This window comes from Galleria mellonella, unplaced genomic scaffold, assembly GCF_026898425.1.
Source record: "Galleria mellonella isolate WM207_F2 unplaced genomic scaffold, CSIRO_AGI_GalMel_v1 utg117, whole genome shotgun sequence".
NCBI lineage: Eukaryota > Metazoa > Arthropoda > Insecta > Lepidoptera > Pyralidae > Galleria > Galleria mellonella.
This window is the reverse complement of record NW_026441980.1, coordinates 5,629,222-5,773,400: the sequence shown is the minus strand read 5'-3', so window position 1 is coordinate 5,773,400 and position 144,179 is coordinate 5,629,222. Positions and strand designations below refer to the sequence as shown.

Sequence of the window (144,179 nt, the reverse complement as noted above, 5' to 3'; positions counted from 1 at the left end):
GTACAGGTATTGTCTTAATTACAGTAAAGAAAGCTTGTGAAATAATAGCATTTTGTGTGTATCCTTTCTAGCGAATACAGTGATGAGGGCCCCCCGGAGGCTTCAGTGCAGGGCTGGCTGAGGGCGGCGAACTGCGCGTACAGCTGGCTGACGCTGAGTGACGAGGACGCGGCCGGCGCGCTGCCCGACCGCCTGCCGCTGTGCCGCGCGCTGCTGCACCTCGTGCGGCTGCTCTACTCGTGAGTAACCAGCTACTAAGCGCGGCCAACTACACAACGTGAAGTCGCTTTACTACCATTTATGATGACACCCATATAAACATGTCTTTTTTTTTTATACAACTTAAAATGGAAAACTCGTTTTCTAGTTAATCTTTTAATGAATTACAATGACTACCAAGGCAAGCTGCTTTTGTTATATAATTAAGGTGGTGTCTGTCTGATGGTAAATGGTTACTGTAGCCTAAGGACAAGCTACAACACCGGAGGTGTCACGTGCATGATGCCGACCCTTTTTAAAGAACCCCATACTATAATCTCTAGGGAAAACCTTGGCAAGGAGCTTATTTCACAATCTGACAGCATTCGCGGGAGAAAATTCCTTTAAAGCCACACTATACATAACCATTTATGATGAAAGGTGGCTGTGGGCATCAGTTAAAATAACTTCTCTGAACACAATTTGTTATATAAGCTGTAGAATACACAAAGGGAGGCAAAGTCTCGCCCTAGACTTACGGGCCCGATACCGCCTGTAAGCTTGTGAAAGGTGAAAAGATCGTTTTATCAAAATATATTAATACTTAATATAACTAGGTTTATAAACAGATACAATGGAACAGCTTGATGTAACATAAATGTTTAGCCGAGACACGAGGCACAATAATACCAACATACATACTTTTTTTTAATGGGTGAAGATGGAATGATAACCCCGCCTGCGCTATCGATATACGCTGGCGGGGTACCAGTGAAGGGTGACAAGTGAGGATGAAGGCAGGTCAGTTGGCCCATAATGACCAATTGAACAAGAATTAACAACTAGGTTTCCAAGAAAAACCGCGTGGAGGCGACCTGATAGGGTGTATTGTAGGAATAGGGCTGTTAAATTTCATTACTAACAATGTCTTTTCCCCCACCGACATATATTGATTTTAATAATAATAATTCACCGAAATCATTTTAATTGTTTTGTCGGTGAACGGTCTTATCCCAACCAGTCTGGAATAACATCTCAGACGATTGGGATTCCAAAGCGGCTCACTCCCGGGAAAGATGCAGAGAGCGGTGCTCTTAGATTCTGCCCGCACTGTACGCCGGTTTCTCTCCCTGGGGCCTTGAACCCCGGCCGACTGTGCTTCTACCGGGGGTTAGTTTGCCATCTCCTCTCCCTAAGAGGGGAGATGTAAATTTTCTAAAAATTAAAAAAAATAAACTTAATTTTTCTTAAACAAATTTAGTTTATGGTACAATATAACTATGACCCCACACTAGGCAAATCCTATCTCGTGGAAATCAAAACTACAAATTTAACAGTTATGGTGCGGCGAACAGAGTTAATTTAAATATTTGACATTTAATGTGAATTTGGATATATGTAAGTATTTGTATGAGCGTGTGCGTTTGCGTGTGCGTGCGTGCGTGCGCGTGTGTATGTGTGTCGCATGGTATAGTATGATCAGTATTAAAGTGTGAATGTACTTTCCGTGCGACAGGTGCTCGGAGGCGGTGAGCGACTCTGCGCTGGAGGCGTGCGAGATGGCGCTGTCGGCGGTGCGCGCGGCGGGCGCGGCGCCGGACGCGGCGCGCCAGCCCCGCGCCGCGCTGCAGCTGCTCGCCGACCTGCTCGCGCTCGTCGCGCCCGTGCTCGCGCGCGACAATGTGCCCAACTCTATTAACGAGGTATGTTTGTATGCGACAAAAGCCACGCTTTAATATTGCTTAGTGCTAATACAGAGGTCTCCAAACTTTGAAGCCTTAGGGCCATAATTATTTTTTCTGTATGATCCAAGGACCAAAACAGTTTTAATTTTTCAACCCTTAATTATATTTCTAGAGACTAGTCGCTAGGATTGATGGCACTGCCGGGTCGGATTTGGCCCGCGGGCCGAGTTTGGAGACCTATGTGCTAGAGAATTGTGAGGCATTGTCCAAGCTCTTGTTGCAGTTACTCGCCTTTATCGCGTTCTTTTTGTATATCTAATTTTATTATTGAGGAACCTTGATCTTACAGGTTTTCATTAGTGTCAGTTTTCTAAAACTTTTGTAAAATAATTAGAGACATGGCCCATCTAACATATAGAATAAACCAGTTTTCCAAGTGGTACTAGTAAAAATAAAAAAACCGATTTATAAATCAAGCTAACCAACTTAAAATATGTTTGCAGGAGTTACTGTCAGCGCTAATAACGTGCTGCGTAGCATTGGGCGAGTGTCATACGCAAGTCATAGTGCAGGCTGCAGAAGGCGCTGGAGGAAACGCGGGCGAGGAGACTGCCCGGCAACTCGTGGAGGTGCTACTGGCCGCGCAAGCAGCGCCCGGACATTACCCGCTGCATGAGACACGCTCCAATCTCGTATTCGGCTTCTGGTACACATTGCAGGTATGTATTATTTCATACCAAAGGTCACTGTGTCATATCCGGTTCGAAGGATCGAAGATCGATATGTGACGATGTTGATGCGTCTTGGATTGATATTTGAAGTAAGATCTAAATGATAATACCGAATGGTAATAAATGTTTAATAGACTAATAAATATATTGTTTAAGTGCAATAAAGAATATATATATATATATAATAATTTTTGTGATTAATTTTATTAAAAACGTGTTATAAAAAATTCACAGGATCAAGTACTAAACGTGCCCAGTGAAAAAGAATTGCATCCCATGTGGCGGGAGGTGTTCTCGCAATTGTTAACAACTCTTGTATGCAAGTCAGAAGTGCCAGCAGACGTGACGCTTTCCAGGGATGATATAGAATTATTACGGTGTTATCGACAAGATATCTCCGATACTGTGGTGAATAGAATGTTACTTTTTTGTTCTTTAAATACCTACACAAAGACAAACCTGTATCTGTATCTAAAAGAAAAATTAACGCAGCTTTTTTTTTTCATTTGTAAGCGGATTTATTAGGCTGTCTCTAAGTATGAGTTATAGATTATGTTTAAAATACAATGTTTATTGTGTTAAATTTTTTAATTAGTCATATAACATCTGATAATAATCAGCATTGAAACTACAGATCTGAAAATAAAACAGCAATGCTGTTTATGATTATGGTAAACAATGGTTAATTACAAACTGAAAAACAGGATAGATTTAGGTCACGTGACTAAAAACTGGCCCGTTTTGTCTATGTTTTTAGTATCAATTCGCAGGACAGCTCAATCTATAAAACTGTCAAGTTTTAAGCACTCATAACAAACTCCATAGCGTTTACTCTCAAAATGCAACAGAGTCAGAATGAAATGCATATATTAGTGGTAGATAAGATTGCATCTGTAAGAGTGATGTAATGCTATACAGATGTACTGCTTCGGTATCCTGGGCGAGTGGTGCTGGACGACGGTGGAGGCGGCGTACAGCGCGGCGAGCACGGACGCGCGGCGCGAGGCGGCGCTGCACGTGTTCGTGGCGCTGGCGGACGCGGCGCCGCCGCAGCGCGCGCCCGACGCACTCGCCGCGCTGCTGCAGCGCGCCGTCGGCGTCGCAGGTGCGCCATCGCCTTCGTCCGCGCTGCTCGCCACCGCGCTCGACTGCTTAGGTAACCACTCCACCCTACTCCACTCCACTTCACTCCATTCCATTTCACTCCACTCCACTCCACTTCACTTGTGAACCAAGCTCTTTTATATTTAATTTGTTGTTCTGTTCATATTCGTATGTATATATTATATATTCTATCCATATGTTTTATATACACCAATCAAATTGAAATCGTTAGAGATGTAGCTCAATTTATGGCCGTCCTAAAAAAATACGAAACAAAATATATGTTATCTTTAAAGCAAAGTCAAATTTTTTCTATCTTATTTTATTGTCCTGATCACTATGACCAAAAATGAATGAATTCTATTCATTTTTTGTTGTTTTATTATTATACACTAACTGTGCTGATAGATAGAAAGTGAATAGTATGAAATATGCAAAAAAAAAAATTTTTTTTAAGCAAAGTTCACACCTCTTAGGTATAAAAAAAATGTATAAATACATGGGTGACCAATAATTTTAAAATAATGTCTGTTTCATGTAGATTTTACAATGGTACAATTCATAACTCTATTATCTATCATAAATAGTGACTTATTTCCATTAATGTAGAAAAAGAGAAAATTTAACTAAATAACAAAATTTGTAATATGGGAACATTTTTTAATTAAATTGTATCTCATCATTGGGGAATAATAAAAAAACAACATTTAATCTCTCTCTCTCTTATGCATGCCCTGCATTTTTGGATAAATGCTCTTCTGAGCAGTCTTGTGTACCGTCGCTCGTTTATTTTCGATGCGACTGCTCCGACACGACTGCGTAATTCGTCCAAAGACTGTATAAGCTTACGGTACACTTCCTCTTTGAGGCGGACCCAGTAAAAAAAACCAATGGATTTAAATCCGGTGAACGTGGAGGCCACAGAATTGACCCTAGGCGCCCGATCCGTCTGTTTGGATACCTCCTATTTAAATATGCACGAACCGGTGCAGCATAATAATTACATGAAAAATAAATAAAAATGTGTATTTATTTTTCTTAAAATATGTGTGTGTGGCAGGCGCGTACGCGTCGTGGGTGGGGTCAGTGGGCGAGGCGCGCGGCGCGGCGCTGGGCGGCGAGTGCGTGCGCGCGGCGGGCGCGGCGCTGGCGCGCAGCCCGGCCGCCGCCGCGCTCGCGCTGCGCCGCCTCTGCACCGACTGCCGCGCGCCCGCCGCCGCGCTCGCCGCGCACGTCGTGCACGCCGCGCACGCCGCGCAGGTCACCAACAACACCTTCTTACATTCGCTACTCGTAATTCTTCTCATGTGAAAGATAACCAGTAATAGTACATTACTGCAGCGGCCAGCAATTGAAGCATTGACGGACGAACGGGCAAATGTGGGCCGAGGCGTAGCCGAGGTACACATACGTGAGTTCATCAATGCCTAGTTGTGGCCAAGGCTTGTATATAGTACTTTTTTCAAACAATGCGCGGAAATCAAAAACATAATTTTACTTTTTAAGTTCAAACAAAGCTTTTAGTAAACAGCTTTCTATTTGCAAGCCAGTTCGAAATTTAAATAAAACTTTTTATTAGTTACCTCCTTGGTAGCCATTTTTAAATTACAGAACAGATATTAATTTTCATACAACTTTTGCCAGCCACTGCACACATGTATCTTAGCCAGTACGGCAATTTTGATTTATCTCGAAGAAGATTGTCAAAATAATGCTCACATTTTCAAGCATGTTTGAGAAAATACTTTAACAACATAGAATAGGCCACCCCTTCCTATCTTGTGGATGTCGTAAAAGCCAACTAAAGAAGGGCGAGAGATGGGCAGCAACATCCCTCTTAAAACATATGTAAAGCCTGACTGCAGTTGCCAATCCGCTAATGCCAAGGGAGGGAGGGAGTTGCCAGTAATTGCCACACTTGGCCTCCCTTAGGCATGCAGTGGACACTAACTGTCCACTGCTGAACATAAGCCTTCCCTTCCAGGCTGATATGATGATGATGACTTTAACAAAACTGTAGTAAAGTGTCGTCTCAACCCTTTCAAGAATAGGAAGAAGCCCCAAGTTCTTAAATCGACAGTCAGTGGCACCCTCTTACAGTAGCCCCAATATTTTGTTAAATATTTCTTTGAAAGAAATATTCCCTACAGTGATAGGGAGCAAATTATTTTAATAGTTGTTACTTTTCGCTTTTAGAGCAAAACATATGGTAGCAAGAACGAGGGCGGAGAAGTAGGTAACTGCATCAGCGACGCGTGGGTGCGGCGTCAGCTACTGGGGGCGGCGGGCGCGGCGCTGGCGGCCGCCGACTACGCCGACGCCGCGCCGCTCCTGCAGACACTCGCCGCCACGCTTTACGAAGACCTCCAGCAGCAGGTACACACTTTAGTTCTCATCTAACAAATTTCAGCAACTCTTGTTAGTCATTTGTGTTTCCAGAATTTAAACCGTTTGGCTGAACACAAAAGAAATTGTTCCGTAAAAAAAAACTACAGCTTCATTCTTGACAAAATTAATAAGAGAAGAACATGAAAATAAATCGATCTTATCAGCTACAAACAGAATTGGCAAATTCTGTTTAGAATTTTAAATTCAATGGCAAAAACAAAAAAAAATCGGATTCAGAACCTCTTGAATGTCGTTTAAGAAGTCTACTAAGTGCAGACATTAATATAATACAAACATGTACATAGGCACGGTCGGCGGCGCGGCCCGGCGGCGGAAGTGGTGGCGGTGCAGCGGAGTTGGCGGGCGCATTGCTGGCCGCGCTAGACCCGCAGCCGGCGCTTGCTGCCGACTTGCTGCGCGCGCTAGCACCTGCACTGCCACCATTTGCGTTGCATCCCGCACTTGTCGAGGTATACATTGACTCACGCGTGCGCACACGCACATGCACACGCATATGCACATGTACACATGCGCACAAATACGCACATACATTAACATACACACTCTTAGTGTACAATTTCCATGATACCATAAAGAAATTATTCAAGTCAGTAGCGGATCTAAGCAAGGGATTAAAAGAAAATTTCTTTGTTTCGTATGATTTGTTTACATAAATCCGAGTTACGCACATCCATAAATCTAAATCAGACTGATTTAGTGATTTTGTCAAGTATAAGTAATTAAATGAATAAAAATGTTAGATTTATGTAATTAATTTTATGTAATTCCAGCCCATGTTTCACATTCTAAAACAAGCGGTGGCGACTTTGATGACAGACTGCATTCGAATGGTGGGAGAAATAGCCCAACTCACTATCACCGGCTTCAATACTAGACCTTGTGCTTCCGGATTAGATGTTGTCAAATTAGTAAGTGCTTTTCTGTCTTAGTTTATAGGTGTATTTAAATATATCATATGCTGGAAAAAATTACGCAAAATATGAAAACAGTTGATTTTTACTAACTTTTCTCCAATAACTTTGCTGTTTAACATAATACACTGAATAATAAAAATATATTATAAATTCATTGATATAATATTACTATATGTATATAAATAAAGAGTTGTAAATAATCTATTTAAATTTTAAATCGAGTTAATGGAGCATGAATGAATGTAATAAGTTAAATGAATGCAGAACTCAAAATCTGAAGGCAAACTAATCTAATTCTTCCCATGTTTAGTGATTAGACATCAATCGATTGTTTTTTTTTTTATGTAACACATGCTAACTTTCATTTTGTAGTTGGTGCTGTTCGTGGGCTCGGAGTGGCCGGAATCCCCGCAGCTGTTGCACGGGTGCATAGCGCGCAGCGCAGCCGCCGTGGCCTCCGATCCGTCCGCCTGCCCCGACCTCACTGAGGCACTGTTCGCACTCTTGCACACCATTACCAAGAAGAAGCCGCAATATATCGACTGGATAGACGATTTGCTTCCAGAATTGGTTGACTTAGGTATGGTAACCTTGTAATATAAAAGTCTACTTCTATCCATAATTCAATCATCATTACATTAGCCTTTAATTCTCCACTGCTCAATATAAGCCTCTCCCTTAGGGAGTTTTGCCAGTAGTTGCCACACTTTGCAGGCGGAGTGGTAACTGCAGTTAGTCTTTAGAGATGTTTTAATAGAGACGCTGATGTCCATCCCTCGCCCTCCCTTAGAAAGGAAGGAGTGACCTATTCTATGCCGAGACCTCACGGTCATCTATCTATACTTATAATAAATCTGTAGAGTGGTCAATTCTGTACATGAAATATATTTCCAAAATCACTATCAGGGGGTGATTAGTGATCGATACTGATGCTAAAAATGCAATCAGTAAATTTTTTGTCTGTTTGTCTGTATGTTCGTTATAGAAACAAAAACTACTGGACGAATTTTAACGAAACTTGGTACAATTATTCCTTATACTCCTGGGCAGGTTATAGTATATTTTTCATCACGCTACGATCAATAGGAGCAAAGCAGTGAAGGGAAATGTTGGGAAATCGGAAGTAGTTATTCCATTTTTAAGCTTCTGTCGCGTGTGCAGCCTTAATGGTCACTTTTTTAAATGTAAAAATGTTCACCTATGCGACGCCGGGTCAGGCCGCTAGTGTTTGAATAAAGTATTTAACAAACTATATATCTTTTAATTTCGGATTTCAGTAACACAAAATATGTTTATAAGATTAGAATAGAATTTTATTGCTAACTGTTTACATAGCAGTAAACATTGTTTTAATTTGAACAATATACCTAAACAGCACAAAAGTAATACTACTTAATAGTACTTGCACTGTTTGCTTCCTTATGTTACTGTAAGCGTGTTGGCTACTAATACTACTGGTAACGAGAGGACACGGTGGTGGTGGTGGTGCAGGGTGCGAGTGCGTGCGGCTGTGGGAGGTGTCGGCGGCGCGCGCGGCGTGCGGCTGGCTGGCCGCGCTGGCGGCGCAGCGGCCGCCCGCGCTGCAGCCGCGCGCGCCCGCGCTCACCGCCGCCGTGCTGCGCTGCATCGGTACGCCGCCGCCGCCCGCTCACCCGCTCACCCGCTCACCCGCTCGTCTGCTCACCCGCTCGTCTGCTCACCTGCTCACCTGCTCACATGCTCACATGCTCACATGCTCACATGCTCACATGCTCACCTGCTCACCTGCTCACATGCTCACCTGCTCACCTGCTCACATGCTCACATGCTCACCTGCTCACATGCTCACATTCTCACCTACTCACCTGCTCACATGCTCACCTGCTCACCTACTCGCCTGCTCACATGCTTTACCCAACGACCAATTTACATATTATTATTATTGTTTTTTTCTTTCTATCATCGTACGGCTCGCCATCGACAGAGAGTTCACCCTCATACCTTACAGCCTGAATGGTCGCGTACAACGCGGTTTCAGAGATGCTTTCTCCCGCGAACACTCAGGTTATGGAATGAACTCCCTGCCGAGGTTTTCCCGAGAGACTACAGCATGGGGTTCTTCGAAAGAGGGGTAAAGAGGTTTCTTCAGGATCGGCAACGCGCGCGTAATACCTCTGGTATTGCAGGCGTTGATAGGCTACGGTAACCGTTTACCATCAGGTGGGCCGTATGCTTGTTTACCACCTCAGTGGTATGAAAAAAAAAAACATATTTGTCGAAACATTTTTCAACTTCAACTTCATTTTATAAATTCAAAAATTTTAACAAACAAAACAACTTAGCACCTTTCACTGCAGTCGAGTGTTTAAAAATAATATAATTTTTTTGGCCTAATGAGTAGTTTTTAAATACGTAATTACGAATACATATCAAGAAGCTAAAGTAACTTCTCGAAGTGTTGAACTTTTTCAAATACTCTAACGCTGTAAGGATTTTAAACCGCATATTTTTTTTTCCTTAAGCCTGGATATTAATTTCCAGGTTTGCTACACTATATACTTTCATACACACTTACTGACTACAATATGTAAGCTTAGTGGGGAATATATATAGGGAATACATTTTGCTGGGCTTTTTTTTTTGTTTGTCTGTCTGTCTTTACTATTTTCAATATTTTGTTGTTTATTCGTTTATGCACTTATGTATTAGCTTATCTTTTACATTATTATTACCTAATTCTGATTATATTTATTACTAGTTTATCACTAATACATTATATATTGCCTATGTATACTCAATATACAGATTTAATATATCTTACTTGCTATTTTCCTTATTGACTATTTTTATTATTTTCTCGCGATTAAAAACCACATATTAAATTATATTTTTGTACAGTTTTTTACACGACCGCGTAGTTCCATACATAATATAATGCTGCATAAAAACTGTGCGGGGAAAATTTATAGTGCAAATTTAAATATAATGTGCAGGCGGCGCAACGCCCCGCAACCAGATCGAGCCGCTGGCGGAGCTGCTGCTGGCGCTGAACCGCGCAGAGTGGCGCTGCCCGCCGGGCGCCGCGGCCGAGCAGGCGGCCGGGCTCGCGGGCTGGCTGCGGCAGGCGCTCGCCGTCGCCGGCTTCCCCACCGAGCACGCCACCGACCCGCACAAGCACAAGTTCATCGCGGCCGTCGTCAAGTTAGTACCGAGGACCGACAGTACCCCCGCACTGCTCACCTGGGGTGCCTAACAGCCATGGCTCTTATGCAAAATGACTCAAATGAAAGACTAAGTGCAGAAAATTTAGTCTCAATACATCCCCGCTTTTGGGGATGGAAATTGTTAGTGATAAGTACTAATGGTACTAAAGGTCGAGCTGATAGAGCATATTGCTAGCAGCAATAGGCTCTATCAGCTCGACCTTTACGCGATCCCCTCTTGAAACTATATAACTATATTCCTAATGTTATTACGAACATATAGTTATAACATAGATTCGGTTATCGTTTTTGGATTGGTTTATTCAGTCCAATGTCCATGCCATTCCGTAGAACTGTTCTTAGTGCCAACTCCACTGTACCACGTCTTTGCAAGCTGTTGAATGATTGCAAGCAACACTTGGATATTCACTCCGATACAGAAGGGGATTTCTATAGGAAAGCGTTGCAGTTAATTTAAATAGCTAAAACTTATGTGAAGCAATCATCTATTGAATCTAAAAAACTATACTAATATCAAATACCTCAAGAAATTGGTATACCATATTATTGTTTTTGTTAATTAGCATGCTGTGTTTCCTTTAAAATGATTGTACACTAAGTATAAATAGACAGTAATTTTAATATTAAATCTTATCAGTGTAACAATTGCTAGGAGACCAAATAAAGATAAAATAAAATAATCATTTTATTCCATTAAAAAAATACCTCCAATATTGTAAAGATCAATGCAGAGCGACGTAATGGTTATGGACATCTTGTACATCGGTCGCATGTCACAAACTGTATGACTATCTATTTTGTGTGTAGCGTAACTATAAATGTAACATTATCATTAAAATAATGATTTATTCCAGAGAAAAAAGCAGTAAACGAAGACTACTAGAGACCGTCCAGGAGTTCTCTTTAGTCTGCCGCGGTCTCATCGGTACGGAGTATGCGCGGCAAACCCTCGCCTCTAGACAACTTGTAGCTTAAGTATTGACACTGCGTTAAATTATTATTTATTTTTATTAACATTACTAATGATTCCGGTTTTTTGTGATTATATAAATCATGGATTAAATTTGTGTTTCAAACGGTGATATAATCATGTATATTAATAATGTTTTTATAATTTACGTATAATGAAACCCCGCAATACGTAAATTACTTAGAATGAATAAATATGACAATATTGACCTTTTTTTAAAATAATTATTCTTCGGAAAGTTGGAATTTTAATATGCAACTATATTTGTTGAGATTGTTTATACACACGTATTGATAAGTTGGATTAAGAAAAGAGGAGGTTATTAAAATAAGTGATAAGGGATACCGTGAATTGTATAAGTATGGATTCATTATGCCTTAAAAATTTTTTATGCTCTATGTGTGGATAGAAGTCGAAGTAAATGTTGATTCTTTCCTGGCTATTTTTATTTTAATACCACTTATTATGTTAATTAAATAAATTTTCTTACTTTTTGGTCCCAATATTAGATTTGGCCAGAAAAACTTTTAATTGGTTATTGTAACTGATAATTCTTCTACTGATATTTATTGTCAGTTGGTATAGCGCCCATTTATATAATAAATTCTGCGTTAGTGAAATCCATCCAAATTCCATCACATGAACTACATTCGTAGCTACTATTCTCAACATTTTGATCTCTTGATTTTATAGCAGCTGCTGTAAAATCAAGAGCCCCTAAGCCCGATTCAAATCAGCAATTTTATATTGTACTTGATCTTTTTGACATAAGCACCTGAATGACCGACATTTACAACTTAGTTTAGTTAGGCTTAGTTTTACTTAACAACGTCATCTATTGAGTTATTGATTTGACTTTTATCTTTGTACCGAAACATCGCTAATAGGATAATTTTTTTTAGATACAAATTAGATGCGTTGATAAAGGGCTCCCGATTTTCGATATATATACAAGAATTGCTCGACTAAAGGTATTAGATGACAAATAATTTTGAAATATTGTAAACTTTTGTATTCTCTGTTGTGTTAATGTGTGAATTCAAATTATATATACGAAAAAAAAAACATACCAACACTGGTTCACTAACAAATAACTGTTAAAAAGTTAATCTATAATATATTTACAAATTACCAGTAGTTGACGGAATATAAATTATGGATATCGCCCTTATTGAGTCGTATAACGCTATATTAAATATTCGAATTCATTATAATCATAAAATCGACAGCAAAACCATTTGTTTAATGGATGCTTTAACTTATAATAGTGAGATAATAATAGGATTACGGAACTGAAATATTACTAGTCACTAAACTACTTTGTATATCCAATTATTAGTATAAATATATAAACATTATATCTTGCTCCATTGACTAATTGTCTATTAATTTGACTCATTAAAAACTTTGGAATTATTAGAAGTCATAATCACAGTGTACTAAAAGTACACTTAATTTCTACCATTACATATTTTTATGTTGTTTTCGCGTCGCTTCTATACTTGAATTTAAATAACGTCTTATGAATTCGTCTAAACTTTTTATATAAAACAGCCTTCATATTCTTCCCGCCCTTTTCCATATCTGTTTGGAGTCGGTGTAATATGTTTTCAGCTTCTATTCATCTCTGTTTAAAGTTATCTCACTAGTCACTCCCGTTTTGCCCATTATATCTTTCACACCAGTCCATCCATCTTTTTTCGAGTCTTCCTCTATACTTATAATCATACACATTCATACTTAATAGATTTCTTATTACATTCTCTTTCACATGTTATAAGAGTTCCATACTTTTACTATTTACTGTGTAAACTCTGTTCGTGTGAAAATTTGTAGAATGAAATTATGTATTTGTAAATATTGATCTATCATTAGTGTTACTTTTCGGATAGCCAATGTGATAATATAGTATTAAATTCTATTATTTACTATAGTTTGTTTCAATAGAACTTAATGAAAAAGTAACAAATGTTTGTTGGAATCTTCATAAAAGCTATAAATGAAATTAATTACAAATAGTTTTAATCAATTATTTATTTACGTTTTCATTAAATTCAATTGAAACAGACTAGGTGTTGGGATCTCAAGAGTTGTACACAAATACTGTGTAAAGTCTACAAACTTTAAAAATTCACAAGTGATAAACGTGAGTATTAAGGCTTTGTATCTAATTATTAAAAAAAAAAAAAATATATATATATATATATATATATATATATATATATATATATATATATATATATATAAGAACTTTTAATTTAGATGGGATAAATATTCTCAACCATTTTACTTTTGCTATTGAACGGTCATAACACTTGTAAGTTTTACTCACGTAAGTAGCATAACTATTAACTTACGATAAAACACTAAGTAACTCTTGTACTTGTACTTTATCGTTAGCCGATCTATCATTTTAAGATACTTACCTGAGTAATATTTATTAATGTCGGCCTTATGACTAAAACAAGTTGTTGCCCGATAAGCACCCAGCCCGATCAATACGACCTGAGGCACTATTTCCTTTGTATAGCAGAAAAATATATATGAATTAAAATTATTATTATGAATTTATTGTATTTCGCGATATGATGGCAAATGGCGCTGTTTGTCGAAAAAAGAACATTTGAATGCTTCCTGTTATAGGGAATTATCCACCTTTTGAGCTGAGTTGACCACAGTGTGTTAATAATATGTTTTATATGCTTATTTTAAACCTAATCTGAGAAAGTTGACGTTTAAGAAAGTTATTCTAAATTGTCCTAAATAGAATACTGCGTTCTTTACACCCAATGAAATATTAACACAATATTTTTTATTTCTATAATGATTTCTCGACTTTTTTTGTGTATATGAAATATAATCTCATCCCATCTCACTGTATATACCATTAATTGATAGATTGATGGAGAATAAAAAAAATATTAATCAAGTTTATAATGAGTTTTATTTTAAACTTAATATTTAATATAATTTTCTCTGACAAAAAAAAATAAAGGAATTACAAAGAATATAACTTATACACGATTCTATGCGCATTCATACTGAAATGTTGATACCTAAAGTCATAAAACATTGTCGCAATATATAACAAACTAGCGGCCCGTCCCGGCTTCGCACGGGTAGACATTTTTACAACATTTTAAAAAGTGATTATTGTGATATAATGTTAATAGTTGGACATATAGTATGATGAATGAATATGATGCGGAAACTATCACTAATAGTTTCCGCAGCGCACGCGACGAAAGATATTTTATAGCATTTTTTTACTCCTTGAGTTACGTTACTAAAGTTTTAGTATGGATCCCTAATCTTTTCTAGCAATAAATATAGCCTATGTTATTCAGGGTGAATGTAGCTTTCTAATGGTGAAAGAATTTTTGAAATCGGCAAAGTAATTTTTGAGTTTATTCATTACAAACATACACACAAAAATACAAATCATTCCTCTTTATAATATTAGTGTAGATAATGTAGCATAGAAAAATGGAAAAATATGGTATTGAAAAGAAAAATAAATACATGTCTCAATGTATATTTATCACCATATTGCTATCAGATTTGCGATTGCAAATCGTTATTCATACATAACTTACATTCAAATACTTATATCTTATTAAAAATAAACTATAACAACATGCAGCGCCCTCTGTAGACCAAGAATTATTTATCTTTAAATAAGGCGCTTGACAATTTATTTATTTGTTATTGTAAAAATATATGTAATCACCTTATTCAAACAAAGAAAAAAAGGTATGTAGAATTTTTCTATGTCTACTTCAACATACAATGATGTTAATAGGCAGTGAATTTGATAATACCACCCGCGCTCTAATAGAGATGGCGCTCCGAACAATTGAACCACTGCTTTCTTCTAAGCCCGTTATAATTTAAGTACCCTATATCAAAACTTACATAAATATATTCTACAAATAAGATCAAGAACATTATAATTGGCAGTTAGTTCTTTACCCCATAAGATACCTAATTTGGAGATATAGACATAAATAATAATTAAAAAATCACATGCAAACAGCTGCATCTATTGTAACTTCAAACATAAACATAATGAACATAAATGCTTAATGTTCATTATCTCAACAAATAACGACAAGAAATAATTACAGAGTAGATCTTTAAAAAAAAAATAGATTTGAGATACTATTAAAAAAGCTATATATTAATAACTTTACAATATATTGAGTACAGTCATTAATTCAAAATATGCCGGTGGGTTTATTTCGCGCGTAGCGAGTATAACGCCAATTTTGTTTAATCCCTACTTGAAAGTAGAAAGAAAAACGCTACAAGCTAATGCCAAATATTACCTTAACTTTGTATTAATTGCATTCATATTGAACACAATTATATCAGAGACTAGCACTCTCTTTTAATGTGTATGTGGAATCCCTAAGGCAAACATTGGACCATCAATGTCATTACTCATGAAGAGCGTTGCCAGGTTTTTGTGAATGAATACATTCCTACAATGGTGATAACCTGTTTATTTAGAAAGAAGTTTTGTTTAAAAAATTTGTATTTTCAGTGTACTTTACTTTACTATTAGAATTTTCTGGATATTTTCAATATACAAATGGCAATGCTGTTCATGACATAGCACTGATTGATTGACTAATAGATGTCTAACACTTCCAATTTTAAGTGTTCATAATTTATGCTTACCGAAGTATAACGTCGTGATTTCTTGTTAATTTTCAAAAAGAATTGAACAATTATTTTTTAAAAATTAACAAATAAATGCGGCGCCGCCATATATCGTTATGAACGCTCTTAACAGTAAATTTAACTACAGAATATATATCAATTAGTATCTTATTTACCAATACGAGATCTATATTATTTTGCTGTTATCTGATGCATAATTAATAGAGAGAGAGCTTAATAATAAGTGTAACAGCAATCACCCTTATTTAATTAAAACTTAACAGTATAATATACAAAAATAAAGTATCACAATTTAGACATTTAAATGCTAAAAATATTTTTATAAATAAATTTCTGTATGAGCCGTAGTTGAATATTGTACTATGTTTGTCTCCGGCATTGAGTTAATGTCACATCGACAATGATACCAGCATTGATAACCACATCACTAGCGAGATACGTGCAATTTATAACCCTGTCTAACTCTAACACATGACTGTAACCATAGGTTGAGTGTGCACTTTTAAACAAAACATAGGTTTATTTAGTACGTAAGAACATAGAATTTGTTTGTCGCGAATCACTCGGAACCATCGGTCCCATCGCCTCCGCTATCTGTACTCCCGCACTTAGTGATTTCCACGTTGAAATCTAAGTATCTATCTTGTTCGCGATGTCGACTTTTGAACCTGAGGAAGTTCAGCGCTTGATCCAAAGTGAGATGGAAGCAGTCCTGGCGGCTCACATTTAGTGTGGAACTCTCTAGATCGCTGTGCGTCACCCTTGCGTATACAAGCTTTCGTGAGTTATATTGACCGTTGATGGTAATCTGAAAGGAAAATAATAAACACATTTTACTAATGGCACTCAATCAATCAATTTAAAAATGGCCATACACACAATAGGTTATCAGAAACTTTTATACCAATATTCATACCTACTCCTTCTTATCTATACAAGGAATCCCTGAGTTTTGCTTTATCTATCAATAAGTAGGTAGTTAGTTATCAAATGTATTGTTATAATGTTATAAATTAATCGTATTGTATGCCCGATGTATGGGTAGGCTGTTTTCCTTTAAAACGTTAATAACATCTTACGAAAAATTGTAATATACAGCTCACAATAAATTTATTCTATTTTATTCTAATGAAGTTAAGAATGCGTATGGATTAATTAAAATGTTTCATAAGATTTCAAACAAAATACTAAAATTCGTACACCTTAATACAGATGGCCTTACACGATTAAATTTGGCTATTATTTGTGGTTGATCTTTCACCAAGAACTAGCGAAAGATTTTCCTTTTATTTTGTCAACGGACAACGATGAACAGGCAACACTCGGCATTTTTAACGTTATCGCGTACGGATCTTTTGTCGGCATTTGGTGGGCAATACCCGCATTGTATGTTTTGTTACATAACGAATCATATTTAGCATGCGGTTTGAGTATTTAAATAAATAAAGTGTTCAGAATTTCTGGCATTGCAGAATCTTTATGACTAAACAATGTAACGGTATCCTTAGATTTTCAATGTAAGCCCATGAAAGATTCGCGATGGAAATTAGCTTAATGCGGCACACTAGTCTTAAATTCTTATGAACGTACTTCGTATGTAAAGTTTTTCGCTTTACACTGCGGCCCGATATAGGCGACGTAGATGATGACGCCCCACGAACGCACGTCCACGTCGACGCGCAGGTGGAAGTACTCATGCAGCGCCATGATCAGCCAGCTATCGTGGTGTTCCAGGTTCACCTTCATCGAAAACTCGTGCTTTCTGCCGATCTTCAGCATGTCGCGATGTTTGTTCTGAGTATGAACATATCAATTATTGAATTATTTATTTATAATTGAAATATCCATAGGCGTAACTAGAGGGGGAGACAAGGCCAGAATAAGGAGTAGAGCTTTCAGTATTTATGTGCAAAGGCAGATCTAAGAGCACATATGTGCCTTTTTAAGGGACCAGTCCAGGACCAGAATAATAAAAATTATAATAATATAACCAATATTTCTGAATTATATAAATATGGCTTTAGAATTAATTCTATTATAAAGAATTATTTTGTTAAAACTTTTGTAATATTACCATATTACCTTTTTGTACCTAATTTTTAGCAATAAAATTCATTCATTCATTGAATTCACCCGCCCCCTCCGAAAAATACTCTTAAATACGCTAATTGAAATATTCTGAATACAGAACAATAAATACAATGTGTATATGGAAGTTGAAGCCACATTGGTAGTGAATACCTTGTCTGGTTGAATACCACTTGGTTCCATCCGGAAACCATAGTGGTTAATTCTTGAATTCGACACGCTGGACTAAATGACTTGCTTTCATCCTCGCCTCTAATCCTTCAATGACATCCCGCCAGTGTAAGCCAGTAATACAAAAGGGATTAACATTTCTTTATCATTTATGGTTTGAGTATAGTACGAAATCGCTGGATGCTCTGCGTGTCCTGTACAATAACGTTTTCATTATGATGTCGCGACTTCCCCGCTTTTGTAACGCGTCAGAAATGTTCGTTGAGCACGAATTGATGGTTTCTATGCTATAATTCGAATGAAAGTCGTGTATATAGTGAGAAGAATACAGGGAAGTATGGTCCCGGCATAGACTGAGCCACCCCTTCCTTTCCCGTGGGTACTGTTAAGATGATTCTTAGGGAGCTTAATGGTTGAGGCCGCATTCCTCTTTATACATTACCAAAGCCTAACTGCAGTCACTAACCCGCCTGGCAAGCGTGGCGACCACTGGCAAAATAACCCAATATAGGCCTACGTTTTTTTAATGGGTGATGATGGAATGATAACCACACCCGCACTATCGGTATACACCGGTGGGGCACCAGTGAAGGATGATAGGTGAGGATGAAGTAGGTCAGTTAGTCCATCGTGACGAACTCTATTAGAATTGATCACGATGGTTTCCAGGGGAAACCACGTGGAGGTCGACCTGATAGGGCTATATGGCTGATAGGGCTATATTGCTAGCAATGGGTTAGTTGGATCCCATTACTATCAATCTCTTTCCCCCTCCCAATAGGGGTTTATAGGTGAAAATGGTATGGTAACCCCGCCTGCGCTAACGGGATACGCTGGCGGGACACCAGTAAAGGGTGATAGATGAGAATGAAAACAGGCCAGTTAGCCCATCATGATAAATTCATCAGGAATTGACCAGGATAGTTTCCAGGGAGAATCGCGTGGGGGTCGACCTGGTTGGGTATATTGCTAGCAATAGAATTCTCAGTCTCTATTACTAACAATCCCTTCCCCCCCCTCCCGATAGGGGTAGGCGTATAGGGAACCCGGGTCCCCAACACTGGCGCGGCGAGGGATGCCGTGGTGGTTTTAGCCGGTAGGAGTCCGGCAGTAGGTGTACGCCTCCCCCGGGGCTAGGGGCGAGGCGGCCGTGGTACCTGGAAGTGGTGCGCGAGGTCTGCGTGCGGCAGCGGCGCGCGCGCGGCGCACAGCGAGGCGGGGCAGGCGTACTTGCGCGCGGCGCAGCTGGCCTCGTGGCGCGCGCGCCGCCGGATGCGCACCTCGCGCCCGCAGCCGTGCCGGCACGGGTAGCGCAGCAGGTCCGCCACCTGCGCCGCCGCCATTACATTATATACTTCGCACGGGTGCACATTACATTACATCACGTTACACTCTAAAATTATCACTGTTTCTCTACTGTATTTACATGTATTCTAAATATAAACCTTCCTCTTGAACCACTCTATCTATTATAAAAAACCGCTTCAAAATCCGTTGCGTAGTTTTAAAGATAAGCATAGCAGATTAACCATGTAGTGATGTTGCAGTCAAAACTCTTAACCAGTCAAAAGTACTATTGACTAGCAAAATCAGTCAAAAATAATTTTGACTAAACAGATTAGTCACTTTTGACTGAATATTATTGGTTATTATTGTTATTTTAGTCAAAAATATTATTGACTAATGCATACAGTCAAAAATACTTTTGACTGAAACATATATACATCTTTCAAAGTATTTACAAACGAGTCTGGCCATGTACAAATTCGAAACTAATATAAATTTTTTTAATAATTTTGTCTAATCATTTCGTTACCAGAACACATTTTAAGTATCATTAATCAATCAAACATATTGAAAATTGAGACAAGATAGCACTGACATTACCACACTTTAGTAAGTTTTAGTATGAAGTTTCAGCCTTAATGACTCTTAAAAAGATAAATATATTTTTTAAATTTCCTCATAATCGCCAAACGTATAAATTCTTAGAACAGCGATACCATAAAATTTAATATTTTAGAAAATACTTAAAAAAGAGCCCATTAGAAAGCCGTCGTATTGCGAGTAAAAATAAAAGCTCACCCCTTCCATAGCCCTATTCCGTACTGAGGAGAAAGTGGTCCTGCAGACGGGACAGAAGCTGAGCCGCTCGCGGCAGCGGCTGCAGATGAGGTGGCCGCGGCGACACTGCGCGATCGGCGCCTCCATCCAGTCCATACACACCGGACACTCCAGAAGACGCAGCAGTCTCTACTCGCCGATAAAATGTATAAAGTTAGTAGAAAAGAGCTAGCTTAACTATTTTCCGCGGCTTTGCCCACGTACACAAATATATGTTAAGTTGAGATATAATCTATCCATGTAGAATCTTTAATTCAAATCCGTTCAATCTTTACAACATGACTGAGTAAAAAACATCTATAAACTTTCACATTTATAATATTAATGAAATAGTTTTACATAGCGTTATTTAGCCGCAAATTAAATGCAACTTTTACCATAGACAAAAATAGGGTCTAGTATTATAGATACTAAACAACTAATTCTATACCACAACAACCAACTGCCAATCTCGGGTTCCTCTTACAACACAGCCTAAACCAGTGACTCTAGAAGCATGAGATTTTTGCACAACATTTCTTAATTTGACGGCGTATTTCCATTTTTTTTATTCGTATTATTTAAGAATTCCATATATAATTTAGGCAATTGCTAAGAATAAAATCTTTATTGTTCGTATAAAGCTGCTAGTGAGTTATCCGTAAGGACATATTTACTATTTGTCACAATAATAAATTTGGCTTCTTTTTCTATGTATAGTGATGAAAGAAGAATAAAATGTAACTTTAATGCTAATTTGCTCTTAATTAAAACGATTTGCTTCAACTTCATGATTTACAGTTGCAGCATAATATAGATGCAAATTTTGTTTTATATTATAAATTAAATACAATAAAATTATTTCCATACTCACTTGATTAAATTCGCTGACTGTAAGTGGTTCGCTTTCTTGAAATCCTATTGAAAAGATACATTGAAAAGATTAATTAAAAATATTTTAATAGAGCGATGGCATAGTGGCTCCAGGACTTCAACAAAGTACTTTTTTTTTTAATATACAAACTCAGGACTATCGCTCTTAACTTATCTCAGCCGTAAGCGAGGAAATTAAGAAAGTTTTATACATATTTCCGATTATTCAAAGATCTCTATAAAGAATTTTGTCAAGACAATTTACAAAAAAATAAATACCTTCGCGTTTCCGTTTGACGCCGCGAGGCTGTTGTTGTGATGCTCCAGCTGAATCCTCTGGATTACTGGATGCCTGTCAAAATGAAATAGACGTGACATTTTTTGGCTATCATAAGGATGATAGTTATGTCTTCTATGAACTTCTACAACCCGATTTATTTTAAAATAATGTTTTATAGTTATAAATTAATGATACATTTTTGGAGTATATTTGTAACCAAAACAGTCAGTGCACAAAAGAAAGATTACAAGAACACATTAATCCTAAATGCAAAGTGTTGGGGATATAACAGGTATCACTGTGCATCCTACGATGGCAAAAGTACTGTTAATATCTTAGGCAACATTTACGATTTTTAAGCAGGCTAGTTGTCAGCTTGTTTTCTATTTTCAGTTCTATAAAAAAAGTAAGACTGTATTTTTTTTTCTGGTTATTGTGGATCACCAATAATATATTATTATTGGTGATCTATAAAACAATAATGTAAATGTACCGGTCCTTGAGCCTCGTGGTGCGCGGCGGCCGAGCTGTCGGCGCCGGCGCCGCCGCCCTGTCCGTCGGGCGCCGCCTCCTCCTCGGCCTCCTCAAGCTTCACCACTTCCTCCAACACGGGGCCGCAGCCGCTGTCGTCCGTCACGTCCAGGGTCAAATCCACTAAGACAGTAATTTTATTTATTACCTAATTATTATATATAACACAGATACAACATAAACTATTATTGTTTGGGAGATAACGTGAAGATATACATCTCGTCAAGTGGTCCTCTTTGCAAACCATCGTGCTGAATTCCAGATGTATTCATCACGATGAGCTAACTGACCTGCCTTTTCATCTCACCTATTATCATTCACTGGTGCCGAGTCAGCGTGTACCGTTAGCGCAGACGGGGTTAGCACTCCATTGTCAACCAATAAAAAAACTATTGTTTAGTTTTACCGTATACCTGGAAAATCGTCGTCAGGTATCTATTACCTAAATACACTTGCTTACAGACTTGTTTGTAAATATATATGTTATAGATACTTTCCAATATATAATTTGCGCCTTCTTATGGTAAGAATATTCCTATCACATAACAATCAAACACTATTCTAAATATGTGTTACAGTACTCGTAATTCTACTTGCGTTTAAATGATATTTCTCTCAGCACAACAACACGTGACACCTTTACTTGCTATTGAGTATCGTAATTGCGTACGCGTGTGTGAGGTGGAGTGTATTTACAATATTTACATTATTTACCACTCAGTATTGCTTTCTGTATATAAATCATAAATCTGTTATATCTATAGGTAGTCTTTATATACTAATATGATAAGACGGAAGAGTTTATTTGTTGGAACACGGTAATCTCTGGAACTACCAGTCAGATTTAAAAAAAAAAACTCTTCTTATATATGATAGCTTGTTTCTCGACGAAGATTTATATGCTTCGACATTACTACACGACCACGAACAATGGCGAGTAATAAAAGTAGTAATAGATTAACAATATAAAATGCGTGCTGTACTTCTTAGTAACGAAAAGAAAGGATTACCTTAGGGGCTTCATAAAAAGACGTTTGAGACAATCTTTTAAAACTGTCTCCATATGTGACTAGGATAAAGTATATCCGTATATAAGTATCCATATAGGAATAAAGTAAATCAATGCAAGAAAAGCAATATTTCAAATATATATATATATATATATATATATAATAATAAATTATAATAAATAATATTACCGTCCATATTCTGTAAATCTGGCCTGCCGGTAACGCCTTCATCTTCGACCGCTGATTGCGTTCCGCTTGTAGAAGGCATTTCACCATCTAATAAAAAATGTTTTATTTGTCGTTTAATTCTAGTGAAACCACTAAAAGACGTCTGCTTTCATTTTAATCATTATCATTATCGTAACTACCAATTAAGATAAAACATTAATTGACCATTTAAAGTAGACTTAACACTAAATACCACTCTCTCAATCAACCATGACAGTATATTTCAGTATAGAAAAATATTAGCTTACATACTCAGCGGCCTATTTTGTGAAACAGAAGTGAGGTAAATGCAAAGAAGCTATAAGCTTAGTAATATACACAGCTGTCCGAATATCAAATTAAGGGATCAAATTTTACTTGGATCTATTAAAGTAATTTTCACGAATTATATATAAGTACGTAGATATCGTTCCATGAACTCTGTCTAGTAGGGAAACTGACATATTAATTCAATCAATAAGAGGGAAATACCTCATACTTTTCTTTACATCTATCATCTATTAATAAAGCTTTTTATTAAAATTTTTACCTTCGATTTCCGGTCTATGAGAAAGATCTGTCCCATTTTCAGATGTTTGGTGTCTTCCACAAAAGTTCAATGGGAATTCATCTATAATAAAATTATTAACATATTAATATGTGTAAGGTAATATTTACAATAAACATTTGTATGAGTGTTCTGCAGCGAACCTATTTACAATTTGCAATTTAATATATGTGAAATGTGAAGGAAGCCTAAAATAAAAGCGGAGCTTTTATAAATTGATTAATAATGATTACAGCTGGAACAGACTCGCACTAAAATGTAATTCATACTCATTATTAATTTACTAGGTGTTACATTAAGGGTTCGTTTGATAGAATTAGGATAAAAATAGCTTATATGTTAAATTAAAATTATTTCCGGCCACATATAATATTAAAATAGATCACAATCACTTCTAATTATAGTAATTCTTACCATTACCACGCGTTCTACCACGTCTATCGGTGGACAACTCGCCTCCTCCTTGTAAATTTCCATCTACTGCGCCTATTACTTGTCTGTTTAAATGTGTAGATGCTTGCAACTCTTCATTGTTGCTGCCACTTGATTCTACGAATAGATAATATATAGAAATAAATGATTATTGTTTGTTATTGCCAAATCTCATATAAACGTAAATAATGATAAATATGATAACCGTGTGCATTGCACACAGTTACATAAATTGTGTAAAGTTTATACATATATCGATATGTATAAAATAGATAATATGTAGGCATTTAGGCCACGTACGCACCCATAAAATATTTAGTGCTCTCCCCAATATCCAAGCAGAGCTGTCAACTTTTATATATAAAAGGGTGGTAAACTAGCGTGCGGTTCACCTGATGGTAAGTGATTATCGCAGCCCCTAATAGATCAGAAGACGAAGACAACAACTATGTGCAAAAACATGTTCTAAAAATTCATAGTTCGCATTTCTTAAAGGATCTTTTTAACGTGATTTTGAATTGATGCCAATTCTATTACATAAAGCCAGCCTGCAAAGTATTAAATGGGAAAATACCCTGATAAATGAGAGCAAACTGAGTAGTGCAAGTGAATCACCATGTCAATGTGTATATAATTGTTGGCACATACAATAATAGGATATGTTCGACCGCTGACGCCTTGCATTTGAATATATATTCGTACAGTTTGTTGTCTGTTAATGAACCGCGAGTATTCAATCCATACATATACAGCGTTAGCAATTATAACATTACAAGTTACAATACATACCATAACGCGTAGACGACTGTCCCGGATAAATTCTTTTGACAATACCATTGAACATTGGATTTCTTGACGGAACACCTACGCATAAAAAAATAATAATTTTTTTTATACATTATGATAATAATCGCCTTTATTCAGACATTACATTAATATTTTTTTTACAATTTATTATTCTAATTTCTTAATTACTATTGACTGTTTACTCGTTATTGGCATACAACGACATTATAGCAACTAACAACTTTACTCCACAATAATTAAATGATGCATTTGTTTGTCTTTTTCCATGATTTTAAATTTCCATTTCAAATATGTCACTTTAGTTTTTAGATATATATTTTCTTCGGTGTTAACTGTATGTGCTAATATTTTTTTATCTACTGCCACCATAATGTTTTTTGTAACTGCTTGTTGTTATTGTATAAATCTGTTTATTTAAGATTTTATTAAGTTTTCTTAATATTAACTTTATAACATTTTGGTCAATTTAATAATGTTTTCTATAACAATTTCAGGGTAACTTAAATTAATACACTACATATTTTATTATAATTATGACATGTTCCTAAAAACAAATATTTCAACTAAACACAGAATTTATTTAGATATGTAATGAGGTCCATCAATCCACTCTGTAGGAAATGGACAAAAAAGGGTATAAATAAATAACTTTTTACAAGCATGTTTAAATAGACAAATTATGCTACTTATTTTTTATGTATAATTTAGTACTTATAAAGAGCAACATTACCATACTTACTCCGCATAGTAGGGCAATTCATTCTGTTATTCGCTCTCATGGCATTTATAGCATTCAAATTCCTTGTGAAGCGTTTGAAGGCAAGAACGCGTTGTATCTCTCCGGCGGCAATGCGATCAGGCCTGACAGAATGCCCTGGAGAAGTAACTCCACTTGTGCCACTGTTAATTGCACCGGACCCATCAGAGCTGGCGGAAGCCCCGTTTGTAACCCGAGATACCGGCACTGGGAATCGAACATCAAACAACCTGGAACTATTTTGATTAATCAGTCACAAATATTTACCATTGATTACAGAATAAGTTCAAATTAATTCATAACAAATCTTACCGAGAAATAGAGTACTTGCTTGGATTATTCAACAGAGACCAGAACATATGCCTATCTTCAGCAGATTGGGATTTTCTCATTGTTGACTGGGATAGTCTTAATGAGGATTCTGATGGACACGATGATTGTGGTTGCTCACCTGAAGAATTAGATATGATTTTAAGATTCTGAGTAATTAAATAATTGTAAAGTTTTGGACTCAAAGTAAAATGAATAAAGACATAAAAAAACTAACTAAACAAGAAAGCCAGCAGCATTACCCATGTAAGTGACTATATAAATTATCCTATATATATTAAGATATAATCTACTCATGGACCAAATTTAATTCAAATCTGTTTTAATGTTTAACCATGCTTGAGTAATAAATTAGCTATCACATTTATTTAGTAAGATGTACAATCATACCACTTGTCCCAGGCTGATCACCAATACTTGCTTGTGGTGACGAGCTATCAGGTTGCCGCCGCATCAAGTTTATAGAATGTAGAATCTCTGCACCCTGAGATCTGCCGTTATCATTTTCCTCATCATCTAGAGAATAACCACAAGCAAAAGTTTATTTAATTTCTAATGATCCAAGTTAAATCTGGCAGAGTAAGCATAGTTGGTACTATAAACATCTTTATTCAAATGAAAATTACATTATATGTATTGTATTGTAAAATCTTTATTGTACATAATTCATACTGAATACATTAAAATAATTTAATATACAACAGCAGACTTATCACATAAAGGGATCTCTTACAGTCATTCACCAGAGGGAGACTTTGTACAAAAGTAGTTTGCTAGGGAACCTCTGTCCAACAAACAACATGTGTGTGCCAAATACATAGTAGTGTGTGTAATGTTTTTTTTTGTTGATTTAATGTATTTTTTATGAATAATTCAAAAAACAAATTAGTATTCTGCCCTCTCTTTCTACATAAATTCTACATAATAATACATTCTTTACCAGAGGGAGACTTTGTACAAAAGTCGATTGCTTGGGCACCTTTGTCCGTGTCTGTGAGATATGGCAGTGAATTTATAGGGTACAAAGGTATAACACCTGAGTTGTCAGAAATGCCAACGCATAGGGGTGTCATGGGTAAAACAGTATACTCTGTCATGTCCATGATATTGCTCATGTCTATAGGCAATGACTATACCAGTTTCCATCAGGTAGGACAACAGCTTGTTTGCCATTCTAGGTTGCATAAAAAAAAACTATACATATGCCAAATTTCATACTCCTCCATCTGTGCAATTTTTATAAAAAATAGGTACAAAATTTTTGCTTCGCATTTTAATATATAGATAATACTAATATTACTGGCAATAATAATACATAACATGCTGGAAATGTAAATTTTTTACCATTCTCATCATCTCAGCCATTATTTTTCTGAGTGAATAATGTACTAGAAATAAAAAACCCATACCAAATGGCAATAAAAAAAATATGTATTTTACTCAATTAGGCATTATTTTGTAGAGCTACATCCATATCAATATATGATTAGAATTATTTTAATTCCACTACCATTAATGTGTGTGACTGGTAATACTCGAAAATTTATTACTATCCTTATTACCACAAGTTTTACAACAGTCCATATTAGCCATCAATCTCTGACTGCCATTGAAGGTAGGTATGAAAATGTAAAATACAGGGTCAAGGCTAACTCTTAGGCAGCCCTAATGCTACCACTCTCAACTGTCGGCTATTCCTCCATTCAGATCATGTTATGGTTCAAAAATAATAAATCTCCTAAAGAGGGGAGATGTAAATTTTGTTTTAAATATTAATAATAATCTATTTGCTTGAACACGAGTTTAGCAATTGACAATACATATCTAATAATTCCTCCATATTCTGCTTTATATAGGCATGCAAAACAAATATAAAAAAAAATAATAAGTTGAAACAGGACTAAAAAAAAAGAATAAATTGAAAAGAATATTTTTTTAACCTGTGAACACAGTTACAACTGTGGTACAGTTATTTTTGTTAATAATTATTGAACAGAATTCATATAAGTTTTCATTTTACAATTTGTATATTTTATATTTTAGCAGCAATTAGATAGGAAGTGAGCAGTTATTAACTAAATTAATCAAAACTTAAGAAAAATATTAACTTACCTGAACTCCACGGATACTCGCCAATCACAAGGGAATTCTTTATTTTTTCTTTTCTATTATCCATAATTTACAATAACAGAACAAAATGACCAAAAAGGAATTTTAATAAGTTACAAAATCAAGATTAATATAGAATAAAACACATTTTAAAATATTGCATTTGATTAGGAAGAAGCCAATTACAAAGACAAATCACAATACCAAATATTATGAATAAAGTAAAACGCAATAGATGTCAAAAAGCAGATAGGTACAAGACCACAGATTAGAGAACAGTTTTTTTTTCTTCTATAGTGGCATTCAATCCGACATTTTCTTTTAAACCTGTTGTCTCTCTAATCTGTGCTTATATTTTTTTTTAGTACGTTTGTTTCGTTGTGGAATAGGCTAAGGTCGGAGACCATGCTGCCTCTGTGCTTATGTACTTAACTGTCATCCTAGGCAGCATGGTTTCCGACCTTAGTCTGTTCCATAACGGAACAAACGTACTGAAAAAAAATTAATTGTCATCTTACTTTAAAAATTTGAAAAAAGACATCTGCGGTCTCTTTATGCCGGTTGTTTATCTATCTCAACAGATTTTTCAGAAATTATTGGACGTAATTTCATTAATATGACTGATTTACCTTATCAAGTTGAATATGCAAAGTCAGGAAGAGCTTCTTGTAAAGGCTGTAAAGAAAAAATTGATCAAGGCTTATTACGCATCGCTAGGATGGTTCAGGTTTGTACGAGATCTTCATCGACCTTGAAAGTATTCATCAAAATAATACACTTTATTCTTTGGCGTATCTATTTACCCGTTTCTCTTAAATTCCCTTAAATTATAATAAATCTCCATTTACTCAGACCGACGTGAATTGTATGTTTGAAACTGAACAAAGACCGGATGAATATGGTTTTGTTTAATGTGTCATAATAGTATGGTAACCGCACCTAACGGTATCACTAGCAAGGCTCCAGTGAAGGATGATACGAGAGAATGAAAAAGCAAGTTTTTTTTATGGGTGATAATGGAATGGTAACCCTACCCGCGCTATTGGTACACACCGGCGGGGCACCAGTGAAGGATGATAGGTGAGGATGAAGCAGGTCAGTTAGCCCATCGTGACGAATTCAACAAAAATTGTTCACTATGTTTTCCAGAGGGAACCACGTGGAGGTCGACCGGATAGGGCATATTGCTAGCAATGGGGCTATCAAATTCCATTGCTAACAACCCCTTTCCCCCCGAAAAGGCAAGTTAGTTAGCCCATTGTGATGAATACACTTGAAATTTAGCATGATGGTTTCCAGGGGTATATGGAGGTCGACCTCTTAAGGTGTATTATTAGCAATGTGACTGGTAATCCATATTACTAACAATTCCTTCCCCCCTCTCCCTGCAATGTTAATATATGCTGACTGGGAACCAGTGAGGTATGATAGATGATGATGAAAGCAAGTCAGTTAACCCACCATGGTGGAAGTTGAAAGGGGATTGTTCCTCTTCTGTGTGGATTGACAGATCTCGTAAACGAAGCCAGTTTTCTCTTATTGTTCTAAACTACATGTTAAGTTGTAACAATAAATATTCCTTCATCATATCAGCCTTTACTGTCCACTGCTGAACATAAGCCTCCCTGTTGGGGGGTGGTTGCCACACTTGGCAGGCAGATTAGCTTAAGGATCGTTTTAAAAACAATGCTGCTGTCCATCGCTCACCCTCCCTTCGTCGCCTCTTATGACGCTCACAGGAAAGGAAGGTGTGGCCTATTCTATGCTGGGACCACACGGCAAAAAATAATTCCTTAACAATGTAAAACTATTTTATATGCAATCAAAATTTGCTCTTTTCTTTGAGCTAGTTTGTGTGAATGGGCTAATTAATAACTTAATGTTATTTAATAATGTAAAAAATTCTTATGTTAATCCAGGATGACTTGAAACTGAAAACTTAACAATAAACTTTATTATAAAACTTTTTTATGAGATCCCTGGAGTAGGACCTAGATTGATTTTGACTTGTTTTGCCAGGCACAGTATACTTCATAGTCAAACATGGTTTTCCAATAAGTGACCTTGGTTAAAGACCTAAAAATGGATTTGTAATAACTTAAAAGATTATAATAATTTTATAATATTCTAACTAAATCTGAAGACATTGACATTATGAAATAACAAAAAATATTTACACCTCTAGGATCCTGTAGGGTCTCACAAGAAAAACAATTACTACTGAATTAAGAATTTATGTGATTCCTTATAACACAAGATATCCTAACTTTGATGATCTCTTTAAGAAACCTTACCTAAAGTTTAAAAAATGGTTTTCTGAGACATTAAATCTACCTTCCTGGCCCACAGTGAACATTAGGGTATAGTACTACATTAAATTCCAATTAATGAAATAAATTGTTTCACAGTCTGCATTTCATGATGGAAAACAACCAAATTGGTATCATGAGGATTGCTTTTTCACAAAACAACGTCCGGCAAGTGTGGATGAAATTTCTAATTTTAATAAATTGAAGAGTTCAGATCAAAAGAAACTTCAGAGTAGGATTGGTATGTCAATGTTTAACTTTTTAATTAATGTTGCTCTTAAATAATGTTATTAGTATTGAACAGAAATATTGTTTATACAATAATATTTGTTTTTGTAGATTTTGTAATGTATAGTATAAATATCTATATAAAATCTATATAATCTATATAATATATATATATATATATATATATATATATATATATATATATATATATATATATATATATATATATATATATATATACAGTCTATTGAACAAAATAAAAAACAGTAAAACTAAATATGTATGTGTATATCTGTAATTTCACAATGATTGGTTGTTATTAAAGTGCCAAGAGGTAACATGCAGTTTTACATTTATAATATTAATAAGAATTGTTTTTTATAGAAATTAGAGGATGCATATTTTTATTTACAGAGGACAATAGTAGTGGTGTAGTTTTACCAAGTGAAGAAACCAAAGGAAAGAAAAGAAAGGCTGGCAAATCATCTGAAGCAGCCAGTGGTGCTGTGAAAGATTTTGCTGTAGAATACTCTAAAAGCAGCAGGGCAACATGCAAACATTGTGAAATAAAGATATGCAAGGTAATATACAAATTTACAATATATATTGTTTGTTCTACCTTGTGGACTTGGGAACTATTCTGTAATTGACATTGTAACAAAGAAATAAAGAAATGCTTTTTAATGTAAATTGCAAGTTAATAGTTGTAATTATTGATTGAAAGTAATTTTGTCATCTCTTCTCTACACATATAAAATAATACAAACTAAAAATGAATGAAACAAACATTGAGGTTAGTTTTGATATATCATTCCGTAAACTTAAATATTACAATTTTGATAATTTAGAAAAACTTATGGTATAGACCATGGAAATGTAAAGTATTTTGGTGCAATTTTACTAAAAATGAACTTTTAATTTTAGAGATAGAAAGTGCTTCAGAATACTTACATGGGTATTAAATTAGTAAAATTTAATACCCACGTATTAAACTGGACTGTTACCAATAAATGGTTATTTTAAATCTATTCTATTGTTACAGGGAGAAGTTCGTATATCCAAAACAGTATTTGATACTGAAATAGGTGCTAAGTATGGAGGGCAGCCACTGTGGCACCATGTGAAATGTTTTGCTGAGGCCCGAAGTGAATTGTTGTACTTTGCAGGGGGAGAGAGTCTTCCAGGTTTTAAGACACTCAAAAAAGAAGATCAGAAAATGATTGCTGATGAAATAAAGTAAGTGAAATTGTATGTATAAACTATTTTTATTCTGTTTAATAGTTGTTTAATATATGTTATAATTAAAATCATAAATATTAATTATAAAAAGACACTGAATTCTAATTAATTTGATCATTTCAGACCATTCAAATCTGATGAAGTGCCAGTTAAAAAGTTAAAAAATGAGCCTAAAGATCCAGAAGAGGTTAAAGCAACAGAGAAAAAACAAAAGTTAATTGACAAACAAAATAAGCTGTATCACAAGTATAAGAATGCTCTGGTTGATATAACAAAGAAAGATTTGCAAGCCATACTGGAGGAGAATTCTCAAGCGTCAGAGGGACTTACCAAAAGCGAGGTATATATATATTTTTTTTTGCATATATTCCTATAACATTCATTTCTATTCTTCTATTAAAAGTAATATTACTTTCATCATATCATCATCATCTGCCTATCTCAATTATATATTTGGGGTTTGACGTAATATGTTTTTCTTTTCCTTTCTTTTTTATTTACAGTCATGTCTGTGTTCACTCCCATTCTGGCCATATCATCTTACATACAGTCCATCTATATCTTTAGATTTTTCTTTGTCTTTATAGCCATCTACATTTATATTTAATCATTATCTTCCTACCCTTATCCCAATTATTATTTGGAGTTGGTGTAATATGTTTTTCTCTTTCATTCGTCACTATTTGCAGTCATTTCTGCATTCACTTCCATTCTAGCCATGTCACCTTTCACACAGTCCATCCATGTCTTTTTAGGTTTTCCTCCACCCTTATAGCCATCCACATACATTCATACTTAATACCTTTTTTAAAACATCTTCCATCCCTGGTCATCAATACTTCACAATTATTCTATCCATTCTATGTATACACTCCTATTAAATTTCTTTATTAATCTTTATTATTATTATATTTTATTTAGAAAAAAGCATAACTTTTTGTAATTTCGTGCTACCAAATACTTTAATTAGGTAATAAATAAAGTATTTATCTGCATTGGTAATTATCAAAGTACCAAAAACCAATGGGTCAACTATAGAACTAGTCTTTACACCATCATCATCACCACATCAGCCGTTATCTGACCACTGCTGAACGTAGTCCTCCCCCATACACTGCTGGTATACCATCATATAAAAGCATATTTTGATTAATGCTTAAAGAAATATTAAATTGTTACACACTCTTCAATTTCATCTTTTTGTATACAAGGCATCCAAAGAATATTATACATGCTTACCACATGTGCATGGTGGTTTAATGTAAACAATATTAATAATTTTACAGTGTGAAGATTCTTTAGCAGACTGTATGGCATTTGGTGCACTTGAGCCTTGTCCAGAATGTAAAAATGGGCAACTTGTGTTGGACACATTTGGTTATAAATGTACAGGTAAATACAATTAATTAATTAATGTACTATATAGATGTAAATTTATAGATTCTTTATGAACAAAATTAAACTGATTCAATAAATTTGACTCAATCCATGTTCTTTTTAACCAAGGATATATTATATTACTAGCTTTTATCCACGACTTCGTTTTTATTACTGGGATGTGTTCTCTGGTAAAGACTAGCCTATAACCTTCTACATCCTATATTGTACGTGTATATCAAATTTCATAGTAATTGGTTAAGCCATTAAAGTGCTAACGGATAACAAACAAACAAACTTACTTTCACATTTATAATACGTAGGTCACACTATAAGTTTTGCGTTACTTAAAAAAACAACATATTATAACCAAAATATTATGTTTATTGCTTTTTAAAATACTCTCCTTTCCATTTTAAACATTTTTTCATGCAATCGAACCATTTTTGCTTGCAATTTCCCGCCAATTTTTTTTTTATTACTAAGAAGGTTGCAACGTTTCAAAAAATATAACATTCAAAATTCAAATAGTTCCAATTACCTAGAAGTGCAAAACTTTTAGTGTGCCCCATGTATTAGGAAGTATTTTTCTATTGTTATAAATGTTATATTATTATTTTGTAAATATGTGGTTATAATTTTTCACAGGACATATAAGTGACTGGACAAAGTGTACATATATGACTCAGAACCCTAAGAGAATACCATTACAGATACCTAGTTTATATAAAAAGAACGCGCCCTTCGACAAATATAAACCGAAGGTGGATAGGCGCGAGTTTAAGTCTGCGCCTCCGCCTGTTACCCTTGTCAATATCAAACCCGAAGCCAGGTACTTCTATTATTGTCTAGTTATACTCACCGAAACAAGGGGGGCTAACAATTATGTTTTGTTGTTAAAAGTTTTTTTAGTACGCAATATATTTTACTATAATAACGAGTGGATTAACATAAGTAAAAGTCCCAGATGATTCCGAAATTAGTCGAACTTTCTCAATTAAAATATACGTAAGTTAATTCGGTCGTTGTTATGTTAAAATAAAAAATAAATATGTTTTGTTCTCGACATGAGATGTTGCGTAGATAGATAGAAAATATTTAAATTTAAAACTCAAAATCGTTTGTCTAAAAGTACTTTTTTTCACAGTTTCTAACATTACAAAATTAATGTGAGAGCTAAAAGAGTTATCAAAATCAGTTCTTAGGCAACGTAATTTGCGTAACGTAGAAAATATACCAATTTTCATGACGATTGGTTGAGTCAATAAGGCACCGAAATATAACAATAAATACAAACAAGTTAACGTTTAAGTTTATTCTAACATTAATAAGGATGTCAATTTTAAACCACCTTCAAAGAGGTTTCCAATTCAACTGTATTTTTTGTATGTATTATTAATGGAAATTTCTCTTTTTTTTACTGTTGGTATCTGCATATCGCATCATCATCTCGGCTCAGGACCGTTCCTTATGGCAGTCTATGGGGACGCGTATGTCCAACAGTGAACTAATAATGGCTAAAGTGATGATGAATCATCATCACTTAATTCATCAGAATATCATATCTGTACAGTAGATAAACTCAGGATCAATATGGTGTTGATGCTCGTTTTGTTTTCATCCGTGACCAAATATACGGTGTTTCAGCTTTTCATCATACTACTTGTATTAATAATTAATCACCTTTCACCTTTTTTTTTTGTAATAGTCTTAAACTATTGAAACGATGTTTAATTTACGGTATACATTTTCTATTGTTTTTTATAATCGCCTAGAAAATGTCCGTGTAACATTTTTTATTATAACTGCAATAAAATAATAAAAATGAAATGTTGCAGTGTCAAAAAAGAAATACGTATCCCACCGCTAAAAAATCTCCAGTTCTTTATTTATGGAAAATTTAAAACGCCGAAAGAGGACTTAAAACACCGTATATTGAAACTTGGCGGGCTTGTGGTCACTAAGCTAACAGAGACAACAGCTGCCGTGGTGTCTTCTAAGAAAGAAATCGAAAAAATGAACGAGAAAATGGAAGAGATAAAAGCTGAAAGTATAGAGGTATGTTACTTATTGTATTTGATACCAAAATCAGTCAAGACAGTTGAAAGAAAATAAAAAAAAAAACAAAAGAGTAAATACGGATTATAATAAATATCTATAATTTTTATAGAGAAAATTGAATACTAAAGATTTCTATGTTTACGCCCACATTTTGCTTCATTCTCTTCTAAACTTTGTCTTATGCATCATAATTTCAGCTGTTAAGCCTTCTCCATAAGGGGAGTTTTCCTATTGCCAGTCGCCGCGCTTGCCAGGCGGGTTGGCAACTGCAGTTAGGCCTTCGGGGATCTTTTAAGAGAGACGCTGCTTCTCATCCCTCAACCTTAAGTTTCCTTAGTCACTGTCTTATGCATACATTACACATAATATTGTTTTGAATGATTTTTTTTTAATTTATTTTATTATTTTAGAGTTTTAACAGACATTAAAAAAAAATTTGAGGATATTTTTTTTTCTAACTACAAAAATTCTGTGCTGCAATACATTTTGTCTTTGGTCTTTTATTTGTTAAATTTCTCTATTCAATACCATCTAGCGGTATCCAAAGTATTACCATAGTAGTGCTGTTATATTAGATGGCGTTATTACTGAAAAATAAGTATGTTACAATTACTTATGTATAGGAAGACAAGATTCCAATTTCAAACATCTAAATGTAAGTCTATCCTTATTTTGCAGGTTATAGACGAATCATTTTTCGATTTAATCGACCCTGAAAATGGTACAGTTAAGGATACTTTACGTCTCATCAAAGAAAACAATATTGCCGATTGGGGTTCTGACGTAAGTTTAATTTTATCTTTATGGTGTATTCCTTCCATCTTACCACCATAGTAATATTATTTGACATATTATTATGATATTTTAAATGCATAACCCTACATTTGGGATGGGACAGGCGGCATGACATTTCAAAAAGTCATTAAAAGATTTACTAATTGATAGTATTTCGTAGTGTAACTACGAAGGTAGTATTTTTTTTTAATGGATGATAATGGAATAGTAGCCCCGCATACGCTAACAATATAAACTGGCGGGGTACCAGTGAGGAATGATAGGTGAGAATAAAAAGGCAGGTCAGTTAGCCCATCGTGATAAATACGCTTGGAATTCAGCACGATGGTTTCCAAGGGGGACCACGTGGAGGTCGACCTGACATGGTATATTGCTAGCAATGGAAATAGTAGTCTGCATTACTAACAAATGTTTGGCATCATCAATTCAATAATTTTAAAATAAAAAGTATTTACTCTATGTATGTAAATAATAATGTCACGGGTTCCATTAATAGTTTTCTAAAGAACTGCAAAAAATGTAGACTCTTATATTATGTGGAATAATTGTAGATTCTTAGGGATTATTTCACGCTTATTTAGCTCCATTTACGTTTCACTGAACGATTTTGGTCCCATTTAGGGACTATTCACACTTATTCAGCTCTATACAGCTTTTGTCCATAGAAAACAACGATTTTGTATGGAGACGTGTACGCATCCATTCAGCTTTCCGCATCTATTCTGCTTTCGCGGCAACTCAATATAAAATGAGCATGAGATAGCATTCGCATGATAAATACACATTTATCCTTATTTTATACTGAGTTGCCGCGGAAGCAGAATAGACGCGAAAAGCTGAATGATTGCGTACACGTCTCCATACAAAATCGTTGTTGTCTATGAACAAAAGCTGAATAGAGCTGAATAAGTGTGAGTAGTCCCTTAATTTTATGTTTATTAAATCTCGACAGCCTGCGACTCGTATTCCTCAAGATGTTATTGATGGGAAATCGATTCCAAAATCTGGTAGTATGTATGTGAAATCTTCAAAATCAACTTCGGTAAAACTGAAAATTCAAGGTATATATTTTTTGTTCAATTTATGCATTAGTAATTATATATTCCAGAACTGTGTTCTCAATTTAAAAGTTATGATCTTTACCTGTTTGGAAGGAATGTTCTTGTAAACGTAATCGATTGGTACAGCAACATGCTGAATTTACATTGACTTTGACATTATAAGTTTGCACTAGGTATTTTTAGTTTATATTTTATAATATTATAATGGTTAAGTAAATTAAAATAGTAAATAATCTTTATATTTAATTTCAACAAATTTATTTTAGATGGAACCGCAGTGGATCCTGATTCAGGTTTAGTAGATTGTGCACATGTGTACAAAGACAGTGATGGCGCTAAATACACTGTCGTCTTGTCCAAGACTGATATAGTTACACAGAAGAACTCGTACTATAAATTGCAGCTGTTGGAAAGCGATAATAAAAACAAGTAATGTATAACTACATTTATTTATTTATAATATATGTATCGAATTAGCAATGAGGAGGTCCTGCTTAGGATTACGGAAAAAAGACAAATTATTAGGACTATTGTGGACAGAAGGGGATAAATGTTGGGACACTTGATACGACACGACGAACTTATGAACATTATAATAGAAGGTAAGATATAAGGAAGGAAGGAAAGAGGAAGACCGAGACATAGTTACATCAGGCAGATCAAGGAAGGAGTTGGTGTCGTGTCGTATCAAGTGGTGAAGAGACTCGCTGAAAATCGTAGTGCGTGGCAAGAGCTCCACCGACAAGAGCGCAGCTCTTAAATAGGATAGATAGATAGATAGAATATATGTATATACATATTTTTGTTGAGCTTTACAGATTTACCAATGCACTTACGAAAAAACAAAATTAGAACATTATAATAATAATATTTATTTTTATAGTTTCTGGGTGTTCCGATCCTGGGGTCGCATCGGCACAACTATCGGCGGTAATAAAGTGCAAAACTTTAAAACGTTGCACGAGGCAAAGAAGGATTTCTGCTTCTATTACTCGGAGAAAACGCAAAATGATTGGGAAGATAGGGACGATTTCGTAAAGGTAAGAATTTGAAGTTATTTATTTATGGTTTGGTTAAATATAACTTAATGATAATTAAGATTGTGTTTCACAAAAAAAGACCTCAATTGGGTCAAAACTAGTTATTTTCATATAAAAACTAAACTACTCAGTTGATTTTGATAAAATGGAACAAATCTGTAAGTATATTCATCCTTATTAATAAAATAATTTTTCAAAATGGTTTACAATTGATGGAGTTACGAGGTAACAAACATAAAAAACAACCAGATTGAGAACCTCCTTCTTTTTGAATTGTTTCTACCGTGAAGTAGTTGTGTTTGCAAAAATTGTACCCGGCCATAGATCGTCGGCGGATGTCTAATAAGTAATACGAATTAAAACTGAATTAATTCATTGAATATTTTGCGCCACATTTTGTTGATTAATAAATTAAGTTTTAAAATGTTTCGATTTGTTACTAAAATTTCATTTAGCGAGTTTTTGTAATAATTTCAACAATGTGAGGAATCAGCTCCCTACCGTGGTTATCCCTAGAGATTACAGTATGGGTTCTTCGAAAAGGGTATAAGGTCAACCGAGGCAAGTGTGACGCAAATTTATTGGTACAATAGTTTTCCTTCAAATAATTCTACTCTGTATTGATAAAATACAAAGACTTTTGTTTTGAAACGTTTATTATTTTATGGTAATTTGTTTAATCAAGCAAATTAACACATATATCTTTCTATTAAGTGAGAAAATATTACAAAACCTATGAGAGTCGAGGACTGTCACACTTGCCCCGAACCTGAGGTAAGTGTAACACTTACTATTTTCTTCGCAGTTTACTCCAGTATTTGTGTTATCTGTCAAAATTTCCGTAAAATTTACTCATGTCAACATATTTTATGATCTGCTGCAATGATATTAATTTCTATTTTTACGAAATAACGGATTTTTTATCCAAATGACGATAGTGTAACAGGAGTCTTACAAAATAGTGATGTCATTAGGTAATTATTTTATCGACAATTTAAGAAAACAGAATATCGATAGTTTAAGAAGGATAAGTGTATAAATTAGGATACGACACAAACCGTAGATATTGTCATGTTTGTATTATATTATTTTTATTAAAACTTTCCTTTTCCTTTTTTTAGATGGCAGTTTTTTTTTGGATTTCCTTTGTTATTTTTTTTACTGGTTTATCGGATGTTGCAGCAAATGCCGAATCAACCGTATCATCGTCAGGTAGCCATGTATTCCAAAGATACGTTCCCTTAAAAATTATAAGCGGTTTTACTTTTTGACCCAAAGCATTGCATGCGAATAACACAGTTGTGTTGTCGTGGCCTGGTGAGCTAATGGTTCTAGTGCCCTGAAAACCTTTGAGCCCAATTATTTTTGATGTTCCAGGATCCTGACAGAAGCTTGTCTCATCGAGATTCCAAATTTGATCGCCTTCTAATCTTTGCTCCTTCACAACTGTTTCAAGTAGGTCGTAAAATTTGTTAGTCAGAAATAGGACTGCTGCTTTTTGTATTGGTATTTCCACCCCTCGAGGTTTTTTAATTGAAAGTTTGTTTCTGTTTTTGAACCCTCTTATCCAATCTTCACGTATCCAATACGTTCGTCGTAACGGAGTATCGATTTCGTTACGGCGAACGTATTGGCCAACTAATGCTCTTACTTCGCGTTGAGTCAAACCAAAGCTATATCTTTCCATGATGTGAAGCATTGACGCAATATTTTTTTCAAACTCTGGTGTAAATACAGTAGGCCTTCCATGCGACTTAGATTTGACACCTCGATGACCTTTTACGTGTGCAATTATAGTGGGTCTAGGGACACCGAAAATTTTTGCAGCTTTATACGCCGTTATACGTTGCTCCTGTACTGCTTTGACAGCCTCCTCCAATATTTCCTGAGAGTATTTGTCGGTAGTTTTTCTAACATAGTTCCTTACGATTTAAAACAAAACAAATAAATTATCATAGAAAGAACGTAAACACAAATAAATTATGTAAATACTATCGATAACCTAATTTCTTTTAAGTCGATTAATAAAAATATCGATATTCTATTTCGAGATGTTCATTACTAGTTATGTTATTCTCATAGAAAATGAGTGGGGTAAGCGTGACACTGTTACACTTGAACATGTTAGTTTTATAGCGAGGTAAGTGTAACTGTAAAGATATTTTAAGGAATAGTGGATTTCAGTTTACAAAGACATATTAAATGTAAAGCCCTAATATTAATTTGTATGACTTACCTTTTATCTTGTCGAAATAACTCGTAAACTTCACACAGTAACTAAAAACAGAATGCTTGAATGGAATGCGATCTGTTGTCAGTTGAGTAGTTAGACAAAATGTTGTCTGTCGATAAAACAGTTGACGTTACGTACGCCATTGTGACACTGTAAGATAGCTTGAAAGTTCCTTTATCGTCCAATACATGACGGTTTGAAGAATATAGTCTATTTACCCTATTATTACCAATTGTTACACTTGCCCCAGTGTCACACTTGCCTCGGTTGACCTTATTAAGGTTTCTTCAGGGTCGGCAACGCGTACATAATGCCCCTAGTGTTGCAGACGTCCGTAGATTATACTGACCGTTTTTCATCAGACGGATTATATGCTTGTTTGTCATCTTTGTGATATAGAAAAAAAACCATTTAACTTTTTTATTATAAGCTATAAATTACATTGACTTTTCTATAATAGGTTACAAGTGTAATCCCTGTTGTAGTTTGTGACATAAATAAACTGGAATTTACAGGTACCCGGATGTTACTACCCTCTAGATGTCGATTATGGAGACAGCGAAGAGACAAATAACAAATCACGCGAAATGACAATCGATAAGAATTCTTCACTACCGATTCCTGTTCAAAAACTTATACAGAGGATATTTGATATGGACGCCATGAAGAAAACGTTATTAGAATTTGAGGTATACTTTTGAAGAAAGCTTTTTAATCCATCAAAATACATTTATCTGGGATTGAAATGCCAAATAAGCTGACGCGCCATCTATAGATATCTAGTCTATAGACTTTAATAATACATTAGCATTAAAAAATGCATTGATTCCCATGGATGAATAACAGTCTTTGTTCATTGCTATTCCTAAAGATCCTTCCTAATATTATGCCTTCATCCCTATAATTTTATGGACATGATTGTCTATTTAAACCGAAACGATGTTGTGAACAACTAATTGGCGGCAAAAACGTATGCGGTAGAATTGCCCATGTAAACGACTTTTGTCCAGAATATTTCGGATAGTTTAATCTGGTCAGTAGGTACTAGACACAAATAATATTTAAGTTAGAGAAAATAGAATCTTAATAGTGCCGCAAAACAGGGAATTTTGATAGAAGATGGAGAGATCTTTGCAGTGGGACATTTGGAATTTATTAAAAATTGTATAATATTTTTTATATACAGTTGGACACCGAGAAAATGCCACTGGGGAAATTGTCCCAAAAACAAATCAAAACAGGATATCAGGTGCTATCAGAATTACTGAAATACATTGAAAAAGGAAAAGTTAGTCAGAATAAAGTGATGGATGCCACTAACAGGTATTGTATATAAACACACATTCTATTTATTTATTTAGCAATTTAAGTATGTTTATACTCTTATTTCTTTCACATTTCTGTATAGGTTTATTATTATTATTTATATATGTAGGTGTGTACAATTACTTATTGTTGTAATATAAATATGGAACAGTATATTTAATTTTAACTAGGTTTTATTAAGTTTTATTTTTAGCTGTACAATTTTTACCCACGAACATTCTATAGCTTTCTTTTAGCTTCTCAAAGGTTGACTGTCAGTGATACCTTAAAGGGTTAAGTTTATATGTACAATAAAGATTTTACAACATAATTTATAGGTATAATAATTAGTACGTTTTTACAAGGAGGTCTTTTAAATTAGACTTGCAGATTGGAGATACATTTCGCATACTTCATATACTAAAAGATGTTTAGTGGATTAATATAATTAATATCGTAACAGCTCTCGTAATTTCATATTAATTGACAGATTCTTCACACTTATACCTCACGACTTTGGAATGAATAATGCACCGTTGCTGGACAACACCGATATTATAAAGTCCAAATGTGAAATGTTGGATAATATGTTGGAAATAGAAATAGCTTATAGTATGCTGAGCGCAGGTACACAATGTAGACTTTTAAACAATATCTGGTTAGTTTATTAGAATTATTTTGTTTAATTCCGCTAACTAGCGTGCGTTCTATGTGCGTGTGACTGCCAACATTTGAGAATTGACTACTATTAATAGAGCCTTTACGATCTTTCCCGTTAGTCATTTACCTCTGACTGTTATTTAGTCGACACATGTTGCAATATTGAATTAAACAATAATTCAAATCAACTAACCAATGATATGTACTTACGTAAATTAATTTTTCATTTTTTTTCATAATTAATTAAATAATTAAAATATTGTAATAATTACAAGACTGCCCACGCGAATTGCCATAAAAGTAATCTATGAGTAAATCATATGACTAGTCCATCTAAGTACCAAATTTCATTCTAATTTTTTAAAGTCGACATGCTCCATCTTGAACTACGTTATCGATATACGACTCGATATCGTATATATGACTTAGAATGGCAAACAAGCTGACGGCCCACCTGATGGAAAGTGGTAACCGTCGCCTATAGACATGAGCAGTACCATGGACATAACAGAGTATACCGTTTCGCCCATGATACCTCCTATGCGTTGCCATTCCTGAGGACTTAGGTGTTATTTCTCTGTACCCGGAAAATTCTCTGTCACTAGACTTTTAGATTGTCAGATAGTAATTTATCCTCTCAGAGATCTGGATAGTGAAATTTGATAGACACATTTGCCTGATGCGGATTATGTTGTTTAGATAAGAACGCAACAGAAGTAAGCCCACTGGAAGGTTGTTACCGTAAACTGAAGACTGAAATAGTACCGTTAGATGTTAACTCTGAGGAATATCAGATGATATCCGAGTACACGAAGAACACACATGCGGCCACTCACTCTTCATATAAATTACAAATTCAGCAGGTCTGTATTAGATCTATCTTAATGTTTTAATAAAAATTCTATGTTGTACGCTAATCTCTGAACACAAACGATTTTAATGAATTTATTGTAATATCTTATTTTGTTTCTACTTGAAAAACAGAATAGGTTTTATCTTGATAAGAAAAAAAATATATCCGGTTGGTGAAGGTTTTTACGCTAAATGGGATATCCTATTTATTTATGTAAACCGTCTTTCGCAACAATTTATGTCTCTGAATTATAGTTATGAAATTATTTATTTTCGACTTGCTTATTTTATTGAAAAAATTAAAAATATTACATTATTATTTTTAAATTTTTACAAAAAATCACATCACCCCTCTTAAGGAGATTATTATTTTCATTATTATTTATTAATATTTCATTATTATATTTATAGGTATTTAAAGTAGTCCGCGAGGGAGAAGATAAAAGATACAAACCATTTAAGAAGTTACATAACCGTCGCTTGCTGTGGCACGGGTCGCGTGTTACCAACTTCGCAGGGATATTGTCTCAAGGTATAACAACAAAGTTAGAATAAACAATTCTTAAAACCATCTCTGTAGTCAAAAGAAAAAACACTATATATTTAAAACAAGAAATTTATTTTAAAACTTTATATTGTATTTTTATTAAATCTTATTATGTCGTAACGGCTATAAATTATTATTATTCTCTGTAGGTCTTCGTATAGCGCCGCCCGAAGCGCCCGTCACCGGCTACATGTTCGGCAAGGGTATTTATTTCGCCGACATGGTGTCCAAATCGGCCAACTACTGCTGCACTAACAAGCAAAATCCTGTTGGAGTTATGCTACTATGTGAAGTTGCTCTTGGAAATATGTAAGTATAATTAGAAAAAGCTGTTTGGACTAGTAATTATTTAGTAGCAAATTAATTTGTATTCATTTTATGATTATTCTTTTTGTTCCAACTTATACCTTTATCTTGTTACACCATATGATCCTACTAATATTGTTTCTCAGTCACGTTTAAATAGCTAAACGGATTTGAATAAAACGGTATCCTAATAATTAGGGATTTATATATACAAAACATCGGAATAAAATGACTTGACTACTATTCTCGTTGATCTATATTTAAAATAATATTCCGTATCGTCAGTAGACCACTTCTTCAACAGGATGCTAACGTTTTTGATTTCACCTGTATGTGTTTGTGTAATACGCATTCTCTTCATACGGTCTTACGACCCATTCAACACATCTTTGATCAGCGATTGTCAGTCGCATGAAAACCTACCAGTATTGTATTGTAAATTGTACTGTAAAATCTTTATTGTACATGATTTACAATTGGGCAAAATGTATTAGTAATAACCGATCTTCCGGATAATGCGATCGACGATATCAAATTGTATGCATTTCGTTGTAGTAGCTTTCCCTTGTGGGTGATAGGCGGCGGTAGTTGCGCTGAATGTGGCGTTGGTTATAAGAGTTACTTCCGATTGTCAGGAAGGAGTGCGACCGCGCGGAGTACGTGACGAAGCTGCCGGCCGACCGCCACTCGGTGTGGGGCCGCGGCCGCACTGAGCCCGACCCGGCACTTGCCCGTACGCTGCCCGACGGCACGCTCGTGCCGCTAGGGCCGCCCATCACTGTCGACCGGAACGTCTCGCTGCTCTATAACGAGTATCCTTTACTACTTAATTTTGAATTAAAGCAACGTTTCAAATTTGCTACTAGTCTTTATACAACATTATATTTGCCAACAGCCGTTTCGCTACTAATCGCTACTACTACTATGTGCTGTCTACTTGGCTTACATTACATGTGTGGTAATAGAGTTAAATACAATGTATTCCAGTTCCTGTTCATTTCTAGCAAAAAAAGAACAGAGAAGAAATATTGAAATATAATCCAATAGCCAAGTGGCCAGGTTAGTATGGTAACCGCAGCCTAGAATTCTCTTTTTTGTGGGTAAGTGATCTATGCAGGGAAAAATATAAGAAGCGATAGCGATATGTGATACTACTTTTTTTTATACAACTTAGAATGGCAAACAAGCTGACGGCCCACCTGATGGAACCGATGGTAACCGTCGCCTATAGTTACTCCATCACCTATTATTGTTTTAATAAGAAATACCCGATAAAGCTGCTTAATATCTAAGTATGCACAAAAATTTCCTTAGCGAACATTTTTAGATACATCGTGTACGACGTGGCACAGGTCAACGTGAAGTACTTAATGGAAATGAAATTCGACTTCAACTACTAATTACATTAATGATTGGTCTACGAAACTAATCATTAAGCTAAGTATATGAATAAGACGTATTCTATTGTGATAGGCATCTAGCCCGTCAACTCTGCACCGCGTAATCTATTGAATGCGCGAGGTTTATCTGCTGGAAAGTCCGGGATGTGGTTGTGCGTGTATGGCGGATGTGAATAATATAAGACGCGCATTTCCAGTAATACACTACATTTTGCAACAGGACTGCCGGACACGTTGTTTACGGTCTATTCTGTTGGTATTATTTGTAACGTATTATGTGCTTTATATGATTATTTAAATTGCGATTATTAAATGAGATTTGGTTCACTCACAGAAGTTGTAATTTTAAAGGAAAAAATCGTTAAAGAATATTGTGTATTTTTCTATTGTTAAAGACTTGAAATTGTACTAAAACATTCTAACTTGTGATATAAGCAATAAAAAGTTGCTGCATTTATATAAGGTACATACGTGTATTACAATTCATATCAATTAGGTCACTGAAGATTGTTTTTTCACTTACATATTTCTATACACATAGAAGTATGTCCCTTTAAATCAGGCCTATTGATTTGAATTGCTACATATTTTTTGTGTTAATGTTTGTGCTGAATAATGTTTCATGTGTTGTATTGTTGATTACTTTATTCATTAAGCATTAAAAATTCGTATGTTTTTTAATTCAAAATAAATGATTTCAAAAAGGTGTTTTTTTTCTTACTCCGTAATTTGTGCCACATAGGCATAACATCCTTAATTCAGTACTAACAGATAAATACTCAACCCGACACATCTTGAGATTTGAAATTTATGAGCGAGAACTTCCGTAGCTTTGATTGATTTTGTTCGTATTCATTTATCTATGCATTATTGGGATAAGAATAGTATCTACGTAGATTCATAACACTTTGTCTTTATTTTTAACAAAGAACACTTTCTTCAGCAGAATTCCTGTTATTTTTTGCATTATTTCCTTCATTTGATCTTTATGTTAAAGATAGCACCCGGGATTCTCTTTTTATAATCATTGGTGTCTTACATATCTGCTATAAGTACAAGTGACGAATCACTTGTACTTATAGCGCAAACGGAATTATCATTCAACATCAATAATTTAAAATTAATGTTACAGGTCTGAATGTGTAAACAAAATGAATTATTGCTTAAATTGAACAAAATTTACAAAAAGTAAGTTCCCTAAACTGACCTGCTTTCATCATGACCTATCATCCGTCCCTGGTGCCCCGCCAGCGTATGCCGATAGCGCAAGCGAGGTTACCATTCCATTATCACCCATTAAAAAAAAATACTTTTCAAGTTAAAAAGTATTTTTTTAATGGAAACAGTCGAGTTATCAAACTTCTAATGTGTCAAATGTTCAAAATGTCAAAGTCAATTGACAGTAGCCATCACTCATCCATCTGTCAAATAGTATCTACGACGGATCCATAATAATTTTTCTAAATAAATGTAGTGAATGTGAAAGTAATAGCTCAGTTAACCAGTGTTTCACCTATTGTTTATATTTGTGTACCTATTAAATTAATCAAAGTTAAATGAAAATTTATATTATATTTATTCCAAGCAGCAAGTAGCTACTCTAAACAATGGAATCTGATATTATTAATTGGAGCAACAAAGAAGTGTTAGATTTATTACTTAGAGATAAATTATCAAGTTTTATTATAGATATTTGTAAAACTCATGACATAGATGGTCAGTGTCTATTATCATTAATTGATCGAGACTTTTATGAATATCCCTTTGATCAGTTAAAATTAGGTGAAAGAAAACGTTTTATACTCGTTGTAAAAAGATTACAGAAGAATAACCGTCAAGCTATGTTCGAACTAGGTCTTTGTGATGAACAGCTCTCAAATCCATCTACAAATATAAATTTCCTCGGTACCAATTTATCTCATTTGAGTTATAATCTCCATAATAAGATGTCAAGTGAATATTCTTACGACAGAAATTCCGAATGCTTCAACACAGACGTGAAAGCATCAAAACTGAAACCTGAAATATGGAAAACTGCTTTAGCACTAGGTATATTTTTCTTATTATTTTTTTATTACTTCAGTGAAACAGATTTGTGTATCTATGTGTTTTTATTTTTTACTTGGCATATTTAGTACATAATCTTGGCAAGTCTTTCTTAAAAACTGGTTATTTAAAAATAGACAGTAATAAATTATCAATTATCTCTATTTTCAGCTTATTCAGCTGTAAATTACATTATCATAGTACAAACTAGAATAAACTAAAAATAGAGATAAAATATAGAACAAAAATGTAAAATATTTTGTATTTACTTGTCATAAAAATATAAAAAAATGAGTACTGGTGTCAAGCTCTATAGGTATGGTAACTGGTCAAAAGGTTAAAAAGTCTACTAACATGGTTTACTAAATATGCCAAGTATAATACATATACCTAAACTAATAAATAACTAACCTATGGAATGTATGTTACATGTAACTGTAAATCTGTGAAAGTTTATGTGTTAGTGACTATCACAATTAAACAGCTGAATTTTATGATAGTAGAATTTGTATAAAATTTTGTATTTATTTTTTATTCTTTATTGACCACATAAAAAAATGTTTGGTTTAGTATTATCATAAGATATCCATTACATATACAAATTTTTTTTTGTATTAATTTATAGTAAAACTGTACAGTAACCATCTGAATTACTGTAATAGATAAATATAAAAATTATACAATCTACTTGTTTACTTAAATTTCATATAGTTGTTTACTTTGCCCTTACAGGGCAATCTTGAGAGTTTACCCCATAGTGACTAATACCCTGTAACAAAAAAAATGCATGCAATAAATATTAATAATTTATAATTGTTTACTGCATGTAATAAACAATTATAAATGAATTGTAATTGTTAATTGTTTTTTACAATTAATTAAACTTTTTTTTACACTTAATTTAGCTACATGTTCCATAATTTTGTTTACATAATTTATCAAATCCATATATGATTTTTTACTATCAGTGCTAGCATGAACATCTCTAATGAATGGGAATAAACTACTAGTCATTATTATCTATAGTAAGAGTACATACTAATGTATAATAGTGTACCAGTACTCTGTTTACTCATGCCCTGGGAATGTTGCCAAAAGATCTGTGTATGATCACACATAATCATGTCTATCTTAATCCAAGCTGTTTTACAATGTGGTATTTATTCAAGAGTTATAATTTCAATTTGGCATTTTAAGGACTAAAATCTGTATTAAGAAAATCTTATATACATAATAAATATAGTATATAAAACATAGCAAATATAAAAGAATGTAGAACAATGGACATGATAAAACATCAACTGATACAATTAATTTTAATGAGTGTGTTCTCTGCTATAGTTTTTTGTCACTATTAAGTATTAAGTCTATTTGTTATGTAAGTCAGTTTATACTATTTCATAACTAGAACAGTTATTAAAAGTAATATGCCATAATTATTACCTAATACTCACTGCCATTAAACAAATTAATACTGTACATATGTAAGATAACATATAAAATAAACTTGATGTCTATGTATTTTCAGTGAGCTTGGTTCTGAGGCACCATTTCTCTAAACGTATTTTTAACCTAATATTTAAATTTAATAATTTTTCAGAAAATTTTGGTATTTCTGGATAATACTTTCTTAATTGTCTTAATATTGGTAGAATTCTAAACAGTCACTCTCATTAAAATAAAAGATAATATAAAATACTTGCTAACCCTACAATATGCAATGTAAAATAAAGATGCAATTGTATTGTATATGTTCTACTTTGAGGGGCAGACATTAAAAAAATACCATTAATTTATAAGAATGTTGTATAGTATGTTTGATGTTACCTATTTTGTCTTTCAGGATATGTGTTTCTCGTAACATGGGTGACTGCTGTGGTAATGGTGATTGTTCATGACAAGGTGCCAGATATGAAAAAGTACCCCCCTCTCCCAGACTTATTTTTAGATAATGTACCACATATACCATGGGCCTTTGATATGTGTGAGATCACAGGGTCACTTCTTATGGCTATTTGGCTGGTTGTTTTGTTCTTCCACAAACACAGGTGAGCATTTTCTAGTAATTGGAGTAGGTAAAACAGCCATCTCTTATGTATATACCACCTAATAGGGCTGCTTTTTGCATAACTAGCTCAAATGTTTGTAAATACAAACTGGGTTTTTCAATTATGCAACTTTAATGACCATATACATGGTGTACATTATGTTTATGGACGATCATTACCTTTTGCCTCCAGGTGAGCCGTAAGCTTATCGGCCATTAAAGTTGTGAAACAAAACATCCAGTATATATTAAAATTGACGCTAGTTATGCAAAAAATAGTCACATAAGTGCTGGTATGGTCATATGAAATGGCAGTACCGACTTTAAATTGTATTTAGGCTTGGTTGAGATCCCTTTTAGCGATAAGGCTGGCCATTGTCCTTTGTTAAATTTTTTTATAATTAGTAAAACAACTTAGATTAATTGGAGTTGATAATAAAGAGCGTTTACTTATATGTGTTAAAAAGGCGGAAGTCACGTTTATTGCAACGCATTTACGTGACTTCAAAAGGAAGGCGAGCCTTATTCTCAATTTTGAATTGATTATTATATTTTTTCTTGCAATTGATAAGGTTTACTTCTTTATTAGTCCTCTATTAATTTAGCGAAAATTTACTAGTTCAATTCAAATATTTTAATCGCCGTTTTTTTGCGAAATATAATATTATTTATTTAAACATGTAGGTATACCGATATTTATGACATTTTTTAACTTAGATTAAAATGGGCCCCAGTGAAAATTAATTAACATTAGCACAATTTCTTTACTAATTGATTCTGATCTGTTAATCAATATAATATAAAATTTTTAATAACTTCATTATTATTTTATTTATTTATTTCTCTCACATAAACTTATAACTATATAGGTTGCAATTATATTAGGAAAATTAATAAATTCTCACAATGGCATATGTAACTCCATTTATATTCGGTCTATCTTCACTTAGCTTAACGTAAGAGACCCTTTAATATGACCCAATATAATATTAATTAATACCAAAAAAATATCTAACTTTTCTAAAAATGGAGGGTTAATGTTCATATTTATGAGACATAAAGAAAGATTTGTCATGACAGTATAAAAACAAATGTGTGGAAATTTATCTAACAATATTATTGGCGTATTGTTTATACATGCCATAGTAAATGAGATACATGACCTTATTGGTATTAGTAAACAACATCTGGGATATAGATAGCTACTTTTATTGCCAATATATACACTGTATATTTTTTTTTATGTTTTTACATCAGAAGTGTGGGAAGATAGAGAAAAAATGTACGATACAATAAATAATTATTTCTATACGTAAAGAGACATCATTTTACATATTGTTTTACAAAATAAACGAATAACAATAACAAAATAACACGGTAGTAAATAATTGCTATTAAAAAAAGAATCATTGAAATCGGTTCAAAATATCTGGACATCCGGATGAACCGTGATACTCCGAGAGAGACCTAAGCCGTAACTGGTATAGATATACCTACAAACTTTATAGTATGACATTTTCTGAAATTTATTTATGTATAACTACAATAACACTTTTCAAACAGAAATAAATGTATAATATAACATAAGGTTATTTACATAGGCGTATTTTAAAGAGTTCCGTGCTCACCCCAGGGTCAGGAGCGATTTTACGAATAGTTATCAGCAATATTTGGACCATTTTAATTATTTAGAACTTCATAGTTTGCTAACTTTAAATTCGATATTGGAGTTGATTCGGAAGCGCCATTTCTCTAAATGTATATTTACAATTTAAGTTTCCATTTCATGTTATAGCGAAATCTTGACGACGCAGCACCAGTGAAACATGATGAATGTACGTCAGTTATCCCATCGTGACGAATTCAAAAATTAATCACTATGGTTTCCAGGTGAATTGCGTGGAGATCGACCTGATAGGGTATATTGCTAGCAATGGAGCCTAATATTAACAAACCCTTCCCCCCTCATCGACAATGTTATCAAATAAAAAGGAAAAAGTAAACATTTATATCTTTATAAACAGATGATAACTAACTCTATTTTTAGTGATACATAGAAATTAAAAACAATTAGTGTTATGATAAAAATATTACACTTTTAGATTATTATTATTTTTTTATTCAAATTGGAATGCCAAATAAACTAATGGATTATCTGATTGATAGTAGTAAGGGTGTTTACAGACATGAAGAGTACTATGGACATAACAGATTACACTGTAAAACCGATAGTTTTTTTATGCATGAAAATATTATGCGTATCTGATACGTATAACATTTTCATGATACCCCGCCTGTACTAGTGGTTTAGGCTCGTGAGACCCCAGTAAGAAATGAAAGATGAGAATGAAATCTGGTTTGCCCATAGATACAAATTCATCAGGAATTAACTACGATTAGATAAATAAGTTTCAGGTTGCCCGCGTGGATGTTGACATAATAGGGTATATTTTTTTAATGAATGATAATGTAATGGTAACGTCATCTGCACTAACAGTATACGCTGGCGGAGCACCAGTGAGGGATGATAAATGAGAATAAAAGGACAGGTCAGTTAACCTATCGTGATGAATACATCTGGAATTTAGCATGAAGGGAAACCCCTGGGCTACGGGGAGGTCGATCTGATAAGGTGTATTGCTAGCAGTGAGACTGGTAGTGCGTATTATTAGCAATCTCTTCCCCCCAACAGGGTATATCCTAGCAATGGGGTCGCTAGTCCCCATTCCTAACAATTCTCTCCTCCCGCGAGGCTGACCCCTCACGCGTGATAGGTTAAAAAAATATACTTCATAAGTCACGCTATTATCACCACACCTTATTGTTATTTGCACGCAATGAAAGTAGGGTGGGAACAAAAGCGAAGTAATACACGTGTTAGATTAGATAACTGATTTTTTTGATGACGGTAATCTTATATATAATATTACTACCTGTACTATTATCTCTTGTATACAAGCTATTACCTGTCTCTTGCGTTGATGAAGTACCCATAGACAAATCCTAATATTATAAAAATGTGAGATTGTTTGCTTATTTGTTAATTCTTGATGTTTTACCAGCTCAATCAATTTTTTGGTGTACGAAAATACAAGGAATCAGCCATAATGGGTGATTCCTTGTATTTTCGTCACGATCATCCAACTGACATAGCTTCATCATCTATCCTTCCCTAGTAGAACGCGTTGTATATCAATAGTGGAAGCAGTGTTATCCGATTTTCATCTTCAAATGAAAAACTAGAGTACTTGTAGCTTAATAAACTTTATTACGAATATTGTTAATATAAACAAAGCATTTGTTCGCCTTTATTTAATCGTGTGCCACTCGCAACTCCACTCATACAGTCCATTGTTATATTTATTAAAACATCTGCTATGATAACAAACTCTTTACATTGCGAAATCTTGATTGAATTGAATTGAAATTGAGATAAATCAAGATAGACTTAACATATTGCTATAGTAATCTGAATATTAAAGTTATTTATTTGTTTAATTCTTTATTGCACTATAAAAAAAAATAAACAATGAGAAGTGAATAATTCAAGTGAAATATAGTTACATAAATACAGATTGAAATATACACATAAAGGTACAAAAGGCGGCCTTATCGCTCGGGCAATCTCTTACAGACAACCTGGTTAAAAGAGAACAGATAGAAGTAATATTTCATTAAAAAATTAATAAAATACAATGTACGCTACTATTGCTGCGTAAAAACGCATAAAACCATCGTTTGGAAATTACGACCCCATAGACAGATACAAAAAAATATTTTGTTATACATCTCTACCATCAGACAAAATAACTTACGTACGTTGCTTTACATAGATTCCGGATACAATTCTCGGTTGGATTAATTTATGAAGAGAAAATATTCTAAAAATTTGCTAAAAACATCACGCGAATAATGGATGCCCCTAACCGCTTACACTACCAAGATCGTCAATAAATAACAGATTCTAAATTAATATTGAACATTCATTTTTCATATTTGCTTTATAAATATTTTTTTTATTTTTGTTTTGTCTTTAACTCTATATTTAATAGGTACAAAAACAGAATGGCATATAAATAACAAAATTAGCACCTCGTTGTCTTTAAAGTAATTAAACAATGGTCATCTTGTAACAATTGTCTGTTAAAACAATTTTTTTTATTTTGTTATAAAAGTAGTTGAGAGTAAGTTGATAAAATATTATTTATATAGATAATTTGCGTTATGACAGAGTAAAAGGGCCTTTTAAGATGCCTACTGGCGCTTGTTTGCCAAATTTAACCAGCGATTTTCGTATTCTTTGATCAATTTAGAGTTCAGTGCAACCCGGTGTCGTAAATAAATGAGCCGAAACTAAAGTACGCCTCAAAATACAATGTGTAAATACTACATCTTTTCTTTATGAATGTTGTATATGGATGTTATAAGGGGCGACTAGAAAAATGGGCAGCTCGGTAATACGATGTTAATGACTGCTAATCATCATATCAGCCGTTAACTGTCCACTGTTGAACATAGAGCTCCCCCATACGAGTAGATTTACCAGTAGTTGCCACGTTTGGCAGGCGGGTTGGCAATCGCAGTTAGGGTTTTGATGGTATTTTAAGAGGGATGCTGTTGCCCATTCCTCGACCATTAAGTAAAGTAAGTCGCCTTTTACGATACCCCCTGAAAAGGAAGGGGTGATCCATTCTATGCTGATCATATGCATATGAATATTAAAAAAAAAGAAGTTAAATAAATTATCATCAAAATTGGTGAAGCGATAATCGAAAATGTAACGGGTTGAGAATTTCCCCCTTTAAAAATTCTATTGATAAATACGTTAGTTTCGTTCATAATTCAACTCTGTTTAGAAGTGGACGTCCACTTATTACGTAAGCTTTAAATGAGGTTGGGGTCCGGCAAATATGTTGGTCAACCAGAAATCACCTTCAATATATTTATATGTATCAGGTTCATAATTCTGCGGAGGTTCTTTGCGCTGGCGGGCACCGTGTTTCTGCTTCGGTGCTTCACGATGCTGATCACGTCGCTGTCGGTGCCGGGCTCACACTTGAAGTGTGAGCCACGGTCGTACCCGCCGGCCGACGACCTGACGGTGTGGGGCCGCCGTCTGCGGCAGGCCTACGACATCTGGAGCGGTGCCGGCATGTCCGTCCGGGGAGTGCGCACCTGCGGCGACTACATGTTCTCCGGTCACACGGTCGCGCTCACGCTACTCAATTTCTTCATCACAGAATGTGAGTACACTATGTATCCTTTAAATTTCTACTATTTCGCTTTATTGCTATGCCCCTGGCGCTTGACTCAAATCGACAATTTTATATTATACTTGATTTTTTAAATATTTCTAACTAATAAAGTATAAGTATTGTAATTTATTTTGCATTCTATCTCTTTTTTTTGTTACTATGTTGGTAGTAGACATTTAAATAAACGGAAAAAACAAACGTACAAATACAGGTATTCTGTTGGATAATTTTGACAGGGGCGGTACGGGTATGAAAATGTTTATCGGATACATCCGATTAGGGCGATTAAAAGGCTAACTGCTCCAAGTTCTCCATAAATAGTGAGTTCGATTCAGATCGACATTTAAACGCACTACTAGTAGTAGAAACTTAGTTGTTTTAAAATCAGATTTGGCAGTAAAATAAAATTCCTGTTATATCCGTTTTCTTATAGCTTGTACTGCATGTTGTAAATTCCATGTTTTGTACATTAAATATTTAAAAATGTTCAGGATTTTATGATATGGAGCACATACCATTTATTACTTTATTTTATATGTTAAGTAATATATGTATATATGTAATTTAATGAAAACAGTATTTATATTTATGGCATTCTGATATATTTATAAACATCAAACGTCCAAACGTCATCGGTTATTAATTACGTAGTAGAAGTAATTTATAATATAAGAATACGATTAATCTATAAGGAAGTTATGATTATGCAGCTGTCAACTCTACTATATAAGAAAGTATTGTGATGAGTAATACCTACCTATTATTAAAAATGTTGTTTCATAGTGCTTTGTTGGCTCACAAAGAAATGCTCATTATTTCATCACTATTTCCTAGAGATAAGAATGTAGGGCTAGATTTATACATTACCTACCAACTTGATGAAATCTCTGACCTGTTGACCGCCAGACCACCGCAATAACATGCGCACACTACATATTACGTTGCGTGATCTCAATCTGAGAGGAGAGAGTATTATATTCGTAGTATACTAACGAATATCGACTCGCTATTTTATTTATACATAATAATTCATACATTCGTACATTTTTATTAGTACAAATACTGTATTTGTAACTATGACAGGACTTTATCAATTATTAAATTATGATATACCTATTTACTTTTCATAACAATATAATCTGTTATCTATATTTTCGTAAATATTTTGAAAAGGAAACTTCAAGGTGTTTGTTTGCGTAGTGGCAATTTAAGTAGATTTTTTTTAATATTGTCATAATTTCAAAATTGTTAAATTGGAAAATATTTTTATAAAGACTATTTTTAAATAGGACTCCAGAATATTTATTCCGTAATAAAATTATTTAAGATAATTAAAGTTTTACCAAATTATAAGTAGTAATAGAGATATTTAAGCTACACTAAAGTCGTTAATTGTCGACCACGCGTGTATGAAAAGTATTGTAAATATCTGTAATAGAACATTTAGCTATTCGATTTTTAGCAGACTTAAAAAAGGTTTTCCATTTGATTATATACATATATATTTGTTACCTTATAACACCGTCAATTATAAATCGAATTGAAAAATTCTTTTTTTATCAGAAAGGATATATTTTCAGATTGGTATCATAGAAATTTTATCAAAATAAGTTCAGTAGGTAAGTTTGTAATTGAAATAACTAGTTTTGCTACAATTTAAGTTGACTTTTTACACAATATTAAATTATTAGTTTTGAACTAGACTGTATCTAACATTACGGAAATGGTCTCCACTCTTATATAGCAAATACAAATACAAAATACAAATAACTTTATTTTGTTTGTACCTCATTTATTATGTTAAGATTACATACAACAAAAAGTGCTTACAAAACCCCTAATTGATATTTCAAGGTTACATTGTTTGTTACAGACACGTCGCGTAACTTGTACCTACTCCACATCCTCACGTGGGTGATGAACATGTTCGGCATCTTCTTCATCCTGGCAGCTCACGAACACTACTCCATCGATGTGTTCATCGCCTTCTACATCACCTCGCGACTGTTCCTCTACTACCACACTCTGTCCAACAATCAAGCACTCATGCAAAATGACTCGTCGAGGTATTTAAAAAATATTAAAAATATTAATTGTTTTAACACTGCAAAATGTATTGTTTATAACATTATGAAATTCGTTATCGGATGTCTTGTGTATCCGGATATTTGGCAAGGCTAAAGTAAACTACTTGATGGATTAGACGTCGTTAGATTAATCTTATTTGTAAGAATGGTACACTACACTAACCTCCTACGAATATTATAAAATATTAAAGTTTATAAGGATGTTTGGATGATTAGATGTTTGTTATTCAATTACGCTTAAACGGTCCAACGGATTTATTACATAGATGGATCATGTCTTTTTTTTTATACCACTGAGGTGGCAAACAAGCTGATGGCAAGTGGTTACCCTAGCCTATGAACACCTGCAATACCAGAGGTATTACGCGTGCGTTGCCGACCCTGAAGAAACCTATTTACCCCCCTTTTGAAGAACACCATGCTTGCAGGTTACATCGGACACCTCATTTTATTATTATTCACAGGGGTTATAGTTTATTGTAGATTTTATCCGCTGACTCGGAATAGCAAACAAGTTAACGCGGCTTACAGTGGGAATATTCAGGGGCATTTTTCTAATGGATGATAATTGAATGTTAAGCCCGCCTACGCTAATGGTATACGCTGGCGGGGCAACAGTGAGGGATGATAGAAGAGATGAAAAGGCAGGTCAGTTAGCCCATCGTGATAAATACACCAGGAGTTCAGCACGAAGGTTGCCAGGGAGGACCATGTGGAAGTCGACCCGATAGGGTATATTGTTAGCAATGGGACTAGTAGTCCGCATTACTAACAATTCCTTCCCTCCATTCAGAGGCATTACTATAGGTGACTGTTGTTGTGGTGAAGATAGGGCTTGACTTACATACCTACATAATGCCGAGAACATTTCAACGTGACAGCGGCGAGCCTACTACCGACTGTGATTTTGTTTTTTAACGATGTTTATTGTCACCGGAGATCTAGCCGAAATTCTGATAGTAGTTAGCGCAACCATATCATTTTTACCCACAAAAAAAAACGCTGTATTAGAAAAAAATCTCTCTAAAACCGATTTCTAATTTCAGGACCCGTATTTGGTTTCCATTGCTGTCGTTTTTCGAATCGGAAGTGGATGGCATTGTACCCAATGAGTATGAAGGCCCCGTGATGATTATGAACAACTTGAAGCAATGGTGTATTCAACTCTTAACAGATGTCAGAGAATCCTCGATGGCCAAGATTGCCGGCACCAAGCTACAAGAAGGCGCCGCTATGGGCGAATACTCTGTCGTTAGACTTGTAGATGGTATTAAAAGGAATCTCAGTTTAGTGGAAGAGTTCAAACATTCCCGCGAACGACTGGTCACCCTAGACAAAAATATTCAAGCGTGCGTTTTAGACGACAATGCAGATGGTGAGCTGCGTCACAGAAACTTGGCAGAGATCGCAGGCGATTCCCTTTTGAAAGAATTCAGCAATCCTCCATCGCCAGTTACGAAAAAAAGTATATGAATGTACTAAATAAAGTTACTAGAATAGAGAGGCTGTTTTAGTAATATTCATTGTAATGAATATAGAGACCTGATGTTTACATTTCCATTATAGATTTTATATCATGTTATTCCATATTTATTTAACTATAAGTTAAATGTGTAATAGTAAATTAATGAGAAAGTTTATTTGCTCAAAATACATGAATAAATTTTCGCTTAAAATGTTTTTCAATTCTAAATAATTAAATTCTACGCAATCTTACTAACTGCCTGGATTGTAAGCTAGAATATCCTTTGCTATTAGAAACCGGGCAACAAATATTTGGGAACTGGAGCTAATATTTAAAAAAATATTCTGAATTGATTCGACTAAGAAATAAACAACACGTCTTTATTTGCACAAATGACGTACCTATCATTGCGTCGCGGTTACCATTATTTAAAGTATTTCAAAGTAATATATTTTCCTAAAATGTATGCTTGCGTCATAAATTTTGTTCTAGGTATGATAACAATATAGGTAAATAAGTAAAGACAACAACAGCAGTGGGACTTATTTCCACGCTTAGATTATAAAGTATATAGTAGGTACGTTATACTGTTTCAAAATATCCCTAATTTTGCATCCCATTCACTATTCAGACTTAAATTTGTACCATAAGTTATTACTTACTATTGTAAACGAATAACTAGATTTCGTTGTGTCCATTTACGAGGCCACACTGAAATAGAGGCCGCGTCTTTCGCAGTTTACGGTACGCTTATGTAACTATAGTAGGTTTGAATTGACTTACTCCGTCCTCATAAATAAAGGATAGTACCTTCACTAGGTTCGTTCCGTACCAACTTCTCATGAGAGTTGTCAAATAATTACATTACAAAACTGAGTAATATTTAATAATTTATATACAATTAAATGATTAAAATGAGCGTTTACTTCAACGGTACAAAGTATATTGCCCTTGTTGAATAGGAAGAAGTGAAAGCCTCGAAATGAGCAAAAAATTTATATAATAGTAACTGAATCCTGCCAATGTTTTGTTATTCTTACATACAAATAAATTGAAAATAATTTACTAATAAAGTTGTAACCAGATGATGTCTGAACATGGAAGATCTTTAAGATAAATTAGTATGAAGGCTTTTAATAAGTCTAAAAGTGGCCAAACAATTTTTTTTAATATTTTGTCTGTCAATTTTTATTCCGATATCACATAAAAATAATAATATTCCGTTTATTTCCCTATTTTAGAAATTTACACATACGAAGTAGCGAGCAAAAGGATAGTAGAAAATAAAATTCGATTATGTCTAAAGACTACCATCTAAGGATTTGTTCTTTGGAATAAATTTTAATCCACTTTGTGTGTGCCAGTTTGGCTTTATAAAAAAAGTTGTCGTGTAGGTATAAAAGATTAATAATGATTTGCATCACATAAGAATTTTAATAAGCGATTTGGAATTCAGATTACCTTCCACCTAAAGAACAAAGTACGAAAATATAGATAAATTCAAATACTGGCCCACATATATCCAAATAGTTTTAGGAGTCAAAACAAAATGGTTTAAGGATAGTGAAGATAAAAACAAAAGTGTTATAATTATATCATTTTTATATAATCGTATGAAAAAATTGTTAAATAAAAATTGTCTTTAATATTAATTCATGAAATACATCTGTCACAAAAGGTAGGGTATTACAACCAAAAAGTGTGTAAGATAAGAATGTACATTTATGCTATACTATTTCCAGATATAATAACTCTAAACAAGCAGCACCCATTAGGATAATAGTTACCATTTTTCAACATGATTGTTGACAATAATACAGCAAAAAAGGACATTCAGATACTCTCTTACGACATATAATCTTAACTCATATTTTTACGTGTATATAAAAATTTTATTAATTTATAAAATAGAGATGAACATTATTAATACTTTAAAAATAATACAAAGCCTTAATGAAAGGTAAAATTGTTAAATAAGACTCTTAATCTGGAACTTCATTAAAATTGATTAATAAAATCTAATGATTTATAATTATGATAATATAGGCCACTTCATAGAAAACATGTAACTACACTGTCACATAACACAAGTTCTCAACATATACTTCTTCGCATTATATACAATGACTAATCAGGCCAAAGAAGTGAATAATGATCATAAATAACAGAACAGACTTAATGATAGTGCTTGCTTAATGCTAAAGGGGCTTGATTTGAGCTGAGAAGCAAGTATCCAGTCAAGGCCATTACTCGGCTGCCGCGGCCTGTTCGCTTTGAATCAGAGCCTCTGATGGGTTATCTTTTTTCCTTTCCACAGCATCGGTATCTTCCTCGTCTGCTGTTTCTTTCTCCTCAGATTGTTCACGAGAGCTGACTGTTCCATTTTCATTTACAGATTCTTCTTTTTCTGGTGTATTCTCTTTTGATGATTTTTTAGATTCTACTTCATCTTCAGGTTTTGTTGGAGTGCCTTCTTTCTCGACTGACTGTTGCCTCTCTTGTGGTGTCTCATCAATAGGCGTACCCTCCTTTGACTTCTCGCCGCTTGCCGGAGTAGCTTCTCTTGAAGGTGTTTTATCTTTGACAGGGGTTCCTTCTTTAGGTGAACCACTTTTTTCTGTTTCCCTTTCTTGTGAGTTTTCCTTTGATTTTTGTCCATCAACATTTCCATTCACAGCCTAAAATGATAATTGAGTAAATTATTATATAAAAGATTTTAGAAATTTTTAAACATAGACTACCACACTACAGGCCATATGGTGGGACAGTGTTCTGATAATACTGTCTGATGAGCAGCCCAATATTCAAATGCCTGTGTAAGCAATCAGTAGTTTAAAGCAGTTTTGCATGTAATGCGGTCAGCTTGACCCCATAGAATATATAATTATAATGACCAATTTGGTATTTAAAAATTTTACTTTTTTCTTATTTAATGCCTTTTTCAAAAATTTTATCCAATTCTATAATTACACTGTTTTCAACAGTTTTACTAATATTTCAGAGGTTAAAAATGCTGAAATCTTCTTTTATATTAAAAAATAACAAAAAGTAAATTCCAAGTTGTTTAAAAATAAATATTTAGTATATCAAGTGATGCTTGAACAAATGATTGCTATTGTAAATTGATAACTGCACATTATTGGAGTTCAGTAACAGTCCTTTTCATCTCTTTGTGTTATTAATCACAATTAGACAAATTGTTATGACTTATTAACCGGAATACACAAATTTATACTTATGTCATGAATTATATACAGATGGTATTTTTTTGTTCTTAATTGCAAGTTGCTGTAGTCAAAATAAAAACCTTGATAAGTGTAAATAGTCACTAACGAATAATAACTAACATGAATCATACTACATTATACTGTATTGGGTTGACTGGAAGAGATCTCTGTCAGAGATATGCCTACCCTTACTCACAATATTTATAAATGCATTTACAATGTAATTTACAAGTGCAAAAAAGAACATATACATTATATTTGTTTATATTGGCTTTAGTTATATCTGACAATTCCGAAGTCAATATGTAAATAAAGTTATAAATAGTTATAATAAAATAGTCATTTTTGCTTAGGTTATTACATAGTGCAACTTATTACTTTGATGCACCAATAATAAATCAAATTAATTTATTTTGCATGCTAAAAATTTACTATATTCTTTCAAAATAATAAAGTTGAGATATCATATATATAAAAATATAATGTTATTCATATTATTTTACCTTTTTATATTATTAGATATTTTTATTTTATACTACCCATATCCTGCATCTTCACCCCCATGAAATAGTATATAAAGTATCCTATGTTCTAAGTTAGGATATAACCTATCCATATAACAAATTTTGCTCAAGTCTGTTCAGTAGTTTTTGTATGAAAATGCAGCAAACATATCTTTATAAAGTTTCTAATTTATAACTGTAGTATTATTATATATTATATATAATATAGGGGCTAAGGGAAACAGTAGTGAGTAATGATTCACTTTATATCAGAAATATGAATATTTGTAGACTCATGCAGTTTTGTCATACTACTAAATAAGAATGTATTATTTTCCTGTACCTTTTCAGTTTCAGCTTGAGATGTCTCCTCTTCTAATGGCACTTCTACTTTAAGAAACTGTTCCAAAGTGTCTACTTCGTTGGCTAGATCAAATTGGTCGTAATCCTAGAATAGTCAATCAAAAATATACATTACAATAAGTGCCAGATGGAAAAGTACTATACAATTCATATAATTAGGAAATGAATTATAAAAGGCATCAATAATGGATATTTATGTAGACTATATAAAATATTTCTCTTATATAAACCATCAAGCAATGTATATTTAACATTAAGTATCAAAATAGTCACAGATCACTAGGTAATATGAATTTTATAAGTAAGTGTGTACTCAAAGAGATTATTTGGCTTGGTATAATTGTTATCCTGATTTTTTGTTTACCAACATCACTGTAACATAACAAATGAAAATACATTTAGTATGAAACTTACCCCACAGTATTCCTCATCATTGAATATTTGTGGAGGAAGAGGTGACCGTGGATTAGGATCACTAACAGTGCCACCGTTTGACTTGGCATTGTTTTGCATAAAATCTTTATCATCCTCTCTTCCAGGTTCCGTTATGTCAATGACATCATATTTTATATTTTTCGAATCTAATATCATCAAAACACGTTGTTGTCGCTTCTTTACCTGGAAGTTTCGAAAGTCACGTAATCAAAAACAATCGTTTTGTGAATCAGCTCATTGAAATAAGTGAAAAATACCCGGCCAACCCAGGGCTTTTCTAATATTAAACGTACCTCTTTATTCCCAGAAATACCACTAATGTATACTTTGACGACCATAGCTGTAAATAAACTTCTTAAACTATTCTAACACGAATATTAACCGCAGTCACAATTTAATTAGAAACATAGGCTTGGCCATTAGTCAATCCTTATAAAATAATTCCGGATTTATTGACAGTTACTGTGTTACCATACTAAAATTTATTTTCTCCTATTATTTAAAAAAATAGTACTAGTATTGGTATTTTTTTTACGTTATGTATTCTATTTGTTATTATTTACTTATTATTATAATACTACTATTTGAAATTTAGATTTCAAATAGTAGTATTATATTTAAACTTAAGTAGATTTTCAACAATGTATTATTAAGTTTCACTAATTCCTTTACATCAAACTTCTCATACATCTATTTTAGCTATTGAAGTATTTTGTTTCTTGTCTTTGAACACCATACTATTTAAACGCAGAATTATAATGTTCTTCCTATTTACCTTTTAAAATAATTATGTCGATTTAATTCCAAGTGTTATAATTAATTTACAATTTAATTTGGCATCCACTTGCAAGATGTGTTATTGTCCTAAATGCTGGAAAAGAACAATATACATAACACAAAGAACACATATAATCATAAGAAAAATTTACCCATAAGAAATAAATCTAAGCAAGTATTGTTGTTCTTCACATATTTTTGGTTTCACAGGTGCTTTTATTGTTACTACTAAATATCAATAATTGATATTGCAAGGAAACACTGGTACGTTCCGTTTCAAGAGCAACGGAATGTCTACTTAAATTCATTGATCGGAGACAAGCAATATGGTAATTGCATAAAGGAATGCCTTTAGACTTTTTTTTAATGGGCGAAAATGGAATGGTAACCCCAACTACGCTAACGGGATACGCTGGCGGAACACCAGTGAAGGGTGATCGATGAGAATGAAAACAGGCCAGTTAGCCCATCCTGAAGAATTTAATTAGAATTTGCCACGATGGTATCCAGGAGGAACCGCGTGGAGGTCGACCTGACAGGGTATATTGCTAGTAATGGGGCTATGTAGGGGGAGGGGGAAAGGGACTGTTAGTAATGGAGACTAAAAATCCCATTACTAACAATCCCTTCTCATTGTATCTTTTGCGTTAATAGTAACTAAAACACAAACATACTAATACTTTTTACGCATGACAGTGGAATACACCATTGCTAGAAATATATTCTTGGAAACCATCGTGCTGAATTCCAGGTGTATTCATCGCAATGGGCTAAGTGACCTGCCTTTTTATTCTTACTTATCGTCTCTCGCTGGTGCCCCGCCAGCTTATACCGTTACACAGGCGGGAAAACCATTCCATTATCATCCATTAAAATAAAGACAGTGGATTACATATAACTTAGTATAAAGTACTTTATACTTCATAACCTAAGGTTGAATATTAATTCCGCCTGCGCTATCGGTATACGATAGTGGAGTACTAGTGAGTGATAATACGGATAAGGGGGGGGGGGGGGGGGGGGGATTGTTAGCAATGGAGTTTGGCAACTCCATTGCTAGCAATATGCTTTATTAGGTCGACCTCCACGTGGTTCCCCTGGAAACCATTGTGAACAATTCTTGTTGAATTCGTGGAGCTAACTGACCTGTTTCATCCTCACCTATCATCCTTCACTGGTGCCCCTCCGGCGTATACCAATAGTGCGGGTGGGGTTATCATTCCATTATCACCCATTAAAAAAAAACACGGATAAAGGTAGGTCAGTTGCTCCACTGTGACTAATAAGGTGAGTAGGTACTTAGTGCCTATTACATCCTAAGCCTCAAAAAATGTTCTACCTTTATTATTATGGTAAGTAGAAAATGCTTAATGTAGTATACTTACTAAAAAAAAAGTAAAGAAAAAATAGCAATGGTGCTGTAACAGTTTACCATCAGGAGAATCATATTTGTTAATTTATTAACTTGGTTATTAAAAGATGGCAATTTAAAATTTGCATTTGTGTCGTTGTGTTTGACCAGTTTCTTTAATTCCCTTTCTTTAACCACTTTTGTGGCTTATTCTTTTATCCACTTATTATAATAACAGATACAAATTACTTCATTCTCACATTACTTTTATAGTTGTAATACATTACAATAAGTAGGTATATAACTTAATAAAAAACATTTTAATTTTCATAAGTACAAATTTATTACAGTTCATAATTATCATACAGAAATGTATTGTCCTGTAAATATGAAAATCATAATACCTAACTACACACTATTGCGGTAATTTTATGGCAAATGCATCGCGAGCGCGTGTGGAATGTATGTATATATTTAACCTAATTTAAACTTTTATTACCGAAAAAAAACCTATTTCAATTTTAATATAATAGTATGGGTTGAACAAACAAAACACAACTGACAAATAATACAGTCGAATTGTAGACTTCTACATTTTTCGAAGTCAATTAAAAATAAAAATACAGTCTTCAGAAGTAATCAAACAAACGCAGTAATTTACATTTATCGTGCCTACCTACAGTTTTATTGTTAGCTTTTAATACCACAAATATATTTCCCACTCTGGTCATGATCAAAAATTTTATAATATCTTCTAACTTTAGAATAACTGTATTTTTTAACAACTTAGAATGGCAAACAAACTGACGGCCCACCTGATGGAAAGTGGTAACCGTCGCCTATAGACATGAGCAGTACCATGGATATAACAGAGTATACTGTTTCGTCAATGATACCCCCCATGCGTTCCCATTCCTGAGGACTCTGGTGTCATTCCTCTGTATCTTATAAATTCACTGTGTATGATGAACCTACATCTAATTTATTATACTTATTACTCCATTTCATAGAATAATGCATCCTAACTATGCAAGAGACAAAGACAGGTAAGTATTGTCATTGTTCAGGACAGTGATTCTCAAATTTTGGCCTTAATTTCTAGACACGTTGCGTGATTTAGAAATAAGCGAAGAAACGGATCGACGCAAATAGGTTTTATGATAAAATAAAAAAAAAATTAATTCTTTTACCTACAATACTCTTTAAGAACAGCTGATCAGTTTCTTGATCTCTGAGTTTTGTACAGTTCAGTCACTCGGTTCTATTACGCCTTATATCTAAAGGCGTAAACTCTGTAATTGAAATTACATATTCAGGGTCAATGTAAATAATTTCTTAATTCTATTTGTATAAGCAATGAATGTTTGGATGTTGTCTTGTTAGTGATGTGCGAAAATATTACTGGCAGGTATCCAAAGCATTACATTTGTTAGGTGTTACGTTGTCGTAAGCCTGTGATATGTATTTAATATTATTATCGTAGTTTCAATTAACGCCGCGCCTAACATATTACTACAATTTGCGGTAGTTTGTATGAATTCCGCCATTTGGCAACAAGTACAACAGTGACTGAATATAAACACAGTCCATTTATACTGGTACAGTGTATCTGCAGTGATTATCAATTAAGAATATATATATATATCAAATTATATAAGCATATATTTTCAGTGTTATTTATATGACATATCCGTGTGTGTAAATAGCCTGTGTCATTAGATTTACCACACACGAACTACTTGATATGAAGGCCGATAGATACATAGAAGTATTACTTAGACTGGATGACAAACAAATATACGTAAATTTTCCACAAAAATACCCTGTAACATTGAAATAATTAGATAGATACAAACTACTTTTCAGAAAATATCTTAATGCAAGGTAAGTTTGTAAATATAAAATTTATAATTTATTTTAACAAGCCGTCGACTAGTTGCGGAGATTAGCGTGAAAGAACATTGTGACAGGGAATGTTTATATATTAAGATATACGAGCTATAAATAAATTTATGATCATGACCAAAAGTATTAGTTTGATAATTTTGACAAATACTTCCAACATTCATTAAATTAAAAAATATCTAAAGTTCATAACTAATTTTATTGATATCAGACCTTCAGTTTAGAACATGATCGAGTAATTGCGACTGTTTTTATTAATCAAACCAGAAATAATGTTTGATAAATGTAGAAAATGCGATGTACTATCTCCATGTACTATTTTTATTGGACAATAGTTCTATTTGATTATACTCGTACATATAACTAGTTTTGGCTACAATATATGGAGGGTCCGAGATATTTAAAAAGCCATAAACAAATAAACATAAAATTAGACTATCGTAAAGAATGATTATCAATATACCGGTATGTAGTTAATATTTTCGTTTACTCAATACATAGTTATTATACAAGTACATTAAAAAAAATAATACGAATAATTCTATAATAATTATATAAACTACTTTATACACTATAATGTTATGAAAATAATTAACAATAACGTAAAAAAATATATAACAAAAATTATTAATTAAATTTTATATTCGGAATTACAATAAGGGTGCGTATTGACCGGGAGTACCTATATTTATTAGTACATGTAACATATTACAGAAATATGTTCTTTCTTACCGAATTCATTAATATAGTACTCTTGGTGAATAAGCACTCTTAGATTTATTTTATATTCTACATTATATTGCGAAAAAAAAAATACTAAATAAAATTGTAATATTACAACAGAGCTCCCTTCGCAGTAACCAGTATGTTAGGCCAACATTATTTCAATATTATTGATTACAATTGGCGCGGTATGCAAGAACAAGACTCACTCGTTTACAGCCAACTTGAATTGAACTGATACACATTCTCTTATTATCACCAACACAGACATTGATTTAAATAGATGTCGTAACTCTATGTATATTTTGTATTAGTTTTAGGCTCAGAAAAGCCTACAGGTGCAAAGCAAATTTTTCAATGAAAATGATTCATAGTTCCTAAGTTCAAAGTATGGACAGAAAGAGCATTACGGATGATTGGTGGAAAGAGTTCAGGTTCGTTCGAATCAATATATAGCTTTATGTAATATCACAGTAAGACGTTTAATAAGGATTGAATTACTTATTGTATAAATAGGTGTATTTACTTCATCTATCGTCATCTATGTCTGCGATCACCAAAGAATGCGTTTAATGAGGAAATACTACCAATTTTATAAACGATCCTACTCATTATTAGCAAAAGCATACTTTATATGAGATGTGTATCTGTCACTTTTAAGGATGTGCTACCACTAATCTCAGTATAGATAGATCTGTACAAACGTATGATTTAATTTCAAATATATCATCATCTTTTATATTAATTTATATTAATTAATTTACATATTAATTACCATGGACAAATTTTCGAGATCAAAGACTAAAAACAATATTTCAATTTTCTAAACTTTACACGATATTTTTAAGCATAAACAAAAATAACTAAAATCTCATTATTGAAAATAAAAATTCTCAGAATCGATAGACGCGTGAAGCAAGACCCGTAACAGCGGCACTACATATTTTAGTACTACACGCTACATTTAGAACCTTAAAACATAGGAATAGGTATGTTTTTATTTAAAAACTAAAGTTAGCTTTATATTACAGTGTAAACTCTATATAACGAAATTGAAGGGACGGAGCATTCATATAGATGGACTAATTTTGTTAAGTCGTGAAGGATGATAATACTCAAAGTAAACACGTCTTAGGCTAAACAACAAACAAGAGAACATACAGGTGTTGCTTTTATTTTTCATTTATAATTCTTGCTTTGGCAAATTTTTGACAAAGTTTTAAAATATGTACATATTATGTCAATACTTGACGTGCGAGTTACCGTTCATGGTGTCAATATACGTAGATAATAGGTAAAAACTAAATTTTATGTAGACAGATTAGACAGACAGACACATATTTTGGACAAATGTTCATTATGTCGTAATTCGTTATATAGAATTTAAAGTGTATTTCATAGCCGAGTCCAGAACAAACGTCACATGGGCAACTAATTTGAATTGAAATTAAAATCAAATAAAAAAAAAATACACTCGGTATTATTATATTACGTAAGATAAATCGATCACCGAATTCTATATCTGTATCATACCAGTGACCTTATTATATGAGGCAGAAATAAGGAACACCCACCTAATCTATAAAAGAATATTCACTACAGACACGAACATTATGAGTAGGTGGAACGTTACTTAAAATACCCAATATACGAACTGTATATTTGTGTCATACTTAGAAACTATTGTGATGCTCGCGTTATAGGCTTCCACTGTTTATGTAAGATTTATAATAAAATAATCATAATGTAATAGGGAAATTTCTTACTGCGATGATAATCGTAACTATAATTTATAGATAGCTAGCTGTACTAAGAATTAATTTTTATTTAAAAAAATCTCTAAATAAAACTTAGTTTGCTGAATAGTGGCCAGTGTGGTTTTATCCCACCTGCTTTTTATTCATTCTTCATGATGAGCGTTCAAGCGGCAGTACTTGTAGCGAAGAAGTAATGTGACGGAGCTTATCTGGCGCTAGTGACTTCATATCTAAGGAAGGTTGTGGATATGCTCATTGAGAGTGGAAATGAGCGGGGCGAGAAGGGCAAAGAGAGCAAAGGATACAAAACGGGAGGGCGTGGAGGGCTGGTCCAGGGGGGGGGGGGGAGAGTTCAGACGGGGGTGCCAAAGTCAGGGTCTCCGTCGCCAGCGAGCAGCCGCGCCGGGAACTTGGCGCGCTCCGCGTCCCCGTTCGTCAACACACTGTCCATCACTCTTCGCGCTGAGCCTATTCTGCAATGGAGAAATTACATTAATCTATACTTATACGAGTAATAAATCTGTAGAGAGGTCAATTCTGTACATGAAATATATTTCCAAAACAACTATCAGGGGGTGATTAGTGATCGATACTAATGCCAAAAATGCAATCAGTAAAATTTTGTCTGTCTGTATGCTCGTTATAGAAACAAAAACTACTCGACGGATTTTAACGAAACTTGGTACAATTACTCTTCATACTCCTGGGCAGGTTATATAGTATATTTTTCATCACGCTACGATCAATAGGTACAGAGCTGTGAAGGGAAATGTGTCTGTTACATCAAAACCACTGAAACTTGAGGAAGGATATAGGCTACTTATTTTACGAAAAACGACGGAAACGCGGACGAAGTCGCTGGCAACAGCTAGTATAATAATCAATTAGCCTGCTCACACGAGTGGACTAATTACGTGTAATATAATATTTACACATTCAAAAATTCAAGTAATAAATTCTGCTAAATACCCAGCGAACACATAAGTGGACCTATTTTGTATACTTTGAGCTATTCAATTCTCAATTCTAATATCAATTTGTTTTTAAATGAATTTTTCAATTTTATTCAAATTTTTAATAGCGCGAGAATTTTAGGGTTCTTTCGGTATATAAAAGTGCGTGTACATAACAATGCAGGAAATTCAATAAATAGTTATATAGGTATCGTTCAAAGTACTCAGTTGCTGTAGTGGTGGCATCGGTATAAAGTTTCCGCCTAGTTATGAAATTTATTCATTTATGGAAACTGTTATTAGTTTTGAGTTTGGTATAATTATTGGTTACATCTAAACCTGTATAGCCAAGTTACCTGAAGCCTTTGCTCTCTCTCCTGAGGGGCCTGGCGTCGCCGTTGTGTTTGGTCAGCTTAGCATCCGCCTCGACGGCTGGCGGCGGCGCCTGCTCGACCGCCGGTGACGACTCCGGCACTAGCGATACCACCATTTTGAACACTACTCACTAGCAATACTTATATCTAGATGGCCTATATTTCGAAATTAAGTTGTTGCTAATTTGATAAATAATGTAAATATAACCTCTAATTTCTACCAATGAATGTGGTTGTGAATAAAATTAGGTGAAAATTTATTTTATACGTTCATGTAATGATTACATTTATGTTATTTTAAACATTTTTGTATAATTTTTGTTTATAACAGATATCCAATTTTTTTTAATATCTGTTTTGTAAATTTACATTCGAATAAGAAGTGAAAGATATTGATAAAATACTTGTTACTTTAGTAAAAATAAAGTGTAACATTAATGGAGTGTATTTTTTTTTAATATTCTTGCTCATATTGTTAGTTCATGATGTTAATAATAATCAAGAAAAAGCTTGGATACTGCAGTATGATCTTTTTAATGTATATAAACTTACATTTGTATTTTGCTCAAAGTCAAATGATATCTTTATTACTAAATGGACTTTTAGACGTCATTCTCTAAATTTATATCTAAAACTAATATTATAATTTGATAATTTCACGGAAATAGTATTTTATAGACCATCATAAACTAAATTTATAATATTTTTGAGATTCAACTCATGAAATTCAACTATTGAAAATTTATTTAATATTGAAATAAACACTAGAATAAATAAATATTGCGCTGGGATATCAACATGAAATTTTAATTTTAGTTATAGATTAAGAAAGTGGCGCTTCATAAACGACCCGTTGTGTTTTTTTTTATTAGTTTCTATTCAGTGCTCAGATTACATTCACTTGGTTGTGACCTTCTAGAGGTAGCAAACAAATGTAATTTGTTACTATTACTAATGAAAACGATGGATCTAAAGTTAAACAAAATCTTGGAAGTATTTCGCTTTAGTGTAAAATATATGAATACTGACTGCCATCTGAGATGGTGGTAGTGTCACTGGGGGCGGCAGTAGTTCTGCTGATGGCCGCTGGGGCGTCAGGGGCTGTGGCGGTGGGGGCGGCGGAAGCAGCGGGGACAACGGAGGCGGCAGGGACGGCGGCAGCAGGCGGGGGCTCCGCCACCGAGGCCTCCGTTTGTAACGCCTGGTACGTGCCTTTCGTACGCCAGTCCTGTTATAATAATACGAGTCAACTATCAGCCGCTATATATACATATATATATATTTAAATAAACATAATTTCAAACATTTCATAATTTGTTACTTCTTTTTAAAACTATTCTTTTTAAATAAGAAGGATCTTAATTCGGTGTTTATTTTTCGGTAAGTGTTTTTTTTATATGTGTTATCTCATAATACCGGGGGAAAGGGATTGTTAGTAATGGAGACTGAGAATCCTATTGCTAGCAATTTACCCAACCAGGTCGACTTCCTCGCGGTTCTCCCTGGAAACTATCATGGTTAATTCCTGATGAATTCATCATGATGGGCTAACTGGCCTGTTTTCATTCTCATCTATCACCCTTCACTGGTGCTCCGCCAGCGTATCCTGTTAGCGCAGGCGGGGTTACCATACCATTTTCACCCATCAAAAAAAAAACTCATAATACCTCATAAAAAAAGGATTTACATACATACTGGTCCCATATAAATTTTATCAAAATCGATTCAGTAGTTTACTTTTTAAATCAAAATAACTGGTTTTTCCACAACTGAAGTCGGCTTTTTTGTGAAGTATAATCTTAATTATCTCGATGTACAGTAATAAAAGAATAACCACAATATCAAGAAGGACCTCTTGAGATATTATTTCCATATTCAAGTAATATTTCAAACTGGTAAAAATAAAGAGATACTAATTACCTGAGGCGTGTGGTGCTGCGGGCGGGGGCGCCGCACGTGTACCGGCGTGGAGCGGGCCGACCGCACCCGTGGAACCTACACATAAATCTCATCTTACTTAATCATCTTATAGAAGTTTTCATAGAGCAAAATAATGATTACAGAATACAGAATGTTTCTTATTTATCATTTACATGCTACAAACGTTCAATGTACGAGTCTCATTATAAAGATAACGTTTATGATTTGTCCCAAATGATCGTCACACTATTGTAAGATATAGCGTGTTTAAGATTGAAAATTTGTTTTTCAATTCTCCTTTTAGTGTGTAAAAGGATGTTTTATAATTTACTATTATAATGCGACAATATAATGTACTACTTTATCATTTCGATATAATGGGAAAGCAAGATGTATGCGCAGCTGTATGTGTTTTAACTTTACACGATTATATAGTAGACACACACAGAAAAGAGTCTTCATAAAATTGCATATATTTTGCTCTCTTTTGATTTTCCTTATGTGAAAGTGAGTTTCTTTATTAAGATATTAATTTAATTACTATGAAGTTTGGCATTCACGTACTATATGGGATAGAGAAAGCTAGTTTTCATCGCGGTCAACAAACTTATCTCGGTAACACAGCTGAAATCGGAAATTACAAAAACACCTAATATGCCACAACTATTTTTTTACTTCAAAGTGCCATATTTTAAGATGGATTTTAAACCTTATAACGGACTCCGTCTGATTTATTCGACAAAACTTGTCAAGCCTTTTACACCTGTATCGGATTTATCTATTTTGTTGAGCGCTAACGGTAAGGGAACTACTATAAGTGCAAATGCTTGTATGTCATTGTAAATTGCATAAAGAGAAAGTTAACCTGGTATGTATCTGGCTCGAGGCGCGCTTCGATCTTGATGGAGTCATCGTCCATGTCGAGTATGGATAGATTATTGTTGATGGAGTTGTAGTCAGGGTAGGCGACCGGCGGCCGATACTGCGGCGACGAGCAAGCGCTGCCCGACCTCGATCCCGACCCCGATCTTGATCTGGACCCCGCCTCTGACTCCGGCCTACGTATCAACAAACAAATATTTTCTTTACAAATACGCATTGCAATTTTTTTTTATATACAACTTAGAATGGCAAACAAGCTGACGGCCCACCTGATGTAAAGTAGTAACCGTCGCCTATAGACATGAGCAGTACCATGGACATAACAGTGTACTGTTTCACCCATAATACTCCTCATGCGTTGCCATTCCTGAGGACTCAGGTGTTATTTCTCTGTACCCTGTAAATTCATACTATCCCACCCTTTAAACCGAAACACAGCCATGCAAACACAACTGCTTCACGGCTGAAACACGAATGGGACAGAGGTACCCAAGCAATCGACTTTTGACGATTGCTTGGGTACCTCTATATATAACGAGATATATATAACGAGACTTTGTAAGTCTCCCTCTAGTAAATATTTTCTATTACAGGTCTTTTATAAAATAATAGCAACTCGTCACGGTTTCGTACAGCTTTTTAAAAAAATAAAATATATAGCCATGTTACTAATTAATAGTGTAGCTTTCTATAGGTGAAAGAATTATTAAAATCGGTTAATTAGTTCTCAGTTAATCCGTTACATATAAACATACAAAAAAAAAACAAAAATTCCTGTTTATTAATATTAATGTCGATGAAATACAGGAGTAGATATAATATACATAATGGATGAAAATGACTATGATGGACGACCTGTAGGTATACCTGGTGTAGTCAGGTGTTCGCGGCGCAGTGGGTGTGGCGCCCGAGCCGTCCTGTTCTCCCCCGAACACCTCTCCGTCTTCGGGGTACAGTGGAAATCTGTAACAATATCAACAATATAATATATAATGGTCAGAAAAAAACCAGCAACATTAATCGTGATAAAATTACTAGAGTGTAAATCCTATTAACTGCAAAAAAATTTTTCTATACCATGAAGGTGGCAAACAAGAATAAAGCTTGTCTGATGGTAAATGTTCGCTCTGGCTTATGGACACCTGCAGCACTAGGAGTGTCACGTGCGCATAATACTCGCTAATGCCTATGGTATTGTCATTGTCGATAGACGATAGTAATCATATCCTATTAGGTGGGTTGTTAGCTTGTTTGCCATTCTAAGTATCAAAATATACATGTTGTGTCTACCTAGTTCCAAATATTCAAATCGGTTTAGTATTGAAATTCCGCATTTCTGAAACTGCTTAAAAATATAATTTAGTACTCACAATTGTAACCTGAGATCTGTAATTAATAGTTCATACAGTGTTTTATGATAGTTTCATTGGTATAACTTGTTATATCATTATTTTTAGCAAATTAGTTATATTTTCTTTTATAATTACCTGTAGTTATCTTCTGATAGCCTATCGTCGTCATCAGTCGCTATAAATTGAACGCAAAGCGCGCAGTCACCCTTCACACTCTGTAATGCCTGCACTGCTTCTTTGTGACACGCCTACAATGGAAATATTATATTATACAAATGAAATTATTTTAAAATACATTTTATTTAAATAGGTTTTTACAAAGGCTCTTTTTTTGGTACTGTTTATCCCATGGGAAAAAAAAAACAAAATTATTCTTTCAAACTATTCTTTATTTTTTTTTTTAGATATCTTTAATTGTTGAAATGATAAAATTCTAAAGAGCTGAAAAGGTTCCTAGGTCTTTTAAGGGTTTTAAAAGATAAAGACAAGAGCAACGTGATTTACAACAAAAAATACATACTACATCAGATGAATTTATCTATATTCAAATAATAATTATGCGATAAAAAAAAAAGTGGAAGGGATGTAAATCCGCATTCGCTAAGCACAACTACAGTAAACTACCGCTTCATTAGTCAGCCGATTTTCAAAAGCAATCCGATGTTGCTGTTATATACGTTGTAGCGTGGTGGCGCCACCTCCGCAGAGCCTTTGTTTGAACTGCCCTATCGTGAGCTATACAGAACGATGGTATGGTACAGTACCTGCGTGAGGTCGAGGTCGTTGATGGCGAGGATGGCGTCGCCGACGTACAGCTCTCCGGTGAGCGCGGCTGGCCCGCCCGCCTCCAGTTCCGAGATTAGGATCGGCACGCCGTGCTCGCGGCCGCCCTGAACACCATATTATTTGATTATTATCATGTTAGATTTACACGACTTTGCCCACGTAAACGGGATAAATAGTATAATTTCCAATAGTACATGGGCAGGGGGAAAGGGATTGTTAGAGTCTAATTGAGCCACTGCTAGCAATACACCCTCCTATCAGATCGACCTCCACGTGGTTCCCCTTGGAAACCATCGTGGTTAATTCTAGTGGAATTCATCACGATGGGCTAACTGACCTGCCTTTTCAACCTCAACTATCATCCCTGCACTGATGCCATGCCAGCGTATCTCGATAGTGCAGGCAGGGTTATAATTCTATTATTACTCATTAAAAAAATAGTACATTGGCATGAAATTTGGTATATGTATAAAATTTTTCATGCTGATCGAATAATAATAAAAGAATTAATGACTGTCAATAATTTAGTTAATTTTAAACTTTAGCGTTGTTTACACATATTTTAAATACAGAATAGGGACCTTTGCAAGTAAATAGTACCCATATATTTGCTTCTTTATTACCGACGTTTCATCGCATTAAGTCCCGATTGTATATTTAAAATATAATAATTTATTTGAAATTTTCTGATTTAGGTTACGTTAATATAATTTTATCATTACTAACATTAAAAATGTTTTTCTCTCTTTCCATGGGTAGGCAGGTAGGTTAAGTTAGAGGAATACGTTCAAAGAACGACAGGGCTGATATACCTAAGAAAAACCCTTAAAAAAGGTAAAACCCTTAAAAATAAAATTTCCTAACGTGTGGTCATCATCGAAATATGTCAAGTACTCTGATAATGAACTTGTCCACTTTTGTCACTACAGTAATGCAACAATTTAACATAATGTCTCAGCTTCTAATCCCACGGGTTCGATTTGGGGAAAATACCAGAGGGAGACTTTGTACAAAAGTCGACTGCTTGGGTACCTCTGTCCCATTCGCGTTTCAACCATGAAGCAGTTGTGTTTGCATGGCTGTGTTTCGGTTTGAAGGGTGGGATATGGCGTGAATTTACAGGGTACAGAGGAATAACATTTGAGTCCTTAGGAATGGCAACGCATGGGGGGTATCATGGGCAAAACAGTATACTCTGTTATGTCCATGGTACTGCTCATGTTTATAGGCGACGGTTACCACTTTCCATCAGGTGGGCCGTCAGCTTGTTTGCCATTCTAAGTTGCATAAAAAAAATACATTTGTATTGATTATTGTAGACGTTTCTATATATAGGTATATATTTATAAACAAAATTAAGTACCAAACTGCAACAAAATATTCCTAATAGACATTCCCCAATTATAATATTAATTAATTATTGGTTGTTAATTGTAAAAGCGACCTACAGCTAACTTATTATATAATTAAACCGTTCCGTGTTGCAATCGTCTCTTAAAGACAATAAACAATTCATTACGCGGTGACTAATGAGTATTCGGAACTTTCAGAATGTGTAACTAATGGACGTTCACTCATTGGAAATCTTTAAAACCGTTTAGAAAGTAAACAGTGGACTTAAATGATGATGCCAACGTTATGGCTATTACGAATGCCAGCTGGCAACAATAACCAAAGAGTAGATACCTATTGTTTATTGTCACAATAGGGAAAGAAATTAGAATAGTAATTCTTTACTAATATTTTAAATGCGGAAGAGAATTTGTTTATTTGTCGTTTCTTGGCGTTCTAACGGCTCAACCGACTGTTGTGAAATTTGGCATATTCTTAGTATTTTTAATAAATTATCGATTGATTTATAAGGACAGGAAAGACATAGGCTTCTTTTTATAGCTGTGAAAGTGAATGTTTATTGTAACTTAACTGCAATGAATTTCGTATATACATATTATTTGATATAGAAAAATATATAGACTACTGCTTTTACTGATGGATGGATTAACATAATTATTAATATTATGAATGTATAAGTTCTTTTGTTTTTTGAAACCTTATTAGCATAATCAAAAATGGTTACGAATAGCATATTTGGTACACAGTAGTATTATTTGAGATAGAGAAAGTAACATGTGTTACATTTGTACCCGATAAATTAAAAAAGAAAATACGATTTCGCGTTAATGTTAAAATTACCCATCATGGATACAAGAACTTATTTTGACATTGGAAATAAAAATCTGCCTTTCGTGTCGACTAATTAAAAAGCTTGTCTATAATTAAAAATACTTACTGTAACAGAAATACCGAGTCCGAGGTGCGGAGAGCGACGCACGCGCACTGTGCGCGGGCGTGCGCGGTGCGCATGCGCTGCGTGCGCGGTGTTAGAAGCGAGCGCAGGTGGCGGCGGCCGCGCCGGCCGGGGCGACACGCCGCGGCACACGCGCACCAACGTCTTGTGACGCTGCAGCAGGATCTCCGCTTCCACCTGCAGTCACAGTATTACTTGCCCTTGACATTCAATTTTGTAATAATGCGACGTCTTTAGGACTCATACAGAAGTGAACCTCTTTATTAGCAGAAAATGATATTCTCAGTTGTTTACTGAGAACTTGTTATGAATTCGTGTGTAAAAAAATACAATTCTTTTTACGGAGCACAAATACGATGTAAATTTTTTCTTGTCTGCGAAGTCTCTTAGCTTTTTCCATAAGTAATTTACTGAGTACAGAGGAATAACACCTGAGTCCTCAGGAATGGCAACGCATGGGGGGTATCATGGGCGAAACAGTATACTCTGTTATATCCATGGTACTGCTCATATCTATAGACGACGGTTACCACTTTCCATTAGGTGGGCCGTTAGCTTGCTTGCCATTCTAAGTTGTATAAAAAAAAGTAATTTTTAATGTCTGTAGCTACAAATTTTAATTTATTTGATCCCTATGATTGGCGGCGTGTTAAATTACTGACGTCGACTAAGTTTCTGGGTATTTAATAAATATCATTGTGTTAATTCTAGAAATTTGCGATAAACTCGCCTCCTGTGCCTAAATTATGAGTAAATCGGTTTTATTATTAATATTATATAACAATGACATACCTGAGCCCATAATGAATCTCTAAGTTCAGCACGCATGTCCCTCCCAAGCAATTGTAACTGCTGAATTCTTCCTGCTAATTCCTTATCCAAATATTTCGTAGCCAGTCTGTCGGACAAATATAACAAATAAAAATATAAAAGTGCACTTATTTAATGGCCATATCAGTTTATAATTAATTTGCAATAACTAAATAAATAAAGCTTGTTTAGTCTCGCTGAAAGTAGCTCCCCTAGACAAGTGGCAAACGAATCTACGGGACGATAGGTACGTTTTCAGTACCGCGCGATCATTCTATTTATGCATATAGAAAAATAGAATAGACATCGTCATCACATAATAGTGGCAACCTATTGCTAACAAATTCGTATGTTACTTGTCTAGGTGATCTGGTCAGCCATGTCGGGACCTCTAGGCAATGCATGTCTCGTTAAAAAACTGTTATAATATTATTCTACATATAATAATTTTAAATACATTATGAATTATATTGAGAAATTTTGATATAACAAGATAAAGATTTATTTTGAATAAGTACCTTATGGAACCACAAATATTTTGCATTAAGTTTCCTTTTGTTGCTACATTAATTTTCTTTTTTTTTCTTGTTTAGTTATGTATTTTTATTATTATTATTTCATTTTAAATGTATTTTAACTTTCGAGTGCCTCAATGATAAAATTGTATAAGAACTCGACTGTAAATGGCAATAAATATGGACTAAGCCTGCGAGCCTAGAGTAGTAATATCACTGTTTAGTAATTATATATATATATATATATATATATATATATATATATATATATATATATATATATATATATATATATATATATAATATATATATATATATATATATATATATATAATAATAATAATAATAAAAAATATATTTTGATTAATCCTTATAAAAAATAGTATTGTTCAAGGCTCTATATTATTTTTTAAATGTTTTAAACACATGTGTATTAAAAACATACGTGACAAATCACAAATAGCCATTTTAGTTTGCAATGACTTGAAATCACACTCGCTATTATTTGCTACTATTTGATTTTTATGGTAAGAGTAAACGAATACACATTTTAGAAACGACATAGCTGGAGTAACTATGATTTGACGTAGCATATGAAATTTCACTTGGGACATGTGAAATATTCCAAGCATACCTGGAGATAATTTACAGTTCCGACTTTACTTTGTTTTGTACAGCTATAGATAACAGAAAACATGTTACATAAAATCGGCGAAGTAATATCATAATAGTACTAATTGATATTAATTTATGCTATGACAGTACCTAGCACCAAATAGTTCGGAATGTAATGCAAGTACAGTCTCACGCAGCGCGGCATTTTCCCGCGCTAGTTGGTTCGCCTCCGATCGGGCACGTGCAGCCTCCGGCACGTTGCCAGCGGCGTCGCCGCCATCCTGGCATCTGCCTGTACACCAGAATAAACTTTTAGGAAGGGGGAACTTACATTTACTAACAACAAAGAAATAAAATTATAGTTTTTTTTGTTGATGGTCTCTTCCCAACATGACTAAATTGTGCACATCTCAGCCCTGAAGTAGGAATTCTACAAAAAATATCGTGTGACATAATGAACGGCAACGAACAAAAAAACCGTTTACACCTTTCATTTTTGCTAGAATTAAAATCTAGGCTAAGTATTTGTACAATATGGTCGAGTTGAGAGACCGATACAAAGAATAAAGATTATCCTTGTACGAAATTAGTTACTTCATTGTAAAGTACATTAAGTGAACTGAGTTCAAACGCAAATTTACTGTACATAGATATTGTATTGACTTGATCAACATTTTCCTTGAAATAAACAAGATTTTTTTATGTTCATAATATTGATGATTCTTGGAACTGGGCGTATTGAATATAAAAACGCTAGTATATACCGTAATACTGTCAAAATCTTGTACATTCTACACACAACTAAGCATTTATAAGTATTTTTAAAGACCACTTCTGTAGTAGATTTCAAAAGAACAAGTCAAAGAAATACATTTGATAACATTAGTTAATCTTATATGTACGAGAAATTTTCATATACACAATAAAAACAATGTCATAAATAAAGACAATGTCAGGCAATGTGCAGCCGTCCTTATTCCTTTTATAGCTATTTATATGCATTTTATATTTGCATGTACATTTACCGGCGGTCGTCGCGCGTGCTTGCACCAATTCAGCTCTCATATCCACGAGTTCCGCCTGCAAAAAAGGAAAAAAATGTGTTACAGCATGGCGTTTGAAAAAAAGAGAAGTATTGTATTACAACAGCATGTAGTATCGTATATCATTCCAGTGATTCGGCGTGACAATAGAATTTAATCTACAGTCCAAATCAGTAGTGGCGTAAATCCGAATTTAAGTGAACAGATGGCTTTCGTGGGTTGTCGGCACGCGCACCTAATCATTTGACCCTCCAATCCTGTACTAATCTATTTAACATCATTGACTCTTCACATATTATCGTCCAGATAATCTTTATATATGTATATAAATTTAGTAGGCATTTATAATTCCAATCATATTAACAATTACAATACATCAATAAATTAAAATTAAGATACAATTTCGTACCTATAATTTCTTATATCTTATACCCGGATAAATATAATAAATTACTAATGATAAACTACATTATTTCTTGCACACTAGCTAACTTGCATAATAAAGAGTAACATGACGAAAATAATAAATCCAAACCTATTTGGATAGAGTTACTCGATTCGACGAAATCTGATAAAAACAGGTATATACAGTTATAATTTTTTTTTTAATAACTCTTAATAAGTATACACGTATACGACAAACACGGCGTATACGAGTAGGTAAGCTCTTTAAAAAGGTGAACATGAGTACATTAACATAAAATAAGACAAGAGGACGTCGTTTTACAGCCGGGTCAGTGAAAAATTGCTGCATCACTCACTATGTTGCGTATCTAGGCACATAGCAATCGACTATAAACTAAACAATGTTGCGAGCCAAACCAGATTGCATTCTTCATAAGATTGTATTTCTTTGTGATCATTACATTAAATCTCTGGGAAGGTGGGCTGTACTGCAGGAGCTGGATATTAGTAATATTCGTGTCAGTAAGACGGAAGTGCAATGATATCGCTTTAGCTGCAAGCGAGTGCAGCGGCGATCTCAAGTGGATGCAATGTGAGCCACACACCGCTGCAGCTGTGCGAACGCGGTGGTCCTTACTTAATACACAAATATCATCTCACCTAGCTAGTGCACAGTGTTTCAGAGTCGAACATTTGTATAAAATGTTTCAGATGAACTTGTAACTTTGACTATTTATACGTAAGAATCTTTTTACTTATAAATAGTCAAAGTTACAAGCTTATGAGTCAGTGCCAGTAAATAAAATTGGTCGTAAATTTGAGTTAATATCCTGTATATTATATCAAAAGTACAGCCAATTCTAATAAGCTCGATGACAATTAAATGTTACGATATCTACTCAAAAAACTGTCACAGAATTTCTGCGGTCTGCATGAAAATACAACTTGTATAACGTTAGATGACCAATTGACCGTATCGATGTCAATATTTTGTTAGATATATAGTCAGGATTAGGAACTGACAAACCATACACGCTTGTACTAGATACGTAAGAATTTCTTTAGTTATATTTATTTCCAACTTAATTTATGTATAAAAGCATTTAACAACTAGAAAATATTAATGTATCGGAGCATTCAAATTAAAATGCCAAATAGTCAGTGTCTTATCGTCGACTCGTCCTCAAGTCTAGTCGTTACCTACATACTGAAGTCACATTTAGCACCACACCCTTTGCCATTTTCCTTGGCACACTAAGCGTATAATATGCAATCCTAAATAGTAGCACTGTAGTGATGTATATTTCTATTTTTTTGTTATGTTTGTATTTAGTTAGGATCCGCCTCGTAGTACGTAAAGCTATAGTCAATAAACACGACCTACGCCGATTTCATTCAAGATCATTATCGTTTGAATAACGAGTGGGTGTCTGTTGTAACGAGCTTTTGTGAATATAATAACAAAAACGTATATCGTATTCACATTAGATGCACGCAATATTACAATAAATGAACAGTTAACTTGTAACCGAGACAATGAATACGGTTCATTAGGGCCTCAATAAAATACGAGAAACACATCCCAAATGCCGGCGGCAATCTAAATATCATTTTCGATGACAACTTGCTCTGTTACTGTCAGGTCTTCCCTAATTAAGTTGCGAGTTATTGCGATATGTACTTTGGTTACTAAAGCAGCGACGCTAGCGTTACATACCGTAGACCAATGAGTAGCAGAGTTAAAATTTGTAGCGATGTGCTCGCTGAGGGATCGACGAAAGTCTTTCATAAGTTGCTATGTGGGCGCTGATGGTAGATAACGTCTAAAAGTTAGAAGATTGATTCACCGCACTGCTGTATATATCATTGCACGGATCTTAGATACATGAGCGATTTGATGGCTGGGCGCACGCGCCACCATCTACACGTCGGCTTGACAATTCGTCTCAGGCAATAACAATAAATCTTCAATAGTGTCGACGTTTTAACTTGTTGCTGGTTTTATGGTATGAAATTTGAAGCTTCTTGTATAACTACAATATTTCGATAGTAGTTGTTAAGGTGGAGTTGGACTAAAGAACATAAAACACTGAACAAGTTTAGATTATAAGAACAAGATACAACATACTTTTTTTTCGCGTATGCAAATGATTTACTAAAGAATGTATTTAGCTATCTCTTATGAGGTATATATTTTACTAGTTTAGTTTAAACGCACCTTTACTGTATACGAATGAACTAAACTGCCACTACACGTACTACGACCACACAATATGCGCAGCATCGAAATTATGTTTATTACATTATTTTGTAACATGAAACGTCTTTCAAAAAGTCGATCTTTTTGAAAGACGTTTCATGTTACAAAAACTCGTAAAAATGAATAATTTTCTTTTGATTGGTAATCTTTACATACAAAACCTTGATCAATGTCAATAAAAATATAAAATAATGTAGTAATATAGTATTGTATTATTGATGCTAATATTATATATCAGTTACTAGCTGTAACCCATAATTTTGTTCTAGTAAAATAGAATAAAGTGAATCATATGTGGTTGAAATAGGTTTGATACAGAAATATATCTCATTTCTCTAACAAATCTTCTAAAGCATGAGATAAAAAATTGTTGATGTGGTAGTTTTTGATGAGCACAACATTAATATTAGTTATGCGTTCACATCAATGTAGAAACACTAGATATAATTCGTGCATGCAACGGTCTATACTAACACTTACAAGTTGCGTATTACTTTATTTACATGCGTTTTGTGAATGGCTGCAGTCTCATCACGCCGAGGACAAAACTGTCCACCCCACTGACTCTTCACTCATTGCAAGTCATGGCGCTAATCATTACTAGCTAACATTTATGCAACTGAATGAAGTCTAGCATTTTATTTAATAGTTATTAAGAAATACTTATTTACTATTTTAAAATATTTTTATTTATTTATTTATTCATTAGTACATATGTACATAATGGCGGACTTAATGCTAAAAGCATTCTCTCCCAGTCAACCATAGGGAAGTGTCAGAATACTCGAATGCGGTACTACTAATTATTGATATACATACATACTAAAATTACATATATGCTACTGGCAATCACTAATATTTAGTAAATATTCATTCATTCATACTAATATCTACAGTAAAATAATAACTAGACTATCGCTGTACACAGGAGATATTTAAGAAACTGATGTAAGGGGTCTTAATTAGAAGAATAAAAGCTAAAATATTAATTTCTAGAATTTTGATCTGTTTGTTTCTATGTTTGTTTCGGCATCATACAAAAATTACTACACCAAATCGAACGCTATTTTCCACATTTGTATTTCTAAAAGTCTAATTTAAAATCTGGTATATGTTACATCTTGAGGCGCTATCTAGAAGCGATTACCTACTTCCAAAATCAACGCGTATAAAGTAAAGGATAAAAGCTAGTCATAAGATAAAAATAAATTATGCTTGGTGGTATAAATTGCATTTACCATATCTGTGCAATTGTATGAAACCATTGTAAAAGATTTTAGTAAAAAAGCAATGAGAAAATCCTTATTTTTGTAATCGATAAAAAATGTAATCGCAGATCAATCATCATCATAATAGTACCAGGGAATCCGCTTAGGAACCGCTGTTGAGCTCACCCACGCCGCGACAACACTCGACTCGACTCGACGCTTGTGCAACAGCCCTTAAACTTGTATTGAGAATATACGGTTACATATTCGTGTGCTGCAATGGATGCATTACCATAAAATTTATTTTCATCCGATCACTTGTACATGAAACGTTCATTGTGCACTATTATTGAACGGTCGGAGATGACCGTATGAATCTATTCTAAACAATGGTGAGAGTCGGAGATGCACCGAGATGGACCGCCACCCAGGAAACGGATGTTATCAGAGAATGGATGGTGGATGAGCACGCGGCGGGGGCTCGCTTCGGCCATTTACACTATCTGCCGCAAACGTTACCGACAATATTACTTTCTACAGTGGAATCAATTTATTTTACTTATTAGAATAAAGAGATATGTTTACAAATTAATGAAAAAAAAAAAACAAATAAATGTATAATGGTGGTTGTGAGCTGCAGTGAACTGTTTGTAGGTTGATTGATGTCATATGGAAAGTACAGATTAATGAAAACAGGAAAAAAATTTTAAACAGAGTCTATTACCGGCAATACAGTACACACATCGAATAGGTACAAAAACGGAATAAATTATTAGTATAATATTTAGTGAAAATGTTATGCTAGCCACACATATTTGTGAGCAAAAAGGTAAGAAACTGATATAAAAACAAACTTAATTTCTTGACAATAATATCTTTAAGAATCATTAAAAACTTCAGGATTAAAGAAAACTAGTTTTTACCTGCTAATTCGTTCGTGTGACTGATATAATGTTGATAAATTCGAATAAAATGTAGTCTTCTCCATCCTAAATTCTACGTATATAAATATCAAATTTCATAACGATTGATTGAACTGTTAAGGCGTCAAAATTTAACTAAAATAAATAAACATGATTTAAATAGACACACATTCCTTATATGTAAGATTGTGCAAATAATTTTAAAAGATGAAATGAAGAATTTCCTGTTAAGTTCAGTATTTTATGACGAAGTTATTTTAAATAAATCGTACACTAAACTCACTGCAGTAAACTTCAGTAAAGCCTGGATTGAATAAATAAATATTATTATTAATGTAGGAATTTATGTTAATAGAGGAACTGTTAACTATTATTTACATACCCATTTTATTAATAAGAATTAAGATTTAACACTTGAATAGGTGTAATAATTATTATAGTAATAATATAAGAGTAATTATCTCCTTTAATTTAATTAAAGGAAAACGAAGTCGTGTACAGGTTCTCAACGACTTCTTGTGATACTAAGGCGGCCAAGGCCGGGTTTACTATTGACAATATTATGACGTTTTCTCATTTGCTTGTTTATTGTTGTAAATGTGTATGTATTTTGTAAGACGACTGAGAATGTCAATTAACTAAAGTCTTAGTTTATGATTTGCTAGTCAAAAATTGAGTTTTACGAAACGCAATATTATTTATTGTTTGTTCTAATCATATGATAATTTTAAATAGTATAAAATTAAATACTTGTTTGCATCTGTTTGTTTGCCCGCTTTAGTTGTAAGCTATAAACTACGTAAAATATCTTAAGTTCTAAACCACGCAAATTTTGATATTGTTATTTATATATATTTTTAAATGTGTATATTTATACAATATCCACACGTGCAAAGTCAGGGCGAGTCGCTAGTTAATTATTACTTGAACACGTAAAGTTGTGATACCTATTTTATTTTCTAAAAATCAAGCTGTGAAACCCGTTTTGTCAAAAATGTAATTTTATCAATGCATCGGGGAGAGAAGGGGCATAATAGAAAAAATGTTTTTACTCATTTAATATTTAAATTATTTTAAACCTTAAATATAATGTGACACAATTATTTTACTGAATTATTTGTAATTTGTATAATGCATTATTTATAAATAAATATGTTGCACTGTAAAATATATGATGTGTTCATATATAGCACAATTCAATGAATTTTGTATGTTACATTCTGGTAAAATTATTATGTATTATTATTATGTACATGTGTATGTATTAAATGTTAAATGCCATCATTTTAACAATTTTTTGTCAAACAAAATAAAATTATTTGTATTTGTATTCGTAATACAGCATAATTTAGCCAGCAGTAGCTTACATATTTAAGTCGCGCTGAATAACTGTAACATTTAATTAAACTACCATGGATACGAGTATATTAATATACTAATATTAAAACCATTAAAATTTTGTATGCTGCTGTCACTGCTGAACAGATTGTATAAAATTTCGATACACAGATGGACTGTATTTATATTATACAAAATACTTTTATTCACTCACGTGGACCGCGGTATTCGATCAATACAATCAGTATTACGTATGTTTGTAATTCAATCGCGTCTAAACTATTTGAATAAAATTTAGGAAACAGACGTGTATAGTATTAACACATAAGCTACTTTTTGTTTTAATATAAGCGGACAGAACCGCTGAATACAGTTACTAACTATAGATATTCAGTTACTTGTACTTGTTCTGTGGTTCAGTGTGCAATATCTTTACACATCTCAAACTCAACGTCGCGCAAACTAACACGTCCTCACCAATAAAGCTTACGGAGGTAATTTGATGCCGAACATTTATAGGAACGCATAACGTGCACATATCGTCATTCTAGGAGCATTTCATTTGCTGCACCGCCGATACGATTCTTAGAACCGTACAGCGAAATCGTCGCAGACGGAACAAACTGTCGCGACCGCTGCCAGGTGCGATCACGAACCTATACATATGCACATTGTAGGTTCCTAGATGTAGATATGTTTTCTTGTTTAATTATTCAACATAGCAGTGGAATTTACAAAGATATCACGTAACATAAACACCAGAAATCCTGACGTATTCAAAAGCTCCTCTTTTTACAATTAGAATTTTTACAAATCGAGTTTTTTGTTACGACTACTTGTGCCGATATTATTATTGAGAATAGCAGATAGTATAAATTTCGTTAAACATTGCAGAACAATCTCGTCTGGCATTCTTTACTGCGTTTTGTCTTATAATTTTGTCTTTCTTAAGGGCTAAGGAGTGTTATGCTTATTGGTTTCTGTGTCAATGATTACTAATCTACAACCTGCCAATTGACTCTATTAACACATTCTCACTTTTATTACTTTCTTAAACGCATTGCTGTCGGTTTCATATCTTGAAGAAGTTATGAGCAAAGAGTGCATCCTACGCTATGTACAAAACGAACTATTACATCACTCCTCTGTTAATCTAGGGTCAGACAAATAAGCGAAGTATTTACTTTGTATTATGTAATACCTAGTTGTTCCATTTGTTTGTTGTACGCACTAAAACAAAATTATGAAATAAACAAAAATATGTACAATGCCGACATGAGCCAGTGGCTCTACCACTGCATGGATTATTTTGCAATTGTACGGTATCAATCTTCAAATATTTAATGAGAATTTAAGGAATAATTACAATTTTATAAATAAATTTATGTTTACTGCAAGCTTTTATCACCTATTTCACTCGCGTGCCTTCGAAAAAATTATTTCTAACTAGTTTTTTTTTACTCAGAATAATAATTTTATAATTTCCGCCACTGTGACGGACAGAAAAACGAAAATCCAAAAAAAAAGAACGTTCGATTTTTAAATTGGTTTAAATTAAATATACTATCAGATTGATCCCATAGTATTTTAGATCCCATACTAGTTGTTTTTAGATTATAACTACTGGTTTTGTCACGATTAAAATCGCCTGTTTTTTAGTGAAACGAAATTTTCAATTATAATAGGCATCAAATAGAATGAATTCATTTGTGTGTTTGTATGATTCTTATTTGAATCGAGAGAGTTTGCTTCCGTATATGTGTTACCAATTTATCGTAAATGAAATTAGTTTTATTTTTTAATAAAATATCAAATTGCATAAAGTGTGGTTAGTGGTGACTGGTAACCAAGTGTCAAATTTATTATCACATCATAGTATTTAATATTTACTCCTTATTTGGTTTTAACTACACTTTTACATACTAAACAATATTTGCACCCCCAAACGTTGTCATTTCCTAATACTAACCTTTTTGTCGTTTAAACGTCGTTGTAATTGCTTTTTTAACATTCAAATACAGACAAACAGATATTTACGCAGGGGAAAAAAGGAATTGTTAGTAATAGAACTTAGCAAACCCAATTGCTAGCAATAAACCCTGTCAGGTCGACCTCCTCGTGGTTCCCCCTGGTAACCATTATGATTAATTTATTGCTGAATTCGTCACTATGGGCTAACTGACCTGTGTCATCACCACCTATCATCCCTAACTGGTGCCCCGCCAGCGTATACCGTTAGCGCAGGCTATTTCATTATCACCCAATTAGAATACATATTTACGCATAGATTTTATATGTACAGCAAACAGCGACATACTTGTATAGAAGTGTATAATAGTATATTCTATACTGTCACGTCTGTTGTTAGTCATTGCGTATTGTCTAATGAGAATGTATGAAAATATTCTCTTCGTCATATGTATACATTTTCATTGAGTAATATTTCTAAGTAACAACTGTCTTCACTAGCTTTAACTACTAGATAGTAAGTACTACTATAATATTTATACAAGCTATAAAAGTTATGTAAGCTTAATAACTGGTATACAACCATATAATTTCTAAGAATGTAGAAAATATGTAAAGTAATATTTATTATAATAACAATACTGCATGTATAGCCGTATCTTCTTGTATAATAAAAAAGAAACTTACTGACTGACCAACTTACGTTCACAAATACACATATAGACAGATACACAAAGGTGATTGATAAATAAAAAATTTTCTTCGTTTTTAAATCGGTTAAAATCACCACTCGTTTTTAGGATGACCCGGTTGAGAAGTAACCTAATTATTGTGAATCATTCTAAATACTGCTAATCTAGATTAGATAGCTATCTATCTATAGGTAGCCACCTATCTACATAGACAAAATTAAATCTTACCGTTAACATGAACTGCCATTAATAATATGATTCATGAGTTCTATTAAAACATTTAATTACGTTAGTGGTCAGCTCCGGAATTACACATTGCAATAAACTGCAAAACGGTGTCGAACAGTTCAAGTTACGTACCACATACATAAGATTAATGTATTCAATGAATGTACGCATTTACATAATTACATATCTGCAATATTTAAACTAGGCACCCCGAACTGTGAAAAATTGGTTTTGTCGGATATATCGTCCACTCAGTAAAAAAAAAAAAGTAGTTAAACTGAATACTAAAGGTCTCATCGCTATAAATATAAAATACAGTGTTTAACTTTGTTGCTGTTATACAACATCATAGAACATAAATGACACAAAAAATCCTTTTTTTTTTATATTTTAACACACTCGAAAGACGTCAATTATTCATTCAATTATTCCGTTTACTTAGTATTGCGATAAAACGTTGACAAGTAAGGTATCATTCTCTATTTAAATTTAATTAATTATATCTCCCAATGAACACAACGTGTATAAGAAGTATATTATGAAAATATTTATTCTTTGTTTTGCAATTTATATTCTTTTAGTTAATTTTAAATATCCATGACATGTGTGATACTTTCTATCAATGAAAGCTCAGGACAATAATAATTATATTGCCTGATTTTATAAATGGATTATTTATAATAAACAAGTACTAAGACTATTATACTCCTGGCGCCAATCATCATACATAGAGACTGCATTTTTCATTCGACCAGGTCGTTGCCACAAGTCATCAAATCATAAAACAATAGCCGAGTAGCAAACATTTACAGCTAATAAAATAAAAAATAAATCAAAGCAATAAACACATACGAAGCTTTATGTACATTCCGTTCAGCAGTAAAGTTGGCATCGAGATTAGGACAGTGAAACCAGTCATGAATCATCGACGCAGTCTGGACGAAAAGGCGAGCGAACTGCGAATGCATCACAAGTACTGAACTCGATACATAACATTTCAACCGTAGCAATTCGAAATACAGAACTTCAATTACATCATCATTTAGCCCTTTTATTTGAATTTACTATTCATCGTTAATTCTACGTTCGCAACCCACCGTGAGGGCAATGTGTGTCTCACCAAACCGATGTTGAGAACAGGTTTGCAGGTTTGATGCGATGTTTGCGGTCACGATGCCATAGGATGGTGGCACGCTCGAACGGACCACAAAGTGGACCGCAGAGATTTATCCCGCCGACAGCCGCTAGTCGAGTTCCAGACCGACGTGGCCGCCACCCACTAAACCTCAAAACACTGGTAATGCGCCGCGTATCGAATATCGACCCCAATAGGGGAAACACAATAGAAGCATCGTGACGTGTCGTTTTCGAGATAAGCCCACAGGGGCAAAGCTGCCTGTGCATATGTCGATAGATGAGCCTACTTCTATTGAACGGTCACGTACGTTACTCTAAAATCCATTTGCACTACACAATTTGCAAAATAAAGATGGAATTTGACAAAATATCACTCGCAACGTTTCCCACGTATGTTCGATTCGTAAGTAGAATTTGAATTTAGTTTGCTTGTTTATATGACACTGAATGAATAATAGATAATATTAAAGTATACCTATACATTTTTCATGCACTCGAAAATGCAAATCTAATGGCATTTAATACTCCGCACCATGACTGACTTCAGTAATAAATTATTGCCTCCGTAACACGACATCATTTAAATACGCATCTATTTTTAGTCGCCATAAATCGGTTTTAAAACGCTTGTTCAATAATTCAAAAGTTGCAACACATTTTGGGAAAGTAATTTAATTTGTGGTCAAATGTTGGTGCGTAAAATTTTTTACTAAGTAAAAGATGGGAAATAGCTAGCGATCCGCGTGATGCTATGCATTTACGGTAATTCTGGTAGTTTCATAAACAAGAAATAGTATTCAAGTTCATTTGAGGCAACCGAATAAAATATTACCGCACTCTAATCAAATATCCATTTCTTCGGCAGAGGTAATTGGGAAAATAATGGTCATTACAGCTGATAGAACACATTTCGACTCTTCGGTGTGCGAAGTCATTAAATCTTCATGTCTCTGAATCCAATAGCATTGCATTCTATTTCACAACACCGTATTAATTCACTCGTTAGTATACACATTTGAAATTGGAGGTTAATAAAAATACTGTTATCCTAATAGAATTGATGATGTATAATATAACCTGAATATTGTCTAATTATAGGTATTTAAATAATACTAATATATTATATACGCCGTGTGGTCCTGGCATACAATGGGCCATCCCTTCCTTTTCCGTGGGTGTCGTCGACTAAAAGAACTAAATAGTCCAAAAATGGGCAGCAGCGTCCCTTTTACAACATCGTCAAAAGCTTTACTGTGAAATTGACAAAACCACCCCTTATGGGGGGGGAGATGAGGCCTATGTTTAGCAGTGGACAGAATTTTATTATTCTTGTAATGTTTTATGTGCATTTGTACACTTGAGGAAATATAAAAAATAAGTTGTTCTCAATCTTGAATATATATCTCAATTGTATCTTAAACATATATGTGTATAGGCTTTTATTACACTGCATCATAATAGCGCCTTAAGCGTTTTAATTTATTTCATGTAGGAAGATAAATACGTACCCCAGTATATTAGTATTTTTTTCGACAAAATTTAAAGACTTCTGCATAATAAAATGAGCAATTAATATACACAGATATTTAATAAGATATACAGTATTGAATTCTCTTCGTAAGTAAAAGACGGTATATTGCAATTTGATATATGTCTTTGATGATATTTTCGTAATAAGAATGCATAGCGGTATCATTGTTTGACATGTAATTAAAGTAACGGCATTATAATTTACAGGCGTACACCAATTAGGGATACAACAGAAGTCGAAATAGGTGTGCCTACTAAAACGATGAAGGTCGATAGTCATAAAAAGCTGATAAGACATTGCATCTCATTAAAGTTGCAATTAAATAGAACAAACACATCAATCAAAACGATGGAAACATGAAGGCGGACACAATGCGCTTGCGCAGCACACCGCTAACAAAAGGAAAGCTTTGAGTTTTCTTTTTACAGTCGGCCGCAGATACCTTGTAAGCGTTCACATGATGACACGACCGACGACTAAGATTGGTCGACTCGTAAAATGGCAATTTGTTGAGAGAGAGCGAGGATTAATTCTTTATGATGCGCTATTAGTCAGATTTGTTTAAGAAAATCGTTATTTATTTCGGAAAGTTAAGACATTACACATAAAAAAAAAAAGAAATAGAACGGTCACTGATAAGTTTTCACAATTTAAAATATTTATATTCTATAGAATAGAACAGAAATAGTCTTTATTCAGATAAGACTTGTTTACAAGCTCTTTTAAATCGTCATTTTTTTATGATTATACTGCTGGGTTCGGAATGTTGTTTTTATTGAGAAGAACCTTCTAGAAATTTAAGTTTTTTTTAGCAACTTAGAATGGCAAACAAGCTGACGGCCCACCTGATGGTAATCGTCGCCTATAGACATGAGCAGGACCATGGACATAACAGAGTATACTGTTTCGCCCATGATACCCCCCATGCGTTGCCATTCCTGAGGACTCGGATATTATTCCTCTGTACCCTGTAAATTCACTGCCATATCCTACCCTTCAAACCGAAACACAGCCATACAAACACAACTGCTTCACGGTAGAAAAACGAATGGGATAGAAGTGCCCAAGCAAACAACTTTTGTACAAAGTCTCCCTCTGGTCTTATCTACTTTTTTCAATTTATTTATGTACAGAGTTTACTTACATTTGTATGAGTACTGTAATTACAATAACAATAAAGTTCTATTTATATGTATTATTCAATGTGAAATAAATATATGCCCAAGAGCAGTCAGTCCCTACAAGCAACATCCGTTCACAGGTATGACGGATGAGACAGCTATCATTCGCTCAACCATATTTTAGGGAGCTCAATGCCCGGACCCACTACACCGCCACCAATATAGATAGTGAGCATAGGTTATTTCAAATAACCTCACTACATCATAAGTACAATTTACATCAATACACTACGTATGTGATAATCAAAATGGTCATCCATTACAAGTTATAAATTCTCATTCACAGCCAGACAAAAATAAATAATGAATAAAACAATGTCAATAAATGCATATTCAAAATGTCAATATTCATAGAAATTATTAATTAGTAAAATAATCATAATATAATATTAAATAATTAACGTCACTTAATCTGACCATATATTTTTGTCATTGATATCTAAGTCTATTCTGTAATATGGCTTTTTTGTAATATTTACATTTTTATAATAATGTTTAATTAATATCTTAATATTAATTATCTCTTTACATTGGCTTAATAATTTTATTAAATAGCAATACTTAATAAAAAATTTTCCTTATATAATAAATACAAAGTGGCGCCACCACTCGTCACGATGACAAGGCCAGAGTAATTATAAGCTCGTTAAACCTGATTTTCAATTATACCTAATGTAACATTATGTATTCATCATCGGTGACATAAAACAAATACATCGGGTCAAACGTTATGTAGTGGTAGATAAATATTGCCAATACTATTGTTAAAATTTTTTAAAACTAGACTGTAAAAACAAAGGTAAAAAGAATCAACATTAAAAAGCAATAATAAATAATTACACTATTATTACAGAACAATGCGAAAGAAAATATTCGGTACTGATAACACCTAATTTTCTTCAAGAAATCCAAGAATCGTTTCTTATAATATATTTTAATCTGTGCAATATTATTACTTTTCATTTAATGCCATAAAGCACAGGTAACATATAGTGGTTATCCTGGCCATTACACTATTATTCGACTTCAAATTGTCCAGGATGTATTTGAAGTGTTGCGAGTTCAGGATTAAACAATATAAATATCAAAATACACAATACACGGATATAAGATATGAATATAAAGTGTGCTTTTTCTGCACACAAAGTGCATGCAAGAGTTCGTTCAGAAATAACGAGTTACACGAAAGCAATACGCACATGGGGCAGAATCTAATTAAATGCTGCTCGTAGTTTATCCGGTGGTGAATGATTCCCACGAACCACGGCCAGCCGTACTTGTCTCATTATCATATAAAACACCGATCATGTACAAGCGCAATCACTCATCTCTGTAAAGTTCCTTATACGTATACGAGGATGGGCTTACTAGTCCATCTTTAGTCTGACTTTGTTGTTACGTGGTAATCACCTAATAATTTTAATAATTCTATACAAATACTACATAAAATAAAACTTAACATTTTACAAATGTATTGTAAATAACCAATAGTGTATAATTTACAATTAATACGCTTAACTTAATTAGTTTTAATAAGTGCCACACAATCACACCTGAGCTTCCAGCACAAAACAAATACACGTTTCAAAAAATTATTTTCCTAAATTAGTTCGACTGAGATTCAAACCAGAGCTTCATTTACACAGAGCGGCATGTCTACCACTGGTGAACTTCATTTAAGATAAATATAATTTTTGTGCAAACACTACCTTTAATTACAAGAATTACATTCATAAGTGTAAATAGATTTAAATGTATTTTTATTACGTAGATTTTATGTTATTACTAGTTTTATTTATTTTATAAATGCAAAGTATTATTACTTATTGTACACGAAGGCCTCTGGCAAAATAAAACTGGCTTAACTATGATAAGTGCGAACTAATTCTATATTTGTATTTTTTAGTTAATTCTATAATGAATTTTAAGATTCTATTAGGTACACAATGACTACTCGTACTGTAACACACATACTAGGTATTCAAATAATCTCGGTTATGATAATAAAGCGTTTTCCATATACCTAAAATACGCAAAATACTAAGCAAAAGTTAGAAATTAAAAATGACCCAAGCAATTTTTCAATTTGTTTAGCTATAAACCGTTGTTTATTGCGTAATATATAAGAACAGCAATATGAATATTGTACTCATATATTTTTATTCTTATAAAATAAATAATATGCTTTCAATTCATGCAATGCATTAATTCACGAATGCAAGGCATCTTTTGAAGCTAATTTTACAGGTACCTATTCATATCTTCCACTTTCTTATGATCTCAATATTTTGTGTTCTAAACTTTATTAAAAAATAATAATAACAATATTAACTGAATTTTAATGTCGTGTAGCGGTTGAAGACATTAATGGACTAGCGCAAATTCTTAGCGTCGTCAGGGGAGCATGGCAACATGTAATCACTGTCAAATCATGAGTACCGTAAGGATATATATTTTGTCGGCGTGATAAGAAAGTAGGAAACATTGTATCGACACCGTGAAACCAATAAACCGAAGTGCAATATCAATCAGGAAACTCATCCCGTTTTATGACACCTATAAAATCATACCATTTTATCAACAGTAAGCGCAGTATAATGTGAAATATGGGTTACCGTAAATTAACGGAAACCATTCAGAAGGCAATGTGTAACATGACTTTTAAAAAAATCCAAAATTAATATTGACATGAATTTATGCAAGAAAGACTAATCTAAAGATATGTCTTTCGACTTATAACAAAAAAAAAAAAAAAACAAATTATTAATATTAATGTTAATTTAAATCAATTTATATACAATATACATCAAGTTCCATACGAATATTAAGAGAATAATTTAAAGGCAGGTACAGGATTTCTGAAAACTACGTCACAAATTTTCATCCAAAATACCTAAAAGTTTGAAGATGAAGGGTCTTTAACCCGTGCGTATTGCCAGTGATAATATAGAACCGTAACATAGTTCCACATGGTTTTTCGTATGCAAAACTTCAAGTTGCTCAACGAGCTATATGGAGAGGAATATGCTTTATTTCTTAACGTGTTAGAATTCGAAATAAGGATGTCAGTAAAAGAACCATAATAGCTAACAAAGCCTGAAGGATAAGCAAGCTGAAGTGGTAATAGACTGGTCACATAGCTAGAATAACGGATAAACGATAGGTTCTTGAGTGGTAACCCCATACGGGTGGGGGGAAAAGGATTGTTCGTAGTGGGTAATAACAGCACCATTACTAGCGATATACCGTATCAGGTCAACCTCCACGCGGTTATCCCTGGAAACCATTGAGATTGATTCTTATCCAATTCTCCACGATGAGCCAACTGACCTGCCTTCATCTTCACCTATCATTTATTACTGGTGTCTCGCCAACTTATACCGATAGCGCAGGCGGGGTTACCATTTCATTTTCACCCATAAAAAAAGCCCATACGGGTAAACGCAGTGTAGGACAATCCCTTACCGATGTAGTAAGGAACTTAAATGCATTGCAGGGAATTAGTTGATACAGGTGGCTTAAGACCGTTCCTTGGAAAGGAAAAGATAACAACTGATATGATATGATAACGTGATTTCCTTAGTATTGCAGACGGTCCTAGGACTCCTAGGTCTAGCGTGCGTGCAACAAATGTAAATATTGCGATCCGAAGAAAACCTGATCATCTTGTCAATATTATAGAATTTAAAATTCTGCCACATAAGTGAACTTACTTTCGTTACTAACTTATGTTTCGAACCCTGAAACGATTCTCTCATGGAGAACAGTTTGTGCGTAAACAATAACCCCGGTGTCACACAGAGGTTAATAGGCGGTTACGGACTAAAGTAATTGTTGCTATCCAGACATGTTACATGTTTGTTTCCTATCATAGTGGCAATACACTGATTCATCATTTCTCCAAGGTCACGGATATACTCGCAATTAACAAAAGATAAAGTCTTCATACTATAATTTGTGACATTAAAATCCGCTGTTTGTTTAAATATCAACCAAAGAACTGTAGTTTTTATTAAAAAAAAATATATACTTTATAAATCTCTATAGTTTCTTCATTACAAATTTTATTCACATTCTTATTAAAAAAGACAAAAATGGTCATAAGGTCGAGTTTAAAAACCATTTATCTGACTACCAGTCCAAAGGCAATTAAGGGCAAGTGTGCAAAGGCCCGCTCACCCAATTCCTCCAGTTCTTTGCACTTAGTGATTTATTAAAAGGTCGATATTACATACACTGACATGATTAAAGTGTGACATTAGAGTTATTTATAATATACGTTGAAATCAATGTATGCTGCAACAAACCATTAATTCGTGATGAATATATACAATGCAAGGTAAAAGGATTAAACACTAATTCCTGTATTATAAGCAAGCAATACTTGCAATTATCAAAGCCTACTAGCACGATTTTGTAAAATCTCGAATAGTGTCAATATTTTAATGGGAACAAGATAAACGGCTTGTTAACAAGACGTGTTGTCAGTTTCACAATATATCAATGTGACCATTAGGATTACCATTAAGAATAGATACATTTGTTTTAACTCCATATATCTGTTACATTGGGGCACGGTTTGTAAATGTGATATTGTATAATGTAGTAACATTTTATACTTGCATCAGAAATATATAATTATAAACCTTTCAAATATAATGAATAATGTGATTAGGTTACAGAAGAAATATACTCAAAATGTAAACTATTCTTTCAAAAGGATTAAACTATAATGAAAAGAGGAAAAACACTATAAAAGTAAAACAGATTTGTTTTACCAAAGTTTTTTCTCAAGAATGACAATAACGAAATTGTTTTAGAAACTCAAACATCTTCGTCATTATATTAAAAATTGTAGGTCTCATGAAATAGACAAAAACTTTCAAGCAGATATCCTTTACTTACTTCCTTCCATCCTCTAAGAATTTATATTATCTATGAAATATGAAGTTTCCTGTTAAGCATGGAACGCATGATGCATCCAAGAATAATACACATATAAGTTTTTGATTTTAAAAATTTGAACAAACGATACCTATTAACAACAACAATAATAAAACGTGTAGTATCTATTCCCGCGGTACTACAGCTTAGAACACGAGCTTTCTAGATCGTGACTTAATAAATCTATGGAATGTTTGAGCTATCAAGTAAAATCACAATCGAGCCTGTTAATGAGAAACAAGCACGCCAATGACCGTCAGTTAAATAAGAATCGTCCAATATAAATTGATTTATTAGCAATGACTCACTACATGCACCCCTGACATCAAGTGACTTCATGACAAGAGCATATATTGTCCGATTAAAACTATTTGCCAAGCGAAATTTCAGCTCCCTAAATCCATCAAATTTTATTGGGTTTTAAAGATGACCAACATGGTACCATATAAGTCAATATGAATACCATTGAAAGTTTTAGTTGATAATCGTTTTAACACAAATTCAGTACACACAGGCACAGGTATTATCTATTACTGATTAAGGTTATAAAATCATAAATAGACAAAAACAACCATAAATAATACCAGTGTAATATACAACAAGAATCTGAGTAACAGTGCCGAAATAAGATTCAGTGCTAATAATAACATCCTTGAATATACAGCTTTATTATGAGTCACTAAGATAAGAAGCAATGTGCTTATAGTTCGACGTATTTAAACGAAATAGAAATGAGGAAGATATCTCCTTCTGTTCTTTGACAACGATAACTAGATAGGCACGAAATGCTCTTCGGAAATGAAGGTTTATTTGTATTCCTAATTGCTAATGACATAATGACCATTAAACATTGGGCAACCATTAAGGAAAAGATTGGTGGAGTCTGAGCAATCAGCTACTACCTTTATGTTTGTTTTATAAGACCGATTTGTTAAATCCTGCTATATTAATTTTATCTACTTCATGTGATTTTGGGAGTCTTTGGCTGAAAGAAATAATAAGAACAATAGCCATGGTAAATTAAGACGTCAATAAAGCATAACAGAGAATCGCTTGAACAACAGTTGCCGGTCGAGTATTACCCGTTAAGGGCAGTTGGCCACCCGTACAGAGTCCCCTGCAGGCGTCGTCTAAAACCCACTAAACCTGTCCACAAACGCGGTCGCTGCTGAACGACACGCTCCATCTGTGCTAATCGAAAATTATAATTAGCTAATTGCTTATGACCATAAATGCGCAAGTTAGAGGTTGCAATCAGTTATTATATTGATGCAAAACTACTACATGTCAATTTGAACAAATCTCTATTTAACGAGCCAATATTAATGACATAGGAATAGCGAGCTGGTTATCAGACTTTTGAGTACAAATAAACGTCTAGTTGTATTTGCGACAAGTACTTTTAAGTAATCGTCGTCAGCCGGTTACGAGTACCTAACTAAGAGGCACAAACAAAATTAATATTTGCACATTTTATTTAATTTATTAATAATAATAAACATTTACAGTTTTGATACTCGTTATATTTATTCAGTGACACATAAATAAATATATTCTATATCTATTTAGATATCTATGTATATAGAAGTTGTTACACATTACTCTATGTAAAACATCGTGATGGAACTTGAGGATAATAAAAAAATTAATATAAAAAAAATATAATATTTAGAAATTATCTTGGTAATCTTTTTTTAGTATTGACAGATAATATTTCAATGATTCATACTTTAAAATTTTGCAATTCGTCAGAATGACTGAAATATTTTCTATGAATACCTACTGCCAAATAGGTCGCTATGAGGCGTTGATCAACAACCTATTTCAAATGACCTATTTTACACATGTTTATAGAAAACTGTAAATTGAACTGCAAGTATATATCGTTTTAGGAGTTTGCAGTGATTCGACGATAAAGTTGTCAAGTATACCATGTAATATGGAGGATGATGGAGTAAAGGATTATTATCAAATACCATTTGCTAATCCTTCACTCCAAGCATGTTTGAATTCATTAATCTGCTTCGCCAAAATTTGTTTTTGTTTAACAAAATTTAACATTATAAATTCTGCTATTTATTTACACTTATAATGTATAAATTTAAAAAACTATTATTAAAAACCGCACCCTTTATCACATCGTATACTTTTCTTATCAACAAATAATGAATAAGCTTTCAAAAAAAAGAAAAAGTTTTCAAGTTCACTTTCAAGAACAATCCATCATTTGACAATAACAAATATTATAAGACACTTGTATTAAAACTAGCTACTTGAAGGGAAAGTCAATTTATGTAACCAATAGTACAAATAGAATCAATATTGATTATGATGATCAATGATGATTGGAAGTTAAATTTTACGGCGACACGCACGCAAGCAAACGTATGCTTGATAATAGATACAAACGCAGACTTGATTTATATAGATGTCATAACTGTATTGGATGTACTTTGGATGCCAATTTTTGGCCTTAAATAGGACCATTTGGAGTTGTTATATATAAAATGTATGTTGAGAAACGTTTAGAGGATTGATAAAAACGATATTATAATATGATAATTTTTAAAATAGCTTGATGTGATTAAGTAATCACGGTAGATGTTAGTTCAATTAGTTTTTAATCAACTTTCATATAGTCTTGTATTGTTTTCGTTTTCATCTGCAATTGTTTTCTGTGACTATATTACGCAATTATAAATTGATTTTGAATTATTTTTCATTTGATGGGGTATACTTAAATATTGGTTCTAGATTAATTTTCCTGTTTTTCTTTACGGAAAAAAACTAGTTGTTACAAAGTAAATTTTACTTACATACACACTATTCTACGTTCTAAATTTAAATATTTTTAATCACGATACATCTCTCCATTTATCGACTTTTTTCCCATAGCAAAATGTACTTGTTATATGACTAAGGTACTTGCGTCTATCTCCACTTATGTCTATTCATAACGAGGCACAAATGCGACATCATTTCACCGTAAAGAGTACTGACTACAAAGAATTTCTTCTTTTCTTAATTAGCATCTAATCAAGGGATTCATTTAGTAGGATCCAATATGATTTACGAGCTGCGCACGGTTAACTTTCTCACGCGCAGTGAACTGTAGATTCAGCGCATCTCAATGTCCGGCACTCACAGGCTTTACTGCGAGAAAGTTTTATATTTATAGATGTTTTATATTCGCTTGCTTATTTAAAAATATTAAACGACCAGATTGAAATTCCAATACATGTACAAGGTGTAAGAGAAATGGTATGATTATTCGTCCCCTTGGTAAATCGTATTCATAAAAACATAACAACGAATAAGAGTCAAAATCCTACTAATATTACAAATGTGAATATTTTTAAAGATATTAGTTTATTTATATATTTATTCCTCAATAATATCTGAAAGAATTTAAATGAAATTTAGTATACAGGATTAACAGATAGAATTTTTTTCCTATTGACAAAATCCGAATGTGCCTACACAATTGTAAGTAAAAATTCATTCACCACGAATAAAAGTTGAACATATCATTTTATACGCAAAACATATCAATTCATTATATACAAGTGACTATTTAATATTTACGACTGCACAGTAATAGTATTGATAAAAACTTCCGCATGGAAAACTGCTGAAAGTTGCAGGAGGCTTCAGTGGCGCCCGGGGGCGGGGAGGTGCGCGTACGCAAGAGGCGTGGACACCGGCAGCGTGCCGGCTGTCATAGCCGCTGCGGATGCTGCGGCGAGCGCACCTGTCGTACGCACTATAAACAAACAACGCACAACAAACACGCGGCCCTGAATAAATGAAATAAAACAATACACGAGACTACTGTGAAATGAACAGTGTGAGTTTAGTGACAGTGACAATAAATTACCATAGATCTAGGTTACCCTAGAAGTATCCGCGTCTGTGCATCTGGATCATCCGTAGGTCGGTACGTAGCGCAATGTTTTATCATCTTATCACATGTTTTGATTGTGCATGCAACAGGTGTAGTGCAAATTTTAGTTGTAGAGGTATCTTTTAGAGAACGTTGTATTATCTCACACGTAACTATTTAATATCTTAAAAATGTGTGTGTTATTATTATGACGTTTTTAAATAGTTGCCAAAGTTAATTAAAATTAACATACTTGTTATTGATTTGCTTGAATTTAGATTATTAAGTATTATTAATCATCCAGAAAAAAATAATAATTAATATTTTTTTTACCGATATGATAAAACTTTTAAATTATATTACAAAATCGTAGTTAACTTAAATTTTTACGAAATTACTTAAAATTAATTTAGTACAAACTTACATTTTATATAAATATGAGTATCTATCTTCATGACATAACGCTTATAGTATACTAGAATTATTAAGTAGAAATATAGATTTCTCAAATTTTTATAAAAAATTATTAAATTATAACTAGTAACGTATCGTATTACAGTATAAAATTATCGGCTGGTCATAATTTATGATTCTACAAACGAATTACTTGACGTCCTTCAAACACGTAGATTGGAACATTAAATAAATTTATAATATTAATCAAGATGATTTATACTAGAGCTTTATAATAGATACGTGCTTGCCTACATGTAAGTACGTTTTCTTCGAAGCAGTTAGATTAAAATAATAAAATAACTATAGTCTGAAATAAACCCATCAAAACTGTAAGCTGTACCTACCTATGTTCAACGATGTACACTCAAACAGCACACATTACCTTCTCTATTTGAAACATAACAATAAATTAACAGCTACTATTAAGCGAGCCATATGCGGTTTACCACCTTCAATTTAGTTATCTTAATTTCATAATAGTTATAATTATCCCACTAAGTTTTTAAAAATGCACTGTTAAATTCGACTAAATCCAATAATTTTACGTTTTTTGTTTCCTTCTTCATCAAATAAGTAAGCAGATAAAAACAAACAGATGCTGTTCTCTTAGGTAAACTGATATTAGCTTAGATATAAAGGAAGTCCAGCTTTCCCTAAAAAAAGTTTCCTTACGTACAATTAGCAGATTGCATAAGTAAAAGTGTAGAAAAATTGTAAATGTGACCTATTTAACAAAATATTTTATCACACAAAAAAAAAAACATAATTTAGAACACAAAATCATATATTTGTTTATAAGTATAGTACTTTTTGTCGTAGTAATTTTTTGCTCCATAAAGAAAACCGCAGCTTTAATTGATCCAAAATAGGACCAACACGAAACCAAACACTATCGATTGCAAAAAGAATTAACAAAATAATGGATTTTGTTCTTTTCATCGATATATAGTAGTAATATATAATTATCGACGTAAGCTCGTAAAAGGGTCCCAAAAATACGAAGGAAACCTCCCTTTCGAGCCGCCTAAAAAGTTTATTTATGGTACTTGTTTATTCATAATACAATTTTGTTTAAATACAACCATCTAATTATAAATGATAGACATTACTAGCTTTATTAATTTTACACTTTAAAATATCTCTAGCTTATTTATACACTTAACTATGGAACAGACTACATTAGAAAAAAACAGACGCGTCCGGATTCCATTCAGATATAGGTATAAGATATAGCTAGGGAAAAACTGGTAATTGATAATATAGTGCATTATAAATTGCGTTGTAGTTGATGTGTTATGGAGAGTTGACAAACTGAACTAAAGCTATAAATTTTACTAGTTACTAACATTTTAATTACATGTATCGTTTTTAAGTTTTATTTGTGCCTAAATGTAATTAAGTCTTAATTAATATTGTAAAGAGAAAAGAATCGACTTTTTGTTTGTAGTGGATATATTTAAATAAAATACTTAACCAATTTAAAATATTATTTCACTTATAGAAAGTTATTTTATCAGGGAGTACATGAGCCGTGTTTTATTTTAAATAATTTAATAATTTATTTTCTACCTATATATTTATGCGAAGCCAGTAATCTATTTACTAATTACTAATATTTTACCTACAAATTATTATCGTTCTGACGTTTTATTTTTGCCTAAGTGGAATTCTATTAGTGACCACTTTTGGAATTACCAGCGATACTATTACATAATTAAATATTAATTAAAATAATAATTGAAGAGATTGCTTTAGTGACAAGACCGCTTTTTGTAAGTGTAATATATATTTTTCTTTATATTAATGTTTAAGTGGTTAAAGTATATTAATTAATAATATAAATATACTTATCATCGTCAAAATTATAAAATCCCTTCTAGGCCTATGAACAAGGGACACAGAGGTAGTCCTTTTTTTTTGACGCCTTATGACGTGTCAATTTTAATTTGCATAAATTTACAAAATCTGAATATATATAATTCGTGTATATAATTTTACTTTCGATATGTATCTATCTTTTCAGTGATTTAATTTAGTCGCTCTCGAATATGATATGTATATTTTCTTTGAAACAGTAATGCAAGTATTAAATTCTATATGCAAATATTTAATTCGTTGAAAACAAATAAGTCACGTTTTTATATAAAATTCTAAGATATTAGAAACTTACACCACAAGAAATTTCATTAAATTCCTTAATAAATTTTCAAACAAACGAGTAAAGAAATAAAATTATTTCAATTTAACAAAGTTCAAAATCCTCACTGTATGTAATCGCCTTTAAACTAAATACACAATGACGTACTCGTATTGCGTCAAATAAGAAAATTGCGAGAGGACAGACAGGTAATAAAAGAGGTCTAAAATCTAGATATATTTATTTTAGTAAAATGTCACCAGTTTAATCTATTACGTCATTTCATTAAGTCTGTTTTTATAATGGTAGATACCTACAACAGGGTCTGATGTATCTTATAAATGAATTGTTATTAATTTTAAACCAAATGTATGTCAAGGCAATACAGAAGGATGTGATCGTGCACATTTTCTATTGGGCGAGGCTCCGAGACTATTCACAAACCAAAATATTCATTTTAAAATTAAGACAGAGACATAGTTTATAGTTTTTATTCTTATACAACAATAACTGTAAACCGTAACTATGCATGTAAATTTAGATAAAAATTTTACTATATTAATCTATGATACGATGTACTCTTATACGTAAAATTAAAAATAAGACGGCCCACCTGATATAAAGCGGTCATTTGTTACTTATAGACATGAACATCTACACAAATACAGAATAAACTGTTGTTATGCCACACCTGCAGACAAACGACGAAGGTGATATTATAATACTTGTATTAAACATCCAATATTTCAGAATAAAACAAAAGTTAACTGTAGGCACTAACTAGTGTCGCAGGCGTCTATTGGCTACAATGACAGTTTACCATCAGACGGGATGTATGCTTGTTTGCCACCTTCGTGGTATAAAAAAGGCATTACTGCTTTATGACTTAATACAGAAAAAAATTGAAACCGATACCTACTGAAGTGAGTAGACTACCGGAAAAAAAAAAAAAAACAATATCGTGAGGGCTCTTCACAATTATTACAAAAATGTAGTTACGCTACGCCACATTTCTATTAGATATATTTTTAATGAGATATGTATTTAATATAAAATAACGAATTAGTTCATTATTACAATACTTTACGATGCAATTTGGAATGACAAACAAGTTAACAGCAGCTCACCTAACAACTGGTAACTGTTACCTACAGACATGAATATGAATACCACACACCTCAGAGCAAACTATGACTTACATGGCACCTCTCATCTACGCAATTTCCATTTTTAAATAATAAATCAAATATTTGACATTTAAAATCTAGACTATAATCTTAAAAACAAACATACGTGAGGTCAGGTTCAAATAACTGTTTTCTAATAACTATGCCAAATATGTCTAAACTAAATAGTATTTGAAAAAATACATTATAAACAAGGTGAGTAATTTTTTTGAATTTAAATACTACAGAGTATCAACAATTAGATATTGCACTACAAAAAAAAAGATTTTTTTAATTGCCACAAAGTCCATATGTACTAATAATTTCAGTATTTTTATTTCAAAATAATAAAACACATCAATGGACAACAACAATATTATATATATTCAAAGGGGAAAAATTCAAAATAAATCCTATCGTTACAAAAATAATTATCAAAATTGGTCCAGAATCTGCTAAGATGTCGAGGGACGTTTTAGTATATGTTTAGTTTTATGTGTCCTTTATCTTTAAAGCTAAGAGTATTGGAACATAATTCATGAGTTTCAATTGTCTCCAGCCTCCCACCTTACATAGTCTTGTTAGGCAAACTGACAACCTTCTCTATTTTGGAAGTTGGAAACGAAATAATTTGTTACAAGAATAATCTGAGTTGTCATGTTATATAAATTTTTACCTATATCAAGTTAAAAAAGGGTTCAGAAAACCCAATTAAGAATTTATTCCTTGTAAAACTAATGGCATGGCGAGTAAACTACTAAGAAACAAAAGCAAATTATGTCAGTCATTAGTGATATAAAAATCTCTGGTGAAATAAAAAAATATATAAATCTTGTCGTAACCCCAGATGGTACCCCATCATTGAGGTCAGAGGGAATAGCCAATTGTTGTCGTTATGATGAAAGATTTACTACCTTACTTACCTCTACCTTACTAGATTTAATACCTGCTTTCTTAAAAATAAATCTTTAGTTTTATAAAAATATCCGTGCGGTGACGGAGTAAGAATGTGCCTTCCCTCTTTTTTCATTCCCTGGATGTCAAAGGAAGCAAATAATGAAAAAAAAATACCATACAGCAGTAGAAGAGGAGGAAATCTCGAAATACAACTAAATTAAATTAAAATACAATTTTATATAGGGAAAATATTCATTTCAATTGCTTTACTTATGTATCTAAATATGATTTTTTTATACAACTTAGAATGGCAAACAAGCTAACAGTCCACCTGATGGAAAGTGATAACCGTCGCCTATAGACATGAGCAGTACCATGGACATAACAGAGTATACTGTTTCGCCCATGATACCCCCCATGCGTTGCCATTCCTGAGGACTCAGGTGTTATTCCTCTGTACCCAGTAAATTCACGCCATATCCCCCCCCCCCCCCTTCAAACCGAAACACAGCCATACAAACACAACTGCTTCACGGTTGAAACACGAATGGGACAGAGGTACTCAAGCAATCGACTTTTGTACAAAGTCTCATTCAAACATATGAGTTTCTTTAATCCCATATAACCTGGATAGACGTTCCTAGCAATCAAAAGAACTTTCTCATTGATACCTTCTGCAATATGAACGAGATAAGGCTACTATCATATTATCCAAATATAATAAATATTACCCATATCCTCAATCCTTGTTATGGTGAATATCCTTAGCAAGCGCAAATTTCCACAGAGGAACTAAAACATCAGCTCCTCTTAGAACTTTTTATTGCCAAAGTACTAATAAAATCTTATATCAAATCTCTCCGACCAATGTGATAATAGTAGTTCAATATCCTACTCTAATTAGAAGAGATCCATGCCCAATTGTGGGACATGAATGGATTGTTCTAGCACAATAATATATAATTATTAAATAGCACACCTTCATAATAAGAATGTCAATATCTTCATTAAATATACAGAATGAGATTTATTCGAAAAAAAAAATTATTAACATTTACCTAAATTTGGAAACGAGTAATTGGTGTTGTGAACGGTTAAATGAACGGATGTCAATATATGATAATTGGCAATTAATTATTTATAACGGGCGTAGAAAACTAGTTGAATATTGACATAACAGGTAATTTCTTAATAAGACAGATTTTAATCTGTGACTAGCTAACAATAAATATAGAATAGTTACTAGCATTTAACTAATCTAAATGATCAAAAATGCGATATATGGAAAACGAAATACAGATTTTAATATAAACATCAATGTCAAAAAATAAACAAATACATATAACAGAGGTTATATATATAATATACCGTTTTATAAATAACAAACGGAATACTACAAATGATAGAGAAAGGAAACAACAGGAACACACTAATACAATAAAGTAATAATGCATCTTGATGCGAGAAAATGTATAATTACAACACATCATCGGAACCCATTAACTTGTTAATGTGACATTAGCATTTAAGGAGCTCTCGTCTCCGCAACCGATTATTAAAGCAGTTCTCAAGCAAATGTGAATGAACCTAGAGCGGTAGCGAGGGCATAAATCAAGGCATTAGAGGGCCGACATTAGTTAACTGGCGAGTCGAGACGCCTGCACTGGATATCATAATCATTGGATAAGTGTAAAATTAACGATAATTATTGATGTCCAATAACGATAGCACTTGAAACACCTCATAGCTTTAATCTATAGATGTAAACGAAATATATATAAGGATAACCTTTATATATATATATATATATATATATATATATATATATATCATAGATCTTGTAGTAATCTTTAAGTTCCGTCACCTTTAAAATCTCATAAATATCTGTTAATCAATTCCACAACAAAACAAACGAATCCTAACTCGGTATCTTATATGTTCACTTTCTGGCTTCGTCATAAGATCAACTCAATGACACCAATGTAATGTCTTCTAATATATAAAATTCCTATCAATTTAAAACGGAGAAGTGGCATAAATTTAACATGTATGATCTGGTTATTAGATTTTAAAACTTTATCTGTGTCGGTATATCGAATACAACTAACAAGTTCAGAAAAAAAGATAGTAGGTAAGTAGAAATTGAAATTTTGCACATTGGTGCATCTTTATGTAACAGAGGAAGTACCTACTAAAAAGTGCGTTGGAGAAACGCCGGAGTCCGTGCGGGCGCAGCTACAGAATTTCCTTTTAATATTGCATAATATTGTAGAAGGCGTAATCGACGAAGGTCGAAAGGTAAGCACATTTTTAAAATATTAGTGACTTCATACCGTATACCGGTCAAGGAAACATTAATAGAAACCTCAAGTACCTACCATAAATTCATATTTCCTATCGCTAATTAACTATTAAAAATAAATATATTGCGCAGATAACGTCACTGTAATTACGATTACGTGTTATACCTCGTGATACCTCGAACATTTAAAGCATTAAACCATGTCAGAGATCATCAAGGGCTCGCTTTGAGCAGTAGTTGAGTAAGGGCCCCTGGTAGCGAGAGTTATATATATATAGGTCCACGATCGTATCATCCGTTAACAATTTTAAGCTACCGTATATTCAACTTGTATTACTTAAATTATTTGTTTAAATGACTTCGAAACTGTATGTACTTATTGCTAAGCATGCACCAGCTGTAAGATTGTATGCGATTAAGCTGCAAACATTTCCTTTCTTATAAAAGCAAATTCATGTTTCGTTTGTACAGTACGTATATTCAGTATCCAGCATGCGATTATAATTAAGGGCTATAAATATTGTTCATACGCGAAACATGTCCGCGTTGGGTTCGGCGAGGGGCTATAGACTTTCGCCCGTAAATTGTGGCATGAGTAAATAAAGGTATACAAACATTAATTAACCGCATCGAAACGAATTGAATAGTCTTTTAAAATTCTTCAACAATTCATAATTATACGTGAATTAAATTCGTATTAATCAACATTAAATCAAATTATCAGTTTCACATTTTACTGACTAAAATTATTTAGGTGCATATTTTATTTCAATATATCTGTTATTTTCTTAAATTTCAAAATTTTGAAAATGATCATGCATTACTTTATATAGCTAATCCTAACTTATGGCTACTAGCTATATAGTCATTTAAGTTAGGAAGAGTTCCAAGGGTGTGTTCCATTCAAATGTGGTAAGGTATGCATGTCAACATGTTCAAACACGGTATAGATCGTTGCTGCTCCCGTCTGTCACAAGTGCGTTGTATTTGTTCTCTACAAACAAAGTTCCTGACACGTCTTCCCAAACGTACGAGCTAAATAATACCTTCCGCGCAATCTAAAAAAAAATCTATATACTTAACAAATATTCTTCAAACCTAACAGACATCTTATCACGAATCTATTTCCACATTTGGTAAATAGTAGATCTATTTATATACACATCAAATTATCATATTGTCGTATCGTAGTGTGTGTATAAAAGTAAAGAACGTATATTTGAATCTTCAAACATGATAAAATTGTAATATGTATTTAATTATTTACTACAAATTCTTTCATTAAAAGCAACCGATTAGTCCTAAATAACTGGTAAGTAATAGAAGCCCAGTTACATTCTACTAGCAAAACAGTGAGTCGTGTCGTCGTAAAGTTTTTGTTAATATCCTCGTTACCTATTAATATCCGATCGATATTAAAATGAGTCTATCTCATAAACATTGCAAAACCAGTTGAAAAGCAAATTTATTTGGCGGTCGTTCGGATTAATATATCGCAATATCGTGTGTTAACATTTATAAGCAATGATGTATTATAGGGTTCGGATGCAAACCTGTATTCTGTATGAAGATGTAACATTGTTTTCTTAACCTCCATACTTCAAGCGCGTATCAGTTGCGAGACGAGAGAAAGTACTAGTAAGCATTTCGTAAGAATCGCTTTTGAAACATTTAAGTAAATCGATATCTATGAATTATTTTCTAACATAACCCTAAATAATTAAAAAAAAAATGCAATATACTTTATTGAGAACATGAATGGATGGAGGTGATATTCATTTCACATTTTCGTATTTTCTATGGATATATTCTATGGATATGGATGGAGGTGTTACAACTATAGGTTATGTTAGTATACACATGGCACCTCCAAACACCTCTATCTATTCATAGAACTGCGAAAATCCGAAAATGCGACATTACTTATAACCTTCATTCATTCATGTCTTCAATTATGTTCACGAAAAAAATATTAAATATATTCATATACAAAATATTACAAAGGACAAGTATTTTTTATCTTAATTTAAAAATTTATAATATGTTTATTCGAAGATTAAAAATATACTACAAATTACACACTACCAAGCTACGTTCATTGATAAACGGCTATAGTAGCCTACCAGTGGTGTCACGGGGTAAGGGATTGTTAGTAATGAGAAGGTTAGGCCCCACTGCTATCAATATACCCTATCAGGTCAACCTCCACGCGGTTCCTCCTGGAAACCATCGTGACTAATTCGTCACGATGGACTTACTGACCTGCCTTTTCATCCTCACTTATCATCCCTTACTGGTGCCCCACCAGTGTATACCGATAGCGCAGACGGCGTTATTATTCCATTATCATTCATTAAAAAAATACCAGGGATGTCATGGCAAGCTTTTGCAATCTGCCTACAAATACATGATTATCTTCTAAAGTTTAGAGAAGTGAAGTCCGTTGAAATTAAATTAAATCGAAAATTATTTATAAAAAATTGAATCTCTTCGATCGACTTCGTACCCTAAGATTTGTTTCAAAAACTCGTTGACTAGTTGTTGTTGCCCAGTGTGATATAAAATTATTTAACAGAAATATTAACCCACAATAAGTCTATATTTTGCCAAAATTATTAAAATCTTTTTGAGAGTAATAATTCCTACTGCACAGGTTTTTTTCGAATTAATTAAAACTAACACTGACTGAAATTAAAACAGGTTTATGGTATCTTTTAAGTTTGTAGGAAAACTTGCAGTATTTTAATGACAAATTTAATAAATAATAACACATTTTCCCTCTAGTTAACGTGTGTATAGAAACCAAAATATATTTCGCATACATATTATACACTTAACTCGAAGATAACCGTGATTGTGTTGCGTTAAAAATGATAAGGTAACCTAATTGTGTACTAATTAGTTAATTGCCCTACATTAAACGTAGATTTATAAATTCATACAGTAACTGCTCTCAGAGGTCTAGAGTCGCAGCTCTTGTTTATTTGCATGCGGAGCGCAAAATGTCGCCCGCGAGATGTCGGCGCGCGATAACTCCACTTAATGCGAATTCGAACAACTCATCATGCAAATATCGTAATTTAGATAAAGTCATACGAGAGCCGGTTCTCTAACGTTCATAAGTTCCGTGGCCCAACGAAGGTGAGCAAGACCGCGATTCCGAATAATAGGAGCCGGCCATTTATGTAATCACTAAAAGCCCTCGGGACCGAACCATCAAAATGATATAGACTTTGGAAACTTGTGCATTCCTCTGTCCAAACAAAAGCACTTACATTCTAGAGGCATTATCTAACTCTACCGTTTAGGTGTTATTGTTAAAACGTATTTTTCCGTCACGATGCATTAACTCGAAGACATTGAACCTGCCATGGTGACTCCTTTGATATGACTAAAACACTACGGAACATATATACACACTATGAATCAGTTGTAAATATTGTCTATTAGTAATAGAGTAAGCAATGATATCATGTTCACCAAAAATAATCTATGCAAAATCTAAAAGTAACAAAATATTGCAGATTTTTTCTTCAAACTCGTATGGCTGGATTACAATACCGTGGCGCAAACATTCAAGTTCGCAATCTTTTTTTACGTTTTGCATCTTTTGATCACGTAAAAATTTGTTTCAATTATGCGTAGGGTGCGGCAACATGGTCGAATGTACGTGTGCACCAACGCAGTTTCATGTGAAGTGGGTCGACATGTCCCCAGATTAGAACGACTAAGATCAGTGCAATCTAAATAATGCTGGCAGCAGTAATGACTGCTGCTATAAAGGATTTATTTCACAAGCTTTTAAAAATAACGACGTGATTGGTCCAGGCATGATTGTTTTATGCTGCCTGTTTTTCATTCTTTAGATAGTAGAAAGATATTACAAGTCAAAAAATATACTTAAAACATCTGCCTTTGTACATAAATAGAGATTGGAGGTCGGATAGTAAAATAGTAAAAAATGTTCATCAGTAAAATAATAATAAAATTCAACTCGGTTCATCGCGTCTTTGTTTTAAGAGCATAAGACATGCAACTGTCCTACGCAGAGCATAATGAAAAATATGATAATAAACATACATTTAATTTTGATAAAATATTTTCTAAACCTTTTAAGATACATAATTTTCAAAAATATTTATTGTTCTATAACCTTTTAATGTAATACATTAAGGCATAAAAAAATATAGTTTGTTTTAACTATTTCTAATCATGTAATGATAAAGTAATAAATAAACCATAGCTGACTATGTACGTATTAATGGATATTATAAATCTTCATTTTTACACTATATTTAATAAAAAAAAAAAATACATAAATTATTGTATTGCTTTGACAGACATTGATACAACAATTTATTAGTTGCCTCAGGAAGATATCACGCAATTTATTGAAGCTTTTAAAGCTCAATAAAATTCTATAACAACACTTTCCTCTTCAATATTCAGTCAATTTCAAAATTACGTGTGCAATGATTGCCGATAGAGGCTATTGAATTGAGATTAAATGAAAATATTGTATAAAGATAGCATAAAAATATTATAGCTAAACGGTAGCAGTCACGCAACTATAATTACGTAATTTGAAAAAAAAAAAGAATAATTTAGAAGCTACCATTGATATTCCCTTGTCATGTAAATTCAAAATGCTGTAAATTACAATCTAAACAACAAAACAGAAATAGTAAATTACATTTTAAAATCGATGGGTTACATAACAACCTCAGGCTAATATTTGGAATTAAAAAAATGTAAGTGTTCAGATCAAGTTCTAAAATGTGATATAGTAATCATTAGTTTGAAAAAGGTTTGATATAACTACGAGTATACAAAGAATAGAGAAACGTTGATTATATTTTATAACATTTATGTAGATACATTTAACTTTTGTAATATCTAACTAAATAAAGAACTATATTTATAAATCATATACTAGAGTTTTTGTATAATAGACATTAGTGGATTAAAGACGTTTTAAAAATTTGATAGAACCCTGGCTAATAAATATTGACTTCGAGTGAAAAAAGTGGCATTGGTATGTAATATCAAGTTTTGTGTTGGAACTAAGTAAGAACACAATATATCACCATTTCTTTACATCCAAAATGATGTAAAAAGCGACAAGCGAAATGAGAAGAAATTTGTACTTTACAATCGGACAATAATTGGCTATTAACGATTAGGGATATTAAATATCTAGCTGTTACCCACTACTTCGTACACGTAGACTTCATAAACAGAAAAACTTATAAAATAGATCAGTGCATATTACTATAGCGTATCAAGCACACATATACAGAAACACAAATGAGTTAACCACATCAAATTTGGTACAGTAGTTTTTGTGTGATGCTGAAACAAACTTATAGATTAATAGAAAAAAAAAACTATAAATTATTGTTTTGGCTTCTATTGCTCATATTAAACAGTCTTACATAAATTTTTCTTAAATATCATCTATGTACTTACATCATTTAGTCACAATTTTACTATATAAATACCAATAGATTTATACATAGGGCAGTTAGTGGTTGAAATACCGAATAGGTTAATAGTTACGTTGTGGTTACTGCTACCGCGTACCTATTAATTGGCCGGTTCGCGCGAGTTAGTCGCCGCGCCGTCTGCTGTGCGCTAACCCACTTGCGACCTGCTGCAGCTCACAATATGCAGTTCAAGGACCTTTGTTATATCTACACATCTTAGTATATACAAGTAAACACAGGGTGAAATCGAAATCATTAAACATTATTTTAAAATAGTATTGTACCATTGAATCCAAATAATTTTCGCAAGAACAAAAAATGTTAAGTCTCGCAAATAAACATGGTGCGTCCAGCTTTTAAGTTCGTACGGAAGATTCAAAACCTTTTATCTTTTTCCGATTTCATTAGTAGAATATCGTCTAATAAAAGATACCGCATTCATACTTGTATATCATACGATTTTCCAAAATATACTCGTACTTGTGTTGAAAATTACGCGACAGTTGTAACTAACGGCTTTTTAGCTTGGAGACCCACCAAATCAGAAATAGGTCTATAAAAGAATTGGTAATTTTTAATCACTGCTATTTGTTTAAATCATTATTACTACTCCGGCATTTTTGCCGAAGACAGGCGAGCGTGTTAATGGATTTTTATAAAATTATCGTTAAATTCGTCATAATTATAAACGACCATAAACTGTCAAAAAGTTAATTTAGAGACAGATTCTTCGTGTCTTTGACAGGTTCTTTTTTAGGTTAGAGATCACAGACCGCCACTAGCGTCCATTCTTTTTACTTTTCTACACTCTCTCTACATCTTTTTATAATATCTATCATATCATAATCTTCATCATATTTTTACGCCAGGTATCTCACAGAGTAGGCAGGGAATATTATATGTCAATGGCCCTGATCCTAAAAATATTAGACTAGAACTTTCTATAAATATAACAATTATAGCACATAAATTCTTAAATGAGGCCAGCCAGTGACATGACCGGAGCTAAATAATTGTGATAACGTGATCTAGGACCGTTTCGAGCTACATAAACACCATTTATAAAGTCCATATATCAACGCAACTCTCTATGCCTATGTTTGGATACGACTGAGAAGAAATTTAATTATACTTGTACTCGTCGAAATATCTTTGTTTATAAATGTCAGTCTCGAAGCTCTTTAACGTAAATACATGTCATCAAGTGTATTAACGAGATGCATAGTGGGTGTACGATTCAGACAGATATGTCATGGATGCGTTTCATTTCTCGGACCGTCTGACATTGACAATGTATAAAAATGTATATCCAAACTAGAGAGGATAGCACTTTATTACTATGCTACTATTGTAATTTTTTTAAATAGTTAAAAGTCATTCTGTCACTTCCATTACCTGGTTCTTAAACTAAGGTATCCTGTATAATGAGAAACAAAGCAATTAACATCTGGAGGCATACTCCAAAACACCTAAATTTGAGATAATTTAAGAAAGTTCATTTTCGAAATAGAGACTGATATCGAATCCGAGACCTCATTTACACAAAACGTGTCATATAGCATTGTATATACAAACACTGTTCAACAGCTAACAATACGCGTTTAGTGATTAAAAATTATTTTTATATTGTTTTCCCTTTAGTTATTTCGTCGAATCCTAAAGCGAAAATAAATTAATTATAGATATATATCTCTTGACATCTTACTAATTATAATCTTAAAAAAGTTATTGTTTCAAATACGGAGAATTTTAATGCATGATTGTTTTTGTGAAGAAATATACAATTTTTCTTTAGGGCTTAAGATACTATGTGTATTTTGCATTAGTTATTTTCATTGTCATACATGTTATGTTACTCGACCTTAAAGATATCCATTGCTCTGTTAGTGCTTCGGCTCTAATATCGTATTTAAAATCGGCAAATATTGGAAAGAAAAATAAGAAAAACGAGAAATGTAGTTTGTTTTAAAAGATCCTATGAGAATAAAACCTGAGAAAGCATCAAATCTATAACAATCCTTTAGAAAATAAAATGTTTTAGGGTTATAGGTTAGGGGGTAAATCTTAAACACAAGCATACTAATTACATTCAGAGGAAGGACGAATCCAATCCAAATCTGAGGTTTTCTATTTAAATAAATATATGTATGCAGGATTAATATCCGAGTAATTGGGTCTTAATTTTTAAACGGTTACTGCATTTGAAGTGGGTTAAGTTGAGTACTCGTGGTTGCGATTATGAAAACAACTTGTCGACTGCCATTAAAGAGACAGCTAAATAGTTATTGTTCTTCGACGTAAGAGAAGGTTTAAAATGGTGACTCATGAAATTGCAAGCTAGCTAAAGGTATATTTATAATCGGCAAACCGACGACATTCCATGGAGCCTGGGTTGTCTCGGACAGGTAAACTTTGTCGCGACATGCTCACCCACCAGTCGAGTTGTGCCAAACAAATATTCGAATAACTTAATTCCATATACATACCTAAGACAACACACCCAATGCTAATAGGGCCCATATTAATTAAAGTGAGACCTTCGAAAATGGTATACAATTTATAATATCTACGCCCTAAATACATTCACAAGAATGTTATTTATTGATCACACTTTCTTGCTTCTTCATCACGTCGTCGTCTTACTGACCTGTTTTCACATTAATATTGAGATGCATAATAACATTATTATGCTAAACTCCAAGGACTTAATCCAGTGTTATGTGGCTTGATCTGCTATTTATCTTTATTAAGATCTACGACTTTCCTAAGCTTGACAGCCGGATGGGTTCGACGTTCAATGCGGATTATGAACATTTTACAACTGCAGTGTTATGTAATCTCATTATCACATTTCAAAACAAATATTTTGTTGATTATACAATAAAAGAAACAATATTTATCTACTTTCTTTACTAGTTGGTTGATGAAAAAGTTAGGACGCTAGTTAATTTTTTTACAGATATGTTTGGAATTGTCACATGATTGACAAAAGAAGTTCATTTATTTTAATCATAATTAGTCTTGATTTGAAATATTACACTACTGATATTTTTGTTACTGTAGTTATAAAAACTACTACTTATACATTACTAAAACTGTAATGTATTAAATGTTCATTGTATATACTTGTTAATAGAAAAATATCAATTTACCAGAGTGAGACTGTAAAAAATTCGTTTGCTTGGGCACCTCAGTCTCATTTGTGTTTCTACCGTGAAGCAGTTATGTTTGCATAGCTGTGTTTCGGTTTGAAGGGTGAAATATGGCAGTAAATTTACAGGACACAGAGGAATAACACCTGAGTCCTCAGGAATGGCAACGCATGGGGGGTATCATGGGCGAAACAGTATACTCTGTTATGTTCATGATACTGTTCATGTCTATAGGCCACGGTTACCACTTCCCATCAGGTGGGCCGTCAGCTTGTTTGCCATTCCAAATTGAATAAAAACTAATCATAGATAGTTAAATAAAGTATTTTTTTATTAAAATACATCACACGATAAACCTATCCAGGCCAACCGGTCTGGAAAGAAGTGTTCCATTTTATATAATCTACATAAATAAAAATTAATCACAAAATGTGTGCTAACCACATTGATCAATTCGGCAAATAAAAAAAAATTACCCGGATAAATGTATTAATCCTACTTTTCTTGTTCTTAAACAAACTGTTCCTAGCTGCCAAATCAAACATTTCAATTAAATATTAACGTCAAAAATAGCTTTCGACAGAATATCTATAGAGTCAGCCAGTACAAATTACAAGTAAGTCGAAAATAGCAGATTTTTAAGTAATTATTTTTAATGAATAAAATAGTTGACAGTTTTATGGGCATGTGAGCCGTGTGATCCCGGCATAGAATTGGCCACTTCTTGTTTTACTGTAGATATCGTAAGAAGCGACTAAAGAAACTTAATGACCGAGGGATAGGGAGCAGCGCCCTTCTTAAAACATCACCAAAGCCTAATTGTAGTTGCCAACCCGCTTGCTAAGCGTGGCAACTACTGAAAAAAAACCCTTTAAGGGGAGGCCTATGTCTAGAAATGGACTGTTAACGGCTGATATGATGATGATTATGGGTAAATTTAAACGTAGCATTTAGTATAACAATGCGTTACTATATAGGACATTAAAAGACGTTAACAGGCATGCCATAGTTTTATTACGGTTATATGAAGTTTTTTTTTTTAATATTATCTCAACAGTCCTTAGTGGCTGTCCGTAAAACTAAAAAAAAAATAATAATAATAGAACATCTTCCTTCCCGACATTTTAATTTAACAACGGAAGCCGCATGACTCGGCAGGATAGATATCAGATTAATTTTCGTCGTTGCGCTAGCGGTGGGAAGTCTATTCTGTTGAAACAAATTACTTCAAAACCTCGAAACGACTTAGCGAGTAGACAAAAGGATTTATAGATATACGGAAAAAGCATGAAGCTTTAATATAAGCGTGATCTCACCAGGAAGCTCGCTCTCATAATAGGACAAGGGTAACACGAAAGGCCAGTGACTTCGTAAAATCGGTACATCTTATTAATGTGTGATAAATATGTATTTTCATGGTTCCGTAGTCGAATGGAAAAACGGTATAATTAAATCATATTTACCTGCCCATTCTATTCATCGATATATATTTATAAATTTGATTTAATCAGCAAGATTTTTTATAAATCTTGCTATATAAAACTCATATATATAAGTTACCAGATTTTTTGACAAATTCTTTAAATACATACGTTATGATAAAAAAAAATTATCACCAGTTCCTATCAAATTCTAATACGGTACTCTCGTTAAAAATTTATAAAATCAGAAAAATTACTGATATGCATATTTTGTTCTATACATTTTATCATATTATCTTTAAGAGATTACGAACTGTGATTAAATTGCCCTTTGTAGTTGCACATTCTGAAACAAGATTAAATGTACTTATACTATTTTATGTTCAAAATAGTGTATTATATTAAATAGTGTATTATTACTGGTACATCACATTGCACCACTGCATAGTATAAAACAAAGTCACTGTCGCTGTCTGTCCGTCCCTATGTATGCTTAAATCTTAAAACTACGCAAAGGATTTTGAAGCGGTTTTTTTAGTAGATAGAGTGATTCTAGAGCAAGGTTTATATGTATAATACATACATAATATTGTAGAGAAACACTAATAATTTTAGAGGTTTCTAATGTGATTTAATGTGTATCCGTGCGAAGCCGGGGCGGGTCGCTAGTTTATTATAAAAAATATAGCTTACCATCTACAGAAGCATAAGATTAATAAATTGAACATAAAACACAGCTAGGTAAAGTGGAAATACAAAATCATCTGAGTCCAATCCAGCCATTCTAGATTGTTTACAGTGAATTTTCATTTAAATAATTATTTATTCTATCAATTTATATCTGTTCATTGCCCGATTCCTCATAACACAGGATATCTTGAGAAGCATTCAATTAGTGTAATTGTGTGACACTAGTTATTATCTATTATACTACATCATATGAGTTCATAATACTGACCCAATAAAAGTAATAAGACAGTACATTAGCACCTGGAAGTGCGCGTTCTAGCCGCGTTGGCTCGCCTCCAGTTCCATTGAACTTTGACAATAGTTGGCGGTAAATTGCTCTGGTTTGTGCCATATAACGATTTTCCGGAAATTCAAACCAAAATTAGGAAGTCTAAGAAGAAAATATAATTTACTCCTGACGTACTTTAATTGGATTCAATAATTATTATATATATAGTAAACAAACACTACGTAAAATTAAATAATCTGTACAGTAAAACTGTAAAATTTCTAAATTAGGCATAATAGTACAGGAATATCTTGTAGCAACAAAAGTCCTTTAACTACTAATAAAATGAAAAAGCAATATACATTATATGATATTTTTATAAAACATGTCCTTATATTTATGCACAATGTATGCATAAAATACAAAAGTTAGTAATTTTAAATACATCTATAAAAAGGTCAATGCACTTAAAAACATGCATTCCTTTCCCTTTCTGAATTTTCGATCGCATACAGGTATGCAGCAGGAACAAAAACGTAATGAGTGGTACCATATTCCGTTGATTGAATTGCGCTCAACAATAATTTTGTATGCACGAGTGTTCTGCCTGACATTCAACAGACTCGAGTAAACGCGAGACATTGAGGGTGCTCCTACTGACTTTTAATAATGCGGGACACCCTTCTATTTTTTTCATTAAACGAAGTTGTTGTATAAGTCATTGATCATTATTTAACTGTGATGTATTTATGTGCGATCACGTCCACCGATCGGCTGGTAAATCAGTGCCACTAGTAGAACATAGACGTCTGATCGAGCGTCAATTAATGTGATACATATCTTTCCGGAGCGGACCGTAACGAATCGTGCCCCAGTACCGAAATGAGCGGCGGAACGTGCTCATTGAAAAGCAGCTGCCGACACCGTGAACCGATAATTTACCACACATAATTACTATCTAATAACCAACACCTCAATTAATATGTTGAACTTAAATGGAGATGTAATTTCGACTACGTTTACACAGAGCTATTGTGTAAATACTGATGACAAAATTAATAAAGCATGCCAGTATGTTGTATATGTAATTTACATAAATACACATTTTATATTCCATACATACGACTCTCTGTGTAGTTTTTCCTATCCAATCAGGTACAATACATTTTTCATGCGTATTTTACAACACATAGATTAATTAATATCCCGGGCAACTGAATACTAACAACACATTAGATAATATCCTATTTAAAAATAGATTAACGCCGACTTATGCTGCATTTCAAAAAGATACAATCAAGGGGAATAACGTAAGACTGGTATTGTAATTTGTAATAGGCAGACGAGGGGATTACGTAACCACACGTAGCAGACGGCAGAGGGCTGATGAAAGGTTGACCTCAGGCGTGCGTGGGCTGTTCAGAGCTGTTTAGTGTTGCTAGAAGACATATCCCGTTTCTAAAATTAGATGAATCTCTAACACGTTTTAAGTAGCATGTAAATTTTTGCATTGTTTGATACGCTATTGTAGTTATAGAGCTTGATAAAAAAAATCCTTAGATATATTTATTAATGTCACAAAGCATATCTCGTACAAGCACACACATTTTGAATACTAGACGAACCTGTATCGCGGAAGTTCACAATGGAATTACCAAGACAAGTTTAGTGAGCCAATTGCATTGTTATTAAACATGAATGAAGATAAAGTGTTCCTGTAAAGCCATTAAAATTAGCTCTAGTCATTTTACAATAAAAAATATTAATGCCAATTTTTACTCGGCCAACGAGGGATGTTAAAGTTTTCCTCGAGTACATAAAAATGTAAACAGGGCCTCCTGACATACAGCCTAAACAAAAAAGCATTCTAATAAATAAATAGCAGCAGTTAAATTCAGCAGCAGTTAAATTCGTCGTAATTGTAGAAAGCCATTGACTACATAATAATAATACAAAATAAATATAGTGATCATAAGCTATTAAAAACATTATCGAGAAAAATTTAACAGTTAACTACCTGACTCTTGTCGTATTTAATTTCAGATGAAATCAAAATCACGTCGGACAGTTATCAAATGGCATTACCATTATATCATTTGATTTCAAGACGATGCGACTTCGATTCGATTGCATTAAAAGGCAACATGCAGGTTTTTTGTGTTTGTCACGTTATGACAATACAATCTGGTTCTGGTAGATAATGGTAATCTGACCGGGGTATACGAACTGCACCGGAATGTAAATAAATAGATACATATAAACAGGACGAGACAGCACACCTGCCGTTGATCGGCGAAATAAACAATGCAAGACGGCGCATCGCGCTGCGAATGAATGAACGCAACGCGACGCGACACACCAGCCGGAATCACTCCTTCGCATGAGAATTTACATACAAAGTTGTGAAAGAATACCATTACTTCATTCTTCGACACTTACGCATTATGAATATTAGGAGAATTACAGGGGGCAAGTGTCGCTTCAAAGGATATTAAAACGTGTTGCAAATACGGAGATAAGATCGCATCGGCGTAGCAGTACCTACCTTGATTCAATAAAAATCAGTAATGAGCGAACAAGTCGCTTAAATACATTTAAATATTTAGTGCTTTTTCCTATAGTCAAGCTATTAACATTAAGTGTATACATACATACATTTCACATCTGCTTCTTTTCAAGTAGAAACAATATAACCAGGGGGTCTACCATAAAATAAAATTCCGAATTTCCGAATTTGATTTCGTGTTTTCGTTCAATCCGAAATCGGCCCAGTAAATAGAGCTGTCATTTTGTTCGTCATAAATCCTAACATAAGATTTCAAAGGAACGAAATCTTAATATTTTTAAACGGTATGGACTATGTAATTAAAACATTAAATTTTTATTTCTTTCTGCCGTGAAATATCGAGAAAAAATTTATGGTTGGCCCTCTGAACATAATCAAATATAACGACATATCTTCGCCTGTTATGAACCAATTTTCATTATTAATCAATTAATGAAAAAGAATTACTTCCAGAGGAATCTTATATCAATTAGATTTGAAATTACAATTGTACGTTAAAAATATCATTGAATAAACTGTTTAGAAAACCGCTTGCCGATATCAATGACCCCGTTGAACTGTAGCATCCGCTAAGATTGTTTAGCACAAGAACTTTGCCTACGAGCAAAGGAAACTTAAAACAATAAACAACAATCCAATCATATCAAACATATTATAATGCAGAAGGGGTAATCAGCACCATAGATTTCATCATGGGCCTAACAACACCACCGTATGGATAAATAAATACAACTAAGGCAATCTACATAAATAATAGAAGTGTATTTTTGTTCATCTGGTTGTGCAACAGTAGTAAACAGTGATTTTTTTTTTAATTAAATAAAAAAATGGATATGAAAACGACATGAAATTTTAAGCAACCTCTAAAAGATTTTCAAGTCATTCTTATTTTTTTTAAATAGTTTGTTATGCGATCTTTCTTTTCTTATATTATAATCAATAGAGTCTATTCTCATATTTATTTTGTCACTACTAAAATTGCTGATACTTTTTTGGTAAGGAAGCATCTTAAAAATCACTTAACGCACGCTACTACTGTAATGTATGTATGTAACTATAACTGTACTAACTAACGCTAGTTCTGTAATGTAGTTACATTTTATGAAAGGATAGTTTTGTTTACTCCTTTTATTTGTTCTTCCGCATGGAAAGTTGATCAGTTTCTCAAATACGAAATCTAGCGATAGATTTCGAAATTGTCATACATTTCTGTTACACATTGTATAAGTGTCGTGTTATATCATCCCAGTACCCAGTACCATAAATATTACACTCTCACATTGGCTTCGCAGCATTCGTGGATCTGATATCTAATATGAAATACGACCGTCTCAAACTGACCTTAGATATTCTAAGAATAAAATAAAACAGTACTAGTAATTATTTGCTAACAGCATGCTTTCTTGCTATTACTTTTATGAATCTGATCTTTATACCTAAACACATAGAACTAGGGGCCCGCCCCGAATATGTACGGTTTTTTTTTAAATAAAATATAGTCTATTACGCACTGATAATGTAAATGTATGAAAACAAATTTTAAAATCGATTAAGTATTTTTGTGTTTATCCATTACAAAAAAAAAACCAAGAATTTATTAATATTATTTCATATTTATCCATCATTAACTATCTGCTGCTGTTATTAGTACTATTCTATGTCGGGACTATAGTGCAATAATACTTTATATTATTTTGACAAAAATATTAAGATCCACGAACCCTTTCTGAAGTAATAAGCATGGACTAAAACAAATCATTACAATCAATCCACAGCTGATGATGATAACGGCTAACATACAAACAAATACAATACAACTGCGGGCCACCTCATTTTTTATACTAAGCAGAACGCCTAATTTACAAATCAAGTTATCATTGAAATTGCTTAACAACATTGTTACTGTTCTTAATGTGTGGTTAAAGGTGAGATATTCAATTAAACACTGCACGTATTCTCGCACCTACTGAATTAGCTTCGTTTCGTTAATTAAACGGTTGTTTACAGATCTCATATTTAGGTCCTGGCGTAAATAAAAAATAATGTTTTGCAATTATTAGTAATAATTTATTGTTTCTATAGTACACCCGCTAGATGGAGTGACGACCTCAAATAAATTACAGGGAGTCAGTGGATGCAGATGGCTCAGGACCGTTCCTTATGGTTGTCTATGGAGGAGTCCTATGTACAACAGTGGACGGATAATGGCTGAAATGATGATGATATATAGTACTGACGTTATAAGGAACAGGTATGAAAATATGGATTCGGGATATGACATATGGATAATAAAGGAATGGACTAATATGGAAAAACTACAACTACATTGTACATTATTTGAAGGTTATTCTGTCTGGACTTATTATTAGCGACTATTATACTGCGAACTTTCAACGTAAAATTAGAAACTTTTATCAAACACCACACCAAACAGGTCTTGATCATTGAACTGTATTAAGCATCTAATGCTTAGGAAAAATGGGATAGAACAATCGAATAGAAAGAATTAAGATATAAAAATATTTTTTCAATAATGAGTTGGGTCAAAACTTTCGAAACGTGACAGTATAATTTATGTAGTAAAATGCTAAGTGGGTAAATCCTTATTAATATTATAAATATGAAAGTGAATTCGTTTGTTATATGTTGGCGCCTTAATAACTCTATTATTTGTTTTGAAATTTGATATACACGTACCATATGTTGTAAATAGCAGGATGCAGTAATAAAACATATATGTATTTGTGATATAAAATAATAAGTGTCTTATAAAAATCTGATATAGAAAAACATAAAAATAATACATTGTTCTAAAATACCTCAGTGTCAACAGCCAGTGTTAAAACTCCAACATCATATGGGATAGAGGACAAGCTATTTATCTCGGTCATTTGACATATTCCGATTATACAAAGTTGTGGGTAAAAGCTAGTTTCATTATAAATTAATAATTAAGTTGTTTATAAATAAATGTTAAAAACAAACAAATATTTGCACATTACAGGCGGGGCGATGTTAAGTGCGGCTGTGGCGGCGCTGGCGTGGCTCTGCTTGGCGCGCACTTCGCTCGCAGAGCCTCATAGCCTGCGTACGTACACACAAGCCTCACATAACCCTAAGGTAAATATTTTATTTTCCCTAGAAACTACAGTATGGGGTTCTTTAAGAAGAGTGTATTAAGGTTTCTTCAGGATCGGCAATGTGAACGTGACGCCCCTAGTGTTGCAGGCGTTCATAGGCTACAGTAACCGTTTACCATCAAACGGGCCGTATGCTTGTTTGCAACCTTCGTTGTATGAAAAAAATCATCAGCATCACTTCAGCCACAAATTTTCCAATGTTACATAAATATACAGAATGAAATTGAAAAATCGTTAGCATTTGTTTAACCAATAAAACTAAACATTCAGTATGGTTCAAAAAAGATAAAAACTCTTAATTTAGTATGGAAGTTACTATGCACGTTATGTAAGAGGTTAGTATATGAACTGTATCTTGGGTAGATTCTTAGATTTACGTACGGCTAACGAATTTGTGTTCACCAAGTATATGTCACCTTCAAAAACTGCTATAAGTTATTGTTAATTTTGAATCTCTTACAAGCATATTTACACTGAAGTCTGAGGTCCTTAACTCATCTAATTGGTAATTTATAACTGAATATTGAATGACATAATATTAGGATAATGGTTTACGCTGTCTAGATACCAATCATAGATCAGGATGAAGTTAGGAATGCTAGCCAATTATGATGATTTATTAGGAACTCACCACGACGGTTTCCCGGAGGCGTCTCGGTTTATAATGCTATAGGTGCCATTTATTTAGATAATATTAATCTCTTTTATACTAACAACAGAAATTGTTTATAGGACTTAACCAGTATATTGGTGAACATTGAGGAACGGTTAAGACAACTGGATATCGTCAGTGCTATGCAAGTGAAACAGGCTCGGCGGCTTGACGTCGTACAAGACAAATTAGGTGAGTCGATAAATTCGCCATTTTTTTTTTTTCAATACATCTTGAAATAGCAAACAAGTCGACAGCTTTCATTATCAAAAATAGTAACCATTACATTTATGGTAAGGGATATCATAAAAAATTTATATTGAAATTGGCACAATCTAATGATGCTGATTATCCGTTCGGGTAGAATATATTAATACGGTGTAACCATAGTATGATTAGTTTTTCTGTACATTTTTTATTATATAAGAACTAATGATTTTATAACGACTAACATAATGAACTTATTTTAAGAACACCATAATGGAAATAAATCCACAAGTTTAAAAACTATACGATATCACTAAGATGCACTTAAAGGTACAAATTTTACCCACATTTTGTTTCTTTAAAAAAGAAATTTGGTAATCGGTTTATAAATGACGGAGTTATGAGGTAACAAACATAAAAAAAATACAACCGAATTGAGAACCTCCTCCTTTTTTGAAGTTGGTTGAAAACAGCATCTCACATATTATACAAACACAACCATTGAAGCCCTATACCCTATACACCGATGAGTCACAGCTTACGATCTTATTGTGTCATATCCTATTTTAGAATGTAATGCTAGCTAGAGCAACTTTCGCAACACATCACCCGCAATTGAGCAAACAAGAGCACCGTTTAATCAATTGTAAAAGGATCCGCTTAAAGGGATCATTGAAATTTGTTGCTTTGAATAAATTAACATACGATAGTACAGGACGATGACAATTCTAAGCAGATAGGAATTAATTGAATGTTGATTATTTGCAGACCGTTTAGAGACCGCTCTGTCTTTGCGGTTAGAGAGAGCTCAACTAGCAGCGGAAAGACTAGAACACCGATTACATATGCTTCAAACAAGCGTGCAAGTAAGTAAAATCAACGTAACAAAATAAGTTATATATCTTTATAATAAAAATGAGTACCTACTATATTTACAATACATATTTTCAGACATCTATCAAAGAAAGCAGTGAAAAGATAGAAAGCGGTCAGGCAAAAATTGCGGAGGTTGCCCAAAATTTGACTAATCAAATTGATGTGCACAGGCGGTTATTAGATAAGGTGAGACTTAGATAAAAAAAAATATGAATATAATTCACATAAATCTCATAACTGTATGTTAGATTACATAAAAAAATATTTACAGGCAAACGGCGCCTATGCGGATACGTGGCATCGTGGTTTAGTAATGGAATCTCTAATGCGCGACGGGTTATCCTTGGTAAATGTAACTCGTCGTGAACTTGCCGACGGCCTGCGAACCCTAGCGAGACGTCAGCGCGACGCCAGACTAAGTACTGCTGATTTGGAAGCCAGTTTTATGAGACGAGTCACAGATAAAACAAATAAAATTGATTTGAAGGTTCTGTTCATACAATAATAATATTACAATATGCATTCATGAAATATTTGATAACTAATTTAAAACATATATTTCAGATGCAAGAAGTACTAGAAATGCAAAAACGATTCATTGATTCTTGTCAACGCGTACAACTCGATGACCCCACTCAAGTAGCAGATGTACTGGACAAATTAATCGACTCAGTTATCAATAAGTAAGTTGTGTTACAGATTAATTTATATACGAGTACATAGCATGTTCATTCGAAAAGTGGTTATGTTATTTCCATAAAAACAATGGGAATATTATACTTTTAATTATAAGTTGCTATTTTTTAGATCTGTATTCCTGTAAAAGAAGCGTAAACACCAACTATGCATACACACACTTTAATATATTATATGAAATGACTTGTACGATACATATAATTTCCCGGTAGATATAAAGCATTGTGGCATAATGTATGTAGGTACTTATGTTATCACTCGAGAGAAAGTACGATTTCCCCACATATGATCTACGAGTCATATGATCTGAAGCCCTCACCTTTGGGTTGGGCACGGCAGGCAAGGGTCGTACATCGTTTGGTAATCGGCTACTTTCTTCTGTCAGTGAACAATGTGTTACATGGATTTCTATGACATTAGCTTGTTATGAAGTTAAAAATATTTATATAAAAAGTAGATACGTTCACAACATCGTGTCATAACACCACCAACACTAAAAGTATAAGGTCAACTGCCCTAGTGAGCATAGGCAGTCAGAATTTTGAGTTTTCGTCGAGAAAATCTGTATCCCACATGGGCATTCTTGAATAAATTTGATTTAATGAACTAATAGCAAATTCTTTTTACAGGACTGCAGCGACATTCCATGAATTACAAAACATACAAGTCACAATGCGAAATCATAATTCAAAAGTTATCAAGTTACTCAGTACAGCTCGCCAAACACAGGTTCCTGTTTTTTGTATTTTAATTTACCTAAACAATATTAAATATGTTCACCACTGTAATCCCAGATGGGTAAGACTATTCTATTTTGGCGAACGTGATAGAGAGTATATTTTAATCTAACGTGGCAGCAATATCAGAGTTCGTTACCTTTCGAATCATAAATTGAATTAGTAATAATCATTGTTGTCTATCGGATAAAGGATAGCAAGCCATTGCCGAGTTGTTAGATTTGTACAAAGCACTTAGTCTGAAGACGCGACAGCATATTTTCATGCCTATAGAAAACAGGAAACTGTTACAACATTGATCTAAAAGGTTGTTTTTTAATTTATAGAAATTGACAAATTAAGATGATGGATGCAAAAATTTCTATGAGACTTTAAATAGGGCTCTACAAAGAGGTATTTAATAGTTTAGTTACTTTGTATAAAATAAAAATGTTCACGACTATAGTCCACAGTGGGGTAATTAGAGGCATTTTCAATTAGTAATTCTCTCATTAGCGTAGAAAAACGCGATAAAGATAAAACCGGTACATTTTTTGTTTACAGACCGACGCCACCTGCCGGCGACTGGAAAGTGTATTTCGTAACGCATCCCAAACAACTCTAAAGGAGAATGAATTGCAACAGTTAATTGAGAAATTCGTGGATTTGACAAATCGTGCGGACGCAGCACTGCAGCGTCTGGAGCGTCGCATGAGAGAGGACAATGACGAACCAGCCCCGCCGTCCGACGTCACTGCAGCAGCTGATAGGCTTCTGCTCAAACTTAAAGGAATCAAGTACGCGACTTAAATTTCAAATTAACGAATACACTTTTTATCTTTAAATCGATCGGTTTATCCGTAATTATTAATTTTAGCGAAATTTGTAAATGGGTAAAACTAAAAATTTTACATTTATTTATATAAAAGTAAAGAATATTTAAAACATCAAATGATATCATCTTTTGATATAATTTGATTGATTTTTTAAAATATTTTATGAATTTATTCTATTTACATTACAAGATAGAATATAGTTTTAATATAATTTGCTTGAGTAGTTAAGTCCCATTCGTGTTTCTACCGTGAAGCAGTTTTGTTAGGAGAGTGGGATATGGCAATGAATTTACAGGGTACAGAGGCATAACTCCTCTAGAAAGGCAACGCACGAGAGTGTTATGGGCAAAACAGTTTACTGTGTTATATCCATGGTATTGTTCATGTCTATAGGTTACAACTTTCCATCAGATGAGCCGGCAGCTTGTTTACCATTCTATGTTACATACAAAAAAAAAATAAGTCTGTATGTATGTGAATGTAGTCAGTTTCGGCAGTCAGCTGTACTTGATGAAATCGAATTGATAATTTTTTAGTGTGAATCATATTTAAATTTAATATACATTAAATAAATTACAGGGGCGAAAATGATTCTGATGAAGAAATGGATTGGGCGGAAGAGGACCAAGACAGTGGCTACTACGACGACGGAGGCGGTGGCGGCGATATAATGGATGAAGACAAGAAAATATTGAGTGGAGCAACTGGAGGGAAACAGATGGCCGACAGTGCTACAGCGCGTCCACTACATCGAAGGCATCTCCACAAACACCCATATGACCGTGGCCCAGGCTGGAGAGATGCGCCTATACCATAATATTAAATGTTTAATATAATATGTATAATATACGGTTTTATTTTATGTTAAGATTATACTTGTATACGATAGCAGTCTGAATATCTATATATAATGGGTATTTGCATAATACAGTGGTTAAACTATATGAGAATCTAATATCTTATTCTGGAGGGAAAGGGATTGTTAGTAATGGGATCCAACTGACCCATTGCTAGCAATGCATCCTATCAAGTCGACCTCCAGGAGATTCTCCCTGGAAACCATCGTAGTTAACTCTAGTGGAATTCGTCACGATGAGCTAACCTACTTTCATCTTCACCTATCATCCCACACTGGTGCCCCGTCAGCGTATACCGATAGCGCAGGAGGGGTGGCCATTTCATTATCACCCATTAAAAAAATTATTCTACATTAGTATTGCTATTCAATAGTTTATTGTATACTAGCGGCCCGTCCCGGCTTCGCACGGGTGGACATTTTTACAACATTTTACACTTTTTAACATAATATCTTTTGAATAGATGACCTATGATTTGAAAAATTCAAAAAGTAATCTGCAGGTATTTAAACAATTTTGAATACACAATTATTTGGATAAGGATTAATAAATAGGTATGAATAACATGTACAACAGGACAGCGATATTTTTTCTATTTCTATGACTTATTAAATTCGTAATATCTATTGAATGGAATAGCTGATTTGAACAATTCAAAAAGTAATCTACATAAATTGAAACAGTTTTGAAGACATTATGATTTATTTGGATAAGGATTTAAACAGAAGTATGAATAACATGGTGTAATTTTATTCGGTATTTCTATCAAATTTTAAAACGTTAAAAGTGGTTATTGTGACATAACGATAATAGTTTAACATATAGTATCGCGGAGTTTTATGTAGTTATTGACATTTTCTTCATTGTATTGTTGTAGCACATACTTTTTGTTCTATCACCAACAGTTTACGTAGCGCACACGACGAAAGATATTTTATAACATTTTTTACACCTTGAGTTGTTAGTAAAGTTTTGGTAAGAATCTCTTATCTTTTCTAGCAATAAATATAGTCTATGTTATTTAGGGTGAATGTAGCTTTCTAATGGTGAAAGAATTTTTTAAATAGGCAAAGTAGAATTTGAGTTTATTCATTACAAACATACGTACACACAAAAATACAAATCTTTCCTCTTTATAATATTAGTGTAGATAATAAGACACTGAAGTCAAAAGTAAAGAATGTCTTATTGGTGCTAAAGAAAAGAGGATAATAATTGTCAAACTCATATATACTCAACTTTATGTATATTATTTACTCAACTTGAGAGATGGAATAATTTTTAATTTGATAACATTTTTTCTAATTAGGATAAAAACAATCCTATGTCTCATGTTAAAGCAAAAAATACACACTTGCAATATTTCATTAAAATCGGTTGATCAGTTTCAAACCCAAGTGTGTACAAACATAGTGACATGCGGATTCTTATATACATATTAAGATAAATTACAATAACAGAAAAATTCTTTTATATTGGTAAGAAAATGAAAATAATGATAGGAGCTTGTTATTTCCATGAATCCTTTTTAAAACTTTTAAGTACTAATTTTGATCTCATTAAACTTTTTCACCTCAGGGTTCACCATCATCATCATATCAGCCTTTTAACTGTCGTCTGCTAAATATAAGCCCCTTTTTGGGGGGGTTTGCAAGTAGTTGCCATGCTTGACAGGCAGATTGGCAACTGCAGTTAGGTGTTAGAGATGTTTTAACAGGAACGCTGCTGCCCATCCCTCACCCTCTCTTTGTCGGTTCTTACGACACTCACATGAAAGGGGTGGCCTATTCTATGCCAGGTCCACACTTCTATATACATGCATATGATAAACGGCATTTTTCCATTTTTAGGTACATATTTTAAAACCTGCCTCACTGGACTAATGACTAACTTATTGATGGATGGATGATGCCCCATTTTTTTTAGGTTACATTTGAGAACTCAATTTTAGAGATATCAATTCAGGGTACTTAGGGTTCATGCACTTTCACAACTTTATCCATCACATACATGGTTCAAGAGACTCTTCTATCTCAGACGAGATACAAACTGATACTAAAAAAATACTAAATTAATTATATACATATAAAAATATTTGGCATACCTCTAGTTTTGCACTGTTCTGAAATATAGTAAGGGCCTTGTGTGTCAGTTGTGCAAAGCATGAGCTCAGTGTAGCAATCTTCTGGCGGGCTGAGAATACCACCTCTGGTTCTTCAGTTTCTAATTCCGCTGAAATTGATATTTTTTTATTTTTAATTTAAAATATTTAGATTCATGCTCTTTGGATATATAATCACTATCTCTGCGGTGTAAAGGTAGACAAATTGCTTGACATATTGAGGTACCAGATTCAATTCTCAGTCAGGTTCACTTAGAAAAAAAAATTTTGTAAACCTCCCCAGGCCTGGGTATACTGGATTATCATTACACCTAGATAATATTGACTAGTTCCACATAATACAGGGTATCCTAGCTTGAGGATCAGATAATAAGATTGTATGGCACTTATAAAAAATATAGAAAGTTTTATGTGATTATTGAATAATAACAATTTAGAGTAACATTATTTATTAACCTTATTGTATAAAAGTTTGCTATTTGTTTATTAATATCATTGCTCATTGCTATTTTCCCTAATAATGATCAATAAATGAGACATGTGTAACATATATATACATATAAGATAATATATGTTACATAACAAATGTATCATCTCGATCTACCCTGTATGTCTGTATAAGGTTTGGGTTGTAAGGATAAATACAGGATGACTGATTTTCTGAATAACAACATATTATTCTTATTATTGGAATTGTAGTATTACATAATGAAGAATTAATATAGATATTAAAATAAAAATTTCTATACTTCAATAAAATGTTGTCTTATAAGATAGCCATTCATATTTTATTGTGAATATGGCTTAATATTGTACAATTTAGTTACACAAATCATAACACAATAACATAAAATAGTAATTTAGAACACAGACTACATGCTTGTATTTTAATATTGAGTCTGGTATTTGGACAATATGAAGAATATTGATAGATGGGATAAAAATAATTTGTCTTTCTCATTCCACAACCTAATAGGGTGTTAAATTGCCAAGAGGTAAGAAACATACACACACACACTGATATGTTAGTAAGAATTGCAAGACCTATTACACCTCACATAAACAATTTATTTAATAAAAAGTACTAAGTTTTAATTTAAAGGATAAACAGAATACAAACTATAATTATTAATAGACAATGTTAATATGATATTTTTAACAATAATTTATAGAATGTGTGATGACAGACTTGATGGAGGTGGATTGTTTTTACATTTGGTAAATATAATCTTTATCTCAAAGCTGTGAGCACCTAGAATATATTAAGGGGCAATAGTCAAATTAAACATAGTACAATGCATAATAAGTATAGTACCATGCACATTTTTAATCCATGAAGTGAACTTTGCAAGTCACAAGTAGGATACCAATTTAGAAGAAAATAAGTATCTACTAATATCAAAAGTAGAATATATGCAGCAGAAATTATTTTTTTATATAATTTAGAAAATAAATAACGCTGTAATCCTAATATATTTAAAGAAAAAACACTTTTAATACGACAACACTGCTGGTCCAATAAAATCCAAAAATACGTTAAATACGGAAAAATCTTTTGACCATATGATATGTAAAATTATGATACTTACACAGAGACGTGTCTAATTCGACACATGCTTTATCAAATTCCTTTTCTAATATATCTAACCACCGAAAACCAACTCCGGTAGTCGCCATTTTCACAATAAAACTTGTTGACATTATTTGACAGTAAACATCATTATGTCAAAAAAATGACAATTTAAAAGTTGCTTGACATAATATGACAGTCCTGAGAAGACTTTATTGAGTCTGTAGACGATCCGACTACTAGAGTGTGCTTAACATTCACGTTTAGGTGCTTGTGGAATAATAAATAACCTGAACTATACACAATGAAAGGTGCAGTAATTATAAAAAGAAGATTTATGTGCTACCCTTAGCCTATATGGCGCCTAGGCAAATTTTTAACACCCATCTTACAATAAAATATAAAACTAAGCTATATTTCCCTTAAGTAATAAATTCAAAAATTTTGATGAATGAGAAATCAGTTTATTGAATTTGATTCAATCAATTGAAAGCTGCTGATCCTACGGTGATAGGTAGGTATGGTGACGACAAACTACGTCCTAAACAAAAATCAATATAGAAAAAATGCTTACGACTATAACAGCTAAAAAGGGTAGCCCGTCATAATAGTATAAATATAGGCCACAAACCACAACGCCGATTGTTTTTTATGAGTGAAAAGTTAACCCCTATTGTGTTATTAGTAACAGTGAGAGATAATAGTTAAAGATGAAAGCTGGAAGTTGGTGCTTCGTGATAAATAAGAATTGACCTGTATGGTTTCCAAGAACTGCGTAGAGCTCAACCCAATAGGGTATATTGCTAGTAATAAGACTGCTAGAACCCATTGCTAACAATCTCTTTCCATCTTGCTTCTTGTTCTTACAATAAAAAGAATATAATAAAAAATACATATATGCAATACAGCAGTATTTATTTTTAATATAGTAAAGACAGAAATTTACAGTTTTGAAGTAAATTTATTTACAAAATTGAAGGAGTGAAGGTTGTTTATTAAAGATTCATCATCTAAAATAAATATTATTTCACTGAGTTGCAAAAGCACAAAATTAGTATAATAACATGATTACACTGTGCACTTAAATCACACAAATACCGTATATACAACATATACACAAAAATAAATGTAAGTAGATAATTACAGATAATATTAACAAAAGCTGAAAATGACAAGTATTCACATAAAAATTAAGAAATAGTTTCATGGATTTAATAAGTGACAGAAAAGATAGAAAAAACATAGTTTGTGAGATCTGTCTTAATATTCTATTTAGGCCAGTATTATATCTATTGATGGAGAGCATTTCATTTACAAGTAGCATTAAGCTATGCATTCATATAATAGACATTAAACAATTGAGCCACCATATGTAACCTAAGATACGGAGCAATGAGGGATTTATACATTTGCCAATAGGCCGTTCAAAGTTAGCCACTCTTACTGACCTCAACAATTTTTTTTATCAATGAAATTGTTACTATGAATTGTAAAAAAAAAAAAATGATCGCCAAATTTGCCATCCTAGGTTCCACTCTACTACTAAATCTGCCAATAATGTGGAGCGATTACACACAAATTATTTACCAAAGTCTATCAATTTATTCCCTTTGTCCATAGGTTGTAATAAAAAGGACATTCGTCATATAAAAGAATTTTAAAATGAATAAAGCGTTTTATAAATAAAACTTTCGCTATAGATACATATTCTAAAATTATAGTATTATTACAAAAGAAAAATACCCGTAACTACATAATTAAAATATTTGGTACACAGTATATATAATAGGTAAGAATAAAACATAAGAAATAGGTAGTAATATTATTCATACATGACGATACATATGATGTGGCGACATACTAATAAAATTAATCTAAATGTCACAGTTTTTACATAGTCTAGGAGTCCAAAACAAAACCTTGAAATTGTTAATTGATAAAATTTTATCAAAATCTTATATATTTATCTAATATTTAAATAAGTAGCTGCATTTACAATTGAGAATAATATTATTATCAGTCTCAATTGTCGGCCAATCTTAAAACTATTAAACTGCTGTCAATTGCTTAATTTTACGTGAAAAATAATTTCCAATTCACAATAGGCTATTAAACTCTCCATAGGAAATAGTTTATAATTTTTCTGCAACTTTGAAAACACACTTTTCCAGTTAAAACAAAATTGGTTTTATTTTCTGAAATAAGCATTAACGAAAACAAAACTGAAGTAAGTACTATTATCGAATCTATGTTATGTGGCCTCATATAGTATTACTTATTGTTTATTGATTTGTATGATCATAAATTGATTTTGACTCTTGTAAAATGATATAAAATTTGACCCTATGTCAGATGTATTTCATCACACTGACTGTGCATAGAGTTTTTTTTTTTTTTTATTAAAGACGAAGTATTTCTTTATCAATAACATTCCATAAAAAGTATTCCTGTAGAGTCTACTAACTCTATTAAAGTATCATACAAAATTATTTCCTATTAGTAGTCTAATATCCTATCGTGTAACTACAAATTAAGATACCTACTAATGCACGGCGGCATTGAACAATGGCATAACATCAATAAAAATAATATTTTTTCAAAAACACTCACTATACTTAGACTAAATGCAACATTTAATTAATTATGTATCCCATCTTAAAACAATAAACATAACTTATCTATAAATAAATGTACAAATTTATACATTTTATACAATTGATAGCATTAGTGTTTATACTAAAGACATCATTTTTTATTAATATGGCTAAATTAATGAGGAATATTTGATCATAAGTAATGACTGTGTTCGTCACAAACTTATTATTATTGTAAAATCAAACTCCATACAAATAATTTTCTAAGATTTTTTCTTAAATAAGCAACCGAGTGCAATCGTGACAAAACGTAATGGGACCAAGACGGGAGTGAACTCTATCGATTGCAAAAATCTGTCCAGTCGCGAAATATACACACAAAAAATATTGTTCAATTGAGAAAATATTATAAAATATATCAAACAGTCCCTTAAAAACAATAGCAATAACAAAAAACAATCTACTACTTTTGAACTAAATAAGTTTACGTAATTGTAGTAAGACATTTTTCAAATGATCCAGACATATTTAACGTCAATATTATTTATCCGTAATAAAGATAATAAGTTGCCGTTAAGAAATGAGAAATTAAAGCCTTGCAAGTCCCGATAAAAATCTAATATTACTTGAAATTCACAGTTAACTATATCAGAAGTTACTAGTCACAGTACGACACGAGGTATGTGGTGACTAACACAGTTACAGTGACTGATTAGCACACAAGATTTTTTTATGAAATGTGTCATTAAGTCCACTAAATTTAAATGACGGCATTAATGTGCAAAGCATTGATGCTGAAAACATGCACGTGTAGATGAAATCCATACTTCAGAACAAACAATTAATTCTAGCTATCTAGTATCATATCGATTCCAGGATATCCAGGAGATACAAGTGCATCATGCGAATTCCTTCATCTATACTTGACTATACCCAAACTTAAGGCAGTAACTTCATTTAATTCTTACATAATACCCTCAGTTAAGTGAAGCCTGATAATAACCAGGTACATAGTCCATCTAGAATCACCATTTTAGCCCTAGGCTTCCGCTCAAAACTAAGAGCTATATCACTATTCTTTTTTCTTAACACATACATTAATCACACTTCATGTACCATTCTTATAAAATGTGGCGGGCATTTCTAGCACCTTTGGTTTTACAGAAGTTACTAGTTCAAAATGTAGTCTCGCTTTTGCACCATCTAATTCTTTCTTACTTAAACAGAGAACAAACTTTTCCTACATAATATAACGTGAATTATGCCCTAAAGCCAACGCAGACGAGGGAGAGTCAGGTTCTTTCGCCACACAAGACAGTAGTACCTTGACTTACACGAATCTAGATTTAGACGATTTTCAAATCTCATTGATGGATTGTTTAAATACCATATAACTCCGACTGTTCTGACACAAATTTTCAGCTAATGTGCATAGGAGCTCACAGAAATGCGCCAGCAATTATACCCTGACATAAACAAATTCGACTTAAGCGGTTATCACTAAGTCCTACTTATTGCAGAAGGTCAGGATATTATTGTATTTTTAATTGCTTTTGTGCGTTACACTATACAATAAGTATTTTATATTCTTGTACAAAAAACTGCCTTCTAGGACTGTTCAGTTTTCAAAAGTCTTTAAACTGATCTCATCTGACATTTACAAAATGTATATTTCAGTTAAAAAAAAAAAACAAAACTTTCATCATAACCAATTAAAAATAAGTTAAATTATTAAAAATAAATATATTATTTACTCTGTTTTAAATTTCTTTTGAGTATTTGGATTGAAATTCTGAAAGTGAAATAAAATCTGATACTATAAAAATATTTGAGGTGTACTTACAAAATATCAATATATAAATCTGAATATCCTTTCAGTAACAGAACATTAATAACTACTAATATTTACTGTTAGTCTGTTATCAATATCTTTTTCATTAAATTATTTATAACAGCAAAGAAAGCAAATTTAGAAGAATTGACAATATTTTCACTTTTCATATGCGCTAAATCCATTGGCGCAACCAGAATCGCGGGGAGTAAACAAGGAATAACAAAATGGCTGTAGATGTTATGGAGTAATAAAATGTTTGATATTAGAAAGAAAATATTTAGCTCAAAGAATTTTTAATGTAATTTTTGATTTGGGAGAACACCCACATTGCACTAAGAGAAGTAGAGAAAGGGAAAATTATGCTTCCCAAATGTACCTTTACTGTCCACCTATCTCTGCTTAGCTATAAGCTATAAATAACCTAAGTTAAAACAGTAAAATACCGAAGCCATTATCACTGCTTATTATAGTGGTACATACAGAAAGTAAATGATCATTTAATACTATTGCATATTTTGTTACCTGGTGAAAAAAATTTATTGTAAAAGGTATTAATTATTGTGAAAATTTCATAATTTGGGCACTTTGGCAATATCCATCAAATATATTAAATTATGTTAAAATAACTAAAATAAATTATAAATATACATTTCTGTTTTTAATGGCTCTTATTATTTTCAAAATAAGATTCATATTTTTCTTTTTTGAAGTGAACAATTAAGAGAACTACTATGTACAAAACAGTTTAAACATATGGCCAAACAAGATTTTATAAAGTTTTGCTGCAATTGTAATGGAACAAATAACTTTAAAACCATAGCATGTAATTTTAATACCCGCTTAAGAGTTATATTAAGTTTATTAAGTATTCTTCAAGCACAGCTTTCCACAATTTATACAAATTTTGTAAATAACTAGAATTTGAACACAAGTGTGTTTTCTTGTAAGATTTCAGAGAATAGTGTTAGGTATAATGTTCCAAGAGAGTTCTTGATATTAATACCCAAAAGGATTCCCCAAAAATCAGATTGAACACTTGAAATTCTTTTGACTATTTAAATGCTCACTTTGTGACATGTTACATTACAAAAAATGTAAGTCTATCAACAAAAACGCAGTCATTACATTCAGCATTAATTAACCTGTCAACATTGATATTACACCATAAATAGCTGTGAATATGCATATATTAAATCTATTTCACTTCAACTTATAAAGAACATACTTTGGTGAGATATGCATTAAGAAACAACACATCCATTTTTCTCTGGCATATGTCCGTCTGACCTCTCTATCTCTGATAGTATAGCATGGAACATGTCTGTGACTGACTGGAATGATAAATAAATATAAATTAATTATATATTTCTTCAACATTAAAAAACCTTTATGATACAAAGGCAAGCAAGCAATTACATAAATAAGGTGGCAGATTTTTCAGATATATTTAAGAAATATTTTTTTCTGTATTTGCTCAGATATAGGTATTTTTTTAATTACTTTGATTGGCAAATAAAGTGGCAATCCATAAAATAGGATAGTGGTGACCATTACTTGTTAACATGAAAGCTATATCATGTATTGCCATTTCTGAGAATTAAGGTAGTAGTAGTAGTGTAGAAATGAATTATTTCTACAATACCCTAATAATTCATATGCCTGATAATTACATATTTATGGAAATAGTGCTTGAGGTAAAATATGATAGAATAATAATTTTCTAAATTAAATTATGACTCATATTTCCATAACTACATATAATGGATCACAGGTTGATATAACAATATTAAAAAAAACTTAAATTTTGCAAGCTTTTAAATGTTTATAGCTGCCATATTTATTTTACAACATTGCCATGTAGTTTAGAGCATCTTTACAAATAAAAAGACTTTGTTAAAAATCTGATAAGTCATTAAATCTACTTGTTGTGCACAAAAATTTAAGCATACTCAAGGAATACTGAGCCCATTTGTCAAATACAGAATATAGTTTTTAAACGATCTGAAATATTACCTCATTACGTTTAGCACTAGTCTCAACAAAGGCTGCTTTCCACTTCTCTGCAAGTCTTTTTCCCTCTTCAGTACTAATTTTCCTTTCTAAATGGAGATCTGTTTTGTTACCGACTAAAACTATAGGTACACTGAAAACAAAATTAGAATATGGTTTGAAAAGTGGATATAAAGTTTTTTATGTAACCAGAATAACAAACAAGCTAATGATCAAACTTATGGAAATTGATTCGAGTCTTAATTAATCAGCACATTTCATTATATCAGAAAAGATAATGACGGTCTCAATATTAGTCATTAGAATTGTTTGTCAATTTGATTAATAAGTACTTGACAAATAAGTCTATAACTTTAAATATCCATAACAATCCATTAAAATGCCATTATTAGGCACAGGACTCTTAGACTCAAAATGAGATGACTACAGACTGACAGCTTTACAATGTTTTCTTTATTAATATAGAAGAAACATTGTAAAACAATCTATTATATCTATAATATAATGTGTAATATGAATATCTATTATTATGTATACAATAGAATTCACATGTCTAAACACAAAACACCTGAAATTAAATAGTTCTATAAATGAATATTCTAAAGTCATCATCACCATACATGACAACTCCTATCATGTGAATCTGTAATGAACACCCACTGCTGAGCTTAGATAATTTCCTACAAAAAAAATGTCTTCAATTACCCCTTTGGAAGCTCAGTAGACATATGCTTTAATTTTCTTTCTCTTGCACTGAAATACTACTATGGTTTATTCTCTTTTTAACAATCTTATTAGGATGTAGTGATGTTATACCATATTCTCACTACATTATCACATTAAACTTATCATCATTATGGGAGCAAATTTTATATTGAACATTCAAGTCAAGGAAAACTATTTGATAATATAAATTTGAAAATATCTACTTTTTACTTACTGTATTTTTCCCACCATATCAAGCAATTTATCATAAATAATTTGTACTATTTGAAAACTTTTACTTGAAGTTATAGAGTATACTAGTACATAACCGTGAAAATCCATACTATATTGAAGCGGAAATATACTGTATTCATCTTGGCCTGCAGTGTCCACTAATTTGACTTCATACTCAGTAGAATTCAGTCGAATAAACTTCGTGAATGCTAAAAAATATTAAATTGAGAATATAAAGTTTAACAAAATTGTAGGGGAGCACATAAATATAATAAAACCCCATTCACAAGTTACTGATATATTAAAATTGTAATTAGACTATGTCTATATAGAAGATATTTAGAAAAATTAATATGAGGAATTTTAATAAGACCAATAAACGCCAAAATTAATAATTTTCGTTTAATTTTATTTGTCTATCTGTACGTTTGTAGTGACATTATGCAAAGACAACTCCATTAAATTGGATGCTGTTTTCACAGCTGTATTCCTAAAGGTCTTATTTAAAAACTGGTGTACGTTTTATCTTGATAGATTTCATCTAGAAATGGTCTATTTAATTAATTTTCCTGTCTCTGATATCCACGCGTACGGAATAGCGGGTAAAATACTAATTATAAATATAATTCAAAAAACAAATGTAAGGGTAATTATTTGGTAACAAAATTATATAAAAGTAACACCTACTATTTTCAATCGTTGGATCGTAAGAATCGACGAACTGCCCTTCTACAAACTGTATAATTAAAGAAGATTTACCTGAAAACATAACAAATTTGAGAAAAAAACGTCACTAACACTAAGACGCACAAGAATATATGACCTATGTTGTTATTACCAACAGATCTATAACCCATCATAGCAATTTTTCTCTGTTTAGATGGCATTTTAATGCTAATAAAACCTATATATATTATAAAAAATGTTGTAATCTCTTTTAAATTAAATAAGAAACAAATCACAAAACCATAAAATTCTAATCAAATCAGACCTCATTTTTTAATTCCACAGATATCTATTCTATGTTTATTTCTGATTCGTATCCACAGATTAATTACCGTCAGTTGGATTGGCTTCCGTGATTCTTTTATCTATTTATATTACAGAAAATATTATATGAAAATGGTCATTTATTCGCAACGCATTAAACTAAATTATGAATGATTATAATTTTAAAATAATTTTATTAAAAGAAACTATAATTAAAAGAAATTAACATCCTAATTTTAAATCAAGTTTAAAAGTCTTTTATTGTTAATTATCGTAATACACTGTCCTTTAGCCATTACTTTTTCTTTTCATAATGTTCTAAATATCGCAGGTAGTAATTAAGAAGAGAATGCACCAAATTTTATTCTTAGTCTATGTATACATAGAAATATATTTGGAAACATACAAGAAATGATAATGTGGAAAAGCGCGGGAAACGTTTAAAAAAGCGGGAGTGTTTTTTGATCTTCTTTAATTTTATTTTTAATTATATAAGGATTAGTTTTATTTATATATTGTGTATTAGATTGTATATATAATTGTATATTTTGTAGTAATAGTGTTTGTTGCTGTAAATATTGGTAAGTAAATTACCTATATTAATTAGACATTATGGATCCACCTATAGACCCTGGGGGGACAACCCCCCAGGTGTCTGCAAATATAACTATCCCATTTAATAATAGTTTTGATATATTGGGTGAATCTAGTATGGACACAGATGGTTCTAGCGTTGCAAGTTCTAAACGTAAGCGAGTACGTGGCGAACGTCGCATTTGCAAACATTGCAATAAAAAACGAAGGAGGCACACCAAAGGTCTCG

General features: G+C 33.0%; 8 protein-coding genes across 13 annotated transcripts in view; 4 read left to right on the top strand and 4 right to left on the bottom strand.

The window, feature by feature from the left end:
- The window catches only part of LOC113511788 (importin-13), a 16,673-nt gene extending 3,284 nt beyond the window's left edge, over positions 1–13,389 (top strand). Inside the window, exons 6-18 of the mRNA XM_052896648.1 lie at positions 72–239; positions 1,715–1,901; positions 2,387–2,602; positions 2,849–3,022; positions 3,533–3,770; positions 4,779–4,978; positions 5,915–6,094; positions 6,412–6,576; positions 6,898–7,035; positions 7,414–7,621; positions 8,533–8,670; positions 10,014–10,221; positions 11,099–13,389. Of these exons, the coding sequence (XP_052752608.1) occupies positions 72–239; positions 1,715–1,901; positions 2,387–2,602; positions 2,849–3,022; positions 3,533–3,770; positions 4,779–4,978; positions 5,915–6,094; positions 6,412–6,576; positions 6,898–7,035; positions 7,414–7,621; positions 8,533–8,670; positions 10,014–10,221; positions 11,099–11,219 (2,341 nt within the window). The 3' untranslated portion in view covers positions 11,220–13,389. The remainder of the gene's footprint in view (positions 1–71; positions 240–1,714; positions 1,902–2,386; positions 2,603–2,848; positions 3,023–3,532; positions 3,771–4,778; positions 4,979–5,914; positions 6,095–6,411; positions 6,577–6,897; positions 7,036–7,413; positions 7,622–8,532; positions 8,671–10,013; positions 10,222–11,098) is intronic.
- Positions 13,390–14,139: 750 nt separating this feature from the next.
- On the bottom strand, positions 14,140–28,415 carry LOC113511680 (uncharacterized). Of its 3 annotated transcripts, none has more exons than XM_052897729.1 (15): positions 28,170–28,415; positions 26,448–26,573; positions 26,040–26,178; positions 25,701–25,957; positions 24,953–25,027; positions 24,146–24,280; positions 23,714–23,794; positions 23,146–23,232; positions 21,909–22,069; positions 21,415–21,487; positions 21,137–21,180; positions 20,245–20,412; positions 19,317–19,487; positions 17,491–17,694; positions 14,140–16,708 (listed from the first exon to the last, which is right to left on the bottom strand). In XM_052897729.1, exons 1-15 carry the CDS (start codon positions 28,231–28,233, stop codon positions 16,460–16,462), a joined length of 2,034 nt encoding a protein of 677 aa, XP_052753689.1. In that variant the 5' UTR covers positions 28,234–28,415; the 3' UTR covers positions 14,140–16,459. The 3 variants fall into 3 exon arrangements, with proteins under 3 accessions (XP_052753689.1, XP_052753686.1, XP_052753695.1); XM_052897726.1 differs by having other exon boundaries at positions 25,701–25,963; positions 28,170–28,414; XM_052897735.1 differs by having other exon boundaries at positions 25,710–25,963; positions 28,170–28,413.
- A 260-nt stretch (positions 28,416–28,675) lies between these two features.
- On the top strand, positions 28,676–46,286 carry LOC113511653 (poly [ADP-ribose] polymerase). The gene is made up of 20 exons (XM_026895329.3): positions 28,676–28,893; positions 30,575–30,716; positions 31,118–31,284; positions 31,746–31,939; positions 32,066–32,282; positions 33,229–33,334; positions 33,968–34,151; positions 35,158–35,377; positions 36,059–36,163; positions 37,128–37,236; positions 37,503–37,665; positions 38,120–38,276; positions 41,025–41,198; positions 41,696–41,832; positions 42,305–42,441; positions 43,174–43,337; positions 43,738–43,858; positions 44,023–44,182; positions 44,815–44,991; positions 45,507–46,286. The coding sequence occupies exons 1-20, from the start codon at positions 28,783–28,785 to the stop codon at positions 45,577–45,579; spliced, it is 3,018 nt and encodes a 1,005-aa protein (XP_026751130.1). The 5' UTR covers positions 28,676–28,782; the 3' UTR covers positions 45,580–46,286.
- A 719-nt stretch (positions 46,287–47,005) lies between these two features.
- On the top strand, positions 47,006–58,694 carry LOC113511789 (ceramide phosphoethanolamine synthase). Of its 2 annotated transcripts, none has more exons than XM_052897740.1 (5): positions 47,006–47,628; positions 49,469–49,673; positions 54,629–54,915; positions 56,801–56,993; positions 58,061–58,694. In XM_052897740.1, the coding sequence occupies exons 1-5, from the start codon at positions 47,187–47,189 to the stop codon at positions 58,485–58,487; spliced, it is 1,554 nt and encodes a 517-aa protein (XP_052753700.1). In that variant the 5' UTR covers positions 47,006–47,186; the 3' UTR covers positions 58,488–58,694. The 2 variants fall into 2 exon arrangements, with proteins under 2 accessions (XP_052753700.1, XP_052753709.1); XM_052897749.1 differs by lacking the exon at positions 47,006–47,628 and adding an exon at positions 48,769–49,003.
- Positions 58,695–60,063: 1,369 nt separating this feature from the next.
- LOC113511593 (SH3 domain-binding glutamic acid-rich protein homolog) lies at positions 60,064–63,467 on the bottom strand. The gene is made up of 4 exons (XM_026895234.3): positions 63,301–63,467; positions 62,987–63,190; positions 62,553–62,657; positions 60,064–61,157 (listed from the first exon to the last, which is right to left on the bottom strand). Exons 1-4 carry the CDS (start codon positions 63,343–63,345, stop codon positions 60,726–60,728), a joined length of 786 nt encoding a protein of 261 aa, XP_026751035.1. The 5' UTR covers positions 63,346–63,467; the 3' UTR covers positions 60,064–60,725.
- Positions 63,468–65,459: 1,992 nt separating this feature from the next.
- Positions 65,460–135,126, bottom strand: LOC113511790 (Golgi-associated PDZ and coiled-coil motif-containing protein-like). Of its 2 annotated transcripts, none has more exons than XM_052897846.1 (14): positions 135,009–135,126; positions 133,402–133,529; positions 81,061–81,115; positions 80,186–80,327; positions 78,888–78,993; positions 78,078–78,272; positions 75,766–75,891; positions 75,137–75,249; positions 74,505–74,612; positions 73,633–73,825; positions 72,768–72,842; positions 71,877–72,075; positions 70,830–70,947; positions 65,460–69,993 (listed from the first exon to the last, which is right to left on the bottom strand). In XM_052897846.1, the coding sequence occupies exons 1-14, from the start codon at positions 135,118–135,120 to the stop codon at positions 69,873–69,875; spliced, it is 1,791 nt and encodes a 596-aa protein (XP_052753806.1). In that variant the 5' UTR covers positions 135,121–135,126; the 3' UTR covers positions 65,460–69,872. The 2 variants fall into 2 exon arrangements, with proteins under 2 accessions (XP_052753806.1, XP_052753809.1); XM_052897849.1 differs by having other exon boundaries at positions 74,517–74,612; positions 135,009–135,124.
- Positions 102,584–131,287, top strand: LOC113511791 (uncharacterized). Of its 2 annotated transcripts, none has more exons than XM_031913480.2 (10): positions 102,584–102,826; positions 126,322–126,437; positions 127,190–127,301; positions 128,085–128,182; positions 128,268–128,378; positions 128,464–128,679; positions 128,757–128,875; positions 129,518–129,617; positions 130,169–130,401; positions 131,020–131,287. In XM_031913480.2, the coding sequence occupies exons 2-10, from the start codon at positions 126,330–126,332 to the stop codon at positions 131,255–131,257; spliced, it is 1,335 nt and encodes a 444-aa protein (XP_031769340.1). In that variant the 5' UTR covers positions 102,584–102,826; positions 126,322–126,329; the 3' UTR covers positions 131,258–131,287. The 2 variants fall into 2 exon arrangements, with proteins under 2 accessions (XP_031769340.1, XP_026751310.1); XM_026895509.3 differs by having other exon boundaries at positions 102,586–102,830.
- Positions 135,127–135,885: 759 nt separating the features above from the next.
- LOC113511707 (GTP-binding protein Rheb homolog) lies at positions 135,886–143,378 on the bottom strand. Its single transcript, XM_026895407.3, has 5 exons — positions 143,205–143,378; positions 143,054–143,125; positions 142,368–142,575; positions 141,431–141,560; positions 135,886–140,748 (listed from the first exon to the last, which is right to left on the bottom strand). The coding sequence occupies exons 1-5, from the start codon at positions 143,251–143,253 to the stop codon at positions 140,659–140,661; spliced, it is 549 nt and encodes a 182-aa protein (XP_026751208.1). The 5' UTR covers positions 143,254–143,378; the 3' UTR covers positions 135,886–140,658.
- Positions 143,379–144,179: the final 801 nt, after the last annotated feature.

Bases quoted from the DNA above. Each gene is read 5' to 3' on its own strand.
- LOC113511653 (XM_026895329.3), top strand. From the start codon at position 28,783: ATGACTGATTTACCTTATCAAGTTGAATATGCAAAGTCAGGAAGAGCT. The intron at 31,285-31,745 runs GTAATATACAAA...CTATTGTTACAG, and splicing joins GTGAAATAAAGATATGCAAG to GGAGAAGTTCGTATATCCAA. The intron at 37,237-37,502 runs GTATATATTTTT...AATTTATTTTAG, and splicing joins GGTAAAACTGAAAATTCAAG to ATGGAACCGCAGTGGATCCT.
- LOC113511593 (XM_026895234.3), bottom strand. From the start codon at position 63,345: ATGGTCGTCAAAGTATACATTAGTGGTATTTCTGGGAATAAAGAG. The intron at 63,191-63,300 runs GTACGTTTAATA...CGAAACTTCCAG, and splicing joins GTATTTCTGGGAATAAAGAG to GTAAAGAAGCGACAACAACG. The intron at 62,658-62,986 runs GTAAGTTTCATA...TGACTATTCTAG, and splicing joins ATGATGAGGAATACTGTGGG to GATTACGACCAATTTGATCT.
- LOC113511789 (XM_052897740.1), top strand. From the start codon at position 47,187: ATGGAATCTGATATTATTAATTGGAGCAACAAAGAAGTGTTAGATTTA. The intron at 47,629-49,468 runs GTATATTTTTCT...TTTGTCTTTCAG, and splicing joins GAAAACTGCTTTAGCACTAG to GATATGTGTTTCTCGTAACA. The intron at 56,994-58,060 runs GTATTTAAAAAA...TTCTAATTTCAG, and splicing joins ATGCAAAATGACTCGTCGAG to GACCCGTATTTGGTTTCCAT.
- LOC113511707 (XM_026895407.3), bottom strand. From the start codon at position 143,253: ATGCCATCTAAACAGAGAAAAATTGCTATGATGGGTTATAGATCTGTT. The intron at 143,126-143,204 runs GTAATAACAACA...TTATGTTTTCAG, and splicing joins GATGGGTTATAGATCTGTTG to GTAAATCTTCTTTAATTATA. The intron at 142,576-143,053 runs GTAGGTGTTACT...AATATTTTTTAG, and splicing joins CGATCCAACGATTGAAAATA to CATTCACGAAGTTTATTCGA.
- LOC113511790 (XM_052897846.1), bottom strand. From the start codon at position 135,120: ATGTCAACAAGTTTTATTGTGAAAATGGCGACTACCGGAGTTGGTTTT. The intron at 75,250-75,765 runs GTACTGTACCAT...TTTCCATTGTAG, and splicing joins ACGACCTCGACCTCACGCAG to GCGTGTCACAAAGAAGCAGT. The intron at 74,613-75,136 runs GTAATTATAAAA...ATATTGTTACAG, and splicing joins CTATCAGAAGATAACTACAG to ATTTCCACTGTACCCCGAAG.
- LOC113511791 (XM_031913480.2), top strand. From the start codon at position 126,330: ATGTTAAGTGCGGCTGTGGCGGCGCTGGCGTGGCTCTGCTTGGCGCGC. The intron at 127,302-128,084 runs GTGAGTCGATAA...GATTATTTGCAG, and splicing joins CGTCGTACAAGACAAATTAG to ACCGTTTAGAGACCGCTCTG. The intron at 128,183-128,267 runs GTAAGTAAAATC...ACATATTTTCAG, and splicing joins TGCTTCAAACAAGCGTGCAA to ACATCTATCAAAGAAAGCAG.
- LOC113511680 (XM_052897726.1), bottom strand. From the start codon at position 28,233: ATGGATAATAGAAAAGAAAAAATAAAGAATTCCCTTGTGATTGGCGAG. The intron at 23,795-24,145 runs GTAAGAATTACT...ATTTTATTATAG, and splicing joins TGGTAGAACGCGTGGTAATG to ATGAATTCCCATTGAACTTT. The intron at 20,413-21,136 runs GTGAGTATGGAA...ATCGGCGAGTAG, and splicing joins CAGTCAGCGAATTTAATCAA to AGACTGCTGCGTCTTCTGGA.